We start from the raw sequence: 134,965 nt of genomic DNA, 5'->3' as shown, positions 1-134,965 counted from the left end.
TCCCGATGAAATATAGAGGGGGAAATAGAATAAAAAATCAGTTTGGTTGGAATTTCTTTTGAAAAAAATCTATTCCTTTGCCTTTTCAAAGGGTGGTAAGAGTGGAGTAACTCCATCTCTCACAGAATCCATGAGTTGCAAGAGAACCCAGAGGCTATCCTCTCCAGTCCCATTCTGCCAAGCAGGAAGGCACAATCCAAGCCCTCTCAAGAGATGACCATCTGGCCTTTGTTTACAAACCTTCAGAGGAGAAGACTCCATCACACTCCAAGGCAGCAGCAGGTTCCACTGTCAAACAACTCAGGAAATTCTTCCTAATGTTTAGGTGGAATCTCTCTTCCTGTACCAAGTAACTGCGATGTGGCCATGGATACCAAATGTGCGGCATGGCCACCCCTCTCCCCCTGACCAATGTTAAAGACTGGTGGGTTTGGGAGGGGCTTACAATGTGTCACATTGCCAGGGCTCTGCCTTATTTAGTTAGAGATGAATCAAACTCCCAGTTTTAACAAACAGTTTAAATTATCCAGTCCAATGCTCAAATGCCGAGAGTTCAATAAACAAAGTCCAGGAATCAAGCGTCTAGACTGTAGTCAAAAGCCAGTCCAAAGGTAAAAGGGTTCCAAGATTAAAAGAGACAAGTCAAGATACCGAAAAATCCAACAGACCTGGGGGAAAACCAGCAGCATCCACCACCAAAATACAACAGATACTTTTCTCCCAAAGATCAGTCCCAAGGTTAGCTCCTTAAATTCAGTAACAACCAGCTGCAACCTATTCCCTGCATGCCTCCACCCTTAATTGCTTTTACCTGTAAACTGTTACTTACAAACTACTCAGCCCCTTAGAACCAAGACTTACATTAACACTTCCATCACCAACTGCCAGGTCTACCACCACCAACTACCATCAACTATGGAACATATGACATTATGGATGATGGAAGTTACACTTCACCCACAAGCAGAGACCACTGTGACTACCACTGAGGATGTATCTGGACTAAATGTGGCACATGGACCCAACCCGATGGCCCACAGAAAGTACTGGAGGAGTTTGGTAGTGGGTTAGACCCTAGATGATGGGAGTTATAGTTCTCCCATACGAAAGTGAACGTCACCTGTCATAGACCTGAGCCTAACTTGGCACATAGACCCATCACGATCAAGTCTTAACTCCTGATGCAGTTTGGAGACAATGAAAGGTGATGATGGGAGTTGTAGTTTACCCACACCCATTTGTCAACGAAAGTCAAAATTGACACTGAAATACAACCTCGCCTGAGCTCTGCGAGTGCAGCACTTTCCGAATGAAGCAGAATGTTTGAGGACTGGGACATCCGTAGGGAGACCAAGGTGCTTGTTTATAAAGCTACTAGCTATCCCCTGCCACGTGTTGCTGTGGCCCAGTTTGTTGATCTGAAAAATAAAGTAATGAGAAAGTGTTGGTTTCTAATATATGTAATTTCTTTATGCTTGTGGGTAAATGGTATTTCTTGCTGTTTCTTTGTCAGTGTTGATGTGGAGAGTGTTTGGTTTGCCCACCCTGGAACATGCAACATATCACTGTCCTTCTTTAAGGGTCCCTTTCGAATCTCTCTATGTGTGAATCATACCTATCTATCTATGGCTGGATGGCTCTTTGTCAGGAGGACTTTGATTACGTTTTCTTGCCCTGATGGATGGTCTTAAGTATTTTCTGTTGGTCATGGGGCTCTGTGTTGGAAGTTTCCCCGATTCTGTCGTTTGTGGGGTTCAGAATGCTCTTTGATTGTAGGTGAACTGTGAATCCCAGTGACTAGAACTCCCAAATGTCAATGTCTATTTTCCCCGAACTCCATCTGTGTCCACATTTGGGCGTATTGAGTGTTTGTGCCAAGTTTGGTCCAGATCCATCATTGTTTGAGTCCACAGTACTCTCTGGGTGTAGGTGAAATACAACTCCCAAACTCAAGGTCAATGCACACCAAACCCTTCCAGTATTTTCTGTTGGTCATGGGAGTTATGTGTGCCAAGTTTGGTTCAATTCCATCGTTGATGGAGTTCAGAATGCTCTTTGATTGTAGGTGAACTGTGAATCCCAGCAACTACAACTCCCAAATGACAAAATCATAATTTTTTGAGTGATGGTCACTCCTTGTGTTGTGAGACATTTTGTTGCCAAATTTGGTGTGATTTCGTTCATTGGCTCTTTTGTTTTTAAGGTACGCATTATGCACAGAGCATTTTTATATATATACTAGCCATCCCCTGCCACGCGTTGCTGTGGCTCAGTCTGGTGATCTGGAAAATAAAGTAATGAGAAAGTGTAGGTTTCTAATATATGTAATTTCTTTATGCTTCTGGGTAGACAGTATTTCTTGCTGTTTCTTTGTCAGTGTTGATGTAGAGAGTGTCTGGTTTGCCTACTCTGGAATACGCAACACATAATTGTCCTTCTTTAAGGGTCCCTTTCAAATCTATGATACTATATCTCTTTGTGTGTGAATCATATATATCTGTCTATATCTATGGCTGGGTGGATCTTTCTCAGGAGGGCTCTGATTACATTTTCTTGCCCTGGTGAAGAGAGTTGGACTGGGTGGCCTTAAGTATTTTCTGTTGGTCATGGGGGTTCTGTGTGGGAAGTTTGCCCCATTTCTGTCGTTTGTGGGTTTCAGAATGCTCTTTAATTGTAGTGAACTATAAATCCCAGTAATGACAAATCCCAAATGTCAAGGTCTATTTCCTCCAAACTCCATCTGTGTTCATATTTAGGCATATGGAATTTTTGTGCCAAGTTTGGTCCAGATCCATCATTGTTTGAGTCCACAGTGCTCTCTGGATGTAGATGAACTACAACTCACAAACTCAAGGTCAATGCCCACCAAACCCTTCCAGTGTGTTCTGTTGGTCATGGAAGTCCTGTATGCCATGTTTGGTTGAATTCCATCATTGGTGGAGTTCAAAATGCTCTTTGATTGTAGGTGAACTATAAACCCCAGTAAGTACAAATCCCAAAGGTCAAGGTCTATTTCCTCCAAACTCCATCTGTGTTCATATTTGGGCATATGGAATATTTGTGTCAAGTTTGGTTCAGCAACGACAATTCCCAAATGACAAAATCATTTATTTATTTTTTGAGTGGAGGACATAAATTGGTCTGTTAGGTGTCTTGTGTCCAAATCTGGTGCCAATTCCCCCAGTGGGTTTTGAGTTGTGATGGTAGAACGAACTAACATTTTGTTCATTCGTTCAGTTGTCTCCGACTCTTCGTGACTTCATGGACCAGCCCACACCAGAGCTCCCTGTTGGCCGTCACCACCCCCAGCTCCTTCAAGGTCAGTCCAGTCACTTCAAGGATGCCATCCATCCATCTTGCTCTTGGTCGGCCCCTCTTCCTTTTACCTTCCACCTTCCCCAGCATAATTGTCTTCTCTAGGCTTTGCGGTCTCCTCATGATGTGGCCAAAGTACTTCAACTTTGTAGTATCCTTCCCTCCAGTGAGCAGCCGGGCTTTATTTCCTGGAGGATGGACTGATTGGATCTTCTCGCAGTCCAAGGCACTCTGAGAACTTTCCTCCAACACCACAGTTCAGATGGGAGTTATAGTTCACCCAAAAGCAGAGACCACTATGACCACCACTGAGGTTGTATCTGGACCAAATGTGGCACATGGACACCCTATGACCTGGAGGAGTTTGGTAGGGGGGTTGACCTGGGACGATGGGAGTTATAGTTCACCCGTACGAAAGTGGACTTCACGAATCATGGACCTGAACCTATCTTGGCACGCAGACCAACCGTGACTAACTTTAACTACTGGTGCGGTTTGGAAGCATTGACAGGTGATGATGCGAGTTGTAGTTTACCCACATCCTTATGCGTTTCCTAATCAATTTCTAATAAACTGCACTGCAAAATAAATGCAAAATATGTTTACCATGACAAAAGACTTAACCCAGCATTGACAGGCACTTAAGCTAATGCTAAAGAGAAAGCTGAATTTGCAAAGAGAGAGGCAGACACAGCAAGAGTGAGTGTCACAATGTAATGAAGCGAGGCCTAGAAGAGAACCCCCTTGGCCCAAATCTGTGGGGAGAGAATCCCTCTCTCTCTGCACAACAGCTTCCTGCAAAGGCAGGCTGAATGCTCAGGAGGAAGCCAGGGAAAGGGAACAATGCCCCATTCTGGCCCCACCCAGGCTGTCCTGGCCCCACCTGCAGTGAGTGCCCTGGCTCCAGGCGAGGAGGGGAAGGACTTGGGAGTTCTGGTTTCACAAGGCCTGGAGCCTGGGCCCAGCTGAGCAGCGAGAGGGAAGAAGGCACTCCGCCGGAAGGAAAGGCCAGGCAGGAAGCAGGAAGAGGAGGAGCCTGGCCCAGGCGGAGACGCAAGGGCGCTGCTGCTGCCCCCGGTGGCCGCCCCAGGCATTGCAGCCTCTCCCCTTCCAGAGAGAGAGAGACAGAGACAGAGACAGAGAGAGAGAGAGAGAGAGAAGCTGGTTTGGACCAAGGGAGGGAGTGGCCTTGTGGGCCTCCTCCAAGGGAAGAGACAGGGCTTCCCTTTGGGAATTATTCATTTATCCTATCAGGAGCAAACCAAGGGTACAGTTGTCATGTATTCAAGAAGCAAACAACAACAACAAAACCACAAAGTTTGCAAACTTGGCATTCTACTAAATGTCCTTTTCGTAGATCTACAGAGACACTCGCTGGAACACCCCAGCAAGCGAGAGTCCAAAAGTGGCAGGCCCAAACCCAGCACCTCAATTCATGGCTGATACCAGATGAGAGACTCCCCCCTGGGCACACAGAAGACTGGGCGACTTGGAAGGCGCTGAACAGACTGCGCTCCGGCACCACGAGATGCAGAGCCAACCTTCAGAAATGGGGCCACAGGGTGGAATCCTCAGAAAGAGATTTATTTATCGTGTCATCAGCTACCATACCATTGTATTACAGTTCTAACAGAGCAAAGCAAACACACAGATTAAAAAAAAAACAGATTTTGCAAACTTGGTAGTTGATTAAATGTCCTTTGACCAGAATCTGGCCATTTGGAGTGCCTCTGGGGTTGCCGCAAGAAGGTCCTCCATTGTGCATGTGGCAGGGCTCAGGGTGCATTGCAGCAGGTGGTCAGTGGTTTGCTCTTCTCCACACTCGTTTGTTGTGGATTCCACTTTGTGGCCCCATTTCTTAAGGTTGGCTCTGCATCTCGTGGTGCCAGAGCGCAGTCTGTTCAGCGCCTTCCAAGTCGCCCAGTCTTCTGTGTGCCCAGGGGGGAGTCTCTCATCTGGTATCACCCATGGATTGAGGTGCTGGGTTTGAGCCTGCCACTTTTGGACTCTCGCTTGCTGGGGTGTTCCAGCGAGTGTCTCTGTAGATCTAAGAAAACTATGTCTTGATTTAAGTCGTTGACGTGCTGGCTGATACCCAAACGGGATGAGCTGGAGATGTCTCTGCCTTGGTCCTTTCACTATTGGCTGCTACTTCCCGGCAGATGTCAAGTGGTGCAATACCGGCTAAGCAGTGTAATTTCTCCAGTGGTGTAGGGCGCAGACACCCCGTGATAATGCGGCATGTCTATTTAAGAGCCACATCCACTGTTTTAGTGTGGTGAGATGTGTTCCAGACTGGGCATGCATACTCAGCAGCAGAGTAGCATAGCACAAGGGCGGATGTCTTCACTGTGTCTGGTTGTGATCCCCAGGTTGTGCCAGTCAGCTTTCGTATGATATTGTTCTTAGCACCTACTTTTTGCTTGATATTAAGGCAGTGCTTCTTGTAGGTCAGAACACGGTCCAGAGTGACTCCCAAGTATTTGGGTGCGCTGCAATGCTCCAGTGGGATTCCTTCCCAGGTGATCCTCAGAACTCGGGATGCTTGTCTGTTCTTGAGATGAAAAGCACATGTCTGTGTTTTAGATGGATTAGGAATCAGCTGGTTTTCCCTGTAGTAGGCAGTAAGAGCACCTAGAGCTTCAGAGAGCTTCTCTTCAACCATCTCAAAGCTCCCTGCTTGAGCAGTAATGGCACGATCATCAGCATAGATGAAGCTAGATGGATGGATGGTATCCTTGAAGTGACTGGATTCACCTTGAAGGAGCTGCGGGTGGTGACGACCGACAGGGAGCTCTGGCATGGACTGGTCCATGAAGTCACGAAGAGTCGGAAACAACTGAACGAAGGAACAACAACAACAGTGTCTAGATCCAGGGAAGTCATGCTACCCTCTATTCTGCCTTGGTTAGACCACACCTGGAATACCGTGTCAAATTCTGGGCCCCGCAATTGAAGGGAGATGTCTCCAGAGACGGGACTAAAATGATCAAGAGTCTGCTATCCCTTTTCTGCCTTTGTCAGATCACACCTGGAATCACAATCTGTCCAATGTTTTTGTGCTTTATCTCTATATGTTATTTTATGTTTATGTTTTAATTTGGTTATGGTAGTCTATAGTTATATGTTATTGTCTTTCTTTTTTTTACATGTATGTATGACATTGAATGTTGCCTTTATAATGTTGGAAACTGCTTTGAGTTCCCTTAGCGGGAGGAAAACAGTATATAAATGTAGTAAATAAATACATTCTGGGCACCCCAATTGAAGGGAGATGTTGACTCTAAGCTGGAATGTGTCGACTAAAGAGGGCGACTAAAAGGATCAAGGGCCTGAAAAACACGCCCTATGAGGAATGGCTTAAAGAGAGGGGCATGTTTAGCCTACAGAAGAGAAGGCTGAGAGGAGACATGATGAGGACCATGGATAAATATGTGAGGGGAAGTCATAGGGAGGAGGAATCAAGCTTGTTTTCTGAAGCCCTGGAGACATGCAGAACAATGGCGCCAAACTACAGGAAATGAGATTCCACCTGAACACGAGGAAGAACTTCCTGACTGTGAGAGCTGTTCAGCAGTGGCACTCTCTCTCTGCCCCGGAGTGTGGTGGAAGCTCCTCCTTTGGAGGCTTTGAAAGAGAGGCTGGATGGCCATCTGTCTGACCAAAGCACAATAGGGAGGGCTATGACTTCCAAGGCATCGATAAAGAGCTGTAAATTAGCAGGGAAAGATTTCACTGTGTTTTCCGCTTTGGGTAATGCTTAGCACATTATCTCTCCTTCTGGACTCGAAATGGGATCACTTAAGACATCAAGGAAGGGAAGGGCGCAAAGAATCTAAACCTTGATACTCAGGAATAAAAACATGTTTTGGAAAGGCAAGGTGTAGTGAATTCCCTTCCAGTGAGGCTGAGAGAGGCCTTGGAAAATAGTAGGCTAAGTGGGTGGGGGTGCCAGTGTGTTTTCACCAAGGGTTTTTTTGGGATGACTGAATGAAGGGTTCCAACCTGCCAGAAGATTGTTTGAAAGTCTGCATCTCTAATTAACTAACTGTACAAAATAAAATCCCCCACTTGTTATATAAGGCATGTTTCAAACAAGCAGTTTTGTCAGCAAAACCAGAAATGTGGCATAAAACAGTCATTAAGACACACTGGATACCAAGATCAACCACAGACACATGAAGCAAGTATTTTCTGGCAACTGCTCTTTATTTACAGCAAGGCTCCCGTTTCTGCGGAGGATACGTTCCTGGTTGGATCGCAGTTAAATGAAATGGGGGATACAACCAAATATTAGAACAACTTTTATCAAACTTTTATTGTCTGCATATAACTTTTGTTCTTCTTTTTTTTTTTGTTTTGAAAATGAAAACAATTGGAAATGCTTGTGCCTGGTGTCTACTCAACAGATATTGCCAAGGGAAGCCTGTTCAACATTTGGGGAACAATAGGGTTTCTTTCCAGTATGGATTGTCTAGTGGACAATCAACTTTGAGCAAGGTTAAAACTATTTCCAACATTGGGAACATTCATAAGGGTTTCTCTTCAGTATGAATTCTTTGATGCCTCTTCAAGTGAACTCTCTGAGTGAAGCACTTGCCACACTGAGAACATTCATAGGGCTTCTCGCCAGTATGAATTCTTTCATGCTTCTTCAAGGTGTCTCTCTGAGTGAAGCACTTGCCACACTGAGAACATTCATAGGGCTTCTCGCCAGTATGAATTCTTTCATGCTTCTCCAAGTGAACTCTCCGATTGAAGCACTTGCCACACTGAGAACATTCATAGGGCTTCTCGCCAGTATGAATTATCTGATGCCTCTTCAAGCTGGCTCTCCGAGTGAAGCACTTGCCACACTGAGAACATTCATAGGGCTTGTCCCCAGTATGAATTATTTCATGATTCTTCAAGTTAAATCTCCGATTGAAGCACTTGCCACACTGAGAACATTCATAACGCTTCTCACCAGTATGAATTCTTTCATGAATCTTCAAGGTGGCTCTCAGATTGAAGCACTTGCCACACTGAGAACATTCATAGGGTTTCTCGCAAGTATGAATTCTTTCATGAATCTTCAAGGTGGCTCTCAGATTGAAGCACTTGCCACACTGAGAACATTCATAGGGCTTCTCACCAGTATGAATTCTTTCATGAATCTTCAAGCTGACTCTCCGAGTGAAGCGCTTGCCACACTGAGAGCATTTATAGTGTGGCTTTTGTCCAGTGTGACTTTGCTGGTGGCGTGCCAGGTGCCCTCTAGATTTGAAGTTATCCTTACTAGTAGCACATTTCGGCAGTTTCCTTCCTGTAGGAATGTTTTGGGATCTCTGTAAAGACTGCCTGTGATTCTTCCTTCTTTCTCCATCTTCAGGACATTCAGCATCTTTCTTTCTTGGGTTCAGAGCAGCAGACCCATCTGACACATTGTGGCATTTTCTCCCACACTTTGAGAACAAGGGCTTCCCCATGTCTGTGGAGGCATTGTTATCACCACCTATAACACTTTTGGTGTGTTTCCTCTCCGTCTCCACTAACTTCTTCGACTCCAGACCTCTGAGCTGGTATCTCCTCTTAGGAATGTTGGATGCTTCTGCTGGTGATGACTCCACCTGCTGAGGTATCTCCATCTTGTTCCAACACACCATTTCATCACCTGAAGAGAGAGAAAGAGGACAATTGTTTCTGTTCTGGCCACTGCCATAAAAATATAAAGTGCAGATTTGATAAATGTGCATTTAATGCTTGTCGGTCTGAATGATCTGAATGAAAGGAATGAATGAATGAAAGCTAATAATTTTGGAGACAGCATTCTGAAAATTTAGGTCTGCAATGACTAAGCTCTGTCATAACAGATTATAGTGACGTTGACAGTTCCCTTTGAGAGTAGTGGTGTATTCTCTTGAAACTCTGTTCTGCTCTTTAAAAATATTTGCTGATGAAGGGGTTAAAAATATTAATCGCTTTCATGGATGCCAGGGTGGCAAATCAGGAAAAAAAGTCTAATTGGAACTCTCTCAGTTTCGTTCTATTCCTCATGAATGATACTCTATCCCTTTCATGCCATGTCAGGATTTTTCTGTTATTTTTTCTTCTTCTCCACCAATAAGTCCTTTTTTACATTCACAAATGTACTTTTCACTTTTGCTTTGAGAAAATGTATGGTTGTTTTCTTGTTTTGGCCTCTAAAGGGACGTAATTTAAAGAGAAAGAGAGCAAACTTGGCTTCTGGGTTGTTGTAGGTTTTTTGGGCTATTCGAGCTATTGGCTTCTTTTACCGGTGACTACTCAGTGTTTTGTTCAACACCATTATTCTACAGTCATTATTCTACATTCAAACATTTTCCCCACCTGATGTGGGTATATTTCCATATTTAAAAAGGCATTTCTTTCACATGGTATGAGCTTTCATGAGGTTTATCTTCAAGACAATGTCTCTGATAATTTGACGAATTTGTTTTGTTCGTGTCGGGGACACGAGCCTCCTCAAATTAATGCCCTATGTTTTTGTTTTGCCCTTTTGTGCCACAAGAAATACCTAGACTTCCTGACTTCCTTGGAGCCCACAGAAGCCCCTTTCTCTCCCCCTTTGGACTCACGTCTTTCTTCACATGTCTTTGCCGTTAATGGTCCGTTTCCTTGGTTTACGAGTGGCACTGTCCCAGGCCCCTCCTCCAGCTCCTCCTCCAGCTCATGCTGAGACGCCTCCACCTTGGAAGAAATTGCCTCCCCCTCACCTGCAGACGAAGAGGGAGGAATTCCGTGCATGCTCAGGAGGCCTTTTTCCTGAACTGCCTCCTGCGTCTTTTCCCAACCCTGGCTTCCCTTTCTACCACTGGGACAAGTATGTAACTTACAGTACATGTAACTTACACAAGTACTGAGTAAACTTCATCCAGAATCCCAAAATCCAAAAATATTCCCCAAATCCAAACTTCGGCACATGGCTAACTAAACCTTGCTTAGTGTATTTTTTTATTATTATTTCAGAGGACCCTTTTTTGGAATCCTTGGGTCCTGCAGCATGACGCCATGGTCAACGTCTGCAGGAGATTGGTCACAGAATCGAACTGGAAGATCTAGCAATTCCTAAGGAGAACATCTGAATTAAATTCACACACAATACAGTCTGCAAAAGTGGAGGGCCAGCAGTATTTATATTAGTGCTCTTTGCTTTTCTGACTTCTTTCTCCCTCTCCTCTCAATTTCTAAAAATGGCAGGTTATGGGTATGAGCTGCCCTTACCAAATGCCTGGGCACTTCCGCCCTCCTCTGCCTCCTGTAGAACTTGCCAGAAGGTGGTCTGTTGGTCTGCCTGTTGGTCAACTCTGTGCAAAAAGACTCTGCAGTCCAGCAGACCCTGGAAATGCAAGACATGCCCACCAAGGCAACTGTCAGGCCCTCCTGCATGTGCAACAACATTGACAGACATCTGCCCTAAATCTACCGTGTAGATGCATCATCAAGCGAGCTAATGCTCCTATTGCATGCTCTATCTAGAGCAGGAGTCTTCAAACTTTGTAAACAGAGGGTCAGGTCACAGTTCCTCAAACTGTTGGAGGGCCAGATTATAATTTGGGGAAAAAAAGAATGAATTCCTATGCACACAGCACATATCTTATTTGTAGTGCAAAAAACACTTAAAAATAAAACAAAAATTAAAATGAAGAACAATTCTAACAAATATAAGCGTATTAGTATTTCAGTGGGAAGAGTGGGCCGCTTTTGGATGAGATAGGATTGTTGCTGTGTGTTTTCAAGTTGTTTCAGACTTAGGGTGACCCTGAGCGAGGGCCGGGTAAACAACCTTGGAGGGCCTTAGTTTGAGGACCCCTGATCTAGAGCATGCACAATTTTAAGAAGCCTTGTCTAATCCAAACCCCATTCTGCCATGCAAGAATACACAATCAAATCTCTCCCAACAGATGGCCACCCAGCCTCTGCTTCAATAGCCCTTGGAGCCTCACCTGCCACTTGGTGGAATTGGCCTCTTGCTGTCTCTTGAGGAGGAAGTCCTCTGCCAGGGCCACAGCCTGGGAACAGGTCTCTGGCCCTGCGCCTCGGAGCCATCCTTGCAGGTCTTGGGGAAGACTGACCAGGAATTGCTCCAGGACCAGCAGCTCCAGGATCTCCTCCTTGCTGCGTCTCTCCGGCTTCAGCCAACGACTGCAAAGCTCCTGGACTTGGCTGTAAACCTTTCGCGGATCCTCCACCTCTTGGCAGCAGAACTGCCGAAAATGCTGGCGATGCAGCTCTGTTCTCAGGGCCTCCGCTCTCAAGATGGCCGCCTTCACTTTCCCATAGTCCTCTCTGTCGCTGGTTTCCAGGCTCCGATAGGCCTGCTCTGCTTCTCCGCTCAATGCGGGCAACAGCCGGGCCGCCCACTCTTCCTTTGGTCACCGACAGGCTTTGGCCACTTGCTCGAAGGAGGCCAGGAAGGCCTTGGCATCTTCCCAAGGCATTTCCTCTGCCGGTGGAAGGCTTCTCCATGCCGAGGAAGGTGACTGGAGGGTTTTCAGGAACTCCTGCCATTGGGTTTCCCAGCGCTGCTGCATCCTTTGAACTAGAAGCCCGTTGCCTTCTTTGCATGTTGGCCCCTCAGTTATGGGTGTTCCTTGTTCCAGCTGCAGACTTGCGGGATTTGGCTCCTCCATCCCCTACCTCTCTTCAAGCCAGACTGCAGATCTAGAAAAAAAGTCACTAGCGTTACTTCCAGGAAAATACCTTGAACAACAGAGTCGCCCGACTTTGTATTCCTGAGCGGAACAGGGAGTTTCTTCCTGAATTAAAAATGATTTATTTATTTATTTATTTATTTATTTATTTACAGTATTTATATTCTGCTCTTCTCACTCCACAGGGGACTCAGGGCAGAATCCATGGCAAACATTAAATGCCATAGACACACAACATATATAGACAGACACACAGAGTCTATTTAACTTTCCAGCTTTCATGATAATAATAATAATAATAATAATAATAATAATAATAATAATAGTAATCTTCATTTATACCCAGCCACATCTCCCCAGTGGGGACTTGGAGCGGCTTACATGGGGCCAAACTCAGACTACATATTACAGCAGAATAAAACCAAAAACATAAAGAACAAACAACATCATCAAAATTACATAGAAGGAAAAAAAACATTCCAATAAACATAGTCAGTCATGAGGGTATTCTGGCCACCAGGAGAGTTGTTGCTTCACTGTCCCAGTTTTAACAAACAGTTTAATTAAAACAGCACTTACTTACTGGCTGTTTTTATAGTCCAAAAGATAAAACACAGCACGCAGCTACAGAATAAACAAAAACTGATAGCAAAAATAACTTCGTAGTTAAAATGATCCAGTCCAATGCTCAAAGGCCGAGAGTTCAATAAACAAAGTCCAGGAATCAAGTGTCTAGACTGTAGTCAAAAGCCAGTCCAAAGGTGAAAGGGTTCCAAGATTAAAGGAGACAAGTCAGGATACCGAAAAATCCAACAGACCTGGGGAAAAACCAGCAGCATCCACCACCAAAATACAACAGATACTTTTCTCCCAAAGATCAGTCCCAAGGTTAGCTCCTTAAATTCAGTAACACCCAGCTGTAACCTATCCCCTGCATGCCTCCACCCTTAATTACTTTTACCTGTAAACTGTTACTTACAAACTACTCAGCCCCTTAGAACCAAGACTAACATTAACACTTCCATCACCAACTGCCAGGTCTACCACCACCAACTATGGAACATATGACATTATGGATGATGGACGTTACACTTCACCCACAAGCAGAGACCACTGTGACCACCACCAAGGATGTATCTGGACTAAATTTGGCACATGGACCCAACCCCATGGCCTACAGAAAGTACTGGAGGAGTTTGGTAGTGGGTTTGACCCTAGATGATGGGAGTTATAGTTCTCCCATACGAAAGTGAACCTCACCAATCATGGACTTGAACCTAACTTGGCACATAGACCCATCATGATCAAGTCTTAACTCCTGATGCAGTTTGGAGACAATGAAAGGTGATGATGGGAGTTGTAGTTTACCCACACCCATTTGTCAACGAAAGTCAAAATTGACACTGCAATACAACCTCGCCTGAGCTCTGAGAGTGCAGCACTTTCCGAATGAAGCAGAGTGTTTGAGGACTGGGACATCCGTAGGGAGACCAAGGTGCTTGTTTATAAAGCTACTAGCTATCCCCTGCCACGTGCTGCTGTGGCCCAGTTTGTTGATCTGAAAAATAAAGTAATGAAAAAGTGTTGGTTTCTAATATATGTAATTTCTTTATGCTTGTGGGTAAACGGTATTTCTTGCTGTTTCTTTGTCAGTGTTTATGTGGAGAGTGTCTGGTTTGCCTCCTCTGGACCATGCAACATATCACTGTCCTTTAAGGGTCCCTTTCAAATCTCTCTGTGTGTGAATAATACCTATCTATCTATCTATCTATGGCTGGATGGCTCTTTGTCAGGAGGACTTTGATTACGTTTTCTTGCCCTGATGAAGGGAGTTGGACTGGATGGCCTTAAGTATTTTCTGTTGGTCATGGGGGTTCTGTGTTGGAAGTTTCCCCCAATTCTGTTGTTTGTGGGGTTCAGAATACTCTTTGATTATAGGTGAACTGTGACTACAACTCCCAAATGTCAAGGTCTATTTTCCCCGAACTCCATCTATGTCCACATTTGGGCGTATTGAGTGTCTGTGCCAAGTTTGGTCCAGATCCATCATTGTTTGAGTCCGCAGTACTCTCTGGGTGTAGGTGAAATACAACTCCCAAACTCAAGGTCAATGCCCACCAAACCCTTCCAGTATTTTCAGTTGGTCATGGGAGTTCTGTGTGCCAAGTTTGTTCAATTCCATCGTTGATGGAGTTCAGAATGCTCTTTGATTATAGGTGAACTATAAATCCCAGCAACTACACTCCCAAATGACAAAAGGGTTGCCAAAGACCACCAGAAAACACAGTATTTTCCGTTGGTCATGGAAGTTCTGTGTGGGAAGTTTGGCCAAGTCTATTGTTGGTGGGGCTCAGAATGCTCTTTGATTGTAGGTGAACTATAAATCTCAATGACAACTCCCAAATATCAAGATCTACTTTGCCCAAATTCCATCTGTGTTCAAATTTGGGCATATGGAGTATTTGTGCCAAGTTTGGTCTAGGCCCTTCATTGTTTCCAATATTTTCTGTTGGTCATGGCAGTCCTGTGTGCCAGGTTTGATTCAATTCCATCGTTGATGGAGTTCAGAATGCTCCTTGATTATAGGTGAACTATAAATCCCAGCAACTACAACTCCCAAATGACAAAATCATAATTTTTTGAGTGATGGTCACGCCTTGTGTTGTCAGACGTTTTGTTGCCAAATTTGGTGTGATTTCGTTCATTGGTTCTTTTGTTTTTAAGGTACTCATTATGCACAGAGCATTTATATATATATATATATATATATATATATATATATAATTTAACTTTAACTCCTGATGCAGTTTGTGGGCAATGACAGGGGATGATGAAGGTGGTAATTTACCCATATTCTTATGCATTTCCTAGTAAATTTATAATAAACTGCACTGCAAAATAAATGCAAAATATTCAAATGTTTACCATCACAAAAGACCTAACCTGGCATTGAGAGGCACCTAAGCTAATGCTATACAGAAAGCTGAATTTGCAAAGAGAGAGGCAAGACCCAGCAAGAGTGAGTGTCCAAATTGAATGAAGCGAGGCCTAGAAGAGAACCCCCTTGGCCCAAATCCATGGGAAGAGAATCCCTCTCTCTCTGCATAACAGCTTCCTGCAAAGGCAGGCTGAATGCTCAGGAGGAAGCCAGGGAAAGGGAACAATGCCCCACTCTGGGCCCCCCCAGGCTGTCCTGGCCCCACCTGCAGTGAGTGCCCTGGCTCCAGGCGAGGAGGGGAAGAACTGGAGAGTTCTGGTTTCACAAGGCCTGGAGCCTGGGCCCAGCTGAGCAGCGAGAGGGAAGAAGGCACTCCGCCGGAAGGAAAGGCCAGGCAGGAAGCAGGAAGAGGAGGAGCTTGGCCCAGGCGGAGCCGCAAGGGCGCTGCTGCTGCCCCCGGTGGCCGCCTCAGGCATTGCAGCCTCTCCCCTTCCAGAGAGAGAGACAGAGACAGAGAGGGAGAAGCTGGTTTGGACCAAGGGAAGGAGTGGCCTTGTATTGCAGTTGTATTGCATTTTTTAACAAACAAACAAACACACCAACCAAGAGACTCCCTCCTGCAATGCAGTCACGTGCACAATGGAGGACCTTCTCAGAGCAACACCAGAGGCACTCCAAGTGGCCGGCAACTGGTTATTTTATTTATCGTGTCATCAGCAACCATTGTATTACAATTCTAACAGAGCAAAACAAACACACAGATTAAAAAGAAAAAGGAGGGGAAAAAAAAACAGATTTTGTAAATTTGGTATTTGGTTAAATGTCCTTTGACCAGTATCTAGCCACTTGGAGTGCCTCTGGGGTTGCCGCAAGAAGGTCCTCCATTGTGCATGTGGCAGGGCTCCGGGTGCATTGCAGCAGGTGGTCAGTGGTTTGCTCTTCTCCGCACTCGCATGCCGAGGATTCCACCCTGTAACCCCATTTCTTAAGATTGGCTCTGCATCTTGTGGTGCCGGAGCGCAGTCTGTTCAGCGCCTTCCAAGTCGCCCAGTCTTCTGTGTGCCCGGGGGGGGGGGGGGAGTCTCTCATCTGGTATCAGCCATGAATTGAGGTGCTGGGTTTGGGCCTGCCACTTTTGGACTCTCGCTTGCTGGGGTGTTCCAGTGAGTGTCTCTGTAGATCTAAGAAAAGGACATTTAATACGTGGGGTTGCCTTTGAAGACGGCTCGGAAGCTCCAGCTAGTCCAACGCTCGGCAGCCATGATACTAACAGGAGCGGAGCGCAGGGAGCATACAACTCCTCTGCTGCACCAGCTCCACTGGCTGCCGATTTGCTACCGGGCTCAATTCAAAGTGCTGGCGTTGGCCTATAAAGCCCTAAACGGTTCTGGCCCAAGTTACCTATCCGAACGTATCTCTGCCTATCAGCCCGCCAGGACCCTAAGATCTTCTGGGGAGGCCCTGCTCTCTATCCCGCCTGCTTCACAGGTGCGGCTGGCGGGGACGAGAGACAGGGCCTTTTCTGTGGTGGCCCCTCGGCTGTGGAACGCCCTTCCTATGGAGGTAAGATCAGCCCCCTCGCTAATGGTGTTCCGAAGAAGATTAAAAACTTGGATGTTTGAACGGGCATCCGGTTAAACAGTGCAATGAATGTGACGATTACAGGAATGGAAATTTGGACGACGGATTGGATCACGACTCTAGTTATGAGATGCATTGTGTTGTCTATTGTTGTGTCAATATTGTATATTATGCTTTTATGGTTTTAAATTGTATATCGTTGATTGATTCTTATCCTTGTTGTAAACCGCGTTGAGTCGCCTGTTGGGCTGAGAAACTGCGGTATACAAGTAAAGTAAATAAAATCTTGACAGACTAGAGAGATGGGCCAAAACTAACAAAATGAAGTTCAACAGTGACAAATGCAAGATACTCCACTTTGGCAGAAAAAATGAAATGCAAAGATACAGAATGGGGGACGCCTGGCTCGAGAGCAGTACGTGTGAAAAGGATCTTGGAGTCCTCGTGGACAACAAGTTAAACATGAGCCAACAATGTGATGTGGCGGCAAAAAAAGCCAATGGGATTTTGGCCTGCATCAATAGGAGCATAGTGTCTAGATCTAGGGAAGTCATGCTACCCCTCTATTCTGCTTTGGTTAGACCACATCTGGAATATTGTGTCCAATTCTGGGCACCACAATTCAAGAGAGATATTGACAAGCTGGAATGTGTCCAGAGGAGGGCGACTAAAATGATCAAGGGTCTGGAGAACAAGCCCTATGAGGAGCGGCTTAGGGAACTGGGCATGTTTAGCCTGAAGAAGAGAAGGCTGAGAGGAGATATGATAGCCATGTATAAATATGTGAGAGGAAGCCACAGGGAGGAGGGAGCAAGCTTGTTTTCTGCTTCCTTGGAGACTAGGACGCGGAACAATGGCTTCAAACTACAAGAGAGGAGATTCCATCTGAACATTAGGAAGAACTTCCTGACTGTGGGAGCCGTTCAGCAGTGGAACTCTCTGCCCCGGAGTGTGGTGAAGGCTCCTTCTTTGGAAGCTTTTAAGCAGAGGCTGGATGGCCATCTGTCAGGGGTGATTTGAATGCAATATTCCTGCTTCTTGGCAGGGGGTTGGACTGGATGGCCCATGAGGTCTCTTCCAACTCTTTGATTCTATGATTCTATGAAATAAATAAATAAATAAATTTAATAGAATGCCAGGTTTGCAAACTTTGTGGTTTTGTTGTTGTTGTTTGCTTCTTGAATACATTACAACCGTACCCTTGGTTTGCTCCTGATAGGATAAATGAATAATTCCCAAAGGGAAGCCCTGTCTCTTCACTGGGAGGAGGCCCACAAGGCCACTCCCTCCTTTGGTCCAAACCAGCTTCTCTCTCTCTCTCTCTCTCTCTCTCTCTGGGAGGGAAGAGGCTGCAATGCCTGGGGCGGCCACCGGGGGCAGCAGCGCCCTTGGGGCTCCGCCTGGGCCAGGCTCCTCCTCTTCCTGCTTCCTGCCTGGCCTTTCCTTCCGGCGGAGTGCCTTCTTCCCTCTCGCTGCTCAGCTGGGCCCAGGCTCCAGGCCTTGTGAAACCAGAACTCCCCAGTTCTTCCTCTCCTCGCCTGGAGCTAGGGCACTCACTGCAGGTGGGGCCAGGACAGCCTGGGTGGGGCCAGAGTGGGGCATTGTTCCCTTTCCCTGGCTTCCCCTTGAGTATTCAGCCTGCCTTTGCAGGAAACTTTTGTGTAGATAGAAAGGTATTCTCTCCCCACAGATTTGGGTCAAGGGGGTTCTATTCTCTGCCCCTCCTCATTACATTTGGACACTCACTCTTGCTGTGTCTTGCCTCTCTCTTTGCAAATTCAGCTTTCTCTTTAGCATTAGCTGAGGTGCCTCTCAATGCCAGGTTAGGTCTTTTGTGATGGTAAACATTTGAATATTTTGCAGTGCAGTTTATTATAAATTTGTTAGGAAATGCATAAGAATATTATTTATTTACTTTATTTGTATACCGCTCTTCTCAGCCCTTGGGCGACTCAGCGCGGTTTACAACAGTTTAGGTATACAGGATACAAAATCAGTATGCATTTAAAATACAGAAGCATCACAAGTCATTAACATAATTAACATCAGCATCAAAACATCAATACATCAATATAACAAATCCATCCGGTCTAGTCGGTGAAATAAGAATCCAAAACTCGTCTGTTATTCCGTGTTCCAATAATCAGTTAATCAATCACACTGCTTAGTCGAATGCCTGTTCAAACATCCAGGTCTTTACTTTCCTCTGGAATGCCAGCAAGGAAGGGGCCGATCTAATATCTGCAGGAAGGGCGTTCCACAACCGAGGGGCCACCACTGAGAAGGCCCTGTCTCTCGTCCCCGCCAGGCATGCTTGTGAGGCCGGCGGGATCGAGAGCAGTGCCTCCCTGGACGATCTTAATATCCTAACTGGTTCATAGGAGGAGATGCATTCAGACAGGTAGGTCGGGCCAGAACCGTTTAGGGCTTTAAAGGCTAAAGCCAGCACTTTGAATTGTGCCCGGTAGCAAATTGGCAGCCAGTGGAGCTGGCGCAACAGAGGAGTGGTATGCTCCCTGTACCCCCCTCTTGTTAGCAGTCTGGCCGCCGATCGTTGGACCATTTAAAGCTTCCGAGCAGTCTTCAGAGGCAACCCCACGTAGAGAGCGTTGCAGTAGTCTAAACGGGATGTGACTAGAGCGTGGACTACCGTGGCCAGGTCAGGCTTCCCAAGGTACGGGCGCAGCTGGCGCACTAGTTTTAATTGTGCGAATGCTCCCCTGGTCACTGCTGAGACCTGGGGTTCCAGGCTCAGTGACGAATCCAATATGAGTAAATTAAAACCTTCATCATCACCTGTCATTGCCCCCAAACTGCATCAGGAGTTAAAGTTAAATTATATATATATATATATATATATATATATATAAATGCTCTGCATAATGATTAACTCAAACGACATCCTGCTTCTCACCAAATGTGCGGAGCACAACCTTGTCATCACCAACACGCTCTTCCGCCAGAAAAACAAGTTCAAGACATCATGGAAGCACCCCCGGTCAAAGCATTGGCACCTCTTAGACTATGTAATCACACGTGCCAGAGACCGCCGTGAGGTGCTCCTCACAAGAGCCATGACAGGTGCTGACGACTGCTGGACTGACCACAGGCTAATCCGATCAACGATGTCTCTCAAGATTGCCCCCAAGTGCAGGCTCCAAGGAAGAAAGACAAGGCGCAAAATGAACACCCAAGCCCTTCAGGAGCCCTCCAGACAAGCCCATCTCCAAACAGCACTCAAGAACCATCTACCCACAGAACACCCCAAAAATGTTGAGGAACATTGGAACAAACTGAAGACCTCCATCATCACAGCCTGTGAAGAAACTATTGGATATCAAACCAAGAAACATCAAGATTGGTTTGACGAAAATGACATCGAGATCCAACAGCTAATTGACAAGAAAAGGAAAGCCTTCCAAACATGGCAGAGAGACGTCAACTGTGCTGCTAAGAAAAAGATCTACGCCAGTGCAAAAGCTGAGGTCCAACTCAAGAACATCTGGTGGACAAAGAAGGCTGAAGAAATCCAACACCTGGCAGATACTCATGATGCTCAGGGATTCTTCAAAGCCACAAAGGTCATCTATGGACCAAGAAACCATGGCATACATCCTCTACGCTCATCAGATGGAACCAAACTCCTGAAGGACCAAAAGTCAATTGCACTACGTTGGAAAGAACACTACCAAAGCCTCCTGAACCGCAGCTCCAATGTGGCCGAAGAGGTCCTCTCACAAATCCCGCAACAACAAACCAGGGATGAGCTTGCAGCACTGCCTAGTCTGGAAGAAGTCAGCAATGCCATCAGCCAACAAAAGAATAACAAAGCCAGCGGACCGGATGGGATCCCTGCTGAAATCTTTAAAGAGGGAGGACCTGAGCTGACACACCAACTCCACCAGCTCATAGAAAAAGTGTGGGTGACCGAGAAAATCCCAGCAGACTTCAAGGATGCCACCATCATCACCCTCTTCAAAAAAAGGGAAAGAACAGACTGCGGAAACTATCGAGGTATCTCCCTTCTAACCTCTGCTGGGAAAATCCTCGCAAGAATCCTTGCAAACCGCCTTCTGCCCCTCTCAGAAGACACCCTCCCAGAATCCCAGAACGGCTTCCGCCCCTCCAGAGGAACCGTGGACATGATCTTCACTGCACGACAGCTCCAAGAAAAATGCAGAGAACAAAATCAACCTCTGTACATGGCATTCATCGACCTTGCAAAGGCATTCGACACAGTGAATCGCAGCGCTCTCTGGACCATCCTCCACAAAATCGGGTGCCCTAACAAATTTGTGAACATCCTGCGGCTCCTCCATGATGACATGATTGCAACAGTCTTGGACAGCAATGGCTCCCAAAGTGACCCATTTAAGGTGGAATCAGGTGTCAAACAGGGATGTGTTATTGCCCCAACTCTATTCTCCATCTTCATTGCTATGATACTTCACCTTGTTGATGGGAAGCTTCCCACCGGAGTGGAAATCATCTATCGGACAGATGGCAAGCTATTCAACCTCAGCAGACTGAAAGCCAAAACCAAGGTCACAACAACATCTGTTATAGAACTCCAGTATGCTGATGACAACGTCGTCTGTGCGCATTCAGAAGAAGATCTACAAGCCACTCTAAACACCTTTGCAAAAGCATATGAGAAGCTCGGCTTGTCATTGAACATTGAAAAAACCAAGGTGCTTTTCCAGCAGACACCAGCCAACTCCTCTCCAATGCCAGTGATACAGCTTAATGGTGTAACATTAGAAAATGTTGATCATTTCCGCTACCTTGGCAGCCACCTCTCCACCAAAGTCAACATCGACGCCGAAATACAACACCGCCTGAGCTCTGCAAGCGCAGCATTTTTACGAATGAAGCAGAGAGTGTTTGAGGACCGGGACATCCGTAGGGATACCAAGGTTCTTGTTTATAAAGCTATTGTCCTCCCAACCCTGCTATATGCCTGTGAGACGTGGACTGTCTACAGACGTCACATGCAACTCCTGGAACGATTCCATCAGCGCTGCCTCCGGAAAATCCTGCAAATCTCTTGGGAAGACAAGCGGACAAACGTCAGCGTGCTGGAAGAAGCAAAGACCACCAGCATTGAAGCGATGGTCCTCCGCCACCAACTCCGCTGGACCGGCCATGTTGTCCGGATGCCCGACCACCATCTCCCAAAGCAGTTGCTCTACTCCGAACTCAAGAACGGAAAACGGAATGTTGGTGGACAGGAAAAGAGATTTAAAGATGGGCTCAAAGCCAACCTTAAAAACTCTGGCATAGACAGTGAGAACTGGGAAGCCCTGGCCCTTGAGCGCTCCAGCTGGAGGTCAGCTGTGACCAGCAGTGCTGCAGAATTTGAGGAGGCACGAGTGGAGGGTGAAAAAGAGAAACGTGCCAAGAGGAAGGCGCGTCAAGCCAACCCCGGCCGAGACTGCCTTCCACCTGGAAACCAATGCCCTCACTGCGGAAGAAGATGCAGAGCAAGAATAGGGCTCCACAGCCACATACGGACCCACAAGAATATTGGAAGACAATCATCCTCGGAAAGCGAGGGATCGCCTAAGTAAATATATAAATGCTCTGTGCATAATGAGTACCTTCAAACCAAACGAACCAATGAACGAAATCACACCAAATTTGGCAACAAAATGTCTCACAACACAAGGAGTGACCATCACTCAAAAAATTGTGATTTTGTCCTTTGGGAGTTGTAGTTGCTGGGATTTATAGTTCACCTACAATCAAAGAGCATTCTGAACTCCATCAACGATGGAATTGAACCAAACTTGGCACACAGAACTCCCATGACCAACAGAAAATACTGGAAGGGTTTGGTGTGCATTGACCTTGAGTTTGGGAGTTGTATTTCACCTACATCTAGAGAGTATTGTGGACTCAAACAATGATGGATCTGGACCAAACTCTGCACGAATACTGAATATGCCCAAATATGAGCACAGATGGAGTTTCGGGGAAATAGACCTTGACATTTGGGAGTTGTAGTTACTGGGATTTATAGCTCACTTACAATCAGAGCATTCTGAAGCCCACCAACGACAGAATTGGGGCAAACTTCCCACACAGAACTCCCATGACTATCAGAAAATACTTAAGGCCATCCAGTCCAACTCCCTTCACCAGGGCAAGAAAATGTAATCAAACCCTCCTGACAAAGAGCCATCCAGTCATAGATATAGACAGATATATATGATTCACACACAAAGAGATATAGTATTATAGATTTGAAAGGAACCCTTAAAGAAGGACAATTATGTGTTGCGTGTTCCAGAGTAGGCAAACCAGATAATCTCCACATCAACACTGACAAAGAAACAGCAAGAAATACTGTTTACCTAGAAGCATAAAGAAATTACATATATTAGAAACCAACACTTTCTCATTACTTTATTTTCCAGATCACCAGACTGGGCCACAGCAACGCGTGGCAGGGGATGGCTAGTATATATATAAAAATGCTCTGTGCATAATGAGTACCTTCAAAACAAAAGAACCAAGGAATGAAATCACACCAAATTTGGCAACAAAACGTCTCACAACACAAGGAGTGACCATCACTCAAAAATTATGATTTTTGACCTTTGGGAGTTGTAGTTGCTGGGATTTATAGTTCACCTAAAATCAAAGAGCATTCTGAACTCCACCAATGATGGAATTGAACCAAACTTGGCACACAGAACTCCCATGACCAACAGAAAATACTGGAAGGGTTTGGTGTGCATTGACCTTGAGTTGGAGTTGTAGTTCACCTACACCCAGAGAGCACTGTGGACTCAAACAATGATGGATCTGGACCAAACTTGGCACAAGCACTCAATACGCCCAAATGTGAACACGGATGGAGTTTGGGGGAAATAGACCTTGACATTTGGGAGTTGTAGACACTGGGATTCACAGTTCACATACAATCAAAGAGCATTCTGAACCCCACGAAAGACAAATTGAGGCAAACTTCCCACACAGAACCCCCATGAGTAACAGAAAATACTTAAGGCCATGCAATCCAACTCCCTTCATCAGGGCAAGAAAATGTAATCAAAGTCCTTGTGACAAAGAGCCATCCAGCCATAGATATATATATATATAGATAGATAGATAGATAGATAGATATGATTCTCATACACACAGAGAGATAGTATCATATATTTGAAAGGGACCCCTAAAGAAGGACAATGATATGTTGCATGTTCCAGGGTGGGCAAACCAGATACTCTCCATATCAACACTTACAAAGAAACTGCAAGAAATACTGTTTACCCATAAGCATAAAGAAATTACATATATTAGAAACCAACACTTTCTCATTACTTTATTTTCCAGATCAACAAACTGGGCCACAGCAACGTGTGGCAGGGGACAGCTATTAGCTTTATAAACAAACACCTTGGTCTCCCTACGGATGTCCCAGTCCTCAAACATTCTGCTTTATTTGGAAAGTGCTGCACTCGCAGAGCTCAGGCAGGGTTGTATTTCAGTGTCAATGTTGACTTTCGTTGACAAATGGGTGTGGGTAAACTACAACTTCCATCATCACCTGTCATTGTCTCCAAACTGCATCAGGAGTTAAGACTTGATCATGATGGGTCTATGTGCCAAGTTAGGTTCAGGTCCATGATTGGTGAGGTTCACTTTCGTATGGGAGAACTATAACTCCCATCATCTAGGGTCAAACCCACTACCAAACTCCTCCAGTACTTTCTGTGGGCCATGGGGAGGGGGGTCCATGTGTCACATTTAGTCCAGATACATCTTCGGGGGTGGTCACAGTGGTCTCTGCTTGTGGGTGAAGTGTAACTTCCATCATCCATAATGTCATATGTTCCATAGTTGGTGGTAGTTGGTGGTGGTAGACCTGGCAGTTGGTGATGGAAGTGTTAATGTAAGTCTTGGTTCTAAGGGGCTGAGTAGTTTGTAAGTAACAGTTTACAGGTAAAAGCAATTAAGGGTGGAGGCATGCAGGGAATAGGTTGCAGGTGGGTGTTACTGAATTTAAGGAGCTAACCTTGGGACTGATCTTTGGGAGAAAAGTATATGTTGTATTTTGGTGGTGGATGCTGCTGGTTTTTCCCCAGGTCTGTTGGATTTTTCGGTATCCTGACTTGTCTCCTTTCATCTTGGAACCCTTTCACCTTTGGACTGGCTTTTGACTACAGTCTAGACTCTTGATTCCTGGACTTTGTTTATTGAACTCTCGGCATTTGAGCATTGGACTGGATCATTTTAACTACGAAGTTATTTTTGCTATCAGTTTTTGTTTATTCTGTAGCTGCGTGCTATCTTTGTGTTTTAAGTTTTGGACTATAAAAACAGCCAGTAAGTAAGTGCTGTTTTAATTAAACTGTTTGTTAAAACTGGGAGTTTGATTAATCTCTACCTAAATAGGGCAGAGCCCTGGCAATGTGACACATTGTAAGCCCCTCCCAAACCCACCAGTCTTTAACATTGGTCAGGGCGAGAGGGGTGGCTATACCGCACATTTGGTATCCATGGCTAGATCACAGTTACTTGGTACAGGAAGAGAGATTCCACCTAAACATTAGGAATAATTTCCTGAGTTGTTTGGCAGTGGAACCTGCTGCTGCCTTGGAGTGTGATGGAGTCTCCTCCTCTGAAGGTTTGTTAACAAAGGCCAGATGGTCATCTCTTGAGAGGGCTTGGATTGTGCCTTCCTGCTTGGCAGAATGGGACTGGAGAGGATAGCCGCTGGGTTCTCATGGATTCTGTGAGAGATGGAGTTATTCCACTCTTACCGCCCTTTGAAAAGGCAAAGGAATAGATTTTTTCAAAAGAAATTCCAACAAACTGATTTTTTATTCTATTTCCGCCTCTATATTTCATCGGGAGTATGGCACAGCTAGCTGGGAGTCAGCTGCATTTAAGATCACTACTGACTGAAAGGTCATGAGTTCGAAGCCTGTTCGGGTCGGAGTGAGCTTCCGACCAATTTGTGTAGCTTACTGTCAACCTTTGCAGCCCAAAAGACAGTTGCATCTGTCAAGTAGGAAATTTAGGTACCGCTTTGTGGGGATGCTAGTTTAACTAATTTACGACACCTTAAAAATCTCCAGCAAGGATTTAAAGAATAAGGAAGTACTTCATCAGTGTCACAAATTGACAGTGAAGCAACAGCTGTCCTGGTGGCCAGAATACCCCCATGACCGTGACTGTGTTTATTGGAATGTTTTTTTTTCTTCTATGTAATTTTGATGATGTTTTTTGTTCTTTATGTTTTTGGTTTTATTCTGCTGTAATATGTAGTCTGAGTTTGGCCCCATGTAAGCCGCTCCAAGTCCCCACTAGGGAGATGTGGCTGGGTATAAATAAAGATTACTATTGTTATTATTATTATTATTATTATTATTATTATTATTATTATGAAAGCTGGAAAGTTAAATGGCCTCTGTGTGTCTGCCTATATACGTTGTGTGTCTATGGCATTTAATGTTTGCCATGGATTCTGCCCTGAGTCCCCTGTGAGGTGAGAAGAGCAGAATATAAATACTGTAAATAAATAAATAAATAAATAAATAAATAAATCATTTTTAAGAAACTCCCTGTTCCGCTCAGGAATACATCTCTTCGCTGCCAGAATTGCCTGTATTGAGTCTTTTCATTGGATATGGAAAGAACGCCAGGCCTTTGCTCCTGCACATTCAGAGCAAAGTCGGGCGACTCTGTTGTTCAAGGTATTTTCCTGGAAGTAACGCTAGTGACTTTTTTTCTAGAGCTGAAGTCTGGCTTGAAGAGAGGAAGGGGATGGAGGAGCCAAATCCTGCAAGTCTGCAGCTGGAACAAGGAACGCCCATAACTGAGGGGCCAACATACAAAGAAGGCAACGGGCTTCTAGTTCAAAGGATGCAGCAGCGCTGGGAAGCCCAATGGCAGGAGTTCCTGAAAACCCTTCAGTTACCTTCCTCAGCATGGAGAAGCCTTCCACCGGCAGAGGAAATGCCTTGGGAAGATGCCAAGGCCTTCCTGGCCTCCTTCGAGGAAGTGGCCAAAGCCTGTCGGTGGCCAAGGGAAGAGTGGGCGGCCCGGCTGTTGCCCGCATTGAGTGGAGAAGCAGAGCAGGCTAATCGGAGCCTGGAAGCCAGGGACACAGAGGACTATGAGAAAGTGAAGGCGGCCATCTTGAGAGTGGAGGCCCTGAGAACAGAGCTGCATCGCCAGCATTTTCGGCAGTTCTGCTGCCAAGAGGTGGAGGATCCGCGAAGGGTTTACAGCCAAGTCCAGGAGCTTTGCAGTCGGTGGCTGAAGCCGGAGAGACGCAGCAAGGAGCAGATCCTGGAGCTGCTGGTCCTGGAGCAATTCCTGGCCAGTCTTCCCCAAGATCTGCAAGGATGGGTCCGAGGCGCAGGGCCAGAGACCTGTTCCCAGGCTGTGGCCCTGGCAGAGGACTTCCTCCTCAAGAGACAGCAAGAGGCCAGTTCAGCCAAGTGGCAGGTGAGGCTCCAAGGGCTATTGACGCAGAGGCTGGGTGGCCATCTGTTGGGAGAGATTTGATTGTGTATTCTTGCATGGCAGAATGGGGTTTGGATTAGACAAGGCTTCTTAAAATTGTGCATGAGCAATCCCTTTCCACCTGACAAATATCTACATCACCTATGTGTATAGGTATATGTTATCTCAGATATATAAAATATTTACCAGTAACAAATGGCATTCAGAAAAATAACAAATGGCATTCAGTAAATATGTAAATGAATTTTTGGGTAAGGTATTTGGAGAAATAGAAGCTATAATGGATATGAAGATAGGAAAAAGTGCAAGCATTGCATTGTTGTCACTATATAACATTAAGAAATGGGAAAAAAAACAGAGAAAGATGCAATAGATAACATGTTAACTGCATCAAAATTACTGATAGCGAGGAACTGGAAAGGTAAAACAAATATACTCAATTGAAGAATGATATAAAGAACTATGGAAACTAGCAATAAACAATATATTGACATGTAGGTTAAGAGTCAGGAAAGGGGAATGAAGGAAAACAACTGATGAAGTTTGGGGAAAATTTATTGAGAACGGCTTAAAGAAGAAGAAATTGTATTTTGGAAAGAGAATGTAAATTGAGGTGGCTCGGAAGGTGGGGGGGGGGGCACAGAGGTGAACAAAAAAAAAGTATGCAAGATATATATACACATATAATTGATGTAATGAATTGAGTATCGAATATAAGAGTATTGAAGGTATTGATGTATTGGTGTATTTTAAAAAAACCAATAAAGATATATTTTTAAAAAAAAGAAAACTTTTATTGTCAAATTTTCTGTGATCTCGACATTGAGCGAAAGGGACCCCATTTGGGATCGGGACCCACAGTTTAAAAAGTAGTGGAACAGATGACCTTTGTGATCTCTTCCAGCTCTACAGTATTTTTCTACCTATGTCTAACAAACTTAATCTAAACCAAAAACACTAGCCTGAGAGAATTCCTTTTCCTTCTCTCCATTTCCAAAATCTCCCTCCCTGTTTCTCAGGGACCGTCGCAGGATGTGTTTGTGAAATAAGAATCCAAAACTCGTCTGTTATTCCGTGTTCCAATAATCAGTTAATCAATCACACTGCTTAGTCGAATGCCTGTTCAAACATCCAGGTCTTTACTTTCCTCTGGAATGCCAGCAAGGAAGGGGCCGATCTAATATCTGCAGGAAGGGCGTTCCACAACCGAGGGGCCACCACTGAGAAGGCCCTGTCTCTCGTCCCCGCCAGGCATGCTTGTGAGGCCGGCGGGATCGAGAGCAGTGCCTCCCTGGACGATCTTAATATCCTAACTGGTTCATAGGAGGAGATGCATTCAGACAGGTAGGTCGGGCCAGAACCGTTTAGGGCTTTAAAGGCTAAAGCCAGCACTTTGAATTGTGCCCGGTAGCAAATTGGCAGCCAGTGGAGCTGGCGCAACAGAGGAGTGGTATGCTCCCTGTACCCCCCTCTTGTTAGCAGTCTGGCCGCCGATCGTTGGACCATTTAAAGCTTCCGAGCAGTCTTCAGAGGCAACCCCACGTAGAGAGCGTTGCAGTAGTCTAAACGGGATGTGACTAGAGCGTGGACTACCGTGGCCAGGTCAGGCTTCCCAAGGTACGGGCGCAGCTGGCGCACTAGTTTTAATTGTGCGAATGCTCCCCTGGTCACTGCTGAGACCTGGGGTTCCAGGCTCAGTGACGAATCCAATATGAGTAAATTAAAACCTTCATCATCACCTGTCATTGCCCCCAAACTGCATCAGGAGTTAAAGTTAAATTATATATATATATATATATATATATATATAAATGCTCTGCATAATGATTAACTCAAACGACATCCTGCTTCTCACCAAATGTGCGGAGCACAACCTTGTCATCACCAACACGCTCTTCCGCCAGAAAAACAAGTTCAAGACATCATGGAAGCACCCCCGGTCAAAGCATTGGCACCTCTTAGACTATGTAATCACACGTGCCAGAGACCGCCGTGAGGTGCTCCTCACAAGAGCCATGACAGGTGCTGACGACTGCTGGACTGACCACAGGCTAATCCGATCAACGATGTCTCTCAAGATTGCCCCCAAGTGCAGGCTCCAAGGAAGAAAGACAAGGCGCAAAATGAACACCCAAGCCCTTCAGGAGCCCTCCAGACAAGCCCATCTCCAAACAGCACTCAAGAACCATCTACCCACAGAACACCCCAAAAATGTTGAGGAACATTGGAACAAACTGAAGACCTCCATCATCACAGCCTGTGAAGAAACTATTGGATATCAAACCAAGAAACATCAAGATTGGTTTGACGAAAATGACATCGAGATCCAACAGCTAATTGACAAGAAAAGGAAAGCCTTCCAAACATGGCAGAGAGACGTCAACTGTGCTGCTAAGAAAAAGATCTACGCCAGTGCAAAAGCTGAGGTCCAACTCAAGAACATCTGGTGGACAAAGAAGGCTGAAGAAATCCAACACCTGGCAGATACTCATGATGCTCAGGGATTCTTCAAAGCCACAAAGGTCATCTATGGACCAAGAAACCATGGCATACATCCTCTACGCTCATCAGATGGAACCAAACTCCTGAAGGACCAAAAGTCAATTGCACTACGTTGGAAAGAACACTACCAAAGCCTCCTGAACCGCAGCTCCAATGTGGCCGAAGAGGTCCTCTCACAAATCCCGCAACAACAAACCAGGGATGAGCTTGCAGCACTGCCTAGTCTGGAAGAAGTCAGCAATGCCATCAGCCAACAAAAGAATAACAAAGCCAGCGGACCGGATGGGATCCCTGCTGAAATCTTTAAAGAGGGAGGACCTGAGCTGACACACCAACTCCACCAGCTCATAGAAAAAGTGTGGGTGACCGAGAAAATCCCAGCAGACTTCAAGGATGCCACCATCATCACCCTCTTCAAAAAAAGGGAAAGAACAGACTGCGGAAACTATCGAGGTATCTCCCTTCTAACCTCTGCTGGGAAAATCCTCGCAAGAATCCTTGCAAACCGCCTTCTGCCCCTCTCAGAAGACACCCTCCCAGAATCCCAGAACGGCTTCCGCCCCTCCAGAGGAACCGTGGACATGATCTTCACTGCACGACAGCTCCAAGAAAAATGCAGAGAACAAAATCAACCTCTGTACATGGCATTCATCGACCTTGCAAAGGCATTCGACACAGTGAATCGCAGCGCTCTCTGGACCATCCTCCACAAAATCGGGTGCCCTAACAAATTTGTGAACATCCTGCGGCTCCTCCATGATGACATGATTGCAACAGTCTTGGACAGCAATGGCTCCCAAAGTGACCCATTTAAGGTGGAATCAGGTGTCAAACAGGGATGTGTTATTGCCCCAACTCTATTCTCCATCTTCATTGCTATGATACTTCACCTTGTTGATGGGAAGCTTCCCACCGGAGTGGAAATCATCTATCGGACAGATGGCAAGCTATTCAACCTCAGCAGACTGAAAGCCAAAACCAAGGTCACAACAACATCTGTTATAGAACTCCAGTATGCTGATGACAACGTCGTCTGTGCGCATTCAGAAGAAGATCTACAAGCCACTCTAAACACCTTTGCAAAAGCATATGAGAAGCTCGGCTTGTCATTGAACATTGAAAAAACCAAGGTGCTTTTCCAGCAGACACCAGCCAACTCCTCTCCAATGCCAGTGATACAGCTTAATGGTGTAACATTAGAAAATGTTGATCATTTCCGCTACCTTGGCAGCCACCTCTCCACCAAAGTCAACATCGACGCCGAAATACAACACCGCCTGAGCTCTGCAAGCGCAGCATTTTTACGAATGAAGCAGAGAGTGTTTGAGGACCGGGACATCCGTAGGGATACCAAGGTTCTTGTTTATAAAGCTATTGTCCTCCCAACCCTGCTATATGCCTGTGAGACGTGGACTGTCTACAGACGTCACATGCAACTCCTGGAACGATTCCATCAGCGCTGCCTCCGGAAAATCCTGCAAATCTCTTGGGAAGACAAGCGGACAAACGTCAGCGTGCTGGAAGAAGCAAAGACCACCAGCATTGAAGCGATGGTCCTCCGCCACCAACTCCGCTGGACCGGCCATGTTGTCCGGATGCCCGACCACCATCTCCCAAAGCAGTTGCTCTACTCCGAACTCAAGAACGGAAAACGGAATGTTGGTGGACAGGAAAAGAGATTTAAAGATGGGCTCAAAGCCAACCTTAAAAACTCTGGCATAGACAGTGAGAACTGGGAAGCCCTGGCCCTTGAGCGCTCCAGCTGGAGGTCAGCTGTGACCAGCAGTGCTGCAGAATTTGAGGAGGCACGAGTGGAGGGTGAAAAAGAGAAACGTGCCAAGAGGAAGGCGCGTCAAGCCAACCCCGGCCGAGACTGCCTTCCACCTGGAAACCAATGCCCTCACTGCGGAAGAAGATGCAGAGCAAGAATAGGGCTCCACAGCCACATACGGACCCACAAGAATATTGGAAGACAATCATCCTCGGAAAGCGAGGGATCGCCTAAGTAAATATATAAATGCTCTGTGCATAATGAGTACCTTCAAACCAAACGAACCAATGAACGAAATCACACCAAATTTGGCAACAAAATGTCTCACAACACAAGGAGTGACCATCACTCAAAAAATTGTGATTTTGTCCTTTGGGAGTTGTAGTTGCTGGGATTTATAGTTCACCTACAATCAAAGAGCATTCTGAACTCCATCAACGATGGAATTGAACCAAACTTGGCACACAGAACTCCCATGACCAACAGAAAATACTGGAAGGGTTTGGTGTGCATTGACCTTGAGTTTGGGAGTTGTATTTCACCTACATCTAGAGAGTATTGTGGACTCAAACAATGATGGATCTGGACCAAACTCTGCACGAATACTGAATATGCCCAAATATGAGCACAGATGGAGTTTCGGGGAAATAGACCTTGACATTTGGGAGTTGTAGTTACTGGGATTTATAGCTCACTTACAATCAGAGCATTCTGAAGCCCACCAACGACAGAATTGGGGCAAACTTCCCACACAGAACTCCCATGACTATCAGAAAATACTTAAGGCCATCCAGTCCAACTCCCTTCACCAGGGCAAGAAAATGTAATCAAACCCTCCTGACAAAGAGCCATCCAGTCATAGATATAGACAGATATATATGATTCACACACAAAGAGATATAGTATTATAGATTTGAAAGGAACCCTTAAAGAAGGACAATTATGTGTTGCGTGTTCCAGAGTAGGCAAACCAGATAATCTCCACATCAACACTGACAAAGAAACAGCAAGAAATACTGTTTACCTAGAAGCATAAAGAAATTACATATATTAGAAACCAACACTTTCTCATTACTTTATTTTCCAGATCACCAGACTGGGCCACAGCAACGCGTGGCAGGGGATGGCTAGTATATATATAAAAATGCTCTGTGCATAATGAGTACCTTCAAAACAAAAGAACCAAGGAATGAAATCACACCAAATTTGGCAACAAAACGTCTCACAACACAAGGAGTGACCATCACTCAAAAATTATGATTTTTGACCTTTGGGAGTTGTAGTTGCTGGGATTTATAGTTCACCTAAAATCAAAGAGCATTCTGAACTCCACCAATGATGGAATTGAACCAAACTTGGCACACAGAACTCCCATGACCAACAGAAAATACTGGAAGGGTTTGGTGTGCATTGACCTTGAGTTGGAGTTGTAGTTCACCTACACCCAGAGAGCACTGTGGACTCAAACAATGATGGATCTGGACCAAACTTGGCACAAGCACTCAATACGCCCAAATGTGAACACGGATGGAGTTTGGGGGAAATAGACCTTGACATTTGGGAGTTGTAGACACTGGGATTCACAGTTCACATACAATCAAAGAGCATTCTGAACCCCACGAAAGACAAATTGAGGCAAACTTCCCACACAGAACCCCCATGAGTAACAGAAAATACTTAAGGCCATGCAATCCAACTCCCTTCATCAGGGCAAGAAAATGTAATCAAAGTCCTTGTGACAAAGAGCCATCCAGCCATAGATATATATATATATAGATAGATAGATAGATAGATAGATATGATTCTCATACACACAGAGAGATAGTATCATATATTTGAAAGGGACCCCTAAAGAAGGACAATGATATGTTGCATGTTCCAGGGTGGGCAAACCAGATACTCTCCATATCAACACTTACAAAGAAACTGCAAGAAATACTGTTTACCCATAAGCATAAAGAAATTACATATATTAGAAACCAACACTTTCTCATTACTTTATTTTCCAGATCAACAAACTGGGCCACAGCAACGTGTGGCAGGGGACAGCTATTAGCTTTATAAACAAACACCTTGGTCTCCCTACGGATGTCCCAGTCCTCAAACATTCTGCTTTATTTGGAAAGTGCTGCACTCGCAGAGCTCAGGCAGGGTTGTATTTCAGTGTCAATGTTGACTTTCGTTGACAAATGGGTGTGGGTAAACTACAACTTCCATCATCACCTGTCATTGTCTCCAAACTGCATCAGGAGTTAAGACTTGATCATGATGGGTCTATGTGCCAAGTTAGGTTCAGGTCCATGATTGGTGAGGTTCACTTTCGTATGGGAGAACTATAACTCCCATCATCTAGGGTCAAACCCACTACCAAACTCCTCCAGTACTTTCTGTGGGCCATGGGGAGGGGGGTCCATGTGTCACATTTAGTCCAGATACATCTTCGGGGGTGGTCACAGTGGTCTCTGCTTGTGGGTGAAGTGTAACTTCCATCATCCATAATGTCATATGTTCCATAGTTGGTGGTAGTTGGTGGTGGTAGACCTGGCAGTTGGTGATGGAAGTGTTAATGTAAGTCTTGGTTCTAAGGGGCTGAGTAGTTTGTAAGTAACAGTTTACAGGTAAAAGCAATTAAGGGTGGAGGCATGCAGGGAATAGGTTGCAGGTGGGTGTTACTGAATTTAAGGAGCTAACCTTGGGACTGATCTTTGGGAGAAAAGTATATGTTGTATTTTGGTGGTGGATGCTGCTGGTTTTTCCCCAGGTCTGTTGGATTTTTCGGTATCCTGACTTGTCTCCTTTCATCTTGGAACCCTTTCACCTTTGGACTGGCTTTTGACTACAGTCTAGACTCTTGATTCCTGGACTTTGTTTATTGAACTCTCGGCATTTGAGCATTGGACTGGATCATTTTAACTACGAAGTTATTTTTGCTATCAGTTTTTGTTTATTCTGTAGCTGCGTGCTATCTTTGTGTTTTAAGTTTTGGACTATAAAAACAGCCAGTAAGTAAGTGCTGTTTTAATTAAACTGTTTGTTAAAACTGGGAGTTTGATTAATCTCTACCTAAATAGGGCAGAGCCCTGGCAATGTGACACATTGTAAGCCCCTCCCAAACCCACCAGTCTTTAACATTGGTCAGGGCGAGAGGGGTGGCTATACCGCACATTTGGTATCCATGGCTAGATCACAGTTACTTGGTACAGGAAGAGAGATTCCACCTAAACATTAGGAATAATTTCCTGAGTTGTTTGGCAGTGGAACCTGCTGCTGCCTTGGAGTGTGATGGAGTCTCCTCCTCTGAAGGTTTGTTAACAAAGGCCAGATGGTCATCTCTTGAGAGGGCTTGGATTGTGCCTTCCTGCTTGGCAGAATGGGACTGGAGAGGATAGCCGCTGGGTTCTCATGGATTCTGTGAGAGATGGAGTTATTCCACTCTTACCGCCCTTTGAAAAGGCAAAGGAATAGATTTTTTCAAAAGAAATTCCAACAAACTGATTTTTTATTCTATTTCCGCCTCTATATTTCATCGGGAGTATGGCACAGCTAGCTGGGAGTCAGCTGCATTTAAGATCACTACTGACTGAAAGGTCATGAGTTCGAAGCCTGTTCGGGTCGGAGTGAGCTTCCGACCAATTTGTGTAGCTTACTGTCAACCTTTGCAGCCCAAAAGACAGTTGCATCTGTCAAGTAGGAAATTTAGGTACCGCTTTGTGGGGATGCTAGTTTAACTAATTTACGACACCTTAAAAATCTCCAGCAAGGATTTAAAGAATAAGGAAGTACTTCATCAGTGTCACAAATTGACAGTGAAGCAACAGCTGTCCTGGTGGCCAGAATACCCCCATGACCGTGACTGTGTTTATTGGAATGTTTTTTTTTCTTCTATGTAATTTTGATGATGTTTTTTGTTCTTTATGTTTTTGGTTTTATTCTGCTGTAATATGTAGTCTGAGTTTGGCCCCATGTAAGCCGCTCCAAGTCCCCACTAGGGAGATGTGGCTGGGTATAAATAAAGATTACTATTGTTATTATTATTATTATTATTATTATTATTATTATTATTATGAAAGCTGGAAAGTTAAATGGCCTCTGTGTGTCTGCCTATATACGTTGTGTGTCTATGGCATTTAATGTTTGCCATGGATTCTGCCCTGAGTCCCCTGTGAGGTGAGAAGAGCAGAATATAAATACTGTAAATAAATAAATAAATAAATAAATAAATAAATCATTTTTAAGAAACTCCCTGTTCCGCTCAGGAATACATCTCTTCGCTGCCAGAATTGCCTGTATTGAGTCTTTTCATTGGATATGGAAAGAACGCCAGGCCTTTGCTCCTGCACATTCAGAGCAAAGTCGGGCGACTCTGTTGTTCAAGGTATTTTCCTGGAAGTAACGCTAGTGACTTTTTTTCTAGAGCTGAAGTCTGGCTTGAAGAGAGGAAGGGGATGGAGGAGCCAAATCCTGCAAGTCTGCAGCTGGAACAAGGAACGCCCATAACTGAGGGGCCAACATACAAAGAAGGCAACGGGCTTCTAGTTCAAAGGATGCAGCAGCGCTGGGAAGCCCAATGGCAGGAGTTCCTGAAAACCCTTCAGTTACCTTCCTCAGCATGGAGAAGCCTTCCACCGGCAGAGGAAATGCCTTGGGAAGATGCCAAGGCCTTCCTGGCCTCCTTCGAGGAAGTGGCCAAAGCCTGTCGGTGGCCAAGGGAAGAGTGGGCGGCCCGGCTGTTGCCCGCATTGAGTGGAGAAGCAGAGCAGGCTAATCGGAGCCTGGAAGCCAGGGACACAGAGGACTATGAGAAAGTGAAGGCGGCCATCTTGAGAGTGGAGGCCCTGAGAACAGAGCTGCATCGCCAGCATTTTCGGCAGTTCTGCTGCCAAGAGGTGGAGGATCCGCGAAGGGTTTACAGCCAAGTCCAGGAGCTTTGCAGTCGGTGGCTGAAGCCGGAGAGACGCAGCAAGGAGCAGATCCTGGAGCTGCTGGTCCTGGAGCAATTCCTGGCCAGTCTTCCCCAAGATCTGCAAGGATGGGTCCGAGGCGCAGGGCCAGAGACCTGTTCCCAGGCTGTGGCCCTGGCAGAGGACTTCCTCCTCAAGAGACAGCAAGAGGCCAGTTCAGCCAAGTGGCAGGTGAGGCTCCAAGGGCTATTGACGCAGAGGCTGGGTGGCCATCTGTTGGGAGAGATTTGATTGTGTATTCTTGCATGGCAGAATGGGGTTTGGATTAGACAAGGCTTCTTAAAATTGTGCATGAGCAATCCCTTTCCACCTGACAAATATCTACATCACCTATGTGTATAGGTATATGTTATCTCAGATATATAAAATATTTACCAGTAACAAATGGCATTCAGAAAAATAACAAATGGCATTCAGTAAATATGTAAATGAATTTTTGGGTAAGGTATTTGGAGAAATAGAAGCTATAATGGATATGAAGATAGGAAAAAGTGCAAGCATTGCATTGTTGTCACTATATAACATTAAGAAATGGGAAAAAAAACAGAGAAAGATGCAATAGATAACATGTTAACTGCATCAAAATTACTGATAGCGAGGAACTGGAAAGGTAAAACAAATATACTCAATTGAAGAATGATATAAAGAACTATGGAAACTAGCAATAAACAATATATTGACATGTAGGTTAAGAGTCAGGAAAGGGGAATGAAGGAAAACAACTGATGAAGTTTGGGGAAAATTTATTGAGAACGGCTTAAAGAAGAAGAAATTGTATTTTGGAAAGAGAATGTAAATTGAGGTGGCTCGGAAGGTGGGGGGGGGGGCACAGAGGTGAACAAAAAAAAAGTATGCAAGATATATATACACATATAATTGATGTAATGAATTGAGTATCGAATATAAGAGTATTGAAGGTATTGATGTATTGGTGTATTTTAAAAAAACCAATAAAGATATATTTTTAAAAAAAAGAAAACTTTTATTGTCAAATTTTCTGTGATCTCGACATTGAGCGAAAGGGACCCCATTTGGGATCGGGACCCACAGTTTAAAAAGTAGTGGAACAGATGACCTTTGTGATCTCTTCCAGCTCTACAGTATTTTTCTACCTATGTCTAACAAACTTAATCTAAACCAAAAACACTAGCCTGAGAGAATTCCTTTTCCTTCTCTCCATTTCCAAAATCTCCCTCCCTGTTTCTCAGGGACCGTCGCAGGATGTGTTTGTCGGTTCCCTGGAGACGGAAGGGAAGTCGCCAGATGATGTTCAGGGGCAGATCTATGAGGAAGCCAAGCCGGTGAAGGATGGCGAGATCCCTTTGCTAGGTAAGGCTCCATGGGTCCGTGCGAATGAATGTGCCACACATACACTACCCCTACCTTGTAGATTCTGACATTCTTTTAACTGATATGGTTCAGTACTTTGCGATCATGAGAGCTGTAACTCAGGGAGGCATCAGCTTTGTTTGGCAGAGAAGGCTAAAGACCTCGAAAAACCACAAACATGGCCCATGGGGTGAAAAGGTGTTTGAGCAATTTCTTTTTGTAAACAGTATTTTTTGAATAAATGGGGAGGAGGGAAGGTTGCACTTGCCCAGCATCTGCCTTTGACTCTATCCAACCCGTCTGCCTTCTAAAAAACAAAATTCCCATTTATTCTTTGCAGGTGGTGGAATCAAATACCCAGATCTTTCCATTTCTGTGTTTCATCCTGAAGGACAAGTTAAGACCGAAGCTGGGCTGGGTGAGGTATGTCATCTCATTAAGTTCTGCCCAAAAGTGTTAGTCTGCAATAACAATAATCATGGCTAATAATAACAATAAGGGATCATCTAGGAGTCATATAGACCACAAGCTGAATGTGCTGTCGCACGCTGGGCCTGTGCGTAAGCCTGTAGACAGGACATAAATTCTGTGTGCCCAACGGGATGCTGGGGCTGCCTCAGATTAAAGGCCTTTGGATTTCCTTAAAACAGAGTCTTTAGATTGCTTAAAGGTTCAACAAAGTTCTTTATTATTGAAAACAAACAGGTACTTTAAGGCTTTCTTAACAGTCTATTAGCTCTCTCTCAATCTTGTCCACAGGGAACAGGCACTATCTTCATAACTGTATACTAACTAATGGGGAAATCCTTAACTTCTAATCTGAGCAGTCTGTCTTTGCCTCTGTTGGCGTGGAGCCCCTGCACCCAGTACCAACTGCTTCTGGCTTCCGCAAGTGACCCTTACCAAGCAGAGCTTTGTAGACTTCCAGAGGAAAAAGGAATCCAGGTTTCAGTGACGGCTGGCTGAAGTCCCTCAGCAAAGGAGCTGTAAGGCTGTTTAATCCTCGGCCAAGCTACGTGACCTTTCTCCCCAGCCAAGCTGTGGGGCTGTTTCTCCCTAGCCAAGTCGTGGGGCTGTATCTCCCCAGCCAAGTCGTGGGGCTGTATCTTCCCGGCCAAGCCATAGAAGATGAAGCTTTCTACAGGAGCTCTTGGTATTATGTCCTGCATGAAAGGCTTCTCTGTGTGGACTGAACCCAAAAAGGCTCCTATTCCCCCAAAAACCCAAAAAGGGGTGGGACCAGGGAACCTAACTATAATTGACAGTTGGCTTGCCCTATGATTGCAGCCAAAAGAAGCCACCTATCTGCAGAGTCCTTGAAACTTAAGACTACAACAAACATTCAATGCAAAGCAAACAAAATTGGAGCTCCTGGTACAGCTGTACCTGCACACTGAACATGAGCCAGTGGTCTGATGTGGCAGCTAAAAAGGCCAATGCAATCCTAGGCTGCATCCATAGGAGTCGAGTGTCTTGAGCAGGGGAAGTCCTAGTAGCACTCACTACTGTTTTAGCCAGACCTCACAAAAGTACATCCTCGGTATCTGTTAGTATTTGATTCTTTAACCCCACATGGATGCCATAGATAGCTTAAGGGTTTACAATTTAATTGAATTGTTATGCTTGATCTTGAATGTTACTTTTAAGAACCCAAACACTGACTGGATACAGTTGACTCTCATTGCTCTAGGTCAGGGGTCCTCAAACTAAGGCCTTCCAAGGTCGTTTACCCGGCCCTCGCTCAGAGTCAACTTAAGTCTGAAACAACTTGAAAACGCACAACAACAATCCTATCTCATCAGCCAAAAGCGGCCCACTCTTCCCACTGAAATACTAATACGTTTATATTTGTTAGAATTGTTCTTCATTTTAATTTTTGTTTTATTTTAAAGTGTTTTTTGCACTACAAATAAGGTATGCGCTGTGTGCATAGGAATTCATTCATTTTTTTTTCAAATTATAATCCGGCCCTCCAACAGTTTGAGGAGCTGTGACCTGGCCCTCTGTTTACAAAGTTTGAGGACCCCTGCTCTAGATAGAGCATGCAAGAGGAGCATTAGCCCACCTGATGATGCATCTACACGGTAGAATTAGGGCAGCGGATCAGGATCTCTGTCAATGTTGTTGCACATGCAGGAGGGCCTGACTGGTGTCTTGATGGGCATGTCTTGCATTTCCAGGGTCTGCTGGATTGCAGAGTCGTTTTGCACAGGCTTGAGCGGACGCTGTCCCAGGCAGACCAACAAACCACCTTCTGGCAAGTTCTGCAGGAGGAGGAGGAGGGCGGAAGTGCCCAGGCATTTGGTAAGGGCAGCTCATATCCATAACCTGCCATTTTTAGAAATTGAGAGGAGAGGGAGAAAGAAGACAGAAAAACAAAGAGCACTAATATATATACTGCCGGCCCTCCACATTTGCAGACTGTATTGTGTGTGAATTTAATTCAGATGTTCTCCTTAGGAATCGCTAGACCTTCCAGTTCGATTCTGTGACCAATCTCCTGCAGACGTTGACCATAGCGTCATGCTGCAGGACCCAAGGATTCCGAAAAAGGGTTCTCTGAAATAAAAAAAACACTAAGCAAGGTTTAGCTAGCCATGTGCCAAAGTTTGGATTTGGGGAATATTTTTGGATTTTGGGATTCTGGATAAAGTTTACTCAGTACTTGTGTAAGTTACACGTGCTATAAGTTACATACTTGTCCCAGTGGCAGAAAGGGAAGCCAGGGTTGGGAAAAGGTGCATGAGACAGTTCAGGAAAAAGGCCTCCTGAGCATGGACGGAATTCCTCCCTCTTCGTCTGCAGGTGAGGGGGAGGCAACTTCTTTCAACGTGGAGGCGTCTCAGCATGAGTTGGAGGAGGAGCTGGAGGAGGGGCCTGGGACAGTGCCACTCGTAAACCAAGGAAACGGACCATTAACGGCAAAGACATGTGAAGAAAGACGTGAGTCCAAAGGGGGAGAGAAAGGGGCTTCTGTGGGCTCCAAGGAATTCAGGAAGTCTAGGTATTTCTTGTGGCACGAAAGGGCTCAACAAAAACATAGGGCATTAATTTGAGGAGGCTCATTAATGAGGAATAGAACAAAACTGAGAGAGTTCCAATTAGCCTTTTTTTTCCTGATTTGCCACCTTGGCATCCATGAAAACGATTAATATTTTTAATCCCCTTATCAGCAAATATTTTTAAAGAGCAGAACACAGTTTGAAGAGAATACACCACTACTCTCAGAGGGGACTGTCAACGTCACTATATTCTGTTATGACAGATGGCTTAGTCATTGCAGGCCTTAATTTTCAGAATACTGTCTCCAAAATTATTAGCTCTCATTCATTCATTCCTTTCATTCAGACCCACACATATTAAATGCACATTTATCAAATCTGCACTTTATATTTTTATGACAGTGGCCAGAACAGAAACAAATGTCCTCTTTCTCTCTCTTCAGGTGATGAAATGGGGTGTTGGAACAAGATGGAGATACCTCAGCAGGTGGAGTCATCACCAGCAGAAGCATCTGAGGGGAGTTTGCCTATGGTATCCAACATTCCTAAGAGGAGATACCAGCTCAGAGATCTGGAGTCGAAGAAGTTAGTGGAGACGGAGAGGAAACACACCAAAAGTGTTATAGGTGGTGATAAAAAGGCCTCCACAGACATGGGGAAGCCCTTGTTCTCAAAGTGTGGGAGAAAATGCCACAATGTGTCAGATGGGTTTGCTGCTCTGAACCTAAGAAAGAAAGATGCTGAATGTCCTGAAGATGGAGAAAGAAGCAAGAACCACAGGCAGTCTTTACAGAGATCCCAAAATGTCCCTACAGGAAGGAAACTGCAGAAATGTGCTACTAGTGATAATGACTTCGAATCTAGAGGGCACCTATCAAGCCACCAGCAAAGTCATACTGGACAAAAGCCACACCAGTGTTCTCAGGATGAGAAAAGAATTCATACTGGAGAGAAACCCTATAAATGCTCTCAGTGTGGCAAGTGTTTCACTCTGAGACATAACTTGAAAGTCCATCAAAGAATTCATACGGGAGAGAAACCCTATAAATGCTCTCAGTGTGGCAAGAGTTTTGCTGAGAGAAACACCTTGAAGAGGCATCAAAGACTTCATACTGGAGAGAAACCCTATAAATGCCCTCAGTGTGGCAAGTGTTTCACTCTGAGACATATATTGAAAGTCCATCAAAGAATTCATACGGGAGAGAAACCCTATAATTGCTCTCAGTGTGGCAAGAGTTTTGCTCAGAGAAACACCTTGAAGAGGCACCAAATACTTCATACTGGAGAGAAACCCTATAAATGCTCTCAGTGTGGCAAGTGTTTCACTCTGAGACATATATTGAAAGTCCATCAAAGAATTCATACGGGAGAGAAACCCTATAATTGCTCTCAGTGTGGCAAGAGTTTTGCTGAGAGAAACACCTTGAAGAGGCACCAAATACTTCATACTGGAGAGAAATCCTATAAATGCTCTCAGTGTGGCAAGTGTTTCACTCTGAGACATATATTGAAAGTCCATCAAAGAATTCATATTGGGGTGAAACCATATACATGCTCTCAGTGTGGCAAATGTTTCACTCAGAGAACCAACCTAAAGGCGCATCAAAGACTTCATACGGGAGAGAAACCCTATAAGTGCTCTCAGTGTGGCAGAAGTTTTACTCAGAGAAAGACATTGAAGAAGCATCAAACAATTCATACTGGAGAGAAACCTTATTAATGTTCTCATTGTGGGAAATGTTTCCGGCAGAGCTCACATTTGATTGTCCACCAGAGAATCCATACTGGAAAGAACCCGTATTGTGCCTTGAATGTGGAAGAGGCTTCCCTTGGCAATATTTGTTGAATACGCACGAGAGAACTCATAGGACCTCCATTAATGTGTCTTGTCTTTTGTGAATGAAAAGAACTGTGGGCCAAAAGCTGTGCTGAACAACAGTGGTATTTATTTACTCTGTAGTCTGTTGTCCTCTGTAGGGTGGGAGGAAATTGGGGGCCCTACTTCCTCAAATTGCTCCCCCAGCAAAATAATAATTGTATCAGTCAGGATACACAGTTTTAAAATATAGATAAGTGGGTGTTACACAAGCGTTTTTTGTTTGTTTGTTTGTTTGTTTTTTGCTTTTTAGCATTCAGTTCTTCAAAATAATAATGAATGTACAGTTGTCCATCCACATTTGCTGGTTAGGGGCACAGGACCCCCATGAAAGTGAAAAACAGGAGGCAAAACTTTAAAAGATGAAACAAGATAAAATTAACTTGATTATGGAGGAAATTAAGAGGAGAGAAGAAGAACAAATGTTATATATAGACAATAATAAAAGTTTGACAAAGTAATTCTTATGATACTGAGTCGTCTTCATTTTATGTAATTGCAGTCCAACGAGGAATGTTCTTGAGATCATTTTGACCCTACAGGCGGGGTGAGATCTTGCGAGAAGCCCCAGATCAAGGGAGATTCTCAGTGGTCTTGTATCTCATACAATCATAGAGTTGGAAGAGACCTCATGTGCCATTAAGTCCAACCCCCTGCCAAGAAGCAGGAATATTGCATTCAAAGCACCCCTGACAGATGGCCATCCAGCCTCTGTTTAAAAGCTTCCAAAGAAGGAGCCTCCACCACACTCCAGGGCAGAGAGTTCCACTCCTGAATTGCTCTCACAGTCAGGAAGTTCTTCCTCATGTTCAGATGGAATCTCCTGATTGTTTCCCCTCTGCTGTATACCATGCAGCTGTGGACAAGTCTTCATAGGGACCACCAAACACAGTGCAAATGATTAATGAGGTGCTGCACCCGTTACTGTACCGGGGAGTGTACTGTTTTGTGGATGATGTAATAATATTCAGCCGTGATAGGCAATCCCATATTCAGTTGGTGAGGGAGGTGCTCCAGACATTGAGGGAAGCAAAGCTGTTTGCAAAGCTGCCAAAGTGCGAATTTAATAAGGAACAAATAGACTTCCTCGGATACAGAATCTCCCAGGGAGGGGTGGCAATGGATCCTTCAAAGGTGGAGGATGTCAGGGAATGGGGACCTCCTAAAACATGTGTTGCAATCCAGAGCAGAGAACGAGGCCTAAGATAACTATCCACCACACTTGGCTGTGAAAAACAATCCTTTTTTATTGAAGAAAAATGGTTACAAAATAAAGGAACAAATGCAAGTCAAAAGCCACAGCAAAATCAGCAAACATGAATTTAAATGGACAAAGCAAAACCAAAAGCCTCTCTGAGAAATACTTGAATCTGTTAGCAATCCACTAACCGTACTTGATATCCTAGAAATCTTTCCATACTATTGCCAGGGAACCGGGAGAACTGCCAAGGTCTTCATCAATTCTGAAACGATGCCTGAACTGAGGGAATCAGCCTGGCGTATTGCAATTAAAACTCAAGAATCAGTTCCGTGAACCGCCCTTCTGTCTTGAGGCCAATGTTTTTAATTCTTGAATTCGGGAGGATCGACGCAAACTGAGTGTTTTATTTCTGTCTTCCCAGATTTGGCTCCTTCTGTTGTCATTACAGTTAACAGGTGCAGAAGGGAGGGAAAGTTCAAGGTCTCCCTCTGCAACATTCTCATTAACACTGGTACTTTCATTTTCCAAATCTACAGAAGTTCCTTCCTCACTAATTTCAGGAACATTGGCATTTTCCAAACCTACAGCAGATTCTTCCTCACTAATTTCAGGAGCATTGGCATCAAAAGGTACATTTCCACTAGCATCAGTAAATATACTTTCATTAGCATCAGGAGGAACAAACAGAGAATCAGGTTCAAGTTCAAACTCAGGCTGAACCCCAACAACACGCAAGCAGTTACAGTCATTCTTAGGGTTTGCGAACTTTTATCGAGTGTTCATAAAGGACTTTGCTCAGGTGGCGCTGCCCCTCACTGAATTGCTGAAGACAAAGGGGAGGGGGGAGACGGTAAAGGTGCGGTCCCCGGGGGCACAATTGAATTGGTCAGCAGAATGCCAGAGGGCTTTCGAGGAACTGAAACGCAGGTTCACAGAAGAACCTGTCCTAATCCACCCTGATCTGACTAAGCAGTTTGTAATCCATTGTGACGCATCGGATTGGGCCTATGGGGTAGCGTTGATGCAAAGGGATCCGGAGGGGAGGTTGAAGCCATGTGGGTTCATATCAAAAAAGTTCAGCGAAGCTGAGCGAAACTGGCCGGTGTGGGAGAAGGAAGCCCTATCAATCCTAAGAGCTCTGGAGACATGGAGGCATTTGTTAGAGGGAAACGGCATACCCTTTGAGGTATGGACCGACCATAAAAACCTACAATATATCACTTCGCCCAGGAAATTGTCAGCGAAACAAATAAGATGGGGGGAGTTCTTCAGCAGATTCGATTTCCAGCTGAAGTTCCACAAGGGGAGACAAAATGTGGTGGCAGACACGTTGTCACGTATGCCGGAAGATGAAGGGAGGAGGCAAGACCAAAAGGGGAGTATTTTCTCGGAGTGGCAGTGGGGCATGGCGGTGCAGACCAGGGCACAAGCGGAACGCAGTCAAAGACTTGTGGGGATAGAGAGCAAGGACGGGGGATGGGAGGAGGAGATAAGACAGGCATGCAAGGAGGATGAGTGGCTGGAGAGGAACAAGGAAAAGGTGGAATGGAAGGGTGGATTGGGGTTTGTAAACAAGAAGGTATACATCCCAGTCAGCCTGCGGGAAAAAATGATGATCAGATGCCATGACAATAAGGGGGCGGGACACTTGGGAGTTACGAAAACTCTGAAATTACTGGCACGCCAATGTTGGTGGCCCGGGATGAGGGGTGACACAAAATCATATGTATCCCGATGTAACACATGTGCAAAGAACAAAGTACCCACACAAAAGCCAACAGGGTTGTTGCAGAGGGTAGCAGAGCCGTCAAAGCCATGGAGTGTGATTGCTATGGATTTTGTAGGCGAACTCCCGAATAGCCGGGGTCAGCGCTACATATGGACAGTGATGGACTTATTCTCAAAACAGGCACATTTCGTGGCGCTGCCTAAATTGCCATCTGCAGAAAAGTTGGCTGAGCTGTTTATCAAACACATATATCGGTTGCATGGGTGTCCCGATCAGGTGATTAGCGACCGAGGGGTGCAGTTTACGGCACGTTTCTGGGAAAAGTTCATGCAACTGATGGGGGTGGAAAGGACCCTGAGTTCGGCGTTCCATCCCATGACCAATGGGGGGGGGGGGTCGAGCGCACTCAGCAGACGTTGGGATTATTCCTAAGGACATACACAAATCATTGCCAGAACGACTGGGCAGATCTCATCCCATATGCAGAAGTCGCATATAATGGAGCCTGTCATGCGTCCACAGGGAAATCCCCCTTTGAAATAGTCTACGGTATGGAGGTAGCCCCTTTGCCTAAACTGCCGAGTTGGGAGGAGGAGGAACCGTGGGGAAAGGAGGGGTGGTCAGACAAGGTGAGGGCGAGTTGGGAGGAGGTAGTGAAATCACTCAGAGAAGCCCAACGGAGATATAAGTTATCTGCAGATAGAAAAAGAAGGGAAGGAGACAGATTGGAGGAAGGGGATTTGATATGGTTGAGCACCAAAAATCTCAAGCTGAATACCCCGTCCAGGAAGTTATCTCCCAAATACATCGGACCGTTTAGAATCTCCAGTAAAATCAATGATGTCACATATACATTGCAACTACCGAAGGTTTTGGGGAAGATACACCCAACGTTTCACTGTAGCTTGTTGAAAAAGTATCAAGGTTCGCTGGATGAAGAAGGAATATAGTAGTGACATGTATTTCCATTCCAGGAAGAGGAGGAGGAGGACGTCATGTCAGGAACCGGGTTCCAGGCCTTGAGTCTTGGCGCAAAAAACCAGGATCCTGACATGTGATGCTGATAAGAATGTGCAGCTGGTGACCTTGGGGGGAAGCAGTTGGTATTTGGCGGGGAATATTGCGCGGGTCTCTCGGTTGGCGAGAAAGAGGAATTCAATTGTGAGGGAGGGTATATAAGGGTTGAACCGCGGCTGCCGGCCAATCCTGGCTTTCTTCGTGTATGAATGTCCAGCAGTAAAAGTTCCTGATTGATTACGGATTGGCATCCTGTGTCGTTATTGGGAGCGGCTGCTGTGAGCTTACACGTGAGTTGTTGCTTTAAAAGGTCTTTCTAGGTTGTTTGCCACAATTTTTAATGTTGGCTTTGAGCCCATCTTTAAATCTCTCTTCCTGTCCACAAACATTCTGTTTTCCATTCTTGAGTTGGGAGTAGAGCAACTGCTTTGGGAGACGGTGGTCGGACATCTGGACAACATGGCTAGTCCAGCGGAGTTGATGGCGGAGGATCATCGCTTCAATGCTAGTCGTCTTTGCTCCTTCCAGCACGCTGACATTTGTCCGTCTGTCTTCCCAATTTTTGTTGTTTATTCATTCATTCATTCATTATTAATTACGTGACCTCATGGACCAGCCCACGCCAGAACTCCCTGTTGGCCGTGGCCACCCTCAGCTCCTTCAGAGTCAAGCCAGTTACTTCAAGGATACCATCCACCCACCTTGCCCTTGATTGGCCCCTCTTCCTTTTTCCTTCCATTTTACCCAGCATCATTCTCTTCTCCAAGCTTTCCTGTCTTCTGATGATGTGGCCAAAGTACTTCATCTTGGCCTCTAGTATCCTTCCCTCCAATGAGCAGTCGGGCTTTATTTCCTGGAGGATGGACTGGTTGGATCTTCTCGCAGTCCAAGGCACTCTCAGCACTTTCCTCCAGCACCACAGCTCAAAAGCATCTCTCTTCCTTCGCTCAGCCTTCCCTAAGGTCCAGCTCTCACATCCGTAGGTTACTACAGGGAATACCATGGCTTTGACTCGGCGGATATTTGTTGCCAGTGTGATGTCTCTACTCTTCACTATTTTATCAAGACTGGACATTGCTCTCCTCCCAAGAAGGAAGCGTCTTCTGATTTCCTGGCCACATCTGCAGTAATCTTTGCACCTAGAAATACAAAGTCTGTCACGGCCTCCACATTTTCTCCCTCTATTTTCCAGTTGTCAATCATTCTTGTTGCCATAATCTTGGTTTTTTTGATGTTTAGCTGCAACCCAGCTTTTGCGCTTTCTTCTTTCACCTTGATTAGAAGGCTCCTCAGCTCCTCCTCGCTTTCGGCCATCAGAGTGGTGTCATCTGCATATCTGAGGTTGTTAATGTTTCTTCCAGCCATTTTCACCCCAGCTTTGCATTCATCCAGCCCCGCACATCGCATGATGTGTTCTGCATACAAGTTAAAAAGGTTGGGTGAGAGGATGCAGCCTTGCCGTACGCCTTTCCCAATCTTGAACCAGTCTGTCTGTTGTTCCGTGGTCAGTTCTGACTGTTGCTACTTGGTCTTTGTACAGATTCCTCAGGAGAGAGACAAGGTGGCTTGGGATGCCCATCCCACCAAGAACTTGCCACCATTTATTATGATCCACACAGTCAAAGGCTTTAGAATAGTCAATGAAGCAGAAATAGATGTTTTTCTGAAACTCCCTGCCTTTCTCCATTATCCAGCAGATATTGGCAATCTGGTCTCTGGTTCCTCTGCCTTTTCTGAACCCAGCTTGAACATCTGGCAATTCTCGCTCAATGTATTGCTGGAGTCTTCCTTGCAGGATCTTGACCATTACCTTACTGGCATGAGAAATAAGGGCCACTGTACGGAAGTTGGAGCAGTCTTTCGCATTTCCCTTTTTTGGTATGGGGATATAAGTTGATTTTTTTCCAGTCTGATGGCCATTCTTGTGTTTTCCATATTTGCTGGCATATGGCATGCATCACTTTGACAGCATCCTCTTTTAAGATTTTAAACAGTTCAGCTGGGATCCCGTCGTCTCCTGCTGCCTTGTTGTTAGCAATGCTTCTTAAGGCCCATTCAGTTTTAGTGCTGTGCATTCCCAGGAAAATCTCTTTCTCTCTCTCTATCTAGAAGAGGCTGCAATGCTACAGGTGGCCACAGGGGGCAGCGGCGCGCTTGCGTCTGCGCCTGTGCGCTCGGCGGAAGGGAGGAGGCGGCGCCGCCTGGGTAAACTTCCTCCTCTTTCCCGCGGTTTGTTTCTTTCCGGCAGAGTTTCTTCCTCCTGAGCTGCTAAGTTGGGCGGTGGGAGGCTTCCTTCCTTCCTTCCGGGTGAGTCTGAGCCGAGGAGGTGGAGGGGAAGGGCAGCCCGAGGAGGGAAGCAATGGCAGGCAGCCTATCCCCACTTCCTGGCCCCACTTGGGGGGTGGGGAAGGAAGGCTACCACTCCTTCCTTCCTCCTCCTTCCCTATTTCCTTATTTCCTTCCTTCCACCGTGGAAGGAACACAGTTTGGCAGCCCTTTCACCGCCTTGGCTGCATGCTATGGGACCCTGGGGGCTGCAGCTGACCCTCTTTGGCAGGGGAGGCTCAAGGCCTTGGGAAACTACAACTCCCAAGGTCCCCTCGCCTGGGGCCAGGGTGCTGCAGGTGGGGGAACCAAAACAACCTTGGTGGGGGAGAGGGAAATGCCCTTTTCCTGGCTTCTGAAAAGAAAAATGGGTTTGGAACTAAAGAGACAGGTATCCACTAATTGCAGAAATGCTAATAATATAATAATAAGATGCGTGACCACATCTCTGTGTACGAACCCACACAATCTCTTCATTCATCTGGAGAGGCCCTGCTCACGTTCCCACCTGCATCGCAAGCGCGATTGGTGGGGACGAAGGATAGGGCTTTCTCGGTGGTGGCCCCTCGACTCTGGAACTCTCTCCCTAAGGACGTCAGGCAGGCCCCGTCGCTAGCAATCTTTAGGAAAAGCTTGAAAACGTGGTTGTTCCAGTGTGTTGTTGTTCATTCGTTCAGTCGTCTCCGACTCTTCGTGACCTCATGGACCAGCCCACGCCAGAGCTCCCTGTCGGCCGTCACCACCCCCAGCTCCTTCAAGGTCAGTCCAGTCACTTCAAGGATCCCATCCATCCATCTTGCCCTTGGTCGGCCCCTCTTCCTTTTGCCTTCCACTTTCCCCAGCATCATTGTCTTCTCCGGGCTTTGCTGTCTCCTCATGATGTGGCCAAAGTACTTCAACTTTGTCTCTAGTATCCTTCCCTGTTCCAGTGTGCCTTCCCAGAATAAGGAAACTCCTAGCATTATGTCCCAACGCACTTTATCAGAGATCCAGGATATCTGCAGTCCCATCCCCCTCCAAACACCCCAACTGGTCATGCCCAGCACTTTTTAATTTTAATTATTACATTTGGCCCTGCCATTGTTTTTAATTGCGTCATTGTGTGTTGTTAATGTTATTGCCTTATTTTTTGAGTTATTTTGCTGTTTGTTGTTGCTGCTGTTTTTACTATTGTATTTGGGCTCAGCCTCTTGTAAGCCGCACCGAGGCTTTCGGGAGATGGTAGCGGGGTACAAATAAAGGTTTATTATTATTATTATTATTATTATTATTATAAAGATCAAACTGCAAAGACTCTGGCACAAGCCAGTCAAGGTGGTCCCAGTGGTGATTGGCACACTGGGTGCAGTGATTTTTTTATTTTTTTATTTATTGTGTCGGGAGCAACCAGACAGTTGTACTACATTTTTAACAAAACAAACAGACAAAACACAAAGTTTGCAAGCTTGGTAGTTGATTAAATGCCCTTTGACCAGTAGCTGGCCACTTGGAGTGCCTCTGGTGTTGCCGCAAGGAGTCCTCCATTGTGCATGTGGCAGGGCTCAGGGTGCATTGCAGCAGGTGGTCAGTGGTTTGCTTTTCTCCACACTCGCATGTCGTGGATTCCAATTTGTAGCCCCATTTCTTGAGGTTGGCTCTGCATCTCGTGGTGCCAGAGCGCAGTCTGTTCAGCACCTTCCAAGTCTCCCAGTCCTCTGTGTGCCCAGGGGGGAGTCTCTCATTTGGTATCAGCCATTGGTTGAGGTTCTGGGTTTGAGCCTGCCACTTTTGGACTCTCGCTTGCTGAGGTGTTCCAGCGAGTGTCTCTGTATATCTTAGAAAACTATTTCTTGATTTCAGTTGTTGACGTGCTGGCTGATACCCAAACAGGATAAGCTGGAGATGTCTCTGCCTTGGTCCTTTCACTATTGGCTGCTACTTCCCGGTGGATGTCAGGTGGTGCAATACCGGCTAAACAGTGGAATTTCTCCAGTGGTGTAGGGTGCAGATAATAATAATAAACTTTATTTATACCCTGCCACCATCTCCCCCAACGGGGACTCAGGGCGGCTTACATGGGGCCAAGCCCGAATAACAAGTTACGAAACAAAAATTCAAATTGCAGTAAAATAAACAACATAACAATAAAGTATAAAACGTCAAAGCATATAAACAATATACACAAAAAATAGAAACCAAACATAATGACACAAAGCGGGCCGCATGTACATAAAATGATTTTTTTAAAAACTGATTTAAAAATTCAGGGTGAGATAAAGGGACAGAACTGTTTGTAGGGGAGAACTCAGAGAGAGACAAAAATAAACAAACCTTCGTGGGGGGGGGGGGGGAGAAAACCTTGGCCTGCACTTAAACACAATCGGCGCTGACAAAATTACCATCTGCTAGCTGCAGAAGGCCCCCTTACTGGGATCTGCACGCATTATTCGCTGAGGATGCTTGCCATAGATGCAGGTGAAATGTCAGGCGAGAATGCTTCTAGAACATGGCCATATAGCCCAAAAAACCTACAACAACCCAATGCATATTATTAACACACACATACAGTATATCAACTGGAGACATCAAATTTGTAAGTATATATTATATACACACACACACATATATATATATACACATACTTATTCGTTTATCAAACAAGCTCAATATTTGAGCCAAGTGGTCTACTGACAGTATTTTTTAAAAGTGGATCCTGAAGGGAACATACATAGTGGCTGAAGGTAGTACTACATCGTTACATGAATCATATACCATTCATAACAGAGATTATATATATATATATATATATATATATATACACACATACACACACACACACGATTAATAATGCTCACAAGTCCTTGTTAGCCAGTATACTCTGGAAAGGCATTTTATTCTTTTCCTGGCTTCCTCATGAACAGTGGTTTTCAACCTGTTGGTCCCCAGATGTTTTGGCCTTCAACTCCCAAAAATCCTAAGAGCTGGTAAACTGGTTAGGATTTTTTGGAGTTATAGGCCAAAACACCTGAGGCCCTCAGGTTGAGAACCACTGCTCTTGAATATTGTGCATGCCTTTGCAGGATGCTATAGCATAGATTTGTATCATCTTTCCAATGATTTGGGCTTTGTTGTTGTTCATTCGTTCAGTCGTCTCCGACTCTTCGTGACCTCATGGACCAGCCTACGCCAGAGCTCCCTGTCGGCCGTTACCACCCCCAGCTCCCTCAAGGTCAGTCCAGTCACTTCAAGGATGCCATCCATCCATCTTGCCCTTGGTCGGCCCCTCTTCCTTTTGCCTTCCACTTTCCCCAGCATAATTGTCTTCTCTAGGCTTTCCTGTCTCCTCATGATGTGGCCAAAGTACTTCAACTTTGTCTCTAGTATCTTTCCCTCCAGTGAGCAGTCGGGCTTTATTTCCTGGAGGATGGACTGGTTGGATCTTCTCGCAGTCCAAGGCACTCTCAGCACTTTCCTCCAACACCACAGCTCAAAAGCATCGATCTTCCTTCGCTCAGCCTTCCCTAAGGTCCAGCTCTCACATCCGTAGGTGACTACAGGGAACACCATGGCTTTGACTAGGCAAATCTTTGTTGCCAGCGTGATGTCTCTACTCTTTACTATTTTATCAAGACTGGACATTGCTCTCCTCCCAAGAAGTAAGCGTCTTCTGATTTCCTGGCCACAGTCTGCATCTGCAGTAATCTTTGCACCTAGAAATACAAAGTCTGTCACGGCCTCCACGGTTTCTCCCTCTATTTCCCAGTTGTCAATCATTCTTGTTGCCATAATCTTGGTTTTTTTGACATTTAGCTGCAACCCGGCTTTTGCGCTTTCTTCTTTCACCTTGATTAGAAGGCTCCTCAGCTCCTCCTCGCTTTCGGCCATCAGAGTGGTGTCATCTGCATATCTGAGGTTGTTAATGTTTCTTCCAGCAATTTTCACCCCAGCTTTGCATTCATCAAGCCCCGCACATCGCATGATGTGTTCTGCATACAAGTTAAAAAGGTTGGGTGAGAGTATGCAGCCTTGCCGTACGCATTTCCCAATCTTGAACCAGTCTGTTGTTCCGTGGTCAGTTCTGACTGTTGCTACTTGGTCCTTGTACAGATTCCTCAGGAGAGAGGGAAGGGGGCTTGGGATGCCCATCCCACCAAGAACTTGCCACAATTTATTATGATCCACACAGTCAAAGGCTTTAGAGTAGTCAATGAAGCAGAAATAGATGTTTTTCTGAAACTCCCTGCCTTTCTCCATTATCCAGCGGATATTGGCAATCTGGTCTCTCGTTCCTCTGCCTTTTCTAAACCCAGCTTGAACATCTGGCAACTCTCGCTCCATGTATTGCTGGAGTCTTCCTTGCAGGATCTTGAGCATTACCTTACTGGCATGAGAAATAAGGGCCACTGTACGGACGTTTGAGCAGTCTTTCGCATTTCCCTTTTTTGGTATGGGGATATAAGTTGATTTTTTCCAGTCTGATGGCCATTCTTGTGTTTTCCATATTTGCTGGCAAATGGCATGCATCACCTTGACAGCATCATCTTTTAAGATTTTAAACAGTTCAGCTGGGATCCCATCATCTCCTGCTGCCTTGTTGTTAGCAATGCTTCTTAAGGCCCATTCAACCTCACTCCTCAGGATGTCTGGTTCTAATTCATTCACCACACCGTCAAAGCTATCCTCGATATTGTTATCCTTCCTATACAGATCTTCTGTATAGTCTCGCCAAAGGGTTTTAATTTTATGCCCTGTTTCATTACATTTTAGCAATCACAATAATAATATAATAGCAATAACTTTATTTTTATACCTTGCTTCCAACACCTGAAGGGCCTCAGGGCGGCTTATAAAGTCTGAAAAAACAGATTAAAACACAGTGCAACAAAGTAAAATAAAAAAACAAAAGATCAGAAATATGTATTTATTTACTATTATTTGGAACATTTATACCCCGTCCTTTCTTGACCTCCAAGGAGGGACTCAGGACAGCTACCAACAGGAAACAATTTGATGTCGAAACAATAAAACACATCATAAAATACAATCAAATGCCTAAAAAATAAATATCAATATTCATTAAAACAGTTCGCCAGGTTAAAAGTCATCCAATCCATCCAAAATAAACACAACACAGTATGATAAAAGCAATCCCTACATGTTGCTGTGGCCCACATGGGGGTTCTGTGTGGGAGGTTTGGCCCAGTTCAATCGTTGGTGGGGTTCAGAATGCTCTGTGATTGTGGGTGAAATATAAACCCCAGCAAATACAACTCCCAAAGGTCAAGATTCTATTTTCCCCAAACTCCACCAGTGTTCACATTTGGGCATATTGAGCATTCGTGTAGAATTTGGTCCAGATCCATCATTGTTTGAATCCACAGTGATCTCTGGATGTAGGTGAACTGCAACTCCAAAACCAAAGGACACTGCCCACCAAACCCTTCCAGTATTTTCTGTTGGTCATGGGAGAACTGTGTGCCAAGTTTGGTTCCATTCCGTCATTGGTGGGGTTCAGAATGCTTTTTGATTGTAAGTTAACTATAAATCCCAGCAACTACAACTCCCAAATGACACAATCATATTTTTTTTTAGTGAAGGACATACATTGGGTTGTTAGGTGTCTTGTGTCCAAATTTGGTGTCAATTCGTCCGGTGATTTTTAAGTTCTGTTAATCCCACAAACGAACATTACATTTTTATTTATATAGATTTGCTCAGGTGCCCAACGATACCAGGTTAGGTCTTTTGTAATGACAAACATAAGAGTATTTTGTATTTGTTTTGCAGTTCTCTTTATTAGAAAACACAAGGATGTGGGTAGACTAGAAGTCCCATCATCATCTGTCAGTGCCTCCAAACTGCACCAGGAGTTAAAGTTGGTCATGGTTGGTCTGGGTGCCAAGTTTGGTTCAGATCCATTCTCTAACTCCAACCCCTCCAGGACTTTCTGTGGGTCATTCGGGAGGGGGAGCTATGTGCCACGTTGGGTCCAGATACATCGTCAGTGGAGTTCATAGTGGTCTCTGGATGTGGGTGAACTACAACTCCCACCATCCACTGTAATTACCCCCCTACCCGAAACTCAACAGACTTTAAAGTTGGAGGTGGGGGGGAGTCTTTGACCCATGTTTGGCTCAGATGCGTTGTTGGCAAGAATCACAAGGCCCTGGATGTGGGAGCCATCTTAGAAAATACATAGAAACTGACATAGAGAGCGGGACTTTTCCTTGGCAGAATGGGATTGGACTGGATGGCCCTTGGAGTCTCTAGTACAGTGTTTCTCAACCTTCCTAATGCTGTGACCCCTTAATACAGTTCCTCATGTTGTGGTGACCCCCAAACATAACATTATATTTGTTGCTACTTCATAACTGTAATTTTGGTACTGTTATGAATCATAATGTAAATATCTGATATGCAGGATGTATTTTCAAATCCCAAATACCCGATATGCCCAAATTTGAATACGGGTGGGATGGGGGTGATTGATTTTGTCATCTGGGAATGTTGGAGTTGCTGGGATTTATAGTTCACCTACAATCAAAGAGCCTTCTGAACTCCACCAATGATGGAATTGAATCAAACTTGACACACAGAATTCCCATGACCAAGAGAAAATACTGGGAGGGTCTGGTGGACATTGACGTTGGGTTTTTGGAGTTGTAGTTCACCTACACCCAGAGAGCACTGTGGACTCAAACAATGGTGGATCTGGACCAAACTTGGCACAAATACTCAATATGCCCAAATGTGAACATTGGTGGAGGTTGGGGAAAATAAACCTTGACATTTGGGAGGTGTAATTGTTGGGATTTATAGTTCACCTACAATGAAATAGCATTCTGAATCCCACCAATGATAGAATTGGACCAAACCTCCCACACAGAACCCCCGTGACCAACAGAAAATACTATGTTTTCTGATGGTCTTTGGTGACCCCTCTGACACCCCCTCGCGACCCCCACAGGGGTCCCGACCCCCAGGTTGAGAAACACTGCTCTAGTAACTCTAGAATTCTGTGAGAAATTGAGTTATCCCATTCTTTGAGAAGGCAAAGGAATACATTTTTGGATAGAGATTCAATCCAAACTGAATGTTTATTGTGTTCCCTCTCTGCATTATAATTTTTTTTAATTCAGGAAGAATCTCCCTGTTCAATTCTGGAATAAGTCTCCACGCTGCTGGAATTGCCTTCTTTGGGTCTTTCCATTGGTTAAGGAAAGAACAGGAGTCCTTTGCTCCTGCACATTCAGAGCAAGGTCGGTTGACTTGTTCAAGGTATTTCCCTGGAAGCAACGCTACTGAGGAAGGGGATGGAGGAGCCGAACCCTGCAAGTCTGCAGCTGGAACAAGGAACGCCAAGAGAAGCAGGGAATGCCGGAATCAGGGTTCAGTCCGAATATGTGACCGAAGAGCCAACATGGAAAGCGCCGGAAAAAGACAAGGATCTTCCCGGTCAAAGGATGCAGCAGCACTGGGAAGCCCAATGGCAGGCGTTCCCGAAGACCCTCCATTCGCCTTCCTCGACATGGGGAAGCCTTTCACCGGCAGAGGAAATGCCGTGGGAAGACGCCAAAGCCTTCCTGGCCTCCTTTGAGGAAGTGGCCAAAGCCTGTCATTGGCCAAAGGAAGAGTGGGCAGCCTGGCTGTTGCCCGCATTGAGCGGAGAAGCAGAGCAGGCCTTTCGGAGCCTGGAAGCCAGAGACAGGGAGGATTATGGGAAAGTGAAGGCGGCCATCTTGAGAGCAGAGGCCCTGAGCGTGGAGCTGCAGCGCCAGCATTTTCGGCAGTTCTGCTGCGAAGAGGTGGAGGATCCGCGAAGGGTTTACAGCCACGTCCAGGAGCTTTGCAGTCGGTGGCTGAAGCCGGAGAGACGCAGCAAGGAGCAGATCCTGGAGCTGCTGGTCCTGGAGCAATTCCTGGCCAGTCTTCCCCAAGACCTGCAAGGATGGGTCCGAGGTGCAGGGCCGGAGACCTGTTCCCAGGCTGTGGCCCTGGCAGAGGAGTTCCTTCTCGAGAGGCAGCAAGAGGTTGATTCCGCCATGTGGCAGGTGAGTCTCCAGAGGTTATTGAAGAAGAGGCTGGCTGGCCATCTGTTGGGAGAGCTGTGATTGTATTGTCTTACATGACTCAATGGGGTTTTGATTAGACTTTTGCATCTATGATCTGTCTGACAAATGTCTACATCATGTGGGTATATAAGTACCATATATTCTGGCATATAAGACTACATTTTAACCCAAGCAAATCTTCTCAAAAGTCAGGGGTCATCTTATACACGGGGGTCGTCTTATATGCTGGAGTAGGCTTGTGCGAGGAAGTCTTATATGCTGGAGTAGTCTTATACGCCAGGAGTCCTCTTATAGAGTGGGTGCTGAAAATTTCAATCCGGATTGGAGAATCTGTGGTTGCTGCATATTGTGGGAGGACCTCAAATATGGCAGTGGTCGCGTCTCCGCCGTACGCAGCAACTGTATGGAAGCATTAAGGGCGACGCTGTACAAGTACGGTAGAAGAAAATCCATTCATCAGGATTCGTGGACTTAATGCGGTTCCGATGGTGAGGTGAAGGGGTGCCTCACTGGGAAGGTGTAAGTGTAGAGCAGAGCAAGCTGCAGGTGTCCGGGGTGCCCGGGGTATGGAAAAAATATGGGCCCAGAAAAACACACCTCTTTTACCTGTCTGGCCCACCCTTGTATCCTATTACCGTACCTCCTCCTCTGCCTCTCAGATCTCGCTCCTGAAGACTGCAGTGAAGGGGTGCAGATGCAGAGGTGCGAGATCTGAGAGGCAGAGAAGGAGGTACAGTAATAGGAACATTACCATATTGAAATCAAATCTGATGCTTTAAAAAAAATATTTGGTGTGTTAGAAGAGGGGAAGTTTTATATGGCGAGTATATCCCAAACTCTATATTTTAACTGGAAAAGTTGGGGGTCGTCTTATACGCCCAGTCGTCTTATATACGAATATACGGTATATAAAATATATCCCAGGTATATAAAATATTAACTGATAAATCAGCATTTGCAAGGCTTGTCAACAGGCTGATTTTTCTTTTTATTAAGTACATCTTTGCAGAATCCATTGGAAGCCCTGCAAACAGATTCGGGTAAATGTCTGAAAGAGCCACTTGGTGGCATTCAGAAAACTTCTTTTGTTGCCCATTTTTGTGACCCTCATCATTGAGTGAAAGGGACCACTTTTGGAGTCTGAACTCACAGTTTAATAAGTAGTGGAATAGATGACCCTTGTGGTCTCTCCCAACTCTACAATATTTGTCTACCTATGTCTAACAAAAACTTAATCTAAAACAAAAGCTGATAGAATTCCTTTTCCTTCTCTGCATTTCCGAAATATACTTTCCTGTTTCTCAGGAACCGTCGCAGGATGTTGGCTCCCTAAAGGTGGAAGGGAAGTCGCCAGATGCTGCTCGGGGACAGATCTATGAGGAAGCCAAGCCGGTGAAGGATGCCGAGATCCCTCTGCTAGGTAAGGCTTCACGGGTCTGTGAGAATGAGCGTGCCACACAAAGGCTACACCTACGCTGTAGAACTCAGTACTCTTTATTTATTTATTTATTTGTGACATTTACATACCGCCTTCTCTCACCCCGAAGGGGACGCAGAGCGGCTTACAAGTTATATGTACATACAATATATTATATTATTAGCATAGCACAATATTAGCATGATATATTACTATATTGTACTATACCAGTATACGGCAATATTATTAGTAATTATTATATTGTATTATATTATTATATTGTATTATTATTAGTATTATATTGTATTACATAGAAACATTACCAACCTTAGATATGCAGATGATACCACTTTGATGGCCGAAAGTGAGGAGGAGCCGAGGAGCCTTCTAATCAAGGTGAAAGAAGAAAGCGCAAAAGCTGGGTTGCAGCTAAACATCAAAGAAACCAAGATTATGGCAACAAGAATGATTGATAACTGGGAAACAGGGGAGAAAACGTGGAGGCAGTGACAGACTTTGTATTTCTAGGTGCAAAGATTATTGCAGACGCAGACTGAGCCAGGAAATCAGAAGACGCTTACTTCTTGGGAGGAGAGCAATGTCCAATCTCAATAAAATAGAGAAGAGTAGAGACATCACACTGGCAACGAAGATCCGCATAGTGAAAGCAATGGTATTTCCTGTAGTCACCTACGGATGTGAGAGCTGGACCATAAGAAAGGCTGAATGAAGGAAGAGAGATGCTTTTGAACTGTGGTGTTGGAGGAAAGTTCTGAGAGTGCCTTGGACTGCGAGAAGATCCAACCAGTCCATACTTCAGGAAATAAAGCCCGACTGCTCATAGGAGGGAAGGACAGTAGAGGCAAAGATGAAGTGTTTTGGCCACATCATGAGAAGAAAGGAAAGCTTAGAGAAGACAATGATGGTGGGGAAAATGGAAGGAAAAAGGAAGAGGCGCTGACCAAGGGCGAGATGGATGGATGGCATCCTTGAAGTGACTGGATTGACCTTGAAGGAGCTGGGGGTGGTGATGGCCGACAGGGAGCTCTGGCGTGTGCTGGTCCATGAGGTCACAAAGAGTCAGAAACGACTGAACAAATGAACAACAAATTGTATTACATAATAATATTATCAATATTTTATGTATATACAATATATTATATTATTAGCACTGCATGATGTAAATATTATACATTACTATATTGTTGCTGGGGACGACGACTCCCAACTGGCGACCCCATGACTATAGGATCATGGGAACTGTAACTTAGGGTGGCATTAGCTCTTTTTGGCAGATAAGGCTAATGACCTTGTAAAACTACTATATTTTTTGAATAGATGTGGAGGAGGGTAGGTTGCACTTGTTCAGCATCTGTTTTTGACTCTATCCAACCTATTCTCCTTCTAAAAAGAGGAATTTCCATTTATTCTTTGCAGGTGTTGGAATCAGAGACCCAAGTCCTTCCATTTCAGTGTTTCCTGCTGAAGGACAAGTTAAGACAGAAGCTGGGCTGGATGAGGTATGTAATCTCATTTAGTTCTGTCCAAATCCAAAGTATTGGTCTGCAATAACAGTAATACTGTCTAATAATAACAGTAAGGGATCATCTAAGAGTCTTATAGTCCACAAGGTGAACATGAGCCAGTTGTGTGATGTGGCAGCTAAAACTACATCCTTAGTATCTACTAGTATTTGATTCCTTCACCTTCTAAGGATACCTTCTAATGGACCCATCTACCTTCGTGACCGCATTTCTGTATACGAACCCACACGATCTCTTCGTTCATCTGGTGACGCCCTGCTCACGATCCCATCTGCTTCACAGGTGCGATTGGTGGGAACGAGGGACAGGGCCTTCTCGGTGGTGGCCCCGCGACTCTGGAACTCCCTCCCCAAGGACATCAGGCAGGCCCCAACATTGGCTTGAAAACCTGGATGTTCCGGTGTGGCTTCCCAGAACTAGGAATCCTAAGCAATATGTCCTCAATGCACTTTATGAAAGATCTAGTACTGTCTGCACATCACCTTTCCCAGAACATTCCTCCTATCCCCTTTAAACTTCCCAGCTTTTAACTTTTAAAACTTTTACATTTGGCCCGCCTCATGTTTTTAAAATGTGTTGTGTTATTATTTTACTGTTTTTACTTTTTATGAGTTATTTACTGTTTTGTTGTTGTTGTTTTATGATGTTGTTGGGCTTGGCCTCTTGTAAGCCGCACCGAGTCCTGCGGAAGATGGTAGCGGGGTATAAGTACAATAAATAATAATAATAATAATAGCTGAAGAGTTCACATTTCATTGAACTGTTCTGCTGAATCCCAAATGCGACTTTCTAGAACCGAAACACAGACTGCAAAAGTTCACTCTGTCAGTTCATAGCTCTAGATCAGTGTTTCTCAACCTGGGGGTCGGGACCCCTGAGGGGGTCACGAGGGGGTGTCAGAGGGGTCGCCAAAGACCATCAGAAAACACAGTATTTTCTGATGGTCATGGGAATTCCATGTGGGAAGTTTGAGCCAATTCTATGGTTGGTGGAGTTCCGAATGTTCTTTGATTGTAATGAACTATAAATCCCAGCAACTACAACTCCCAAATGTCAAGATCTATTTTCCCCAGACTCCACCAGTGTTCACATTTGGGCATATTGAGTATTCATGCCAGATCCACCATTGCATGAGTCCACAGTGCTCTCTGGATATAGGTGAACTACAACTCCCAAACTCAAGGTCAATGCCCATCAAACCCTTCCAATGTTTTCCATTGGTCATGGGAGCCAAGTTTGGTTCAAATCCATCGCTGGTGGAGTTCGGAATGCTCTTTGATTATAAGTGAACTATAAATCCCAGCAACTACAACTTACAAAATCAATCTTCCCCCAACCCCACTAGCATTCACATTTGGGTGTATTGGGTATTTGTGCCCAGGGAATGAAAATACGTCCTGCATATCAGATATTTACATTATGATTTATAACAGTAGTAAAATGACTGTTATGAAGTAGCAATGAAAACAATATTATGGTTGGGGGTCACCACAACATGAAGGACTGTATTAAGAGGTCACGGCATTAGGAAGGTTGAGAACCACTGCTCTAGATAGAACATGCAAGAGGAGCATTAGCCTATTTAAGGATGCATCTACACTGTAGAGTTAATGCCTCGGAAGCACAAGCAGATCAGTCTCTATGTCAGTTCTGTTGTGTGTGCAGGAGGGCCTGATTGATGGGCATGTTTTACATTTACAGGGTCTGCTGGACCGGAAAAACACAGGCGTCTCTTTGCAGAGGGTTGAGCAGACGCCATGCCAGTCAGACCAAGAGACCATCTTCTGGCAAGTCCTGCAGGAGGAGGGTGGAAATGCCCAGCCATTCGGTAAGGACAGCTCATACCCATAACCTGTCACTTTATGAAATTGAGGCCAATTACACACAGGATGCATAAAAAGAAGAAAATGGTAGACATGTGCAAGGAAAACTGTATTCAAGAAGTAAATGCAGGAAAATTTATTTATTTATTTATTTATTTGCTGGGTTGTTGTAGGTTTTTCCGGGCTATATGGCCATGTTCTGGAGGCAATTTTTCTCCTGACGTTTCACCTGCATCTATGGCATAGATGCAGGCGAAACGTCAGGAGAAAAATTGCCTCCAGAACATGGCCATATAGCCCGGAAAAACCCACAACAACCCATGGATTCCGGCCATGAAAGCCTTCGACAATATATTTATTTACTATATTTGTATACCGCCCCTCTCAGCGCTCAGGCAACTCGAGGCGGAAAAATGAAAAAAATATTATTAGTATTATTATCTTTATTTATACCCCGCAAAATCTCCCGAAGGACTCGATGCGGCTTACAAAGGCCAAGGCCGCAACAAACAACAACATACAAATATAACAGTAAAACTCATAAGCAAATGATAAAACATCAAGCAAAAACAATAAAACACTAAAAACAGTGACACGTGATGCATTTAAAACCTAAAGGCCGGGCCAAATGTAATGTACAAAATTTAACAGTACTGAACTTGACAGGAGGTATGTAGAGGTTTTTTGGAGGTAGGTGCAATGTGCAGACAATCCTAGTCTCTAACAAAGTGCATTTGGGACATGATGCCAGGAGTTTCCAAATCTGGAAAGGCACACTGGAACAGCCAGGTCTTCAGGCTCTTCCTAAAGATTGCCAACGTTGGGGCTTGTCTGATGTCCTTGGGGAGAGAGTTCCAGAGTTGGGGGGCCACCACAGAGAAGGCCCTGTCCCTCATCCCCACCAAACGTGCTCGCGACGCAGGTGGGATCGTAAGCAGGGCCTCTCCAGATGATCGAAGGGAACATGTGGGTTCATATATGGAGATGCGGTCCATTCTTATACAATGGAGAATTCCTATTAAAGGGAAACCTAGGTGTCCTAAATGTTGGGGAAACCTTTTTCTGAGATCAAATTCATTAAACTACTGGAGACATTGTTTGAAGCAGTTTGTGTATAAATCAGCCACGGCTGCCTTTCATTTAGTAATGCCAGGCTTAATGCAGACAGCTCAGATGTACAGTGAGGGTAATGGTGTCAATACACATACATACACATAAACATAAGTGAACAAAGACATTTTGAATCTGATGGTAAACAAGAGATGGCAGGAGAGAAGGCTAGGTGGTTCAAAGTGGGAAAGTGGATGCCAGAAAAGTAACCAATGTCCTCTTTCTCTTCAGGTGATGAAAAGGGATGTTGGAAGGAGATGAAGACATCTTCACAGGTAGAGTCATCACCAGCAGAAGCATCTCAGTGGAATTTGCCTATGACATCCAACATTCATAAGATGAGAGATCAAGAGTCAAAGAAGTTAATGGAGACAGAGAGAAAGCACACCAAAAGCCTTATAGGTGGTGATAACAAGGCCTCCACGGACATGGGGAAGCCCATGTTCTCCAAGTATGGGAGGAAATACCACAATATGTCAGATGAGTTTGCTGATCCGAACTCAAGAAAGAAAGATGCTGAATGTCCTGAAGATGGAGAAAGAAATAAGAGCTGTGAGCAGTCTTTACAGAAATACCAAGATGTTCCTACAGGAAAGAAACTGTATAAATGTGCTACTAGTGATAATGGTTTCAAATCTAGAACACACCTGACAAGCCACCAGCAAAGTCACACTCGACAAAAGGTATACCAATGTTCTCAGTGTGAGAAATGCTTCGGCGAGAAAGGTACACTGGTAAGACACCAGGTAATCCATACTGGAGAGAAACCCTATAAATGCTCTCAGTGTGGCAAGTGTTTCACTCGAAGTTCTAGCTTGAAGGACCATCAAAGAATCCATACTGGAGAGAAACCCTTTGAATGCTCTCAGTGTGGGAAGTGTTTCACTCGGAGTTCTACCTTGAAGGACCATCAAAGAATTCATACTGGAGAGAAACCTTTTGAATGTTCTCAATGTGGCAAATGCTTTCAACAGAGCTCAAATTTGATTGTCCACCAGAGAACACATACTGGAAAGAAACCCTATAGAGTCTTGTATGTGGAAGAGGCTTCTCTTGACGATATCTCTGAATAGACACCAGAAAACCCATAGGACCTTCATAATGTCTCTGTCTTCCATGAGTGGGGAGAACTGTGGTCTAAAAGGTGCACTGATGAAACAGTATTTGTGAAGGAGTTTGAGATAATGTATACTCTATAGTCCGTAGTCCACTACATTGTGGGAGGGAATTGGGGGCCCTCCTTCCTTAAGGTGCTCCCCTAGCTTCAGGTTGAAATGGAAGACTAGATGTCTGCTGAGAAATAATTATTTTATAATTCAGGGTACACAGTTTCAAAGTCTAGACAAGTGGGTGTTACACAAGAGCTTCCTTTTTCTTTTTTCTTTTTTTTTTTTCTTTTTCTTTTTAGCATTCAGCTTTTCAAAACAATAATTAATGTCTGTTATCCTTCCACATTTTCTGTTTAGAGGCACAGGATCCCCATAAAAGTGAAACGCAGAAGGTAAAACTTTAAAACACAAAATGAGAGAAAGTGAACTTGATTACGGAGGAAATTAAGAGGAGAGAAGAACGAATGTTATATGCGGGCCATAATACAAGTGTGACAAAAGTGGTTCTAATGGCATTTGGTTGTATCCACTATTTCATGTAATCACAATCCAACTAGAAATGGGGTCTTACTAAAAATAAAGAGCAGTTGCCAGAAAGTACTTACTGCATGTGTCTGGTTGATCTTGGTATCCAGTGTGTCATAATGACTCTTTTATGTCACATTTGTGGTTTTGCTGATAAAACTATGTTTGAAATATGCCTTGACAAAACATGTTTTCATTTCTGGGTATCAAGGTTCAGATTCTTTCCTCCCACCCCTTCCCTAATGTCTGAGTGGTCCCATTTCAGTTCCAGAAGGAAGAGATAATGTGGTAAGCATGTACCTTATTGGCCTATGCATTTTGACTAACCCTGTATTGTCGAAGGCTTTCATGGCCGGAATCACTGGGTTATTGTAGGTTTTTTCGGGCTATATGGCCATGGTCTAGAGGCATTTTCTCCTGACGTTTCGCCTGCATCTATGGCAAGCATCCTCAGAGGTAGTGAGGTCTATTTGAACTAGGAAAATGCCCCACCCTGGTCATTCCACAAATATATAAACCCATTTTTCTAGTTCCAATAGACCTCACTACCTCCGAGGATGCTTGCCATAGATGCAGGCGAAACATCAGGAGAAAATGCCTCTAGAATATGGCCATATAGCCCGAAAAACCTACAACAACCCAATGTGGTAAGTATTACCCGAAGCAGAAAACAGTAAAATCGGCCTTTGCATATTTACAGCTTCTTATCCATGCCTTGGAAGCCATGCCGCCTTTATTCTGCTTTGGTCAGACTTCACTTGGATAACCCTAGTTCTGGAACTCACAATTCAAGAAGGAGATTGACAGCATAGAAGGGCGACCAAATTGATCAAATGTCTGGAAGCCACAAATCCCTATGAGGAATAGGCTTGTTTGCTGCAACTCTAGAAACTAGATGCAATTGATTCAAACTGCAGGAACGGTTTCTACTTAAACATTAGGGAAATCACTCTGATGGTCAGATCGGTTTACATGGGAGCCTGGTGATGTCTTCAATGGAGGTATTTTAAGAGACTAACTGGCCATCTATCATGAGTGCTCAAAGATTTGATCGGCATAGCTATCTTTGGTATGAAAAAGTCAAAGCATACAGTGCTTTATGGAGAGATGTGTGGATATGTGCTTGGAGTACTTTTATTGAGTACTAACCGTGTTGCCTTGTCCCACATGGGGGTTCTGTGGGGGGTAGGGGTGGCCTAATTCTATTGTTGGTGGGGTTCAGAATGCTCTGTGATTGTAGCTGAACTATAAATCCCAGCAACTAAAACTCCCAAATGTCAAGATTCTATTTTACCCAAACTCCACCAGTGTTCACATTTGGGCATATTGAGTATTCATGTAGAGTTTGGTCCAGATCCGCCATTGTTTTGAGTCCACAGTGCTCTCTGGAGGTAGTTGAACTACAATTCCAAAACCAAAGGACACTGCCCACCAAACCCTTCCAGTATTTTCTGTTGGTCATGGGAGAATTGTGTGCCAAGTTTGGTTTAATTCCATCATTGGTGGGGTTCCAAATGCTCTTTGATTGTAGGTGAACTATAAATCCCAGCAACTACAACTTCCAAATGACAAAACCATTTTTTTTAAATGAAGGACATACATTGGGTTGTTAGGTGTCTTGTGTCCAAATTTGGTGTTAATTTGTCCAGTGGTTTTTTAATTCTGTTAATCCCACAAACATTACATTTTTATTTATATAGATTCCTGCATGGCAGAGGATTGGATGGGGGTGGCTCTGGGAGATCTTCCAACTTTATGAACCATCCAGGAATCTTAGAGCATCTGTGGAGGCCCTGCTCTCGATCCCGCCTTCTTCACAGGAACATCTGGCGGGGACGAGAGATAGGGCCTTCTCAGTGGTGACCCTTCAGCTGTGGAACTCCCTCCCCAGGGATATTAGATCGGCCCCTCCCTCCTAACGTCAAAAAACCCAAGATTATGGCAACTGGAGTGATTGATAACTGGCAAATAGAGGGAGAAAAACGTGGAGGTCGTAAAAGAATGTATTTCTGTGACGGCACGAGTGGCGCCACCTATGTGTAGAACTGTTAGTTGCAAGATTTAAACTTGTATCATGCTTAATCCTGCCCTTTTACCCTGCTTATGTATAGTTGTATGGATTGGTTACTTATAGCTGTCAATCAGTACTGTTTGGCTCCACCTCTTCCTGCAGGAGGGGAGTGCTTCCTTTCTTTTCATTCTGCCATCAGAGTTCCTACCATATGGACGTGAGTAAGAGACTTGACTCTAAAAGACCCTGATTTAAATTACCTCTTAGCACCAGTTCTGAGGTTTTTTACCCTTCAGACTTGTGCTTCATGTTCAGACCAACCAGAACAACGTTGGAAGTCTCAAGCTCCTTCAAATCAGTTCTTTTGGCACCAAAGGAAGATCCTGAGTCTTCAAAACATAGGCCATCTGAACTGGGGTTGTGGTTTGCTCCGGCATTCACAGGCATTGAGGAAATAGGAAACTTGGTGAGGCTTCTCAGCTTCAAACACCTTGGACCCAGGACTAACAGTTATTCATTCGTTCAGTCGTCTCCGACTCTTCGTGACCTCATGGACCAGCCCACGCCAGAGCTCCCTGTCGGCCGTTACCACCCCCAGCTCCCTCAAGGTCAGTCCAGTCACTTCTAGGATGCCATCCATGCATCTTGCCCTTGGTCGGCCCCTCTTCCTTTTGCCTTCCACTTTCCCCAGCATAATTGTCTTCTCTAGGCTTTCCTGTCTCCTCATGATGTGGCCAAAGTACTTCACTTTGTCTCTAGTATCTTTCCCTCCAGTGAGCAGTCGGGCTTTATTTCCTGGAGGATGGACTGGTTGGATCTTCTCGCAGTCCAAGGCACTCTCAGCACTTTCCTCCAACACCACAGCTCAAAAGCATCGATCTTCCTTCGCTCAGCCTTCCCTAAGGTCCAGCTCTCACATCCGTAGGTGTGACTAACTGAGACTGTAACATATATTTTCCTTCACCCCTCTGAAGTTTCCAGCTCATTGCTTTAAAGAAATAACTTTGTGATCAATAAAACTTATTTTGAGTTATTTACAGTGTTTTGGGTTTTTGAGAGTTCCAGTTTCCTATAGGAGGGCAAGAAGCAATCCCCTGGGAAAAGATGCCACATCCATGCCTCCTCCATTAAGAATAATAGCCCCCAGGTGCGATGGCACAATATCTAGGTGCAAAAATTACTGCAGACGCAGACTGCAGCCAGGAAATCAGAAGACGTTTTCTTCTTGGGAGGAGAGCAATGTCCAATCTTGATAAAATAGTGAAGAGTAGAGACGTCACACTGGCTACAAAGATCCGCATAGTTAAAGCAATGGTATTCCCCATAGTCACCTACGGATGTGAGAGCTGGACCTTAGGGAAGGCTAAGTGAAGGAAGAGAGGCGCTTTTGATCTGTGGTGTTGGAGGAAAGTGCAGAGAGTGCCTTGGACTGCGAGAAGATCCAACCACTCCATACTTCAGGAAATAAAGCCTGACTGCTCACTGGAGGGATGGATAGTAGAGTCAAAGATGAAGTACTTTGGCCACATCATGAGAAGAAAGGAAAGCTTAGAGAAGACAATTATGCTGGGGGAAATGGAAGGAAAAAGGAAGAGGGGCCGACCAAGGGCAAGATGGATGGATGGCATCCTTGAAGTGACTCTGAAGGAGCTGGGGGTGGTGACGGCCAACAGGGAGCTCTGGCGTGGGCTGGTCCATGAGGTCACAAAGAGTCAGAAGCGACTGACTGAATGAATGAACAAACACCTTTAGAAATTGAAAGCAGAACATAGGGGGTGGTCATCTGGTGAGGATGGGGTGCCATAGGCCAGGGGTCCTCAAACTTTTTAAACAGAGGGCCAGGTCATAGTCCCTCAAACTGTTCCAGGGTCGGATTATAATTTGAAAAACCCATGAATGAATTCTTATGCTCATTGCATATATCTTATATGTAGTTCAAAAACATTTTAAAACAATACAGTAATTAAAAAGAACAATGTTAACAAATATAAACCTATTAGTATTTCAATGGGAAGTGTGGGCCTGCTTTTGGCTGATGAGATAGGATTGTTGTTGTTGTTGTGTGCTTTCAAGTTGTTTCAGACTTAGGTTGTCCCTGAGCGAGGGCCGGGTAAATGACCTTGGAGGGCTGTATCAGGCCCCCGGGCCTTAATTTGAGGACCCCTGCCATAGACCAAGGGAATGGCCTTTTGGGTCTTCTCTATGTTAACAGATAGGGAACAAAAAGCATTGTATGTCACAGGGGGGATTTATTTATCGTGTCATCCGCAACCAGAACATTGTATTACATTTCTAACAGAACAAAACAAACAAACAGATAAAAAAAACAACACAATTTTTGCAAACTTGGTAGCTGGTTAAATGTCCTTTGACCAGTATCTGACCACTTGGAGTGCCTCTGGTGTTGCCGCAAGAAGGTCCTCCATTGTGCATGTGGCTGGCCTCAGGGTGCATTGCAGCAGGGGGTCAGTGGTTTGCTCTTCTCCACACTCGCATGTCGTGGATTCCACTTTGTAGCCCCATTTCTGAAGGTTGACTCTGCATCTCGTGGTGCCAGAGCGCAGTCTGTTCAGCGCCTTCCAAGTCGCCCAGTCTTCTGTGAGCCCAGGGGGGAGTCTCTCATCTGGTATCCCCCACAGATTGAGGTGCTGGGTTTGAGCCTGCTATAATAACTTCTTTATGGCTGTCTGGACAGGGGGCAAACAGATCCCAACAACTGTCCCTCCAAAATAAAGAATTCACTGGCACCTATATAGCGTTTGAGGAGATGTCTCTCTAGTTAAACTTTCGCTGCCACCATACACTAAATGAACAGGAACGCTCTAGCTATTTAAAGATCTTAAAATTACTTCTAGGACCACCGAACACTGTGCCTTCTTATGTACTTCTTTAAAAGGAAAACAAGTTGAGGTTGAATAAAAAGGAAAAGGGACTAAATCCACAAATGTACACTGGACTCAGGCTTTAGTTTAAAAAAAAACAAGGAAAGTTTATTTAAATATAGTGCAGAAATGAAGTGAATGCAGTTTAATAAGCTTGGCTGTTACAGATAAAATGTTTTGGTTCTTAACAAGAGTAACGGTTGCATGAGAATGGTTCTTTCTTTGTTACAAATTACAAAACCCAGCTATTTCTTCCCTAAATAGCTGTAACCAGTTTGCCACAGCTCACTTGGCTGGCAAACTTCAGGCAAACTGCCTATTCTAATCACGAACTCCTAAAACTGTAATCCTGCTCTAACTCTAACATCAACAGACTGACTGACTCACTAAAACAGCTTCTCTCTTTCCCTCCAAACAGTCCAACTCCGCCCCCCTTTAACAAACCAATCCTGGCTGCTCCAAGGCTGGCTCAGGCCTAGGCCACTCCCCCTCTCTGAACTGGAGTTTTCCCTAAACTAAGATGGCTCCTGCTGCCCTCTGCCAGGCCTTCTAAGCTGAAACTAACTAGCCTGCCTCTCCTAGGCCCTGCCACCCAGGCTGGCAAGGTAAGGGATCTTCACACCTGCCACTTTTGAACTCTCGCTTGCTGAGGTGTTCCAGCGAGTGACTCTGTAGATCTAAGAAAACTATTTCTTGATTTAAGTCATTGACGTGCTGGCTGATACCCAAACAAGGGATGAGCTGGAGATGTCTGCCTTGGTCCTTTCACTATTGGCTGCTACTTCCCGGCGGATGTCAAGTGGTGCAATACTGGCTAAGCAGTGCAATTTCTCCAGTGGTGTAGGGCGCAGACACTCTGTGATTTACAGCCCTGCGATTCCAAACAATTCCATCAAACTGGCTAGAGGGAAAATACAGAGGGATCCCCCATGCCCAACGACTTTGCATTTGTGGCACGGGAAATAGAAGACCTAACACACTATTTGCTACATTGCCCCTTGTACAATGACCCTAGGAAAAATCTCCTAGAATCACTCTTGGAAGAAAGGGCATCATGGCAACAATCTGTGGTGATCTGCAACTTGCTAGCAGATCATTCTAAAAATATAACACTAAAGGTTGCCACATTTGCAATCGCAGCCCAAAAGATCAGAGCCAAAGTAGCAAAATCCATACTGGGGGTCAGAAATGGAAACGGTTTGGAATGACACAAAGCAGACACTGTTATTGTCATGTTTCTGCTTTCATAATTTTAAAGAACTTGTTTTAGTTTTAATTCTTGTTACATTTTAAGGTTTATATTGGAAAGCCATTGAAATCCACAAGCATGTGGACAATTTCAACAGAAAGGAGGAGACCATGAAAATGAACAAAATCTGGCTACCAGTATTAAAAAACTCTAAAATTGCAACAGCAAAACAGCAGAGAGGAAACAACCAGGCACATCTTAACACCTCTCAACAGAACATTTTCCCAGGCTCAGCCAGGCCTTCAAATGCTAATGAAGGTGGTCAGCTGAAACATTCACACCTAGCTTCAGCAGAGAGCTCCTTGCCCCACCCCAGTCATTCCACAGATATGTAAACCCGTTTTCCTATTTCCAACAGACCTCACTACCTCTGAGGATGCTTGCCATAGATGCAGGCGAAACGTCAGGAGAAATGCCTCTAGAACATGGCCCTATAGCCCAAAAAAAACCTACAAGAACCTATATTGGAAAGTGTTTATAATGTTAGTGTATTACTGATGTCATGGCCTATGGCTAGTACAATAAATAATTCATTCATTCCCTGTGATAATGCGGCATGTCTCATTAAGAGCCACATCTACTGTTTTAGTGTGGTGAGATGTGTTCCACACTGGGCAGGTGTACTCAGCAACAGAGTAGCATAGCGCAAGGGCAGATGTCTTCACTGTATCTGGTTGTGATCCCCAGGTTGTGCCAGTCAGCTTGCGTATGATATTGTTTCTAGCACCCACTTTTTGTTTGATGTTCAGGCAGTGCTTCTTGTAGGTTCTTGTAGGTAGGCCTCTGACCTACAAGAAGCACTGCCTGAACTGGGGGGATGGGGGGGACAGGGTGTGGGAGAGGCTCAGGAGGGGAGGGGCCAAGGAGAGGCTGGAGCCCTGCAGCAGGAGCCTCCCCCTCCCTCCCTTATAGAATCATAGAATCATAGAATCAAAGAGTTGGAAGAGACCTCATGGGCCATCCAGTCCAACCCCCTGCCAAGAAGCAGGAATATTGCATTCAAATCACCCCTGACAGATGGCCATTCAGCCTCTGTTTAAAAGCTTCCAAGGAAGGAGCCTCCACCACACTCCGAGGCAGAGAGTTCCACTGCTGAACAGCTCTCACAGTCAGGAAGTTCAGGTGGAATCTCCTCTCTTGTAGTTTGAAGCCATTGTTCCATTGTGTCCTAATCTCCATGGAAGCAGTAAAAAAGCTTGCTCCCTCCTCCCTGTGGCTTCCTCTCACATATTTATACATGGCTATCATATCCCCTCTCAGCCTTCTCTTCTTCAGGCTAAACATGCCCAGCTCCTTAAGCCGCTCCTCATAGGGCTTGTTCTCCAGACCTTTTATCATTTTAGTTGCTCTCCTCTGGACACATTCCAGCTTGTCAATATCTCTCTTGAATTGTGGTGCCCAGAATTGGACCCAATATTCCATATGTGGTCTAACCAAAGCGGAATAGAGGGGTAGCATTACTTCCCTAGATCTAGACACTAAGCTCCTATTGATGCAGGCCAAAATCCCATTGGCTTTTTTTTGCCGCCACATCACATTGTTGTCTCATCTTTAAGAAAACTATGTCTTGATTTAAGTCGTTGACATGCTGGCTGACACCCAAACAAGGGATGAGCTGGAGACGTCTCTGCCTTTGTCCTTTCACTATTGGCTGCTACTTCCCGGCGGATGTCAGGTGATGCAATACCGGGTAAGCAGTGTAATTTCTCCAGTGGTGTAGGGCGCAGACACTCTGTGATAATGCGGCATGTCTCCTTAAGAGCCACATCCACTGTTTCAGTGTGGTGAGATGTGTTCCACACTGGGCATGCATACTCAGCAGCAGAAGTAGCACAGCGCAAGGGCAGATGTCTTCACTGTATCTGGTTGTGATCCCCAGGTTGTGCCAGTCAGCTTTCGTATGATGTTGTTTCTAGCCCCCACTTTTTGCTTGATGTTCTGGCAGTGCTTCTTGTAGGTTCTTGTAGGTAGGCCTCTGACCTACAAGAAGCACTGCCTGAACTGGGGGGATTGGGGGGGGGGGGCAGGGTGTGGGAGAGGCTCAGGAGGGGAGGGGCTAAGGGGAGGCTGGAGCCCTGCAGCAGGAGCCTCGCCCTCCGTCCCTCCCTCCCTCTCGCTCTCTGGAAGGGAAGGGGCTGCAATGCCTCAGGCGGCCACCAGGGGCAGCAGCGCCTTAGCCAAACTCCTCCTTTTCCGCCTTCCTGTTTTTGATTTCCGGCGGCCTTCCTTCCTTCCCTCTTGGGCAGGGGAGGCTCAAGGCCTTGTGAAACTGGAACTCCCACACTCCCCTCGCCTGGAGCCACGGCGTTGCAGGTGGGGCCAAAACAACCTTTGTGGGAGAGTGGGAAAAGTCCTTTTCCTGGCTTCCTCTTGAGCAGGCATCCTCAAACTGCGGCCCTCCAGATGTTTGGGCCTTCAACTCCCAGAAGCCCTAAGGAACTTGTTCAATTGTCAGGAATTCTGGGAGTTGAAGGCCCAAACAGCTGGAGGGCCGCAGTTGGAGGGTGCCTGCTCTTGAGGATTGTACCTGGCTGTAGTGGAGGCAATTGTGTAGATTTGGACACAGTATTCCTGGTTAGACCACACCTGGAATATTGTGTCCAATTCTGGGCACCACCATTGAAGAGAGATATTGAGAAGCTGGAATGTGTCCAGAGGAGGGCGACTAAAATGATCAAGGGTCTGGAGAACAAATTGGGAGGGATAGCCGATACTCCAGAGGACAGGAGCAGCATTCAAAACGATCTTGACAGATTAGAGAGATGGACCAAAACTAACAAAATGAAGTTCAAGAGTGACAAATGCAAGATACTCCACTTAGGCAGGAAAAACGAAATGCAAAGATACAGAATGGGGGACGATGATGCCTGGCTTGAGAGCAGTACGTGTGAAAAAGATCTTGGAGTCCTCGTAGACAACAAGTTAAACATGAGCCAACAATGTGATGTGGCGGCAAAAAAAGCCAATGCGATTTTGGCCTGCATCAATAGGAGCATAGTGTCTAGATCTAGGGAAGTAATGCTACCCCTCTATTCTGCTTTGGTTAGACCACACCTGGAATATTGTGTCCAGTTCTGGGCACCACAATTGAAGAGAGATATTGACAAGCTGGAATGTGTCCAGAGGAGGGTGACTAAAATGATCAAAGGTCTGGAGAACAAGCCCTATGAGGAGCGGCTTAAGGAGCTGGGCATGTTTAGCCTGAAGAAGAGAAGACTGAGAGGAGACATGATGAGAGCCATGTATAAACATGTGAGAGGAAGCCACAGGGAGGAGGGAGCAAGCTTGTTTTCTACTTCCCTGGAGACTAGGACGTGGAACAATGGCTTCAAACTACAAGAGAGGAGATTCCATCTGAACACGAGGAAGAACTTCCTGACTGTGAGAGCCGTTCAGCAGTGGAACTCTCTGCCCCGGAGTGTGGTGGAGGCTCCTTCTTTGGAAGCTTTGAAACAGAGGCTGAATGGCCATCTGTCAGGAGTGCTTTGAATGCAATATTCCTGCTTCTTGGCAGGGGGTTGAACTGGATGGCCCTTGAGGTCTCTTCCAACTCTTTGATTCTATGATTTGTATCATCTCCCCATAGATTTCAATTCTAGGTCCAGTTTTATTATATTTAACAATAATATTTGCAATGTTTTACATCTCTCTTTGTAAATTAAGCTGTCTATATAGTATAGTCTATATAATATTGGCTTAGGTCTTGTGTGATGATAAACATTAGAGTATTTTGTATTTCTTTTGCAGTGCTATTTATTAGAAACTTACTAGAAAACACTTATTTTTATTTATTTATTCATTTTCGTGTCAAGAGCCACTTGAGAAACTGTAAGTCCGAACGCATCTCCTCCTATGAAACAGTTAGGACAGTGGTTCTCAACCTGGGGTCCCCAGATGTTTTTGGCCTACAACTCCCAGAAATCTCAGCCAGTTTATCAGCTGTTAGGATTTCTGGGAGTTGAAGGCTAAAAACACCTGGGGACCCCAGGTTGAGAACCACTGAGTTAGGACATTAAGATCGTCTGGGGAGGCCCTGCTCTCAGTCCCGCCGGCTTCACAGGCCTGCCTGGCGGGGACGAGAGACAGGGCCTTCTCAGTGGTGGCCCCTCAGCTGTGGAACACCCTTCCTGCAGATATTAGATCGGTCCCTTCCTTACTGGCATTCCGGAGAAAGGTGAAGACCTGGCTGTATGAACAGGCATTCAACTAGGCAGTGTTACTGGTTATTGATTATTGGGACACGGATAATTGGATAACGAAACTGGATTCTGATTCTATTGACGAGAACTGATGGATTATTATATTGATGTATTGATGTTGATGTTTAATTAATTGTGATGCTATGGCTTTTAAATGTCTAATGGTTCTGTATTGTGTACTCTGAAACTATTGTTGTTAACCGCTCTGAGTCGCCTAAGGGCTGAGAAGAGCGGTATACAAACGAGGTAAATAAATAAATAAATAAATAAGTTGCTTCTGGTGTGAGAGAATTGGCCAGGTGTTTTTTTGATGTTTTACCATCCTGTGGGAGGCTTCTCTCATGTCCCCGCATGGGGAGCTGAAGCTGACAGAGGAAGCTCATTCACGCTCTCCTCGGATGGGAACCGTTGGCCTATTGGTCTTCAGTCCTACCAGCACAAGGGTTTAACCCATTGTGCCAAAGGGGACTCCACATAAGAATGTGGGTAAACTACAACTCTCATCATCACCTTTGATTTCCTCCAAACTGCACCAGGAGTTAAAGTTGAGCTTGGGAGGTCCTTCCTTTGTGCCAAGTTGGGTCCAGAGCTATCTTCGGTGGGGTTCACAGTGCTCTCTGGATGGGGGGTGAACTATAATAATAATAATAATAATAACAATAACACTTTATTTATATCCCGCTCCATCTCCCCCAGGGGGACTTGGGGCGGCTTACATGAGGCCACGCCCATCAATACAGTAAACACAATATTACACAACAGCATAACAGAATATAACACAAGGCATAACAGAACTAAAAAATATAAAATGCAAAACCTAAATAATAAGCAAGACAGCAATATAAAGCGGACAGTAAATACACAGAAATTACACAGGGCAAGGCCAAATTTAAGGATAAAATTTTAAAACACTGGGAGATTGGGCAATGGGAAATTGTTGGGGAGGGAGATCTGGATTGAGGAAGGAATTAATTGCACGAAACATAAAATAAAGTGCTTCTGAGGTCATTTGTGCGCAATTTGGGAGGGAGTATCTTACAACTCCCTATAACTATAACTCCTATCATCCATTGTTATTATGTCCCCCTTTTTGTCTAGATCTGTTGTTGGCAGGAATCACAAGGCTCTCTGGATGTGGGAGCCATCTTGGAAAATACATACAGACATACTTTTATTTATATAGGTTCTGCTTTTCCCTTGGTATTGGGAGCCAGGAAGTTTACAAAAAACAATATAAAGTACAGTAAGATCCCTGTATACACAGGAGATGTTTTCTTGGCTGGGCCACAGGTCCTTGAAACTGCAGATCCAAATGAATGCCAATAAATTAAATTCAGATGTCCTCACTTCCAAACCCAGCCTGCTACAGAGGTGCATTGGAGGTCCTAGAGATTGCCAGAGGGGTCTCCTTTCTCGGTATTGGGTACAGGAAAAGAGATTCCACCTAAACCTTGGGAAGAACCTCCTGAAGTTAAGAATTGTTTGACAGAGGAATCTGCCGGTGCCTTTGTAGTGTGATGGAGTCTCGTCCTCTGAAGTTTTTATTTATTTATTTATTTATTTATTCAAATTTTCAACCATATACAATAAAAACAGGGAAAAACAGGGAGAAACAGAAAAAACATCAGGATAATGCTCTATAGCCAAACCCAAACATAAGAAAAAAGAGAAAAAAGAAAAAAAGGAAAAAAAAAAACCCACACCCTAAAGTGACCTCCATTCATCTTACTTTGTACTTAACCCATAAGCTAAATAAACTTTCATAACCTAATGTATCATGTCTCTCTCTCATATATCATATAACAACTATCTAGTATTTCATAACTCATCCTAATAGTCTGTAAGCATGCCACGTCCATTTTATGTCTTCCAATCTCCTTCTTAATCAGTTGTAGGACCAGTTTTCTTTATTTTCTAAATACTCCTGTAATACCGACCAGTCCGTAGGGTTAGTTACCCTATCCTTCCATTGTTTGAGCCAGTATGTAAGTTCGTCCATGTCCTTGATATCTTTTATTTTAACAATCCAGTCTATTTTAGTTGGTATATTCTCCTGCTTCCACATCTTGGCGTAAACCATTCTTGCCGCCGTAGTAAGAAAAGTGAGCAATTTATCCTTATTTTCATCTTTCAATAAGTCTGAGTCAAACATCCCTAATAGATAAAGTTCAGGTTGCAATGAAAATTCTGATTTTAATATTTTTTTGCATTCAAGATGAATCATTTGCCAATAAGCCTTCGCCTTCTGAAGTTTTTTTTAACGAAAGTGGGATGGCTGTCTGTTGAGAGGGCTTGGATTGTGCCTTCCTGCTTGGCAGAATGGGACTGGATTGGATGGCCCTTGGGTTCTCTTGCAACTCTAGGATTCTGTGAGAGATGGAGTTATTCCTCTCTTACCACCTTTTGAGAAGGCAAAGGAATAGATTTTTTAAAGAGATTACAACCAAACTGAATTTTTATTCTATTTCCCCCTCTACATTTCATTCTTTTTAATTCAGGAACACGTCTCTTCACTACCAGAATTGCCTTTATTGTTTCCTTCCACTGGATAAGGAAAGAACAGCAACCTTTGCTCCTATACATTCGGAGCAAGGTTGGGCAACTCTGTTGTTCAAGGTATTTGCCTGGAAGCAACACTAGTGACTCTTTTCATCCCAGAACTGAAGTTTGGTTTGAAGAGAGGAAGGAGATGGAGGAGCTGAATACTGCAAATCTGGAACAAGGAAGGCCAAGAGAAAAAGGGACTGCCAGAAGCATTGATCAGTCCGAATATGTGACCGAGGAGCCAATGTGGAAAGCGCCAAAAGAAGGCAACGAGCTTCCAGGTGCAAGGATGCAGCAGCTCTGGGAAGCCCAATGGCAGGAGTTCCTGAAGGCCCTCCAGTCGCCTTCCTCTGCATGGGGAAGCCTTCCGCTAGCACAGGAAATGCCGTGGGAAGATGCCAAGGCTTTCCTGGCCTCCTTTGAGCAAGTGGCCAAAGCCTGTCGGTGGCCAAAGGAAGAGTGGGTGGCCCGGCTGTTGCCCGCTTTGAGCGGAGAAGCAGAGCAGGCCTTTCAGAGCCTGGAAGCCGGAGACAGGAATGATTATGGGAAAGTGAAGGCAGCCATCTTAAGAACGGAGGCCCTGAGAGTCGAGCTGCACCGCCAGCATTTTCGGCAGTTCTGCTGCCAAGAGGTAGAGGATCCGCAAAGGGTGTACAGCCAAGTTCAGGAGCTTTGCAGTCGGTGGCTGAAGCCAGAGAGACGCAGCAAGGAGCAGATCCTGGAGCTGCTGGTCCTGGAGCAATTCCTGGCCAGTCTTCCCCAAGACCTGCAAGGATGGCTCCGAGGCGCAGGGCCGGAGACCTGTTCCCAGGCTGTGGCCCTGGCAGAGGACTTCCTCCTCAAGAGGCAGCAAGTGGTTGATTCCGCCAAGTGGCAGGTGAGACTCCAAGGGCGATTGAAGCAGTGGCTGTGATTGTATTCTCTTACAAAATCAAATGGGGTTTGGATTAGACAGGCTTCTGAAACTTTTGCACCCACACTTTATAGGCTGAAGGGGGAAAGGAAAGGGCCTGGGGCTGTTAGGAATTGTGGGAGTTGTAGTTCAGAGCAGCTGGAGGGCTGAAGTTTGTGCATGCGTGCTCTATATAGAACATGTATGAAGAACGTAGAGTTAATGCAATGGAAGCACAGTCAGATCAGTGTCTAGGTCAATGCTGTTGAACATGAGGAGGGCCTGATGGGCATGTCTTGCATTTCCAGGGTCTGCTGGACCACAAAGACATAGGCACCTCTTTGCAGAGTGTTGAGCAGACACTGTCCCAGCCGGGCCAACAGACCATCTTCTGGCAAGTCCTGCAGGAGGAGGGTAGAAGCACCCAGGCATTTGGTAAGGGCAGCTCAGATCCATGATCTGTAACTTTATGAAATTGAGGCCTCTTCCACACAGCTGTATAAAATCCACATTAAACTGGATTATATGGCAGGGTGGACTTAGATAACCCAGTACAAAGCAGATATTGTGGATTGCCTACCTTGATATTCTGGGTTATATGGCTATGTAGAAGGACCCTGAGAGGAGAGAGAGAAGCAGAGATAGCTTCAAGTGCTGTATATATGTATATATAGCCGACCCTCTACATTTGCGGATTGTATAATGTGTGGATTTTATTTAAATGTTCTTAGGAATCTCTAGAACCCCCATTACGATTCTGTGACCAGTCTCCAGCAGACGTTGATCATAGAGTCGTACTGCAGGACCTAGGAATTCCTTAAAAGGATCTTCTGGGTCCCTAACCCCAGTGAATGGTGGAGTGTTTTGACTGTACTATAAGCACAGCCTGAATATTTATTTATTTATTTCAAATATTTATCTCACCCCCGAGGGGGGATTCACGGCGGCTTACAGCAGGCATATCCCTTTACGTGCATGTATATATATAATGAGGGGTCATGGGTTTGGGATCCAACTGTAAACATGAAATTCCTTTATATTTTTTGTACATAACTTTGGCTTGGTTGAGAACTTTCATCTGTTAGTATGTACCAATTTGTGAGATGCAGATGTAACCATTAGGCACAGTCTCATGTACATAGTAGAAGTAATCATGAAACAGAAGAATGAAATGGGTGTAGCTGACTTTTCTCCGGGGGCAGAAGGGAAGCCAAGGTACAGGAGGAAGTTCAGGACAAAGGCTTCCTGAGCATGAACAGAATTCCTCTCTCTTTGTTTGCAGGTGAGGTGAAGGCAACTTCTCTCAAGGTGGAGGTATCTCAGCATGAAGGGGATGAGCTGGAGGAGAGGCCCGGGGCAGTGCCACTTGTAAACCAAGGAGATGGACTGTTGACGGCAGAGACTTGTGGACAAAGAAGTGAGTCCAAGGGGGGAAAAGAAGGGGCTTCTGTGAGCTCCAAAGGAGGCAGGAAGGCTAGGCATGTCTTGTGGCAAGAAAAAGCTAAACAAAACCACAGAACAGTAATTTGGGAAATGCTCTGTTTCACCAAATGTGGTTGAAGGGATTGCCACAGTGTCTCCTGGGAAAAACCTAGAAGAGCATCTCAAAAGCTGATCCTGATCAGGGTCAAAGGAGGCATAAAATAAAGAAATGGTAGATATGTGGAAGGAAAGCCATAGAGGGGAGAAAACTACATATTCATGAAGTAAATGCAGGGAAAATGAACAGAACATTCTGAAACAACAAAGAATTCCTATTGAAGGGAAACCTAGGTATCCTAAATGTTGAGAAAACGTCTCCTTGAGATCAAGTTCGTTAAACTGTCAGGGACATTGTATTGAAGATAAATCTCATGAATACCCAGAACTTTGGGCACACAGTGCTGGCACACATTAGATTTGGTTTTCTGTCAAGGATAGGAAGAAGGTGGCGGTGTAGAAGAACTGACCATCACTCCATTGCCATGGACCGACCACCACCTAATCTGGTTTCGACTAATTACGCCCCCAAACCTCTGCAGGGGTGGTGGACCTATTAAAATGGTCCTCCCCAGGAGACTTATGGATCCTAATGGATTCCTGACAGCTCTTGGGGAGTTTTCTGCCTCCTCTGTAAGTGACTCTGTCGATGCTCTGGTCTCCCTCTGGAATGGGGAGATGTCCATGGCAATAGACACAATCGCTCCGGAACGTCCCCTCTTGAGTAACCGAGCTAAACCAGCTCCTTGGTTTACTGAAGCGATGAAGCGAAAGAAGAGGAGACTAGAGTGCGTGTGGCGGCGGAAGCTTAGCAGATCAGCCCAAACACGTCTGGATGCTTTCCTAAGGCACTCTGACACGGCAATAAAAGCCGCACAAAAATCTTTTCCTGCGGCCAAAATTGCGTCCAGAAAGAACCGTCTGGCTGAGTTGTTTCGAGTTGTCAGAGGGCTGTTAAACCTGCCTCAGAGCGAGATCCCTGACAACTCGACAACTCGCTGTGAAGCATTTGCGCAGTTCTTTGCGGACAAAGTTGCTCTGATCCATTCTGGCTTTGACACCATGTTAACAGCAGTCTCTGAGGATGTAACAAGAGCACCTTCTTGTCCGGTTAATGGATTCATTTCAATTGGTTCAGCTCGAGTATGTGGACAGGATCCTTGGAGAGGCGAGGCCAACCACATGCATCCTAGACCCCTGCCCATCCTGGCTGTTGAAGGAAGTCAGAGGGGGGTTGGCAGAGTGGGTTAAGGTGGTGGTTAATGCCTCCCTATGGGAAGGCAAGATTCCAGCCAGCCTAAAAGAGGCTGTTATAAAACTGCTGTTGAAAAAACCATCACTGGACCCCACTCAATTAGTCAACTATCGGCCAGTATCCAAACTCCTCTACTTGGGCAAAGTCATGGAACATGTGGTGGCTTCACAACTCCAGGGGTTCCTGGTAGACACTGATTATCTAGATCCAGCACAGTCTGGTTTTAGGCTGGGACATGGAACTGAGACAGCCTTGGTCGCCTTGGTAGATGATCTTCACCGGGAGCTAGACAGGGGGAGTGTGTCCCTGTTAGTTCTGCTGGACCTCTCAGCGGCCTTCAATACCATTGACCACGGTATCCTTCTGGGACATCCAAATCTGTCACTCCTTCTCACCTATCACCAAGGAGGCTGTCCAAACCTTGAACCGGTGCTTGGCTGCTGTGTCAGACTGGATGATAGCTAACAAATTGAAATTGAATCCAGATAAGACAGAGGTCCTACTGGTCAGTCGAAAGGCCAAACAGGGCATAGGGTTACAGCCTGTGTTAGATGGGGTTACACTCCCCCTGAAGACGCAGGTTCGCAGCTTGGGAGTGATCCTGGATTCATCACTGAGCTTGGAACCCCAGGTCTCAGCGGTGGCCGGGAGAGCTTTTACACCATTAAAACTTGTGCGCCAGTTGTACCCGTACCTTGGGAAGTCAGATCTGGCCACAGTGATCCACACTCTTGTTACATCCCAAATAGATTACTGCAACGCGCTCTACGTGGGGTTGCCTTTGAAGACTGTTCGGAAAACTTCAATTAGTCCAACGGGCGGCAGCCAGATTACTCACCGGAGCGTCATACAGGGAACATACCACCCCTTTGTTATGTCAGCTCCACTGGCTGCCGATCCAGTTCTGAGCACAATTCAAAGTGCTGGTTTTGACCTACAAAACCCTATACGGCTCTGGCCCAGCGTACCTGTCCAAACGTATCTCCTTCTACGTCCCGCCTCGGAGTTTAAGATCTTCTAGGGAGGCCCTGCTCTCGGCTCCACCTCTATCACAAGTGAGGTTGGTGGGGACAAGGAGCAGGGCCTTCTCAGTGGTGGCCCCTTGCCTGTGGAATTCTCTTCCCAGGGAAATTAGGTCATCGACATCCCTCCTCTCTTTTAGAAGGAAACTAAAAACATGGATATGGGGCCAGGCCTTTGGGTAATCTGGCAGACAGACAAAGGACAATGACGACTAGAACTGGATAGGATTATGACAATGCGGAATGAACTTACGGATTTTGAGCTTGGCGAACGTTGATCACTAGTTTGGTTTTTATTAGTTGTATTGTATAATTGGATTGTTTTAATTATTTTATAATTGTTGCTGCTATGTATTTTATCTTACTATGTGTATTGCTGGCATCGAATTGTGCCTTTTGTAAGCCGCCCTGAGTCCCCCTTCGGGGGTTGAGAAGGGTGGGGTAGAAATGCCCGAAATAAATAAATAAATAAATAAATAAATAAATGGAAAATGAAAAAAAAAGGTAGACATGTACAAGGAAAGCCATAGAGGGGAGAAAATGACATATTCATGAAGTAAATGCAGGAAAAATGAACAGAACATTCTGAGACAATGGAGAATTCCTATTGAAGGGAAACCTAGGTGTCCTAAATGTTGAGAAAACGTCTCCCTAAGTTCAAGTTCATTAAACTGTCAGGGACATTGTATTGAAGGTGTACCTCATGAATACCCAGAACATGCGAGAGAAATGTCCTATAAAAATGAATTATTCCCACATCAGGAGGGGGAAAGGATCTCCAAATGGCCCGATTATAGAATGATTATGTGCAGCAAAGCATACAGAGTAGCCACCGGTGAAGGAAGCCAAGTTGGCTCTCTTTCTCTTTAATTTCCTCCCAAAAAAGAAGCAGAACCACACATTATCTCAAAGCAAAAGTGAAAAGTACCACTGTGGATGGAAAGAGAGTACTAGTTGAAAAGAATAAAAAATAACTGAAATCCTGAAGTGGCAAGAAAGGAATAGAAGTATCAGTAATGAGAAGTAGAAGGAAACAGAGTTTGGGGGATGAGAAAGGTGACGAGGACTTGAACGAAATTACTCTCTGTGTCTCTTTAGGTGATGAAAAGAGATGTTGGATCCAAGCAGGGGCCTCTGAGCCAGGGGAATCTTTGCCAAAGGAAAGTCACAAGGTGCGGGCAGAAACTTTTCATCAGAGTGTCCCCATGGCACCCAAAATCCATGACCCCAGATATGGGTCTGGGAGACAACAGAGAGGAAAGCCACCAAATGAGGTCGACAAAGAACCCAGTGGGCTGACTCGAAGACTTAAATGTGCTACTGATGAAACCTCCCAGGTTCCTGTAGAAGGAATAAAGGCCTTGCTTCCCAAGAGTGCAAGAAAATCCTGCTACAAATCTGATCTTGGGGTCACAGGTCTAGTGCAAAGCCCTATGGCATGCCCCATGTCAGGGGAAGATATCTGGACGAAATCGTTTCTCAGTCAGCCTCAGGAATCCTTTAAAGGAGAGAACCAGCAAATCACTTCTGAATGTGGGGAAAGTCCTCATCAAAGATATGTTTCTGTTCAACTCCAGAATATCCACCCAGGAAAGAAACATTATGAGTGTCTGACGGATAGGAGAAGCTTTAGACACAAACAGACTTTGAAAAAGTATCGGAAGGGTGATTCAAGGAGAGAGTTGTATATATGCTCTCTGTGTGGGAAAAGCTTTTCTACTAGGGCAGAATTAACCAGACATCAGAGAATCCATACTGGAGAGAAACCATACAAATGTCTTGAGTGTGGGAGAAGTTTTAACCGCAGGGAGAACTTGATGAGACACCAGAGGATTCATACTGGTGAAAAACCATACGAATGCCCTTGGTGTGGGAGGTGTTTCAGATGGAAAGAACAATTGGCTCATCATCAGAAAAGCCATGTTGGAGAGTAAAGCAAAACTGATTGCATATTTGAGAACTCAAGATGGAGATCTTTCAGTGAGACATTTTTCCTGATTTGCCACCCTGGCAAATATCATCCATCCACCTTGCCCTTGGTCGGCCCCTCTTTCTTTTTCCTTCCATTTTCCCCAGCATCGTTGTCTTCTGTAAGCTTTCCTGTCTTCTCATTACGAGGCCAAAATACTTCATCTTTGCCTCTACTATCCTTCCCTCCAATGAGCAGTCGGGCTTTATTTCCTGAAGTATGGACTGGTTGGATCTTCTCGCGGTCCAAGGCACTCTCAGGGTTTTCCTCCAGCACTACAGTTCAAAAGCATCTCTCTTCCTTCGCTCAGCCTTCCTGATGGTCCAGCTCTCACATCCATAGATTACTACGGGGAATACCAACAACGAGGATCCGGTACTCTGGTGAGTGGAAAGAGAATTTTCCCTGATTTTTCCCAATAAATCTCACCAAAGTTGAAGAAAAGCCACCGAGTTGTATTTATTTCGTCCAGCTGGTACAGATGTCAAACCGCGATAGTTCGTTAGGAGAGACGTACATTCAATACATTGCAGTACATTTTTATAGAAAAACAGAGCTGTCAAAGTTCAAATTTCCCGCCCCCTGCCCCTCAGCCAGCATTCTCCTGATTGGTTGTTGTCATCAGCTAGGGAGGAGGTGCGGCCGGCTTAACCGCGCCTTGGCCAATCAGAAAGCCAGTGCCGCTTCGAGCTCTCAACCAGTGGGAGCGGAGGAGGTGGTCCTTGGGATGAACAATCAGAGGAATGACCAGATGATTGAATTAAAATAACTTGATGTGTCCTAATGGCTGGCGATAAATCAAATAATAGATTCCTCAAGCCGGTCGGGTCTCTTGAAAGGGTGAGATATGCAGATATGGCTGGCACGATCGCCAAGCCCTGGTATTCCCTTGTCACAGATATTGGATCATCTTGTTCTTATGTTTCTCTCAGTCCATGGGAAAATGAGAAAAGGAAAACTGGGACATCCTGGCTTCCCTTGAAAGCAGGATGTCTCTGTTGGTAGATGACTAGTTCACCAGGGGGCTCCCCTCAAGCGAGGGGAGACTCTAGGGGGCCAGGTTATTATCATGCAATCAGTCTTTGTTTAAAACCTTGAATCAATAGGGAAATGCCTTGGGAAATGGGCTATCCAAGGCTGATGTTATGCTGGAGGTCACGAAAAGGTGGCTTCCCCATATTTCATATACAGACATACACACAGGGGTAAGGGGAGATACATAAGGGATAATGAAGCATAGGGGAATTTCAGATACACCCATCCCACCTACTAGAGTCCAGAAGTCCACGAAACCATTTCAGTAAGGCCTTCGACAAGGTCCCCCATGAGCTTCTGGCAAGGAAACTAGTCCAATGTGGGCTAGGCAAAACTACTGTGAGGTGGATCAGTAATTGGTTGAATGGACGAACCCAGAGGGTGCTCACCAATGCTTCCTCTTCATCCTGGAAAGAAGTGACGAGCAGAGTGCCGCAGGGTTCCGTCCTGGGCCCGGTCCTGTTCAACATCTTTATTAATGACTTAGATGAAGGGCTAGAAGGCATGATCATCAAGTTTGCTGACAACACCAAATTGGGAGAGATAGCCAATACTCCAGAGGACAGGAGCAGGATTCAAAACGATCTTGACAGATTAGAGAGATGGGCCGAAACTAACAAAATGAAGTTCAAGAGTGACAAATGCAAGATACTCCACTTTGGCAGGAAAAACGAAATGCAAAGTTACAGAATGGGGGACAATGCCTGGCTCGAGAGCAGTACGTGTGAAAAAGACCTTGGAGTCCTTGTGGACAACAAGTTAAACATGAGCCAACAATGTGATGTGGCGGCAAAAAAGCCAATGGGATTTTGGCCTGCATTAATAGGAGCATAGTGTCTAGATCTAGGGAAGTAATGCTACCCCTCTATTCCGCTTTGGTTAGACCACACCTGGAATATTGTGTCCAATTCTGGGCACCACAATTCAAGAGAGATATTGACAAGCTGGAATGTGTCCAGAGGAAGGCGACTAAAATGATCAAGAGTCTGGAGAACAAGCCCTATGAGGAGCGGCTTAAGGAGATGGGCATGTTTAGCCTGAAGAAGAGAAGGCTGAGAGGAGATATGCTAGCCATGTATAAATATGCGAGAGGAAGCCACAGGGGGGAGGGAGCAAGCTTGTTTCCTGCTTCCCTGGAGACTAGGACGCGAAACAATAGCTTCAAACTACAAGAAAGGAGATTCCATCTGAACATGAGGAAGAACTTCCTGACTGTGAGAGCCGTTCAGCAGTGGAACTCTCTGCCCCGGAGTGTGGTGGAGGCTCCTTCTTTGGAAGCTTTTAAACAGAGGCCGGATGGCCATCTGTCAGGGGTGATTTGAATGCAATATTCCTGCTTCTTGGCAGGGGGTTGGACTGGATGGTCCAGGAGGTCTCTTCCAACTCTTTGATTCTATGAGTCTATGATTCTATCCCTTAATCATGAAAAAGGGAGTTCATGCAGGAAAGTGGGGAGAGGGGTCCCTGATACCTAAAAGTTCACAAAAGTGGAAATGAATGGCAAGGGAAACATAAAGCATAAGGTTTCTCCTGGTTAACCTTTAGCTTAGATATGTAAATGTTTCTCAGCTCAAAAAAGGAGTCCCTTTTGTTTGTGAATCATTGACTGAGATGGGGAACTATTAGCAGAGTCTCTAGCCCAGGTGTGTCTCAGATGGAAAAAGTCAAATGCTTTTATAACATGGTTTTCAGTAATAAATTTGTTACCTTCTGATATAAATATATGAAAATAGGGCATAAAACCTTGATTAAATGATACACACTATCTAACATGGGAAGGGTCCGTGTCCTTAGCAAGACTATAAGTTACTATCTCTTTTTTTTGGGGGGGGGGGGTCATGTTCGACTTCACCATTACAGAATTTTTGTGAGTAATATTAGGGCAGCTTTTGATGGTCTTGAAGTCTTTTGTTCTTTGAAGCAAAAAGCTCAGAATGTAAAGCAGGGGTGATTTGTCCCCCCAAATGATACACATACACCTAAATGATCCAAGGTGAGCAAAGATATTTTGAATCAGATAGAAAGCAAGAGATGCCAGGAGAAAAGTCTAGATGGCACACATTAGGAAAGCGGTGGCCAGAACAGAAACAAATGTCCTCTTTCTCTCTCTTCAGGTGATGAAATGGGTTCTTGGAACGAGATGAAGATACCTCAGCAGGTAGAGTCATCGCTAGCAGAAGCGATGAGACAGCAGCTCAGAGGTCAGGAGTCGAAGAAGTTAGTGGAGACAGAGAGGAAACACACAAAAACTATTATAGGTAATGATAACAAGGCCTCCACAAACACGGGGAAGCTATTGTTCTCCAAATATGGGAGAAAATACCACGATGTGTCAGATGAGTTTGCTGATCTGAACCCAAGAAAGATAGATGCTGAATGTCATGAAGATGGAGAAAGAAGCACGAGCCACAGACAGTCTTTACAGAGATTCCAAAATGCACCTACAGGAAGGAAACTGCAGAAATGTGCTACCAGTGAGAATGGCTTCAAATCTATAGCGCACCTAGCAAGCCCCCAGCAAAGTCACACTCAACAAAAACCACACCAATGTTCTCAGGATGAGAAAAATAATCTGGTGAGGCACCAGGGAAGCCTTACTGAGGTGAACCCCTATAAATGCTGCCAGTGTGGCAAATGTTTCACTCTGAGATCTAGCTTAAAGAGTCACCAGGCAATCCATACTGGGATGAAACGCTATACATGCTCTCAGTGTGGCAAGTGCTTCACTATGAGATCTAGCTTGAAGGGCCATCAAAGAATTCATACTGGAGAGAAACCCTATAAATGCTCTCAGTGTGCCAAGTCTTTCACTCAGAGAGCAAGCTTGAAGGAACATCAAAGAATTCATACAGGAGAGAAACCCTATAAATGCTCTCAGTGTGGCAGTTGTTTCAGTCAGAGACGCAGCTTGAAGGACCATCAAAGAATTCATACTGGAGAGAAACCCTATAAATGCTCTCAGTGTGCCAAGTGTTTCACTCAGAGAGCTAGCTTGAAGGACCATCAAAGAATTCATACAGGAGAGAAACCCTATAAATGCTCTCAGTGTGGCAGGTGTTTCACTCTGAGAGCTAACTTGAAGGCCCATCAAAGAATTCATACTGGAGAGAAACCCTATGAATGTTCTCAATGTGGCAAGTGTTTCACTCAGAGTTCTAACTTGAAGGACCATCAAAGAATTCATACTGGAGAGAAACCCTATGAATGTTCTAAGTGTGGGAAATGCTACCGACGGAGGGCAGATTTAACTCTCCATCAGAGAATTCATATAGGAGAGTAATGTTATATACAGACAATAATATGTCAAAAATACGGCCTCCGAGCAACTTCTAGGAGGCACAGAAGAAAAACAAAGTGCGCAGCCTTCATTTAACTTCAAAGCCTTGAAGTGACACATTTATTTAGTTACTTTCTAAAAGCTACAAAAACAATAAACATAACTTATGTACAGGAGAAGTTACAGATGCATCTTGCTTCTCGCCTAACATTGCTGCGAGAATGAATGACTTGTTCCTTATCAGATTCCACGCTGCCGGAACCTGTGATGAAAACAAGAACTAAGCAAAGGTTATGTATGCTCTTAGGCATTAAATCACTGCTCTGTACATTTAACTCTTGTTTAGCATTCCATTCTGCACCAAACCCAGAACTTTAAACTATGAGCAATATTTCACCTTAATTAAACAACCGTACTGACATAATAAAAGTTTGACAAAAGTAGTTTTAATGCCATTTGGTTGTATCTACCATTTCATGTAACTGCAATTCAACCAGGAAAGTATCCTCTGGGGGTCTTACTGTAAATAAAGAGCAGTTGCCAGAAAATACTTGTTTCATGTATCTGTGGTTGATCTTGGTATCCAGTATGTCATAACGACTGTTTTATTCCACATTTTTGGTTTTGCTGACAAAACTGCACGTTTGGAATATGCCTTGCCAAAACATTTGCATGTCTGAGTATCAGGGTTCAGATTCTTTCCCCTCTACCTTCCTTGATGTTTGAGTGATTCCATTTCCTCTCCAGAAGGAGAGATCATAGAATTACTGAGTTGGAAGAGACCTCATGGGCCATCCAGTCCAATCCCGTTCTGCCAAGAAGCAGGAAAATCTTATTCAATCTTTATTCAAGTAGGAGCCTTCACCACATTCTGGGGCAGAGAGTTCCACTGCTGAACAGCTCTCACATTCAGGAAGTTCTTCCTAATGTTCAGGTGGGATCTCATTTCCTTTAGTTTGAAGCCATTGTTGCATTGCGTCCTAGTTTCCAGGGCAGCAGAAAACAAGCTTGCTCCTTCCTCCCTATGACTTCCCCTCACATATTTATGCATGGCCCTCATCATGTCTCTTCTCAGGCTTTTCTTCTGAAGGCTAAACATGCCCAGCTTTTTAATCCATTCCTCATAGGGCTTGTTCTCCAAACCCTTGATCATTTGAGTCACCCTCTTTCTCTGGACACATTCCAGCTTGGAGTCAACATCTCCATTCAATTGTGGGGCCCAGAAATGGATACAATATTCCAAGTGTGATCTGACCAAGAGTGGTAGCATGACTTCCCTGCACCTAGATATTCTCTTTATGCAGGCCAAAATCCCATTGGCTTTTTTTGCTGCTGCATGACATTGTTGGCTCACGTTCACCCTCCCCATGAGGACTTTTCCACATGTACTGCTGTCGAGCCAGGCATCGCCCCCCATTCTGTATCTTTGCATTTCATTTTTCTCCTGCCTAAGTGGAGTATCTTGCATTTGTCCCTGTTGAACTTCATTTTGTTAGTTTTGGCCAATCATCTCTCTAATCCTGAACATAGAAAAAGAAGCAAGAGCCACAGACAGTCTTTACAGAGATCCCAAAATGTTCCTACAGGAAAGAAACTGCATAAATGTGCTACTAGTGAGAATGACTTCAAATCTAGAAGGTACCAGGAACGCCACCAGCAAAGTCACACTGGACAAAAGCCACACCAGTGTTCTCTGTGCGAGAAATGCTTCAGCTGGAAAGATAACCTGGTGAGGCACCAGGTAATTCATACTGGGATGAAACACTATACATGCTCTCAGTGTGGCAAACGATTCACTTTGAGGTGTAGCTTGAAGAATCATCAATGAATTCATACTGGAGAGAAACCCTATGAATGCTCTCAGTGTGGCAAGTGTTTCACTCAGAGATCTAGCTTGAAGGAACATCAACGAATTCATACTGGAGAGAAACCCTATGAATGCTCTCAGTGTGGCAAGTGTTTCACTTGGAGATCTAGCTTGAAGGACCATCAAAGAATCCATGCTGGAGAGAAACTCTTTGAATGTTCTCAGTGTGGCAAGTCTTACGTTTGTGGAGTCAGCTTGAAGAGGTATCAAAGAATTCATACTGGACAGAAACCCTATGAATGTTCTCAGTGTGGGAAATGCTTCCGACAGAGGTTATATTTCATTGCTCACCAGAGAATCCATACTGGAAAGAAACCGTATTGTGCCTTGAATGTGGAAGAGGCTTCCCTTGGCAATATCTGTGAATAGACACCAGAAAACTCATATGTCCTTCATAAGGGCTCTGTCTTCTGTGAGTGGAGAGAACTTTGGTCTGAAAGATGCACTGATGAAACAGTATTTATGAAGGGTGCGGAATCATAGAATCACAGAGCTGGAAGAGACGTCATGGGCCATCCAGTCCAACCCCCTGCCAAGAAGCAGGAAAATTGCATTCAAAGATAATGTATACTCTATAGTCCGTAGTCCACTACATTGTGGGAGGGAATTGGGGGCCCTCCTTCCTTAAATTACTCCCCCAGCTGCAGGTTCAAATGGAAAACCAGAATTCTGCTGAGAAATAATAATTTTATAAGTCGGGATACACAATTTCAAAATCTAGATGAGTGGATGTTACACAAGTGTTTCCATTTTTTTGCTTTTTAACATTCAGCTTTTCAAAAAATATTGAATGTACAGTTATCCATCCAGATTTGCTGGTTAGGGGAACACGACCCCCATGAAAGTGGAAGACAGAAGGCAAAACTTAAAAAGAAGAAATGAGATAAAATATACTTGATTGTGGAGGAAATTAAAAAGAGAGAATAAGAACAAATGTTATACGCAGACAAGAATAAAAGTTTGGCAAAAGTTGTTCTAATGACATTTGGTTGTACCCACCACTTCATGTAACTGCAATCCAACCAGGAACATATCCTCCACAGAAATGGGGACCTTGCTGTAAATAAAGAGCAGTTGCCAGAAAATAACTTGCTTCATGTGTCTGTGGTAGATCTTAGTATCCAGTGTGTCATAATGATTCTTTTGTGTTACATTTGTAGTTTTGCTGACAGAACTACATGTTTGAAATATGCCTTGCCAAAACATGTTTGCATTTCTGAGTATCAAGGTTCAGATTCTTTCCTCTCTCTCTCCCCTTCCCTGATGTCTGAGTGATCCCATTTTGAGTCCAGAAGGAGAGGTAATGTGCGAAGCATTACCCAAAGGGGAAAACACAGTGAAATCAGTCTCTGCTTATTTACACCTCCTTATCGATGCCTTGGAAGTCATGGCCCACTCTATTCCGCTTTGGTCAGACCTCATCTGGATAACCCTGTGCCCAGTTCTGGGCCCCACAATTCAAGAAGGATGTTGACAACGTAGAATATGTCCAGAGAAAGGTGGCCAAATTGATCAAATGTCTGGAAGGCACAAATGCCTACAAGGAATAGCTCAGGGATCTGGGTGTGGTTAAAGAAGTGAAGGACATTCTAGTTATGTTTAAATATTTGAAAGGAATGTCACATTGAGGAAGGGTCTGACTTGTTTGCTGCTACTAGAAACTATATGCAATTGATTCAAACGACAGGAACAGAGATTTGTATTTATCGTATCGGGAGCGAACCAATGATATAGTTGTAATGTATTTTAAAAACACAAAGTGTTCTGTCGCGCACTGGGTCTGAACAAGTTGTCTTTATTCTATAGGACGTATACTTTAAACCCAGTGGGAAGCCGGGGTGCCTCAAAGAGAGATTCTTAGGGAATTACTGAAGTGATGGTCTTTACAGTCTTTAATGGTACAGCAAAGTCTTTATTAAGGAACAAATAATGAATCTCCAAACAACACTTCAAGGTTTTCTTATTCTAGTCTTTAAGAGACTGGCACTGACTTGGATTACCTGTACTTTCTCAGCATGAGGAAGAACCCTTTATAATCTCTCCCAGGCTGACTATTATCTGGGCCTCGCTGGTCTGGGTCTTACTACCGATCCCAAATACTTCTGGACATCGAGTAAACCTACCAGCCAAGGCTTGAAGCTATTCCAGCTGGAATTCAGTGGTTCTGTAATGCTGTCCTGTGGGAAGTGTGGGGCTGTTTTCCCCTCTGGTGCTGTGAGGCTGTGAGCTCTCAGCCAAAGCCTTTGGGATCTTTTCCTTCTGTTCCTATTTCCCTGGATGATTCCCGGATGATTCTGAGGAATGAAGCTTTTCCTACGGGACAAGCTGTCTGCGTCCTATAGACTAGCTTCCTTGTGTGTGACTGATTAAAAATGGCTCCCTTCTCTTCTGAAAACCCAAAAGGGGGCGGAACTAAGGAACCTAATGATGATGGACAGGTGGCCTGCCCTATAGCTGCAAACTTTAACAGGAAGCCACCCTTCTATAAAATCCCAAGCCCCGGGCTGCAAGCAAACACTCAATGCAAAGCAAATAAAGTGGGAGCTTCTGGTACAGCTGTACCAGCACACATAGTTTTAAAAAACTTGGCATTATATTAAATGTCCTTTGACCAGTAGCTGGCCACTTGGAGTGCCTCTGGTGTTGCCGCAAGAAGGTCCTCCATTGTGCATGTTGCACAGGCTGCATTGTAATAGGTGGTGTGCGGTTTGCTCTTCTCCACACTCGCATGTTGTGGACTCCAATTTATGGCCCCATTTCTTAAGGTTGGCTCTGCATCTCATGGTGCCAGAGCGCAGTCTGTTCAGCGCCTTCCAAGTCACCCAGTCTTCTGTGTGCCCAGGAGGGAGTCTTTCATTTGGTATCAGCCATGGATTGAGGTTCTGGATTCCTGTGAGTATCTCTGTAGATCTTAGAAAACTAATTCTTGATTTAAGGTGTTGGTGTGCTAGCTGATATCTGAACAGGGGATGGGCCGGAGATGGCACTGCCCTGGTCCTTTCACCATTGGCTGCTACTGCACAGCAGATGTCAGGTGGTGCAATATCGGCCAAACAGTGGTATTGGGTGTAGACATTCTGTGATAATGTGGCATGTCTCATTAAGAGCCACATCCATTGTTTTAGTGTAGTGAGATGTGTTCCACACTGAGCATGCGTACTCAGCAGCAGAGTAGCAAAGCGCAAGGGCAGATGTCTTCACTGTATCGGGTTGTGATCACCAGGTTGTGCCAGTCAGCTTTCATATGATATTGTTTCTAGCACCCACTTTTTGCTTGGTATTCAAGCAGTGTTTTTTGTAGGTCAGAGCACGGTCCAGGGTAATTCCCAGGTATTTGGGTGTGCTGCATTGCTGCAGTGGGATTCGTTCCAGGGTAATCCTCAGATCTCCTGTCTGTTCTTAAGATGAAAAGCACAAGTCTGTGTTTTAGATGGATTAGGAATCAACTGGTTTTCTCTGTAATAGGCAGTAAGAGCACCTAGAGCTTCGGAGAGCTTCTGTTCAACCATCTCAAAGCTCCCTGCTTGAGCGGTGATGGCACGATCATCAGCCTAGATGAAACTCTCTGTCCCTTCTGGCAGTGGCTGGTCATTTGTGTAGATGTTGAACATGGATGGAGCAAGCACGCTCCCCTGAGGCAGGCCATTCTTCTGTTTCCGCCATCTGCTTCTCTGGCCCTGGAACTCAACAAAAAAGCTCCTGTTTTGTAGCAGGTTTCCTATGAGGCGGGTGAGGTGGTAGTCCTTTGTGATATTAAAAAAAATTCTCAGGGAGAAGGCTATGATTTACAGTGTCATAGGCTGCTGTCAGGTCTATGAAGACAGCTCCTGTAATAGGAACAGATATTCTTCCCAAACATAAGGAAAAACACACTGATGGTCAGAGCTATTTACATGGGAACTTGGTGAGGTTTTCACCTGAGGTATTTAAAGAGACTGACTGATCATCTATCATGAGTGCTCAAATTTTAAGATTTGGTTGACATAGCTATCTTTGGTATGACAAAATCAAAGCATAGACTGCATTTTTGGACAGGCGGGTGGCTGTGTGCCAGGAGTGCTTGGATTGAGTATTCCTGTATGGCAGGAATTTTGGTGGAGTGCAGCCGAGGAAAGGGTGAAGAAGGGTGGGGAGAGGCGAGAGGTAGAGCCCGGGCCGCTGCCATTACCGGCTTGTGAATGCGCTCCCTCCCTACTCCCTACTTATCCGCTGCAACCACTTACCAACTACCAACTGCTGCTATCACCAACTATTGCTACCACCATCTCTGTCGACGGGGTGCTGAGGATTCCCAGCTTGAGTGAGTTTTCTCCTGCTCTCAGTTCGGGACCCCGGGGATGACTCAGCTGGTAACCATGGCCGCCATGCCCTGAGCAGACTCCAGCTGTGGGCTCCTTGCTTTCCGGCCGCCTTCCATCGCCTCGCGACAGCCGGATTCCGCGGCGGCAGGAGCCCGGCGGTCTGACTGTTTTCCACTGCCCACTGTTTTCAACTGCCCGCTGTTTGGACCGGGACGGCTTGGCTGGCCGCGGACCGCCTTGGCTGCCTGCATCACCGCGCCGCGCTTCGCAGGAGCAGGTTCTGTCACCGCTGGCTCCCCATCGCTCCAGCCCGCCGCTCTAGCCCGCCGTTCAAGCCGACTCCATCGCCCAGCAGGACCGAGGCTTATCCCCCCACGGAGTGCTGGGACCTTTGGCCTCTGCCGCCGCCCCGAACGCCGCGAGCGCTGCCCCAGCGAGGCCCCAGCGAGGCCTTTTCCACCTGGGCCTCACTAAGTAAGCTGCTGCGCCCTTCACCATCTGGGCCTTTTCGGGGCCGGCCGCTGCCGAGGCTCATCCCCCCCCGCGGAGTGCTGGGGGGGGGAGGCGAGTTGGGGGGCTTTTGCTCCAGCTAGGCCTTTACCACCTGGGCCTTACCAAACAGGCCGCTGCGCTGGGAGCACGGCTCCGGCTGGGCCCTTACCACCTGGGCCTCCACCACCGGGGCCGTATACATCGATTGTGTTGACCAACTCCGTGGACCACCCGTTGTGCAGACCGTTGTGTGTAGACCATTTCTGTGTTGACCTTTTCTGTGTTGACCGATATTGTGCTGACCAACCGCCGTGTGGACCATCTCCGGAAAGACTGTAAGACCCATTCGCTGTTTTTACATCAGCTGTCCATAGACTACGTCTTGAATCACTATAAATCTACCAACTGATATTGCTGCCAACTCTCTAACGCTGTGTTTACATATTGTTTAATGTAGCACTTTATTGTTCCTTGCCAATCTGCTGCTTATTGGTACTAAGAACTCAGTATAGCACTTTAAGGCGCCTGCCTCTTCTGCTGCTAAATTGAACTGGCACTACTCTCCCTCTCCCTATCCCTCCATGCCGCACTGTAGATAGCACTTGAGCCAGACTTGGGTATCTTGTTGCACTTTAAGATCTTTGCACTTTAGGAATCGCCCCAGTGGCAGGCAGCTGTGACGCCATTGTGTTTGCACTTTAAGACTCTTGCACTTTACGAACTGCCAACTGTCGCAGCCGTGACGCTTATCGCACTTTGTTACTATCAGTCCTACTGAAGTGTACTATTATACTACCCATGTGGTTCCCTATTCCCCTATTTGTATTGTCTTTGGTATTAGTGACCTGTGGAAGGGGCAAGGGACGAAGCAGGCTGGAGGCAGTGGGTAACAATGAGGTGGGGAGGGGGGAGAAGGGAAATGAGGGTAGTTGGCAAGAAAAAACTCCAACAAACCAAACAACCGTTAATGAAACAGAAATTAAGATCTTGGATTTGGACGGCGGCATGGAGGAGGGGAGGTGTTCCACTAGCCGAGGGGCCCCCATAGAGGTCGTGGTGGGGAGGGGGAGATGCGGAAAAAGGAGACCTCAAATTCGGCCTAATTCGGACCACTTATCTACATTAATAATCCCAAACCGGTCTCCTAAGGTAAATTGGTGTAACCAGGTTGGCGGAACCTCCGGATTGAAGGTAGTGCTGTTGAACGCCAGATCTGTCAACGGAAAAACGACCTTTATCCAAGATTTAATCCTGGATGAGCGGGCAGATCTGGCGTGCATCACGGAGACCTGGTTGGATGAAGCTGGAGGCGTGAATCTTGCCCAGCTTTGTCCTCCAGGCTTCTCCGTACAGCACCAACTGAGATCCGGAGGACGGGGAGGCAGGGTCGCAGTGGTCTATAGAGATTCCATCCATCTGACAAGGAGTCCCATCCCGCAGAACACAAATTTTGAATGTGTCCACCTGAGGGTGGGTGACCGGGACAGAATAGGGATTCTGCTAGTGTACCGTCCACCTCGCTGCACTACAGTCTCCCTACCTGAGCTAGCGGGGGTAGTCACGAGCCTGGCGTTGGAGACTCAACTGCTTCTTGTGCTGGGAGACTTCAATATCCATGCCGAGGCGACCCTCACAGGAGCGGCTCAGGACTTCATGTCTGCCATGGCAACCATGGGGCTGTCCCAACAAATATCTGGCCCCACCCACTGTGCTGGACATACATTGGACTTGGTTTTCTGCCAGGGATGGGAGCAGGGTGGTGGTGTGGAGGAGTTGTCCATCTCTCCGTTGCCATGGACTGACCACTTCCTGATCAGATTTAGGCTCACTGCGCCCCCTAACCTCTGCAAAGGTGGAGGACCCATTAAGATGGTCCGCCCCAGGAGGCTTATGGATCCGAATGGATTCCTGACGGCTCTTGGGAATTTTCCCGCTACCTCGGTAGGTGACCATGTCGAGGCCTTGGTCGCTCTCTGGAATGGGGAGATGGCCAGGGCAATTGACATGATCGCTCTGGAACGTCCCCTCTCAAGTAGCCGAGCTAAACCAGCCCCTTGGTTTACTGAGGAGCTGGCAGTGATGAAGCGAAGGAAGAGGGAACTAGAGAGCGTGTGGCGTTCGGATCCGAGCGAGTCAAATCGAACACGGTTTGTGTCCTTTTTAAGGGCATATGCCGCGGCAATAAATGCCGCAAAGAAAACTTTATTTGCGGCCACTATTGCGTCTGCAAAGAACCGTCCGGCGGAGTTGTTCCGGATTGTCAGAGGTCTGTTAACTCCCGCCACTTCAGGCGGGAGCCCTGACAATTCGGCCTCGCGCTGCTTAGCATTTGCTCGGTTCTTTGCAGACAAAGTCGCCTTGATCCGTTCTGGGCTGGACACCATGTTAAATGCAGTCTCTGAGGATGTGACACGAGCACCTGCTTGTCCTATTTTGATGGATTCTTTTCAGTTTGTGAAGCCCAAGGATGTGGACAAGATACTTGGAGGAATGAGGCCCACCACGTCCATCCTAGACCCCTGCCCTTCCTGGCTTCTGAAGGAGGCCAGAGGGTGATTGGCTGAGTGGGTAACGGTGGTGGTTAATGCCTCCCTTCGGGAAGGCAAGATTCCAGCGAGCTTAGAACAAGCTATTATAAAACCGCTGTCGAAGAAACCATCATTGGACCCCACTAAATTTGACAACTTTCGGCCTGTTTCCAATCTCCCCTTTTTGGGCAAAGTCATGGAAAGCGTGGTGGCCTCACAACTCCAGGTATTCTTGAGAGACACGGATTATCTGGATTCGGCACAGTCTGGTTTCAGACCGGGACATGGAACTGAGACGGTCTTGGTCGCCTTAGTGGATGATCTGCGCCGGGAGCTAGACAGGGGGAGTGTGTCCCTGTTGGTGCTCCTGGACCTCTCAGCGGCCTTTGATACCGTCGACCACGGTATCCTTCTGGGGCGCCTTGCGGAAATGGGCCTTGGGGGCACTGTTCTGCAATGGCTCCAGTCATTTCTGGAGGGCCGCACCCAGAAGGTGTTATTGGGGGACACCTGTTCAACACCACAGCCTTTGACCTGTGGGGTTCCACAGGGCTCTATACTGTCCCCCATGCTGTTTAACATCTACATGAAGCCGCTGGGTGAGATCATCCGGAGTTTCGGGGTGCGGTGTCATCTGTACGCAGATGATGTCCAACTCTGTCACTCCTTCCCACCTGCTACTAAGGAGGCTGTCGAGGTCCTGAACCGGTGCCTGGCTGCTGTAACGGTCTGGATGAGGGCGAACAAACTGAAATTAAATCCAGACAAGACAGAGGTACTCCTGGTCAGTCGCAAGGCCGAACAGGGTATAGGGTTACAGCCTGTGCTGGATGGGGTCGCACTCCCCTTGAAGGCACAGGTTCGCAGCTTGGGTGTGACCCTGGATTCGTTATTGAGCCTGGATCCCCAGGTTTCAGCGGTGACCAGGGGAGCATTTGCACAGCTTAGGCTCGTGCGCCAGCTGCGCCCGTACCTCGGGAAGTCTGACTTGGCCACGGTGGTACACGCTCTGGTCACATCCCGCCTTGACTACTGCAACGCTCTCTACGTGGGGCTGCCCTTGAAGACGGCCCGGAAGCTTCAGCTAGTCCAGCGCGCGGCAGCCATGTTACTAACAGGAGCGGGACGCAGGGAGCACACAACGCCCTTGTTGTTCCAGCTCCACTGGCTGCCGATCTGCTACCGGGCCCAATTTAAGGTGCTGGTGTTGGCCTACAAAGCCCTAAACGGTTCCGGCCCAAAATACCTTTCTGACCGCATCTCGGCCTATGAGCCCACGAGGGCCTTGAGATCGTCTGGGGAGGCCCTTCTCTCGATCCCGCCTGCCTCACAGGCACGTCTGGCGGGGACGAGAGATAGGGCCTTCTCGGTGGTGGCCCCCCGGCTGTGGAACACTCTCCCTGTAGACATCAGACAGGCGCCCTCCCTTATGTCATTCCGCAGGAGCCTAAAGACATGGTTATTTGAGAAGGCGTTTAACTAAGTGCTACAACAATTGGCAATGACGACTGGAACGGAATATGGATTACAAGATTGGCTTATGATTCTACGATGAGATGGCGCGGATGATTTAGTGTAATTATGTGATTGCTGTATTATTGATAGTTATGTTGATATTTCGTTGTGCTATTGCTTTATTGTAAACTGTGTTTTTATATGTTGTACACCGCCGTGAGTCGCCCTAGGGCTGAGAACGGCGGTCAACAAATGCAGTAAATAATAAATAATAATAAATAATAATAAAGTTGCACTATATTCTCTAGGAATATCACGGTTCTCCAATGCAACTCTCAAGTCATCTTATGGCAGACTTTGATCATAAATATATCTCTAGAGAGCTCTAGATCCTCTGGTTTGATCCATAAAGTCCTCCTGGAGAAGCCTGATGTTCTTGAAGATAAGTTATCTCCGATTAAAAACTAATATCAATGTTATTGGTTATAATAATCGCTGTTGTTCCCACTTTCCCAAGTGTAAATCACAAGACTCATCATCATAGGTGATAACCTGTAGCTGAGTATGATTCTCTTCCAAAGGCAGAGTCTTGGTGGTGGGTCTGTAAGTGACTGTGAAGGCCTGTTCTGGATCCACATGGCATTTTGCAACGCGGACATACCACCAGATGGAAGGTGTTGAGGAATAAGGGTTTGCTTGACGCACCTTATTCCTCTTGGGATGTTTCTCCCTTTCGCCCTCTATTTGTGCCCCTTCAAAATTCATAGCACTGTTGGTAACAGCTGACCTCCAGCTGCAATGCACTATGGCCAGGGCTTCCCAGTTCTCTGTGTTTGTTCCACAGTTTTGAAGTTTAGCGTTAAGCCCATTGTTAAATTTCTTTTGCTGTCCATCAACATTCCATTTTCTGCTCTTGAGCTGAGAGTAAAGTAGCTGCTTTGGGAGATGGTGATCAGGCATCTTGATGGTAGAGAATCGTCACATTGATGCTTGTGGTCTTTGCTTCTACCTACGGGTGCATCTATACTATGGGAGCCCCCAGTGGCGCAATGGGTTAAACCCTTGTGCCAGCAGGACTGAAGACCGACAGGTTGCAGGTTCGAATCTGGGGAGAGCGTGGATGAGTTCCCTCTGTCAGCTCCAGCTCCCCATTTGGGGACATGAGAGAAGCCTCCCACAAGGATGGTAAAACATTTGCAAGGACGTTGCCTCCTCTGGGCAACGTCCTTGCAGATGGCCAATTCTTTCACACCAGAAGCGACTTGCAGTTTCTCAAGTCACTCCTAACACGAAAAAAAACTATACATTTTGACCCCATTTTAACTACCATGGCTAGAGAGATGGAAGCATGTGACTTGTTGTTTTACATGGTCTTCAGCCCCCTCTGCCAGAGTGCTGGTGCGTCACCCAACGACACGTCCCTTGATTCCATAGCATTCAGCCATGGCAGCTCAAATGACATGGATTTTTACAGTGTAGATGCACCCTGACAATGTAGTTGTATCCCTCCATCTTTATTTGCAAGAAGATGAATATTTGCAAGAAGCGGGATATGGAAAATGGAATGTTGAAGGACAGGAAAGGAGATTTAAACATGGGCTCAAAGCCAACCTTAAAAACTCTGGCATAGACACCGAGAACTGGGAAGCTGTGGCCCTTGAGCGCTCCAGCCGGAGGTCCGCTGTGACCAGCAGTGCTGTAGAATTTGGAGAGGCACAAATGGGGGGCGAAAGAGAGAAACGTGCCAAGAGGAAGGTGCGTAAAGCCAACCCTGACCGGGACCGCCTTCCACCTGGAAACTGATGCCCTCACTGCGGGAGAACATGCAGGTCAAGAATAGGGCTCCACAGTCACCTACGTACCCACTGCCAGGACACTGAACTTGGAGGACAATCTTACTTGGACAACAAGGGATCACCTAAGTAAGTAAGTAATGGAATATATTGACGTGTAACAAATGGTTTAGCGTAGATCTTAATGTGTGAACCTCAGACTCTAGTTTAAATCCAACCCTCTGAACTTTTCCCTGTGGCCACATCCCTGTTCCTGTGACACTCTTTTTAGTTTTCCTCTTTCCAAATGATTGAATACATTGCTTTGTTGTTGTTCATTCGTTCAGTCGTTTCCGACTCTTCGTGACCTCATGGGCGAGCCTACGCCAGAGCTCCCTGTCGGCCGTCACCACCCCCCAGCTCCTTCAAGGTCAATCCAGTCATTTCAAGGATACCATTACATTGCTACCTTTAACTTTAAGGCGAAATATATTTTCCCTTTTGTTCTGACCACCACTGCAACATCTTGCCCATCTGAGAACTTCTCCAAATGTTAATTCAGCCTCAAACTGACAAAGGTTCCTGGCCCTTTTCCTCAAACATGAAAATAGTGAAATTACATCTTAGAAAGACCTAGAAGAAGGATTTGACAGGACTCTGAACAAGAAATGGCCAGAACTTAGACCAAATTCCTCTCTCTTGTCTCTTCAGGTGATGGAAAGAGCAGTTGCATCAAGATGGAAGATCCTCCACCTGAGGGACCTTTGCCTATGGAAACACTTAAGGGATGGGAAGAAGTGTCTCCATGGAGTCTCCAGGTGACAAATGAGATCCACAAGCCGACATGGGATTCAAAGGAACAAAAGAAGAGGAAATTGCCACTGGAAGGAGAAAATAAATGCAGTAAGTTCGCAGAAGGACGTCTTCCTGAGGTCAACAAAAATTGTGCCATGCAAACTGCAGGTGGAAAGTCCTTGTCCTCCAGATACAGCAGAAGACACCACTACAATGCGAGGCTTGTTGCGATGCACAACAAAGGGAACCTCTTTCTGTGTCCTACCTTGGGCGAAACCATCCAGCAGAAAAGCAACCTTGAAAAACACCAAGGGAGTCCTGTATGCAAGAAGCAGCCCCAGCTCTCTGAGTCCAGAAAAAGTTTCCATCCTGGTGTTGACTCTGTCCAATCTCAGGCACTTTGTGAACCGTCCACGAGCGGAAAAAGCCGCCTTAACATAAAGGCATTAAGTCAAGATCAAGGCTTTCAGACAAAAGCAAAGCCGTACCAGTGCAGTCAGTGTGGGAAGTCCTACAGACACCAGAAGGCATTGACTCAGCACCAGAAAATTCACACGGGAAAGAAACAGCACAGATGCTCCATCTGCGGAAAAGGATTTTATTATAAGGACCCGTTACTGAGGCACCAGCGCGTCCACACAGGAGATAAACCATACCAGTGTTCCCAGTGCGGCAAGTGGTTTCGGCAGAAGGCCCATCTGATGTCTCACCAGACGGTCCACACGGGAGAGAAGCCCTTTAAATGCCCCAAATGTGGGAAGGACTTCTCTCGGAGAGATAAGCTGATCCGACACCAGAGTGTCCATAGGAGACAAAGGCCTGTGGCACATCCAGGTGGTGGAACGATCTAGGATCTTATAGCAAGACTGCTTAAACATCCCTTATCTGGAAATCCAAACTCTGAAATAACCCCACAATCTCAAAATGGGTGGCTGTGATAAGGACACTTTTGCTTTCATTGTTCACAAACTTTGTCTTATTCACATAAGTAAGTATCTATACAAATAAAAGTGAAAAATTGTATGTGTGTATGTGGCAGGAGTGTTCACTTACACAGACAGTCTCCTCCCTCCACAAACTGCTTTAACCCACCATGCTGAGAAACAACCAAAGCCCTCCTTACAAGGACACTGCAGGTTACAGTGAGCCACATCCCAGGGTTCCTTTCTCTTTCCCTTGGTGTGGAATTTGCATGACCTTGCCCACTGCCTCTCCCTTCACACTTTCTTATGACACACAGTAACTGACCATACTAGAGAGAGGGAGTTGAGGAGAATTTACCATGATTTATAGGAGTTGTAGGTACTGAGATGTATGTTGTTGTTCATTCGTTCAGTCGTCTCCGACTCTTTGTGACCTCATGGACCAGTCCACACCAGAGCTCCCTGTCGGCTGTCACCACCCCCAGCTCCTTCAAGGTCAGTCCAGTCACTCCAAGGATGCCATCCATCCATCTTGCCCTTGGTCGGCCCCTCTTCCTTTTGCCTTCCACCTTCCCCAGCATAATTGTCTTCTCTAGGCTTTGCTGTCTCCTCATGATGTGGCCAAAGTACTTCAACTTTGTCTTTAGTATCCTTCCCTCCAATGAGCATTCGGCTTTATTTCCTGGAGGATGGACTGGTTGGAACTTCTCGCAGTCCAAGGCACTCTCAGAACTTTCCTCCAGCGCCACAGCTCAAAAGCATCTCTCTTCCTTCGCTCAGCCTTCCCTAAGGTCCAGCTCTCACATCTGTAGGTAACTACAGGGAATACCATGGCTTTGTTGCCAGTCTGATGTCTCTACTCTTTATTATTTTATCGAGACTGGACATTGCTCTCCTCCCAAGAAGGAAGTGTCTTCTGATTTCCTGGCCACAGTCTGCATCTGCGGTAATCTTTGCGCCTAGAAATACAAAGTCTGTCACGGCCTCCACGGTTTCTCCCTCTATTTTCCAGTTGTCAATCATTCTTGTTGCCATCATCTTGGTGTTTTTGATGTTTAGCTGCAACCCAGCTTTTGCGCTTTCTTCTTTCACCTTGATTAGAAGGCTCCTCAGCTCCTCCTCGCTTTCGGCCATCAGAGTGGTGTCACCTGCATATCTGAGGTTGTGAATGTTTCTTCCAGCAATTTTCACCCCAGCTTTGCATTCATCCAGCCTCGCACATCGTCGCATGATGTGTTCTGCATACAAGTTAAAAAGGTTGGGTGAGAGGATGCAGCCTTGCCGTATGCCTTTCCCAATCTTGAACCAGTCTGTTGTTCCATGGCCAGTTCCTGGTCAGTTCTATACTGAGATGTATAGTTCACCTGCAATCTAAAAGCACTGTGAACCCCACCAACAATAGACCTGGAACTAACTTGCCACAAAGACCAAACATAGCCAACTTTGCATACAGCCAACTTTGCATATTGGCAGGGTTTGGGGGTGATTGACTTTGACATCCAGGAGTTATAGTTCACCCATATTCAGAAAACAGTAAACTCATCTGATGATGGATCTGGTCCAAACTTGGCACACAAATTCAACATGGCCAACTGAGAATACTGGTGGACTTCGGGGGTGATTGACCTTTAACTCTGGGAGTTATAATTCACCTGTATTCCAAGAGCCCTCTGAAACCCATCAGTGATGGATCTGGATCAAACTTGGCACACAGACCCAATGCTGCCAACTTTGCATACTGGTGGACTTTGGGATTATTGCCCGAGGCATCAGAGAGTTATAGTTTACCTGTATTCACAGAACACTGAACACAGCAAGTGATGGATCTGCACCACACTTGGCACACAGACCCAACATGGCCAACTGTGAATACTGGCAGTCTTTGCAAGTGATTGACCTTGGTACCAGAGACTTATAGTTCACCCGTATTCAGAAAATACTGAATCCAGCAAATGAAGGATTTCGACCAAACTTGGCACACGGACCCAACTTGGCTAAGTGTGTATACTGGTTGGGTTCAAAAAGAGTTGACCTTGTCTTATGGGAGTTGTAGTTCGCCCTTATTCAGAGAGCACTGAACCCAGCCGATGATGGATGTCAACCAAACTTGGCACAAAGATCCAAAACAGCCAACTGTGCATACAGGTGGGGTTTGGGGGAGACTGTCCTTAGAATATGGGAATTGTAGTTTACCCTTATCCAGAGAGCACTGAACTCAGCCGACATCGGATCTGGATCAAACTTGGCACACAAACCCAACATGGCCAACTTTGTATACTGGCGGGGTTTGGGGGCGATTGACCTCTGGGCATTACAGTTCAGCCTTATTCAGAAAACACTGGCCCCAGCGGATTACTGATCTGGAGCACACTTGGCACACAGACCCAACATGGCCAACTTTGAATACTTGTGCACTTTGGGGGTGATTGACCTTGAAATCTGGGAGTTATAGTTCACCCGAATTATACAATGAACAGTGAACCCAGCAGATGATGGATCTGGACCAAACTCGGCACACAGACCCAACATGGCCAACTGTGAACCCTGGCACGGTTTGGGGGTTTGACCCAAGATTCAGGAGAGAATGCTTCCGGAACATGGCCATACAGGTCAGAAAACTCACAGCAACCCACAGGGAGAGTGTGTGAGGCTGGAGGGAGGTTCACACCAGCAAGCCCCTTCAAGGCATGGGGATTCTGTGTGGGAAGTTTGGCCCAATTCTATCATTGGTGGGGTTCAGAATGCTCTTTTTTTGTAGGTGAACTATAAACCCCAGCAACTACAACTACCAAATGCTAAGGTCTATTTTCCCCCAAACTCCAACAGTGTTCACATTGGGACATATTGAGGATTCGAGCCAAGCTTGGTCCACATCCATCACTGTTTGAGTCCACAGTGCTCACCGGATGTAGGTGAACTATAACTCCCAAACTCAAGGTCAATGCCCACCAAACTCTACCAGCGTTTTTTGTTGATCATGAGAGTTATGTGTGCCAAGATTGATTCAATTCCATCACTAGTGGAGTTCAAAATGCTCTTTGATTGTAGGTGAACTATAAATCCCAACAACTACAACTCCCAAATGTCAAGGTCTAGTTCCCCAAAATCCATCAGTGTTCACATTTGGGCATATTGAGTATCTGTGCCAAGTTTGGTCCAGATCCATCATTGTTTGAGTCCACAGTGCTCTCTGGATGTAGGCGAACCACAACTCCAAAACTCAAGGTCAACACTCACCAAACCCTTCCAGTATTTTCTGTTGGTCATGGGAGTTCTGTGTGCCAAGTTGGGTTCATCCTTGGTGGAGTTCAGAATGCTCTTTGATTGTTGGTGAACTATAAATCCCAGCAACTACAACTCACAAATAACTCCCCCAGTCCTCCATTTTTCCATTAGGCAATCCCTCGTAGTCCGAGGATGATGGTCCTCCAAGTTCGGTGTCCTGGGGGTGGGTTCGTTGGTGGCTGTGGAGACCTATTCTTGACCTGCATCTTCTCCCACAGCGAGGGCATTAGTTTCCAGGTGGGAGGCGGTCTCGGTCGGGGTTGGCTTGACGCGCCTTCCTCTTGGCACGCTTCTCTCTTTCTCCCTCCATTCGTGCCTCTTCAAATTCTGCAGCACTGCTGGTCACAGCTGACCTCCAGCTGGAGTGCTCAAGGGCCAGGGCTTCCCAGTTCTCAGTGTCTATGCCGGAGTTTTTAAGGTTGGCTTTGAGCCCAACAATCCGTTTTCCGTTCTTGAGTTCAGAGTAGAGCAACTGCTTTGGGAGATGGTGGTTGGGCATCCAGTGGAGTTAAGGGAAGTAATGCTACACCTCTATTCTGCTCTGGTTAGACCACACCTGTAATATTGTGTCCAATTCTGGGCACCACAATTCAAGAGAGATATTGACAAGTTGGAATGTGTCCAGAGGAGGGCGACTAAAATGATCAAGGGTCTGGAGAACAAGCCCTATGAGGAGCGGCTAAAGGAGCTGGGCATGTTTAGCCTGAAGAAGAGAAGGCTGAGAGGAGATATGATAGCCATGTATAAATATGTGAGAGGAAGCCACAGGGAGGAGGGAGCAAGCTTGTTTTCTGCTTCCTTGGAGACTAGGACACGAAACAATGGCTTCAAACTACAAGAGAGGAGATTCCATCTGAACATGAGGAAGAACTTCCTGACTGTGAGAGCCGTTCAGCAGTGGAACTCTCTGCCCCGGAGAGTGGTGGAGGCTCATTCTTTGGAAGCTTTTAAACAGAGGCTGGATGGCCATCTGTCAGGGGTGATTTGAATGCAATATTCCTGCTTCTTGGCAGGGGGTTGGACTGGATGGCCCATGAGGTCTCCTCCAACTCTTGGTTTCTAAGATTCTATGATGGCAGAGAACCATCGCTTCAGTGCTGGTGGTCTTTGCTCCTTCCAGCACGCTGACATTTATCAGTATTCAAATTTGGGTGTATTGGGTATTTGTGCCAAATTTGGTCCAGTGAATGAAAACCCATCTTGCATATCGGATATTTACATGACGATTCATAACAGGAGAAAAATTACAGTTATGAAGAAGCAAAGAAAATAATGTTATGGTTGGGGGTCACCACAACATGAAGAAATGTATTAAGAGGTTGCAGCATTAGGAAGGTTGAGAAGCACTGCCCTCCTCCATCCTGACACTATGCATCAGTAGGAGCATAGTGTCTAGATCTAGGGAAGTCATGCTACCCCTCTATTCTGCTTTGGTTAGACCACACCTGGAATATTGTGTCCAATTCTGGGCACCACAATTCAAGAGAGATATTGACAAGCTGGAATGTGTCCAGAGGAGGGTGACTAAAATGATCAAGGGTCTGGAGAACAAGCCCTATGAGGAGCGGCTTAAGGAGCTGGGCATGTTTAGCCTGAAGAAGAGAAGGCTGAGAGGGGATATTATAGCCATGTATAAATATAAGAGTTGGAAGAGACCTCATGGGCCATCCAGTTCAACCCCATTCTGCCAAGAAGCAGGAATATTGCATTCAAATCACCCCTGACAGATGGCCATCCAGCCTCTTTTTAAAAGCCTCCAAAGAAGACGCCTCCACCACACTCCGGGGCAGAGAGTTCCACTGCTGAACGGCTCTCACAATCAGGGTTCTTCCTCGTGTTCAGATGGAATTTCCTTTCTTGTAGTTTGAAGCCGTTGTCCCGCGTCCTAGTCTCCAAGGAAGCAGAAAACAAGCTTGCTCCCTCCTCTCTGTGGCTTCCTCTCGCATATGTGATCAATAAAACTTATTTTGAGTTATTTACAGTGTTTTGGGTTTTTGAGAGTTCCAGTTTCCTATAGGAGGGCAAGAAGCAATCCCCTGGCCTCCTTCATTAAGAATAATAGCCCCCAGGCATGATTGCACAATTTCTAGGTGCAAAGATGACTGCAGACGCAGACTGCAGCCAGGGAATCAGAAGACATTTCCTTCTTGGGAGGAGAGCAATGTCCAATCTTGATAAAAAAAAGTGAAGAGTAGAGACATCAGACTGGCAACAAAGATCCGCATAGTTAAAGCAATGGTAACCTACGGATGTGAGAGCTGGACCATAGGGAAGGCTGAGTGAAGGAAGAGAGATGCTTTTGAGCTGTGGTGTTGGAGGAAAGTTCTGAGAGTGCCTGGGACTGCGAGAAGATCCAACCAGTCCATGCTTCAGGACATAAAGCCCGACTGCTCATTGGAGGGAAGGATACTAGAGGCCAAGATGAAGTACTTTGGCCACATCATGAGAAGGAAGGAAAGCTTAGAGAAGACAATTATGCTGGGGGAAATGGAAGGAAAAAGGAAGAGGGGCCGACCAAGGGCAAGATGGATGGATGGCATCCTTGAAGTGACTCTGAAGGAGCTGGGGGTGGCGACGGCCAACAGGGAGCTCTGGCGTGGGCTGGTCCATGAGGCCACAAAGAGCCAGAAACGACTGAACGAATGAACAAACACTCTTTATAAATTGAAAGCAGAACATAGGGGGTGGTCATCTGGTGAGGATGGGGTGCCATAGGCCAGAGGTCCTCAAACGTTTTCAACAGAGGGCCAGGTCATAGTCCCTCAAACTGTTGCACGGTTGGATTATAGTTTGAAAAACCCATGAATGAATTCTTATGCTCATTGTATATATCTTATGTGTAGTTCAAAAAACACTTTAAAACAATACAGTAATTAAAATGAAGAACAATTTTAACAAATATAAACTTATTAGTATTTCAATGGGAAGTGTGGGCCTGCTTTTGGCTGATGAGATAGGATTGTTGTTGTTGTTGTGTGCTTTCAAGTCGTTTCAGACTTAGGTTGACCCTGAGCGAGGGCCGGGTAAATGACCTTGGAGGGCTGTATCTGGCCACCGGGCCTCAGTTTGAGGACCCCTGCCATAGACCAAGGGAATGGCCTTTTGGGTCTTCTCTATGTTAACAGATAGGGAACAAAAAGCATTGTATGTCACTGGGGGGATTTATTTATCGTGTCATCCGCAACCAGAACATTGTATTACATTTCTAACAGAACAAAACAAACAAACAGATAAAAAAACAACACAAATTTTGCAAACTTGGTAGCTGGTTAAATGTCCTTTGACCAGTATCTGGCCACTTGGAGTGCCTCTGCTGTTGCCGCAAGAAGGTCCTCCATTGTGCATGTGGCAGGGCTCAGGGTGCATTGCAGCAGGTGGTCTGTGGTTTGCTCTTCTCCGCATACCCTGTAGCCCCATTTCTTAAGACTGGCTCTGCATCTCGTGGTGCCAGAGCGCAGTCTGTTCAGCGCCTTCCAAGTCGCCCAGTCTTCTGTGTGCCCAGGGGGGAGTCTCTCATCTGGTATCACCCATGGATTGAGGTGCTGGGTTTGGGCCTGCCACTTTTGAACTCTCGCTTGCTGAGGTGTTCCAGCGAGTGTCTCTGTAGATCTAAGAAAACTATTTCTTGATTTAAGTCGTTGACGTACTGGCTGATACCCAAACAAGGGATCAGCTGGAGATGTCTCTGCCTTGGTCCTTTCGCTATTGGCTGCTACTTCCCGGCGGATGTCAGGTGGTGCAATACCGGCTAAGCAGTGTCATTTCTCCAGTAGTGTGTGGCGCAGACACCCTGTGATAATGTGGCATGTCTCATTAAGAGCCACATGCACTGTTTTAGCGTGGTGAGATGTGTTCCACGCTGGGCATGAGTACTCAGCAGCAGAGTAGCATAGCGCAAGGGCAGATGTCTTCACTGTATCTGGTTGTGATTCCCAGGTTGTGCCAGTCAGCTTTCGTATGATGTTGTTTCTAGCATCCACTTTTTGTTTGATGTTCAGGCAGTGCTTCTTGTAGGTCAGAGCACAGTCCAAAGTGACTCCCGGGTATTTGGGTGTGTTGCAATGCTCCAGTGGGATTCCTTCCCAGGTAATCCTCAGAGCTCGGGATACTTGTCTGTTCTTGAGGTGAAAGGCGCATGTCTGTGTTTTAGATGGATTAGGGATCAGTTGGTTTCCCCTGTAATAGGCAGTAAGAGCACCTAGAGCTTCTGTTCTACCATCTCAAAGCTCCCTGCTTGAGTGGTAATGGCACGATCATCAGCATAGATGAAACTCTCTGTCCCTTCTGGCAGTGGCTGGTCATTTGTGTAGATGTTGAACATGGATGTTCAACATCTACACAAATGACCTCCCCCTCCCTCCCTCTCTCTCTGTGGAAGGGAAGGGGCTGCAATGCCTCAGGCGGCCACCAGGGGCAGCAGCGCCTTGGCCAAACTCCTCCTTTTCCGCCTTCCTGCCTTTGATTTCCGGCGGCGTTCCTTCCCTCATGGGCAGGGGAGGCTCAAGGCCTTGTGAAACTGGAACTCCCACCATCCCCTCGCCTGGAGCCACGGCATTGCAGGTGGGGCCAAAATAGCCTTTGAGGGAGAGCGCGAAATGGCCTTTTCCTGGCTTCCTCTTGAGCAGGCATTCTCAAACTGCGGCCCTCCAGCTGTTTGGGCCTTCAACTCCCAGAAGCCCTAACGAACTTGTTCAGTTGTCAGGAATTCTGGGAGTTGAAGGCCCAAACAGCTGGAGGGCCGCAGTTTGAGCATTCCTGCTCATGAGGATTGTACCTGGCTGTAGTGGAGGCAATTGTGTAGATTTGGACACAATATTCCTGGTTAGTCCACACCTGGAATATTGTGTCCAATTCTGGGCACCACAATTGAAGAGAGATGTTGACAAGCTGGAATGTGTCCAGAGGAGGGCGACTAAAATGGTCTGGAGAACAAGCCCTATGAGGAGCAGCTTAAGGAGCTGGGCATGTTTAGCCTGAAGAAGAGAAGGCTGAGAGGAGATATGAAAGCCATGTATAAATATGCGAGAGGAAGCCACAGGGAGGAGGGAGCAAGCTTGTTTTCTGCTTCCCTGGAGACTAAGACGCGGAACAACGGCTTCAAACTACAAGAAAGGAGATTCCATCTGAACATGAGGAAAAACTTCCTGACTGTGAGAGCCGTTCAGCAGTGGAACTCTCTGCCTCGGAGTGTGGTGGAGGCTCCTTCCTTGGAAGCTTTTAAACAGAGGCTGGATGGTCATCTGTCAGGGGTGATTTGAATGCAATATTCCTGCTTCTTGGCAGGGGATTGGACTGGATGGCCCATAAGGCCTCTTCCAACTCTTTGATTCTATGATTCATCATCACCTTTGATTTCCTCCAAACTGCACCAGGAGTTAAAGTTCAGCTTGGGAGATCCTTTGTGCCAAGTTGGGTCCAGATCCATCTTCGGTGGGGTTCACAGTGCTCTCTGGATGGGGGGTGCACTATAATAATAATAACAACAACAACAACAACAACAATAAAACTTTATTTATATCTCGTTCCATCTCCCCTAGGAGGACTCGGGGTGGCTTACATGAGGCCAGGCCCATTAATACAGTAAACACAACATTACACAACAGCATAACACAATATAACAAAAGGCATAACAGAACTAAAAACCATAAAATACAAAACCTAAATAATAAGCAAGACAGCAATATAAAGCGGACAGTAAACACACAGAAATTACACAGGGCAAGGCCAAATTTAAGGATAAAATTTTAAAACACTGGGAGATTGGGCAATGGGAAATTGGCTTGTTGTAGGTTTTTTCGGGCTATGTGACCATGGTCTAGAGACATTATCTCCTAACGTTTCGCCTGCATCTATGGCAAGCATCCTCAGAGGTAGTGAGGTTCTCACTACCTCTGAGGATGCTTGCCATAGATGCAGGCGAAACGTCAGGAGAGAATGCCTCTAGATTATGGCCATATAGCCCAAAAAAACCTACAACAACCCAGTGATTCGAGCCATGAAAGCATTCGACAATACAATGGGAAATCGTTGGGGAGGGAGATCCGGATTGAGGAAGGAATTAATTGCATGAACAATAACATAAAGTGCTTCTGAGATCATTTGTGCGCAATTTGGGAGGGAGTATCTTGCAACTCCCTATAACTCCTTATAACTGTAACTCGTATCATCCATTGTTTTTATGTCCCCCTTTTTGTCCAGATCTGTTGTTGGCAGGAATCACAAGGCTCTCTGGATGTGGGTGCCATCTTGGAAAATACATACAGACATACTTTTATTTATATAGGTTCTGCTTTTCCCTTGGTATTGGGAGCCAGGAAGTTTACAAAAAATATATATAATGTACAGTAAGATCCCTGTATACACAGGAGATGTTTTCTTGGCCGGGCCACAGTTACTTGAAACTGCAGATCCAAATGAATGCCAATAAATTAAATTCAAATGTCCTCACTTCCAAACCCAGCCTGCTACAGAGGTGCATTGGAGGACCTAGAGATTGCCAGAGAGGTCTCCTTTCTCAGTATTGGGTACAGGAAAAGAGATTCCACCTAAACCTTGGGAAGAAACTCCTGAAGTTAAGAATTGTTTGACAGAGAAATCTGCCGCTGCCTTGGAGTGTGATGGAGTCTCCTCCTTTCACTTTTTTTTTTAACAAAAGTGGGATGGCTGTCTGTTGAGAAGGCTTGGATTGTGCCTTCCTGCTTGGCAGAATGGGACTGTACTGGATGGCCCTTGGGTTCTCTTGCAACTCTAGGATTCTGTGAGGGATGGAGTTATTCCTCTCTTACCACCTTTTGAGAAGGCAAAGGAATAGATTTTTTAAAGAGATTACAACCAAACTGAATTTTTATTCTATTTCCCCCTCTACATTTCATTCTTTTTAATTCAGGAAGAAATTCCCTGTTCCGCTCAGGAACACATCTCTTCAGAATTGCCTTTATTGATTCCTTCCATTGGATAAGGAAAGAACAGCAACCCTTTGCTCCTGCACATTCAGAGCAAGGTTGGGCAACTCTGTTGTTCAAGGTATTTGCCTGGAAGCAACAATAGTGACTCCTTTCAGCCCAGAACTCAAGTTTGGTTTGAAGAGAGGAAGGGGATGGAGGAGCTGAATACTGCAAATCTGGAACAAGGAACGCCAAGAAAAAGAGGGACTGCCAGAAGCAGGGATCAGTCCGAATATGTGACCGAGGAGCCAATGTGGAAAGCGCCAAAAGAAGGCAACGAGCTTCCAGGTGAAAGGATGCAGCAGCTCTGGGAAGCCCAATGGCAGGAGTTCCTGAAGACCCTCCAGTCGCCTTCCTCTCCATGGGGAAGCCTTCCACCAGCACAGGAAATGCCGTGGGAGGATGCCAAGGCTTTCCTGGCCTCCTTCGAGCAAGTGGCCAAAGCCTGTCGGTGGCCAAAGGAAGAGTGGGTGGCCGGGCTGTTGCCCGCATTGAGCGGAGAAGCAGAGCAGGCCTTTCAGAGCCTGGAAGCCGGAGACAGGAATGATTATGGGAAAGTGAAGGCAGCCATCTTGAGAACGGAGGCCCTGGGAGTCGAGCTGCACCGCCAGCATTTTCGGCAGTTCTGCTGTCAAGAGGTAGAGGATCCGCGAAGGGTTTACAGTCAAGTCCAGGAGCTTTGCAGTCGGTGGCTGAAGCCGGAGAGACGCAGCAAGGAGCAGATCCTGGAGCTGCTGGTCCTGGAGCAATTCCTGGCCAGTCTTCCCCTAGACCTGCAAGGATGGGTCCGAGGCGCAGGGCCGGAGACCTGTTCCCAGGCTGTGGCCCTGGCAGAGGACTTCCTCCTCAGGAGGCAGCAAGAGGCCGATTCCGCCAAGTGGCAGGTGAGACTCCAAGGGCGATTAAAGCAGTGGCTGTGATTGTATTCTCTTATAAAACTAAATAGGGTTTAGATTAGACAGGGCTTCTGAAACTTTTGCACCCACACTTTAGCGGCTGAGGGGGAAAGGGCCTGGGGGCTGTTAGGAATTGTGAGAGTTGTAGTTCAGAGCAGCTGGAGGGCTGAAGTTTGTGCATGCGTTCTCTATATGCATAGAGAACGTAGAGTTCTCTATGCATGCATGAGGAACGTAGAGTTAATGCCGTGGAAGCACAATCAGATCAGTGTCTAGGTCAATGCTGTTGAACATGAGGAGGGCCTGATGGGCATGTCTTGCATTTCCAGGGTCTGCTGGACCACAAAGACATAGGCACCTCTTTGCAGAGTGTTGAGCAGTCACTGTCCCAGCCGGGCCAACAGACTATCTTCTGGCAAGTCCTGCAGGAGGAGGGTAGAAGCACCCAGGCATTTGGTAAGGGCAGCTCAGATCCATGAACTGTCACTTTATGAAATTGAGGCCTCTTCCACACAGCTGTATAAAATCCACATTAAACTGGATTATATGGCAGAGTGGACTCAGATAACCCAGTACAAAGCAGATATTATGGATTGCCTACCTTGATATTCTGAGTTATATGGCTATGTGGAAGGGAGAAGCAGAGATGGCTTCAAGTGCTATATATATGTATATATAGCCGGCCCTCTACATTTGCAGATTATATAATGTGTGGATTTTATTTAAATGTTCTCCTTAGGAATCTCTAGAACCCCCAGTATGATTCTGTGACCAGTATCCAGCAGACGTTGAACATAGAGTCGTGCTGCAGGACCTAGGAATTCCTTAAAAAAGGATCTTCTGAACCCCTAACCCCAGTGAATGGTGGAGTGTTTTGACTGTACTATAAGCACAACCTGAATATTTATTTATTTATTTGACATATTTATCTCACCCCCGAGGGGGGATTCACGGCGGCTTACAGCAGGCATATTGCTTTACGTGCATGTATATATATAATGAGGGGTCATGGACTTGGGATCCAACTGTAAACATGAAATTCCTTTATATTTTTTGTACATAACTTTGGCTTGGTTGAGAACTTTCATCTGTTAGTATGTACCAATTTGTGAGATGCAGATTTAACCATTAGGCACAGTCTCATGTACATAGTAGAAGTAATCATGAAACAGAAGAATGAAATGGGTGTAGCTGACTTTTCTTCGGGGCAGAAGGGAAGCCAAGGTACAGGAGGAAGTTCAGGAGAAAGGCTTCCTGAGAATGAACAGAATTCCTCTCTCTTTGTTTGCAGGTGAGGTGAAGGCAACTTCTCTCAAGGTGGAGGTATCTCAGCATGGTGGGGATGAGCTGGAGGAGAGGCCCGGGGCAGTGAAACTTGTATACCAAGGAGATGGACTGTTGACAACAGAGATGTGTGGACAAAGAAGTGAGTCCAAGGGGGGAAAGGAATGGGGGACGATGCTTGAGAGCAGTACGTGTGAAAAAGATCTTGGAGTCCTCGTGGACAACAAGTTAAACATAGTGAAATGTGATGTGACAGCAAAAAAGCCAATGGGATTTTGGCCTGCATCAATAGGAGCATAGTGTCTAGATCTAGGGAAGTCATGCTACCCCTCTATTCTGCTTTGGTTAGACCACACCTGGAATATTGTGTCCAATTCTTGGCACCACAATTCAAGAGAGATATGGACAAGCTGGAATGTGTCCAGAGGAGGGCGACTAAAATGATCAAGGGTCTGGAGAACAAGCCCTATGAGGAGCAGCTTAAGGAGCTGGGCATGTTTAGCCTGAAGAAGAGAAGGCTGCGAGGAGATATGATAGCCATGTATAAATATGTGAGAGGAAGCTACAGGGAGGAGGGAGCAAGCTTGTTTTCTGCTTCCTTGGAGACTAGGACGCAGAACAATGGCTTCAAACTACAAGAGAGGTGATTCCATCTGAACATGAGGAAGAACTTCCTGACTGTGAGAGCTGTTCAGCAGTGAAACTCTCTGCCCCGGAGTGTGGTGAAGGCTCCTTCTTTGGAAGCTTTTAAACAGAGGCTGGATGGTCATCTGTCAGGGGTGATTTGAATGCAATATTCCTGCTTCTTGGCAGGGGGTTGGACTGGATGGCCCATGAGGTCTCTTCCAGCTCTTTGATTCTATGATTCTGTGATCTCCAAAGGAGGCAGGAAGGCTAGGCATGTCTTGTGGTGTTGCAGCTCCCTGCTGCAGGATTCGCTGAGATCCGTGGAGAAGGAAAAGACAGAGACAGCTTAGCAAGTTTCCAGCATTTATTCTTACCCGGGTAAGGGTGCCCAGCTCTTCAAGATGGCTGATGAAGCACACCTACTGCCCAAATCAACCCAGTATTTATAGAGAGAATTACCAGTTTGCACATGCGTATATCAATTCTGACACGTACACACTACATAATCATTAACAGAATCCTTTTATAAGAACACATTTTGGCAGAGCATCATGACCCCAAATATTTGTTTTTCCATTTGTCTTTTAGCCTTACACCTAGATGACGTGTTCCTAATTTTCTTAAACCTTAAAATGAATCATAACTTCATATATGCTTTTAACATACTTATTCAAAGTAATTCCCTTATTAATTCTTCTGTAATTATTTCCATAATCTTATTTCACTAGAATTGATCTCTTTATAGAATGCGTCTGAAATTGCCTGCTATTTACATCAACTAGACAGGAGATGGCGCCGTCTTAATATCTGACCTTTAGATGTTCCAGTCTTGGATCAATTATTATCAATTTGCCTTGACATTTACATAGTACAATCATTAACAGGTGTCTTTCATGTATTGTTGCCAGGAACATTCCCTTGGCAAGGTCAAGTTGACAAACATTCGCCCAGTAGAAGTAACTTCTACTTCTTATTTCCAGATGACATGTTCAATTTGGTATTAACTTCTTTGATCTCTTAATGATTTATATATTTATCCTAACTCATGAGGCCTCTAACCTGCTATGTTTAATCCAAAGTCAACATTTACTTTTCCAACTATTTATGGAACAAGCCACTCCGACCTTTTATTGTATCTATTGAATTTCCCTTGCTGTAGAAATCTCCCGTCGGCATTTTTCTATTCATTTTAAATTCATTTTTATAATTATAATTATATTTTCTCCTAATGGCTGCCACAGTGGCAGGAAAAGGCTAAACAAAACCACAGGACAGTAATTTGGGAAATGCTCTGTTTCACCAAATGTGGTCGAAGGGATTGTCACAGAGTCTCCTGGGGAAAACCAAGAAGAGCATCTCAAAAGCTGATTCTGATCAGGGTCAAAGGAGGCACAAAATGAAAACAAAAATGATAGACTTGTTTAAGGAAATTAGATCAGCGACAGCCCTCCTTTCCTTTAGAAGGAAATTAAAAACATGGATTTGGGACCAGGCGTTTGGGCAATCTGGCAGATGAATAAAGGACTATGACGACTGATAGGAATAGATAATGTAGAACGAAATATAAACTCTGAGTTGGCGAACGCTGAGCTTGAGATTGGTTTATTGACTGTGAAATATATTGATTGTTTTAACTGTCTTAATTTTTTTAATTGCTGTTTTACACGTTTATTTGGATTATTGTGTAGGCATCAAATTGTGCCTTTCTGTAAGCCGCCCTGAGTCCCCCCTCGGGGGTTGAGAAGGGCGGGGTAGAAGTACACGAAATAAATAAAATAAATAAATAAGGAAAGCCATAGAGGGGAGAAAACTACATATTAATGAAGTAAATCCAGGAAAAATGAACAGAACATTCCGAGACAATGAAGAATTTTGTATTGAAGGGAAACCTAGGTATCCTAAATGTTGAGAAAACATCTCCCTAAGATCAAGTTAGTTAAACTGTCAGGGACATTGTATTGAAGATAAACCTCATGAATACACAGAACATGTGAGGGAAATGTCTTTTAAAAAAATGAATTATTCCCACATGAGGAGGGGGAAAGGATCTCCAAATGTCCCAATTATAGAATGACTAGCTGTGCCCTGCCACGCGTTGCTGTGGCCTATAGTAAAACTTATCAAAGTTGAGGTAGATATCTGGACTATTATGAAAGAGAGGTCCCTACCTATTCCTTCCCCCTTTTCCTCCCCCTTTCTCTCCTTTCTTCCTTCTCTACCTCTTTCTTTCTTTCCTTCTTTCACTACTTGGTTTCATCCTTCTCTCTTTCCTTCTTTCACTACTTGGTTTCATCCTTCTCTCTTTCCTTCATTCCCTCCCCCTTTCTTCCTTTGCCTTTCTTCCCTCCCTGTTTGCTTCCTTCTTTCACTTTTTATTTCCTTTTATTTCACCACCATCATAACAATAACAATAATGCAATGCATTGCCTCCGGGACTGACACCTCTCCCATTCCCCCTAAAAGGGTCTCAGAGGAACAATAGCATAATAATAATAATAGAAATAACAACCTTTACCCGCCACGTGTTGCTGTGGCCAATCTTCCCTCTTTCTCTCCTTCTTTCCCTCCTTCCTTCCTTCCTTCCTTCCTTCCCATCTTTCCTTCTCCTCTTCTTTCTCTATCTCTTTCCTTCCTTCCCCCTTTTTCTTTCTCTTCTGCTGTCTCTCTTTTCTTTCCTTCCATCTTTTCTTTTCTTTCCTTTTCTTCTTCCTCTAACTTTCCTTCCTTCCCCCTTTTTCTTTACCTCCCTTTCTCTTTCTTCCTTCTTTCCTTCCTTCCTGTCTTTCCTAGATTTTGACAGGGCGGGAAGGGGCGGGGTGGGGTTTGGAGGTGGCGTGAAGTAAAAGGAGGTAAGATTGGGGCAGGGGAGTGATGGAGCGTGGGATTGCGTGTGTGTGTGCGGCAGCGGGGGGAGTGATGGAGCGTGGGGTTGCGTGTGTGTGTGCGGCGGCGGGGGGAGTGGGGTTGCGTGTGTGTGCGGCGGCGGGGGGAGTGGGGTTGTGTGTGTGTGCGGCGGTGGGGGGAGTGATGGAGCGTGGGGTTGCGTGTGTGTGTGTGGCGGCGGGGGGAGTGATGGAGCGTGGGGTTGCGTGTGTGTGTGCGGCAGGGTGTGTGTGTGTGCGGGGAGCGGCGCGGTGGGGCTTGGAGTGGGCATGGTTTCCGCAGAGAGAACGTTGGCCGGAAGGCCATGTGCGCGCGCCAGGGAACTTGCGGCTGGGCGCCAATGCGCATGCTCAGTTGTTTTGCCGTTTTGTGAGTGTGTTGTTGTGTTGTTTTTCATTTTGAGTAGATATGTTTGTACCTTGTGGGTTGTGTTATGGGTATGGGAATTTTGGTTAAGTTTCGTTGGGGTTTTTTTGAGTTTTGTTCTTTTGCCGTTTTGTGAGTGTGTTGCTGTGTTGTTTTTCATTTTGAGTAGATATGTTTGTACCTTGTGGGTTGTGTTATGGGCACGGGGATTTTAGTTAAGTTTCCTTGGGGGATTTTTGAGTTTTGTTGTTTTGCTGTTTTGTGAGTGTGTTGTTGTGTTGTTTTTCATTTTGAGTAGATATGTTTGTACCTTGTGGGTTGTGTTATGGGCATGGGGATTTTAGTTAAGTTTCGTTGGGGGATTTTTGAGTTTTGTTGTTTTGCCGTTTTGTGAGTGTGTTGTTGTGTTGTTTTTCATTTTGAGTAGGTCTGTTTGTACCTTGTGGGTTGTGTTATGGGCATGGGGATTTTGGTTAAGTTTCGTTGGGGGATTTTTGAGTTTTGTTGTTTTGCCGTTTTGTGAGTGTGTTGTTGTGTTGTTTTTCATTTTGAGTAGATATGTTTGTACCTTGTGGGTTGTGTTATGGGTATGGGAATTTTGGTTAAGTTTCGTTGGGGTTTTTTTGAGTTTTGTTCTTTTGCCGTTTTGTGAGTGTGTTGCTGTGTTGTTTTTCATTTTGAGTAGATATGTTTGTACCTTGTGGGTTGTGTTATGGGCACGGGGATTTTAGTTAAGTTTCCTTGGGGGATTTTTGAGTTTTGTTGTTTTGCTGTTTTGTGAGTGTGTTGTTGTGTTGTTTTTCATTTTGAGTAGATATGTTTGTACCTTGTGGGTTGTGTTATGGGCATGGGGATTTTAGTTAAGTTTCGTTGGGGGATTTTTGAGTTTTGTTGTTTTGCCGTTTTGTGAGTGTGTTGTTGTGTTGTTTTTCATTTTGAGTAGGTCTGTTTGTACCTTGTGGGTTGTGTTATGGGCATGGGGATTTTGGTTAAGTTTCGTTGGGGGATTTTTGAGTTTTGTTGTTTTGCCGTTTTGTGAGTGTGTTGTTGTGTTGTTTTTCATTTTGAGTAGATATGTTTGTACCTTGTGGGTTGTGTTATGGGCACGGGGATTTTGGTTAAGTTTCGTTAGGGTTTTTTTGAGTTTTGTTGTTTTGCCGTTTTGTGAGTGTGTTGTTGTGTTGTTTTTCATTTTGAGTAGATATGTTTGTACCTTGTGGGTTGTGTTATGGGCATGGGAATTTTGGTTAAGTTTCGTTGGGGGGGTTTTGAGTTTTGTTTCCTCGTTGGATGCCCCTAACAAATTTATATATATAGATTATGTCCAGCAAAGCATACAGAGTAGCCACCGGTGAAGGAAGCCAAGTTGGCTCTCTTTCTCTTTAATTTCCTCCCAAAACAGGAGAACCACAGATCCTCTCAAAGCAAAAGTGAAAAGTACAGATGTGGATGGAAAGAGAGTACTAGTTGAGAAGAATAAAAAATAACTGAAATCCTGAAGTGGCAAGAAAGGAATAGAAGTATCAGTAATGAGAAGTGGAAGGAGACAGAGTTTGGGGACGAGAACAGTGACGAGGACTTGAACAAAATTACTCTCTGTGTCTCTTTAGGTGATGAAAAGAGATGTTGGATCCAGACAGGGATCTCTGAACCGGGGGAATCTTTGCCAAAGGAAAGACACAAGGTGCGGGCAGAAACTTTTCATCAGTGTGTCCCCATGACACCCAAAATCCATGACCCCAGATATCGGTCTGAGAGACGACAGGAGAGAAAACCGCCAGATGAGAAACACAAAGAACTCAGTGGGCTGACCTTAAGCCTTAAAAGTGCTGTTGATGAAACCTCCCAAGTTCCCATAGAAGGAGGAAAGGCCTTGCTTCCCGAGAGTGCAAGAAAATCTTGCTACAAGTCTGATCTTGGGGTCACAGGTCTAATGCAAAGCCCTATAGGATGCCCCATGTCGGGGGAAGATGTCAAGACGAAATCGTTTCTCAGTCATCCTCAGGAAACGCTTAAAGGAGAGAACCAGCAAGTCACTTCTGAATGTGGGGAAAGTCCTCATCAAAGATATGTTTCTGTTCAACTCCAGAATATCCACCCAGGAAAGAAACCTTATGAGTGTCTGACAGATCGGAGAAGCCTTAAACACAAACAAACTTTGAAGAAGTATCGGAAGGGTGATTCAAGGAGAGAGTTGTATATATGTTCTCTGTGTAGGAAAAGCTTTACTAGTAGGACAGAATTAACCAGACATCAGAGAATCCATACTGGAGAGAAACCATACAAATGTCTTGAGTGTGGGAGAAGTTTTAACCGCAGGGAGAACTTGATGAGACACCAGAGGATTCATACTGGTGAAAAACCATACGAATGCCCTTGGTGTGGGAGGTGTTTCAGAAGGAAAGAACAATTGACTCATCATCAGAAAAGCCATACTGGGGAGTAAAGCAAACTGATTGCATATCTGAGAACTCAAGATGGAGATCTTTCAGTGAGACATTCTTCCTGATTTGCCACCCTGGCAAATACCATCCATCCTGTTGTAGTACAGCGTGATAGTAACGTTACTACTACTGGTAGAAGGGAGAAGAGGGCTGCGCAGGTGTTGGAGGAGGAGCAGCAGCGAAAGCGGATTAGAGACATATTCATGGCTCCAACTGATTCAGAGTACTTCGAGGGTTTCTCAGATTGTGAAATGGGGGAAGGAGAGGAAAGCAGGGGAGTTAAGCGGGCTATTCGAGAACAAGAATCACATGAGATCCAAAGGAAGCATATCCATGACATACTTAGCGCTCCAACAGAAGATGAAGACTTTGTGGGTTTTGAAAGGAGTGATGGGACTGGGAGTGACGATGGGGAGGAGGATGCTTTAGACTGGACCCGTGTGCAGGAGATTAGGGACATCTGTACTCAGCCTACCTCCAGTGATGACTCTGAGGGGTTTGCAGAGGACTGGCAATCTGGGAACACTTGGGAAAACCTAAGTCTTGAAAGACGCTGGCAAAGGTGGAGAGATGGGCGTCAGTGCTCAGCTGCAGGGAATGGGGCAGCTGAAAGTGATGATGAAAGGGTGGGGTTCATCCTCTGATGAGGAGTTATAGGATACAAGTTGGTTTGATTTCAATGGGTCTTTGCAGAAGGCAAAGTGTCTTATAGGCCTTGGATCTTTGTTACTGCCATTACTCTCAAGTTTGGGTCCTTGGACTACAGATCTCCGTGTTTCCGTGACTTCTGGCTGGAACTCCGTAAGTGTTGACTTCAACCTCCCCTTTGACTCTGGACTGTGTTTTGACGACGACTTCGCTTTTTGGACTGCTTCATCTCATTTTGGATGTGCCTGGACTTCGGACTGTTTTTGGACTTCGATTTTGCATGCTCCCACCTTGTTTTCTTGTGCTTTTTTGGACCTTTTGAATTTCAAGAAGATTGCTGTAACTTTTTGTTATCCCAGATTATACTCCAGTATAATCCAGATTATATTTAAATTGGATTTTTTTGCTTAGCGGTTGCTGTAGACTCTTAGTTTGTGGTAGAGGCACTGAGTTAAGTGTCCCTAAGCCTTTTTTGTGTTCAATAAACCTTTGTTTGGACCTTTTATATTGTGTTTGGCATTCTTGAGGCTTCTGGGTCTTGACCCATCCACCTTGCCCTTGGTCGGCCCCTCTTCCTTTTTCCTTCCATTTTCCCCTGGGCACACAGAAGACTGGGAGACTTGGAAGGCGCTGGACAGGCTGTGCTCTGGCACCAACCCAAGCCCTAACCCCATCCTCACCAGATGACCGTCCTTTATGCTCTGCTTTCAATTTCTAAAAGATGTTTGTTCATTCATTCAGTCGCTTCTGACTCTTTGTGACCTCATGGACCAGCCCACGCCAGAGCTCCCTGTTGGCCGTTGCCACCCCCAGCTCCTTCAGAGTCAATCCCATCATTTCAAGGATGCCATCCATCCATCTTGCCCTTGGTCGGCCCCTCTTCCTTTTTCCTTCCATTTCCCCCAGCATCATTGTCTTCTCTAAGCTTTCCTATCTTCTCATTATGAGGCCAAAATACTTCATCTTTGCCTCTAATATCCTTCCCTCCAATGAGCAGTCGGGCTCATTGAAGTATGGACTGGTTGGATCTTCTCGTGGTCCAAAGCACTCTCAGAATTTTCCTCCAACACCACAGTTCAGAAGCATCTCTCTTCCTTCGCTCAGCCTTCCTTATAGTCCAGCTCTCACATCCGTAGGTGACTATGGGGAAAACCATTGCTTTGACTATGCAGATCTTGGTTGCCAGTGTGATGTCTCTACTCTTCACTATTTTATCAAGATTGGTATTGCTCTCCTCCCAAAAAGGAAACATCTTCTGATTTCCTGGCTGCAGTCTGTGTTTGCAGTCATCTTTGCACATAGAAATGCAAAGTCTGTCACTAACTCCACATTTTCACCCTCTATTTGCCAGTTATCAACCAACTGGTTGCCATAATCTTGTTTTCTTATGTTTAACTGCAACCCAGCTTTTGCCCTTACTTCTTTCACGTTGTTTAGAAGGCTCCTCAGCTCCTCCTTGCTTTCAGCCATCAAAGTGATTTCGTCTGCACATCTAAGGTTGTTAATGTTTCTTCCAGCAATTTTAACTCCAGCCCTGGATTTAGCATTTCCCTTTTTTTGGTATGGGGATATAAATGGATTTTCTTTCCAGTCTGATGGCCGTTCTTGTGTTTTCTATATTTGCTGGCATATGGCGTGCATCACCTTGACAGCATCATCTTTCAAGATTTTAAACAGTTCAGCTGGGATCCCGTCGTTTCCTGCTGTCTTGTGTTAGCAATACTTCTTAAGGCCCATTCAACCGGGTTCTAATTCACTCACCACACAGTCAAAACTATCCTCGATATTATTATCCTTCCGATCGCCAAGCCCTGGTATTTCCTTGTCACAGATATTGGATCATCTTGTTGTCTTATGTTTCTCTCAGTCCATGGGAAGATGACAAAAGGAAGGAAAGCTGGGACAACCTGGCTTCCCTTGAAAGTAGGATGTCTCTGTTGGTAGATGACTAGTTCACCAGGGGGCTCCCCTCAAGCGGTTCTGCTCCAAGACTCGAGGGGGCCAGGTTATTGTCATGCAATCAGTCTTTGTTTAAAACCTTGAATCAATAGGGAAATGCCTTGGGAAATGGGCTACCCAAGGCTGATGTCATGCTGGAGGTCATGAAAAGGTGGCTTCCCCATATTTCATATACAGACATACACTCAGGGGTCAGGGGAGATACATAAGGGATAATGAAGCATAAGGGAATTTCATATACACCCATCCCACCCACCAGAGTCCAGAAACCATATCATCCCTTAATCATGATAAAGAGAGTTCATGCAGGAAAGTGGGGAGAGGGGTCCCTGATACCTAAAAGTTCACAAAAGTGGAAATGAATGGCAAGGGAAACATAAAACATAAGGTTTCTCCTGGTTAACCTTTAGCTTAGATATGTAAATGTTTCTCAGCTCAAAAAAGGAGTCCCTTTTGTTTGTGAATCATTGACTGATATGGGGAACTATTAGGAGAGCCGTTAATTCTCTAGCCCAGGTGTGTCTCAGATGGAAAAAGTCAAATGCTTTTGTAGCATGGTTTTCAGTAATAAATTTGTTACCTTCTGCTATAAATATCTGAAAATGGGGCATAAAATTTGATTAAATGATACACACTATCTAACATGGGAAGGGTCCTTGTCCTTAGCAAGACTATAAGTTACTATCTTTTATTGGGGGGGGGGGGGCGTCATGTTCGCCTTCACCATTACAGAATTTTTGTGAATAATATTAGGGCAGCTTTTGATGGTCTTGAAGTCTTTTGTTCTTTGAAGCAAAAAGCTCAGAATTGTACACCTAAATGATACACATACACCTAAATGATCCAAGGTGAGCAAAGATATTTTGAATCAGATAGAAAGCAAGAGATGCCAGGAGAAAAGTCCAGATGTCACACATTAGGAAAGCGGTGGCCAGAACAGAAACAAATGTCCTCTTTCTCTCTCTTCAGGTGATGAAATGGGTTCTTGGAACGAGATGAAGATATCTCAGCAGGTAGAGTCATCGCTAGCAGAAGCGATGAGACAGCAGCTCAGAGGTCAGGAGTCGAAGAAGTTAGTGGAGACAGAGAGGAAACACACGAAAACTATTATAGGTGATGATAACAAGGCCTCCACAAACACGGGGAAGCCCTTGTTCTCAAAGTGTGGGAGAAAATACCACAATGTGTCAGATGAGTTTGCTGATCTGAACCCAAGAAAGATAGATGCTGAATGTCATGAAGATGGAGAAAGAAGCACGAGCCACAGACAGTCTTTACAGAGATCCCAAAATGTACCTACAGGAAGGAAACTGCAGAAATGTGCTGCTAGTGACAATGGCTTCGAATCTAGAGCGCACCTAGCAAGCCACCAGCAAAGTCACACTCAACAAAAGCCACACCAAAGTTCTCAGGATGAGAAAAATAATCTGGTGCACCAGGGAAGCCTTACTGAGGTGAACCCCTATAAATGCTGCCAGTGTGGCAAATGTTTTACTCGGAGATCTAGCTTAAAGAATCACCAGGTAATCCATACTAGGATGAAACACTACACATGCTCTCAGTGTGGCAAGTGCTTCACTGTGAGATCTAGCTTGAAGGACCATCAAAGAATTCATACTGGAGAGAAACCCTATAAATGCTCTCAGTGTGGCAAGTGCTTCACTCAGAGATCTAGCTGGAAGGACCATCAAAGAATTCATACAGGAGAGAAACCCTATGAATGCTCTCAGTGTGGCAGTTGTTTCAGTCAGAGAGCTAGCTTGAAGGAACATAAAAGAATTCATACTGGAGAGAAACCCTATGAATGTTCTCAGTGTGGCAAGTGTTTCACTCAGAGTTCTAGCTTGAAGGGCCATCAAAGAATTCATACTGGAGAGAAACCCTATGAATGTTCTAAGTGTGGGAAATGCTTCCGACGGAGTACGCTTTTAACTCTCCATCAGAGAATTCATATAGGAGAGTAATGTTATATATAGACAATAATATGTCAAAAATACGGCCTCCGAGCAACTTGTAGGAGGCACAGAAGAAAAACAAAGTGTGCAGCCTTCATTTAACTTCAAAGCCTTGAAGTGACACATTTATTTAGTTATTTTCTAAAAGCTACAAAAACAATAAACATAACTTATGTACAGGAGAAGTTACAGATGCATCTTGCTTCTCGCCTAACATTGCTGCGAGAACGAATGACTTGTTCCTTATCAGATTCCATGCTGCCGTAACCTGTGATGAAAATAAGAACTAAGCAAAGGTTATGTATGCTCTTAGGCATTAAATCACTGCTCTGTACATTTAACTCTTGTTTAGCATTCCATTCTGCACCAAACCCAGAACTTTAAACTATGAGCAATATTTCACCTTAATTAAACAACCGTACATAATAAAAGTTTGACAAAAGTAGTTTTAATGCAATTTGGTTGTATCTACCATTTCATGTAACTGCAATTCAACCAGGAAAGTATCATCCGGGGGTCTTACTGTAAATAAAGAGCAGTTGCCAGAAAATACTTGTTTCATGTATCTGTGGTTGATCTTGGTATCCAGTATGTCATAACGACTGTTTAATTCCTCATTTTTGGTTTTGCTGACAAACTGCATGTTTGAAATATGCCTTGCCAAAACATTTGCATGTCTGAGTATCAAGGTTCAGATTCTTTCCCCTCTACCCTTCCCTGATTGAGTGATTCCATTTCCTCTCCAGAAGGAGAGATCATAGAATCACTGAGTTAGAAGAGACCTCATGGGCCATCCAGTCCTATCCAATTCTGCCAAGAAGCAGGAAAATCTCATTCAAAGCACCTCCGACCTATGGCCATCCAGCCTGTTTAAAAGCCTTCAAAGAAGGAGCCTCCACCACATTCTGGGGCAGAGAGTTCCACTGCTGAACAGCTCTCACAGTCAGGAAGTTCTTCCTAATGTTCAGGTGGGATCTCCTTTCCTGTAGTTTGAAGCCATTGTTCCATTGCGTCCTAGTCTCCAGGAGAGCAGAAAACAAGCTTGCTCCTTCCTCCCTATGACTTCCCCTCACATATTTATGCATGGCCCTCATCATGTCTCTTCTCAGGCTTTTCTTCTGAAGGCTAAACATGCCCTGCTTTTTAATCCATTCCTCATAGGGCTTGTTCTCCAGACCTTTGATCATTTGAGTCACCCTCTTTCTCTGGACACATTCCAGCTTGGAGTCAACATCTTCCTTCAATTGTGGGGCCCAGAAGTGGACACAATATTCCAAGTGTGATCTGACCAAGAGTGGTAGCATGACTTCCCTGTACCTAGACATTACTTCTTTTTATGCAGGCCAAAATCCCATTGGCTTTTTTTGCTGCTGCATGACATTGTTGGCTCACGTTCACCCTCCCCATGAGGAGGGTGCTGTTGAGCCAGGCATCGCCCCCCATTCTGTATCTTTGCATTTCATTTTTCTCCTGCCTAAGTGGAGTATCTTGCATTTGTCCCTGTTGAACTTCATTTTGTTAGTTTTGGCCAATCATCTCTCTAATCCTTTACAGAGATCCCAAAATGTTCCTACAGGAAAGAAACTGCATAAATGTGCTACTAGTGAGAATGACTTCAAATCTAGAAGGTACCAGGAACGCCACCAGCAAAGTCACACTGGACAAAAGCCACACCAATGTTCTCTGTGCGAGAAATGCTTCAGCCGGAAAGATAATCAGGTGAGGTAATTCATACTGGGATGAAACACTATACATGCTCTCAGTGTGGCAAACGATTCACTTTGAGGTGTAGCTTGAAGAATCATCAACGAATTCATACTGGAGAGAAACCCTATGAATGCTCTCAGTGTGGCAAGTGTTTCACTCGGAGATCTAGCTTGAAGGAACATCAACGAATTCATACTGGAGAGAAACCCTATGAATGTTCTCAGTGTGGCAAGTGTTTCACTTGGAGATCTAGCTTGAAGGACCATCAAAGAATCCATGCTGGAGAGAAACTCTTTGAATGTTCTCAGTGTGGGAAGTCTTACGTTTGTGGAGTCAGCTTGAAGAAGTATCAAAGAATTCATACTGGACAGAAACCCTATGAATGTTCTCAGTGTGGGAAATGCTTCCGACAGAGGTTATATTTTATTGCTCACCAGAGAATCCATACTGGAAAGAAACCGTATTGTGCCTTGAATGTGGAAGAGGCTTCCCTTGGCAATATCTGTTGAATAGACACCAGAAAACTCATATGTCCTTCATAAGGGCTCTGTCTTCTGTGAGTGGAGAGAACTTTGGTCTGAAAGATGCACTGATGAAACAGTATTTATGAAGGGTGCGGAATCATAGAATCACAGAGCTGGAAGAGACGTCATGGGCCATCCAACCCCCTGCCAAGAAGCAGGAAAATTGCATTCAAAGATAATGTATACTCTATAGTTCCTATTTCCCTGGATGATCCCTGGATGATTCTGAGGAATGAAGCTTTTCCTACGGGACAAGCTGTCTGTGTCCTATAGACTAGCTTCCTTGTGTGTGACTGATTAAAAATGGCTCCCTTCTCTTCTGAAAACCCAAAAGGGGGCGGAACTAAGGAACCTAATGATGATGGACAGGTGGCCTGCCCTATAGCTGCAAACTTTAACAGGAAGCTACCCTTCTGTAAAATCCCAAGCCCCGGGCTGCAAGCAAACACTCAATGCAAAGCAAATAAAGTGGGAGCTTCTGGTACAGCTGTACCAGCACACATAGTTTTAAAAAACTTGGCATTATATTAAATGTCCTTTGACCAGTAGCTGGCCACTTGGAGTGCCTCTGGTGTTGCCGCAAGAAGGTCCTCCATTGTGCATGTTGCACAGGCTGCATTGTAATAGGTGGTGTGCGGTTTGCTCTTCTCCACACTCGCATGTTGTGGCCCCATTTCTTAAGGTTGGCTCTGCATCTCATGGTGCCAGAGCGCAGTCTGTTCAGCGCCTTCCAAGTCACCCAGTCTTCTGTGTGCCCAGGAGGGAGTCTTTCATTTGGTATCAGCCATGGATTGAGGTTCTGGATTCCTGTGAGTATCTCTGTAGATCTTAGAAAACTAATTCTTGATTTAAGGTGTTGGTGTGCTAGCTGATATCTGAACAGGGGATGGGCCGGAGATGGCACTGCCCTGGTCCTTTCACTATTGGCTGCTACTGCACAGCAGATTTCAGGTGGTGCAATATCGGCCAAACAGTGGTATTGGGCGTAGACATTCTGTGATAATGTGGCATGTCTCATTAAGAGCCACATCCATTGTTTTAGTGTAGTGAGATGTGTTCCACACTGAGCATGCGTACTCAGCAGCAGAGTAGCAAAGCGCAAGGGCAGATGTCTTCACTGTATCGGGTTGTGATCACCAGGTTGTGCCAGTCAGCTTTCATATGATATTGTTTCTAGCACCCACTTTTTGCTTGGTATTCAAGCAGTATTTTTTGTAGGTCAGAGAACGGTCCAGGGTAATTCCCAGGTATTTGGGTGTGCTGCATTGCTGCAGTGGGATTTGTTCCAGGGTAATCCTCAGATCTCATGGTGCCTGTCTGTTCTTAAGATGAAAAGCACACGTCTGTGTTTTAGATGGATTAGGAATCAACTGGTTTTCTCTGTAATAGAACCTGTAATAGAGCTCTCCGAACCTAGAGCTTCGGAGAGCTTCTGTTCAACCATCTCAAAGCTCCCTGCTTGAGTGGTGATGGCACGATGGTCAGCATAGATGAAACTCTCTGTCCCTTCTGGCAGTGGCTGGTCATTTGTGTAGATGTTGAACATGGATGGAGCAAGCACGCTCCCCTGAGGCAGGCCATTCTTCTGTTTCCGCCATCTGCTTCTCTAGCCCTGAAATTTAACAAAAAGCTCCTGTTTTGTAACACATTTTCTATGAGGTGGGTGAGGTGGTAGTCCTTTGTGATATTAAAAAAAAATCTCAGGGAGAACGCTATGATTTACAGTGTCATAGGCTGCTGACAGGTCTATGAAGACAGCTCCTGTAATAGGAACAGATATTCTTCCCAAACATAAGGAAAAACACACTGATGGCCAGAGCTATTTACATGGGAACCTGGTGAGGTATTTCACCTGAGGTATTTGATCATCTATCATGAGTGCTCAAATTCATGAGTGCTCAAATCATGAGTGACAAGGTTATCTTTGGTATGACAAAGTCAAAGCATAGACTGCATTTTTGGACAGGCGGGTGACTTTGTGCCAGGAGTGCTTGGATTGAGTATTCCTGTATGGCAGAGGACTGGCTGGGGTGACCCTGGGGTCTCTCCCAACTTTATGAGTCTATGAATCGCAGCAGTAGAATGCTGTCAGTGTGACAAATGTTTCTGGCAGAACACTTGGTTGGGCACCTGATGACCCATGCTGCAGATGGCCCCTGAAATGCCAGAATGTGGCAGAGACTTCTCTCAGAGAGATGTAGTGCTCAAACATCTGGAAACGCACAAGAGACGAAAATCGTGGGAAGAATTTCAATTCAAAAAGTAGACTGATTAAGCATATTTTATTAAAATCTCTCTCTAGGAATCCCTAGGTCCTTCAGTATGACTCTATGATCAATTCTCAGCGGAAGTTGGCCATAAAGTTGCACTATATTCTCTAGGAATATCACAGTTCTCCAATGCAACTCTCAAGTCATCTTATGGCAGACTTTGATCATAAATATATCTCTAGAGAGCTCTAGATCCTCTGGTTTGATCCATAAAGTCCTCCTGGAGAAGCCTGATATTCTTGAAGATAAGTTATCTCCGATTAAAAACTAATATCGATGTTATTGGTTATAATAATCGCTGTTGTTCCCACTTTCCCAAGTGTAAATCACAAGACTCATCATCATAGGTGATAACCTGTAGCTGGGTATGATTCTCTTCCGAAGGCAGAGTCTTGGTGGTGGGTCTGTAAGTGACTGTGAAGGCCTGTTCTGGATCCACATGGTATTTTGCAACGCGGACATACCACCAGATGGAAAGTGTTGAGGAATAAGGGTTTGCTTGACGCACCTTATTCCTCTTGGGATGTTTCTCCCTTTCACCCTCTATTTGTGCCCATTCAAAATTCATAGCACTGTTGGTAACAGCTGACCTCCAGCTGCAATGCACGATGGCCAGGGCTTCCCAGTTCTCTGTGTTTGTTCCACAGTTTTGAAGGTTAGCTTTAAGCCCATCGTTAAATCTCTTTCGCTGTCCACCAACATTCCATTTTCTACTCTTGAGCTGAGAGTAAAGTAGCTGCTTTGGGAGATGGTGATCAGGCATCTTGATGGTGGAGAATCGTCACATTAATGCTTGTGGTCTTTGCTTCTTCCTATGGGTGCATCTATACTATGGGAGCCCCCGATGGCACAATGGGTTAAACCCTTGTGTCACCAGGACTGAAAACCAATAGGTCGCAGGTTCGAATCCAGGGAGAGCACGGATGAGCTCCCTCTGTCATCCCTGGCTCCCCATGCGGGGACATGAGAGAAGCCTCCCACAAGGATGGCAAAACATCAAAACATCCAGGCGTCCCCTGGGCACATCCTTGCAGACAGCCATTTTTCTCACACCAGAAGCGACTTGCAATTTCTCAAGTCGCTCCTGACACCAAAAAAAAAATCTATACTGTGGAATGAATTCATTTTGACACCATTTTTAACTGCCATGGCTAGAGAGATGGAAGTATGTGAGTTGTTGTTTTACAAGGTCTTCAGCCCCCTCTGCCAGAGTTCTGATGCGTCACCCAACGACACATCCCTTGATTCCATAGCATTCAGCTATGGCAGCTCAAATGACATGGATTTATACAGTGTAGATGCACCCTGACAATGTAGTTGTCAGCAGGTTATGGAAAATGGAATGTTGAAAGACAGGAAAGGAGATTTAAATATTTATTTATTTTATTTATTTCGAGTATTTCTACCCCGCCCTTCTCAACCCCCGGGGGGGGGGGGGGGGGACGACTCAGGGCGGCTTCCAGCCGGCACATATTTGATGTCTACATATCAGCACAATAAATAACATAACAACAATAAACATCAATAGTTAAAACATTAAATTAAACATGGGCTCAAAGCCAACCCTTACAAACTCCGGCATAGACACCGAGAACTGGGAAGCCCTGGCCCTTGAGCGCTCCAACCGGAAGTCCGCTGTGACCAGCAATGCTGTAGAATTTGAAGAGGCACAAATGGGGGGTGAAAGAGAGAAACATGCCAAGAGGAAGGTGCGTAAAGCCAACCCTGACCGGGACCGCCTTCCACCTGGAAACTGATGCCCTCATGCGGGAGAACATGCAGGTCAAGAATAGGGCTCCACAGTCACCTACGTACCCACTGCCAGGACACTGAACTTGGAGGACAATCTTACTTGGACAACAAGGGATTACCTAAGTAAGTATGTAATGGAATATGTTGATGTGTAACAAATGGTTTAGCATAGATCCTAATGTGTGAACCTCAGACTCTGGTTTAAATCCAACCCTCTGAACTTTTCCCTGTGACCATATCCCTGTTCCTGTGACACTCTTTTTAGTTTTCCTCTTTCCAAATGATTGAATACATTGCTTTGTTGTTGTTCATTCGTTCAGTCGTTTCCGACTCTTCGTGACCTCATGGACCAGCCTACGCCAGAGCTCCCTGTCGGCCGTCACCACCCCCCAGCTCCTTCAAGGTCAATCCAGTCACTTCAAGGATACCATTACATTGCTACCTTTAACTTTAAGGCGAAATATATTTTCCCTTTTGTTCTGACCACTGCTACAACATCTTGCCCATCTGAGAACTTCTCCAAATGTTAATTCAGCCTCAAACTGACAAAGGTTCCTGGCCCTTTTCCTAGAGTCAAACGTGAAAATAGTGAAATTACATCTTAGAAAGACCTAGAAGAAGGATTTGACAGGACTCTGAACAAGAAATGGCCAGAACTTAGACCAAATTCCTCTCTCTTGTCTCTTCAGGTGGTGGAAAGAGCAGTTGCATCAAGATGGAAGATCCTCCACCTGAGGGACCTTTGCCTATGGAAACACTTAAGGGATGGGAAGAAGTGTCTCCATGGAGTCTCCAGGTGACAAATGAGATCCACAAGCCGAGATGGGATTCAAAGGAACAAAAGAAAAAGAAATTGCCACTGGAAGGAGAAAATAAATGCAGTAAGTTTGCAGAAGGACGCCTTCCTGAGGTCAACAAAAATTGTGCCATGCAAACTGCAGGTGGAAAGTCCTTGTCCTCCAGATACAGCAGAAGACACCACTACAATGCGAGGCTTGTTGCAATGCACAACAAAGGAAACCTCTTTCTGTGTCCTACCTTGGGCGAAACCATCCAGCAGAAAAGCAACCTTGAAAAACATCAAGGGAGTGCTGTAGGCAAGAAGCAGCCCCAGCTCTCTGAGTCCAGAAAAAGTTTCCATCCTGGTGTTGACTCTGTCCAATCTCAGGCACTTTGTGGACCCTCCACGAGCGGAAAAAGCCGCCTTAACATAAAGGCATTAAGTCAAGATCAAGGCTTTCAGACAAAAGCAAAGCCCTACCAGTGCAGTCAGTGTGGGAAGTCCTACAGACACCGGAAGGCATTGACTCAGCACCAGAAAATTCACACGGGAAAGAAACATCACAGATGCTCCATCTGCGGAAAAGGATTTTATTATAAGGACCCGTTACTGAGGCACCAGCGCGTCCACACAGGAGATAAACCATACCAGTGTTCCCAGTGCGGCAAGTGGTTTCGGCAGAAGGCCCATCTGATGTCTCACCAGACAGTCCACACGGGAGAGAAGCCCTTTAAATGCCCCAAATGTGGGAAGGACTTCTCTCGGAGAGATAAGCTGATCCGACACCAGAGTGTCCATAGGACACAAAGGCCTGTGGCACATCCAGGTGGTGGAACGATCTAGGATCTTATAGCAAGACTGCTTGAATTTCCCTTATCTGGAAATCCAAACTCTAAAATACCTCACAATCTCAAAATGGTGGCTCTGATAGGGGCCCTTTTGCTTTCATTGTTCAAAGTTTGTCTTATACACAAAATAAATAAGTATCTACAGAAATAAAAGTGAAAATCTATATGTGTGTATGTGGCAGGATTGTTCACTTACACCAGGAGTCCACAAACTTTTTAAACAGAGGGCCAGGTCACAGTTCCTTAAACTGTAGGAGGGCCGGATTATAATTTGAAAAAAACATGAATGAATTCCTATGCATACCACATATCTTATTTGTAGTGCAAAAATCACTTAAAAACAATACAATAATTAAAATGAAGAACAATTTAACAAATTGTTCAAGAGAGGAGATTCCATCTGAACATGAGGAAGAACTTCCTGACTGTGAGAGCCGTTCAGCAGTGGAACTCTCTGCCCCGGAGTGTGGTGGAGGCTCCTTCTTTGGAAGCTTTTAAACAGAGGCTGGATGGCCATCTGTCAGGGGTGATTTGAATGCAATATTCCTGCTTCTTGGCAGGGGGTTGGACTGGATGGCCCATGAGGTCTCTTCCAACTCTTTGATTCTATGATTCTATGAAATATAAACTTATTAGTATCTCAATGGGAAGTGTAGGCCTGCTTTTGGCTCATGAGATAGGATTGTTGTTGTTGTTGTTGTGTGCTTTCAAGTCGTTTCAGAGCCGTCGCAAACTAGCCTCCTGTGGGAGCAAACTGTGCCAGCACGTCCATGACGTCATGAGACTCCGCCTCTCTCTCCGTGCCAGAGTGGTTTTTCCTTTGCTAGGGCAGCATTGCCAGCGTACTCTCTCAGTTGGCAGAATTCAACTGAGAGAGTACGCTGGCAATGTTGCCCTAGCAAAGAAAAAACCACTCTGGCACGGAGAAAGAGACGGAGAAAGGGGCGGAGAGAGAGGCGCAGTCTCATGACGTCATGGACGTGCTTGCACAGTTTGCTCCCGCAGGAGGCTAGTTTGCGACAGGTCTTAGGTTGACCGCCAGGTAAATGATCTTGGAGGGCCACATCCGGCCCCTGGGCCTTAGTTTGAGGACCCCTGACTTACACAGACAGTCTCCCGCCTCCCCAAACTGCTTTAACCCACTATGCTAAGAAGCCTCACACGCTCTCCCTGTGGGTTGCTGTGAGTTTTCCAGCCTGTATGGCCATGTTCCGGAAGCATTCTTCCGGAGGCTCACACCAGCAAGCCCCTTCAAGGCATGGGGATTCTGTGTGGGAAGTTTGGCCCAATTCTATCATTGGTGGGGTTCAGAATGCTCTTTTTTTGTAGGTGAACTATAAACCCCAGCAACTACAACTCCCAAATGCTAAGGTCTATTTTCCCCCAAACTCCACCAGTGTTCACATTGGGATATATTGAGGATTCGTGCCAAGCTTGGTCCACATCCATCACTGTTTGAGTCCACAGTGCTCTCTGGATGTAGGTGAACTACAACTCCAAAACTCAAGGTCAATGCCCACCAAGCTCTACCAGCATTTTTTGTTGGTCATGAGAGTTCTGTGTGC

General features: G+C 45.4%; 6 protein-coding genes and 2 pseudogenes across 8 annotated transcripts; 6 read left to right on the top strand and 2 right to left on the bottom strand.

Annotated features, from left to right (window-relative positions):
- Nucleotides 1–7,702: 7,702 nt before the first annotated feature.
- LOC137096100 (zinc finger protein 300-like) lies at nucleotides 7,703–10,176 on the bottom strand. The gene is made up of 3 exons (XM_067464090.1): nucleotides 10,170–10,176; nucleotides 9,912–10,049; nucleotides 7,703–8,968 (listed from the first exon to the last, which is right to left on the bottom strand). Exons 1-3 carry the CDS (start codon nucleotides 10,174–10,176, stop codon nucleotides 7,845–7,847), a joined length of 1,269 nt encoding a protein of 422 aa, XP_067320191.1. The 3' UTR covers nucleotides 7,703–7,844.
- Nucleotides 10,177–10,534: 358 nt separating this feature from the next.
- On the bottom strand, nucleotides 10,535–11,982 carry LOC137096098 (SCAN domain-containing protein 3-like; annotated as a pseudogene).
- Nucleotides 11,983–26,267: 14,285 nt separating this feature from the next.
- Nucleotides 26,268–28,037, top strand: LOC137096096 (SCAN domain-containing protein 3-like). The gene is made up of 2 exons (XM_067464063.1): nucleotides 26,268–26,970; nucleotides 28,008–28,037. The coding sequence occupies exons 1-2, from the start codon at nucleotides 26,284–26,286 to the stop codon at nucleotides 28,035–28,037; spliced, it is 717 nt and encodes a 238-aa protein (XP_067320164.1). The 5' UTR covers nucleotides 26,268–26,283.
- A 7,653-nt stretch (nucleotides 28,038–35,690) lies between these two features.
- LOC132767650 (zinc finger protein with KRAB and SCAN domains 7-like) lies at nucleotides 35,691–42,854 on the top strand (annotated as a pseudogene).
- A 5,746-nt stretch (nucleotides 42,855–48,600) lies between these two features.
- Nucleotides 48,601–88,644, top strand: LOC132765898 (zinc finger protein 616-like). Its single transcript, XM_060760181.2, has 10 exons — nucleotides 48,601–48,683; nucleotides 55,820–56,731; nucleotides 58,058–58,172; nucleotides 59,607–59,689; nucleotides 61,415–61,541; nucleotides 62,878–63,709; nucleotides 77,280–78,042; nucleotides 78,366–78,492; nucleotides 79,340–79,474; nucleotides 86,932–88,644. Exons 2-10 carry the CDS (start codon nucleotides 55,994–55,996, stop codon nucleotides 88,095–88,097), a joined length of 4,086 nt encoding a protein of 1,361 aa, XP_060616164.2. The 5' UTR covers nucleotides 48,601–48,683; nucleotides 55,820–55,993; the 3' UTR covers nucleotides 88,098–88,644.
- A 62-nt stretch (nucleotides 88,645–88,706) lies between these two features.
- On the top strand, nucleotides 88,707–91,142 carry LOC137096314 (zinc finger protein 829-like). The gene is given in 1 exon segment (XM_067465458.1): nucleotides 88,707–91,142. A coding segment is annotated over 1 exon segment (900 nt). The 5' UTR covers nucleotides 88,707–89,430; the 3' UTR covers nucleotides 90,331–91,142.
- Nucleotides 91,143–109,950: 18,808 nt separating this feature from the next.
- On the top strand, nucleotides 109,951–133,515 carry LOC132765891 (zinc finger and SCAN domain-containing protein 30-like). 3 transcript variants are annotated; one of them, XM_067465278.1, is made up of 5 exons: nucleotides 109,951–110,072; nucleotides 112,399–113,340; nucleotides 113,682–113,808; nucleotides 114,644–114,778; nucleotides 132,461–133,515. In XM_067465278.1, the coding sequence occupies exons 2-5, from the start codon at nucleotides 112,609–112,611 to the stop codon at nucleotides 133,393–133,395; spliced, it is 1,929 nt and encodes a 642-aa protein (XP_067321379.1). In that variant the 5' UTR covers nucleotides 109,951–110,072; nucleotides 112,399–112,608; the 3' UTR covers nucleotides 133,396–133,515. The 3 variants fall into 3 exon arrangements, with proteins under 3 accessions (XP_067321379.1, XP_067321378.1, XP_067321380.1); XM_067465277.1 differs by lacking the exon at nucleotides 132,461–133,515 and adding an exon at nucleotides 124,533–125,948 and having other exon boundaries at nucleotides 109,952–110,072; XM_067465279.1 differs by lacking the exon at nucleotides 132,461–133,515 and adding an exon at nucleotides 120,123–122,109 and having other exon boundaries at nucleotides 109,952–110,072.
- Nucleotides 126,893–127,882, top strand: LOC137096452 (zinc finger protein 3-like). Its single transcript, XM_067465600.1, is given in 2 exon segments — nucleotides 126,893–127,229; nucleotides 127,232–127,882. Coding segments are annotated over 2 exon segments (840 nt in total). The 3' UTR covers nucleotides 127,735–127,882.
- Nucleotides 133,516–134,965: the final 1,450 nt, after the last annotated feature.

Source organism: Anolis sagrei, chromosome 2, assembly GCF_037176765.1.
Source record: "Anolis sagrei isolate rAnoSag1 chromosome 2, rAnoSag1.mat, whole genome shotgun sequence".
In the NCBI taxonomy this organism is placed as follows: domain Eukaryota; kingdom Metazoa; phylum Chordata; class Lepidosauria; order Squamata; family Dactyloidae; genus Anolis; species Anolis sagrei.
The sequence above is the reverse complement of the archived record's forward strand: the minus strand, read 5'-3'. Positions and strand labels throughout refer to the sequence as shown.

What these genes read in the sequence shown, in the direction of transcription:
- LOC137096100 (XM_067464090.1), bottom strand. An exon ending in AAAGACATGTGAAGAAAGAC is followed by an intron (nt 8,969 to 9,911) that starts GTGAGTCCAAAG and finishes CTCTCTCTTCAG; the next exon opens with GTGATGAAATGGTGTGTTGG.
- LOC137096096 (XM_067464063.1), top strand. Translation starts at nt 26,284, where the DNA reads ATGGAGGAGCCAAATCCTGCAAGTCTGCAGCTGGAACAAGGAACGCCC. An exon ending in CCAGTTCAGCCAAGTGGCAG is followed by an intron (nt 26,971 to 28,007) that starts GTGAGGCTCCAA and finishes CCTGTTTCTCAG; the next exon opens with GGACCGTCGCAGGATGTGTT.
- LOC132765898 (XM_060760181.2), top strand. Translation starts at nt 55,994, where the DNA reads ATGGAGGAGCCGAACCCTGCAAGTCTGCAGCTGGAACAAGGAACGCCA. An exon ending in CAGAAGCTGGGCTGGATGAG is followed by an intron (nt 59,690 to 61,414) that starts GTATGTAATCTC and finishes TTACATTTACAG; the next exon opens with GGTCTGCTGGACCGGAAAAA. An exon ending in TGGAAATGCCCAGCCATTCG is followed by an intron (nt 61,542 to 62,877) that starts GTAAGGACAGCT and finishes CTTTCTCTTCAG; the next exon opens with GTGATGAAAAGGGATGTTGG.
- LOC132765891 (XM_067465277.1), top strand. Translation starts at nt 112,609, where the DNA reads ATGGAGGAGCTGAATACTGCAAATCTGGAACAAGGAACGCCAAGAAAA. An exon ending in TAGAAGCACCCAGGCATTTG is followed by an intron (nt 113,809 to 114,643) that starts GTAAGGGCAGCT and finishes CTTTGTTTGCAG; the next exon opens with GTGAGGTGAAGGCAACTTCT. An exon ending in AGAGATGTGTGGACAAAGAA is followed by an intron (nt 114,779 to 124,532) that starts GTGAGTCCAAGG and finishes CTCTCTCTTCAG; the next exon opens with GTGATGAAATGGGTTCTTGG.